Source organism: Oncorhynchus mykiss, chromosome 13, assembly GCF_057628025.1.
Source record: "Oncorhynchus mykiss isolate SJ-2025 chromosome 13, ASM5762802v1, whole genome shotgun sequence".
NCBI lineage: Eukaryota > Metazoa > Chordata > Actinopteri > Salmoniformes > Salmonidae > Oncorhynchus > Oncorhynchus mykiss.
Window position 1 is genome coordinate 69,002,156 of NC_143034.1, and position 131,715 is coordinate 69,133,870.

The 131,715-nt window shown below is 45.0% G+C and overlaps 2 protein-coding genes across 5 annotated transcripts; one reads left to right on the forward strand and one right to left on the reverse strand.

The window, feature by feature from the left end:
* Positions 1-21,585: 21,585 nt before the first annotated feature.
* LOC110514624 (ubiquitin carboxyl-terminal hydrolase 22-like) lies at positions 21,586-95,827 on the forward strand. 2 transcript variants are annotated; one of them, XM_036941792.2, is made up of 14 exons: positions 21,586-22,088; positions 23,288-23,320; positions 62,692-62,824; positions 65,860-65,973; positions 69,151-69,252; positions 71,846-72,012; positions 74,560-74,719; positions 75,540-75,645; positions 78,790-78,948; positions 81,327-81,453; positions 82,840-82,931; positions 86,720-86,782; positions 92,136-92,285; positions 93,612-95,827. In XM_036941792.2, exons 1-14 carry the CDS (start codon positions 21,969-21,971, stop codon positions 93,652-93,654), a joined length of 1,569 nt encoding a protein of 522 aa, XP_036797687.2. In that variant the 5' UTR covers positions 21,586-21,968; the 3' UTR covers positions 93,655-95,827. The 2 variants fall into 2 exon arrangements, with proteins under 2 accessions (XP_036797687.2, XP_036797688.2); XM_036941793.2 differs by lacking the exon at positions 23,288-23,320 and having other exon boundaries at positions 21,607-22,088.
* Positions 95,828-99,171: 3,344 nt separating this feature from the next.
* Positions 99,172-120,221, reverse strand: LOC100499615 (somatostatin receptor subtype 2). Of its 3 annotated transcripts, none has more exons than XM_090194301.1 (3): positions 120,108-120,221; positions 104,899-105,670; positions 99,172-103,759 (listed from the first exon to the last, which is right to left on the reverse strand). In XM_090194301.1, exons 2-3 carry the CDS (start codon positions 105,607-105,609, stop codon positions 103,349-103,351), a joined length of 1,122 nt encoding a protein of 373 aa, XP_090050427.1. In that variant the 5' UTR covers positions 105,610-105,670; positions 120,108-120,221; the 3' UTR covers positions 99,172-103,348.
* Between the last annotated feature and the right edge of the window lie 11,494 nt (positions 120,222-131,715).

Consider the following 131,715-nt stretch of genomic DNA (forward strand, 5'->3'; position numbering starts at 1 on the left):
AATGACTCACCTTGCCTAGCTCACTCTTGTGCGTCAGACTGAAACTTGGTGCATTTTGCATGCAGATGGTATAATCCCCTCTGTGTTAGTTTATAGGGGGTGGGGGGTGGAAACACACACACACAGATGTACACATACACACACAGGGCTGTGTTTGGGTCCAGATTGTCTGCATATTCAGTTGGGTGTATGACAGCAGTGCTGGCAGGCACCAGAAATAGAATTCCTATGGGGCCTTCACAACCCCAAACTACATCAGTATCATGTCACAGTGGTCCTTGTAGGGACTTGGACCTAACGGATCCACCATATGGTGACTGAGGTACTACGAGTCCAATAGAATAGTGCAATATATCCACCCAAACATGAGTGGATTATGTGCTGTCAAGGCAGAATTTAAAAGGTGAAGTGATGGTGTGACAGACGGAGTCAGGCGCCATAAGGGCCAGCCATGCCAGATCTCAGTTTTGGACATTGTGCTGAATATATCACTATCTATCCAGAGAAGGCATTGCAGAGGAGGAACATGTCAGATTTGCATTGTTGACTTCATTTCTGGCTCTGACCAGCTATTCCCCCTGGCTGTGACCGTGATGACCCCTCATCCGTTCAGACCAACAATGCTTCTTCCAGTGAAACCATGCGAACTGCTTCAACAACTCCCTGATCCATGATCCCTTCACTCAACTTTCTGAACTATTTTGTTGTTAAATGTGCTGTTGTATACTTCAATGCAGCATTTAAAATACAACTAAACTGAACTTATTGGTTGCTAATATTGCACCGTAATCTGTCAACATTCTTTTTTCTCATTATTTTTTCAAAAAACATCTACAGCCATCTGTGCCATGCGAAGACAACAAGGTGCGTATATATTCATTGCACCACACTATATGGGCACACACTGGTTGAATCAATGTTGTTTCCACGTCATTTCAATATAATTATGATGAACCAACGTTGAATAGACGTTAAATTGACATCTGTGCCCAGTGGGTAACCATGTAGTGGTAAAAAATAGATGATTGCCATTATAGATGATTGCCGTTATAGATGATTGCCGTTATAGATGATTGCCATTATAGCTGATTGCCGTTATAGCTGATTGCCGTTATAGCTGATTGCCGTTATAGCTGATTGCCGTTATAGCTGATTGCCGTTATAGCTGATTGCCGTTCGCAATGAATAAAGTAATGCTACCTATATTTTCTATGCATTTTTTTCACGATAGGTGGGTTAACACTAGCGCAGAATATATCAGTGTGTGTTAACGTTGTGTATGTGTGTTTACCCTCCACCCTTGACTAACCCTCAACTTCACTGTCTTTTGATTCTGTATCAATCCCTCCCATAAGAGAAATGTTCATCAGGTTTCATTTACAAACCCTCATTTCATCGTCATTTATAAAGCCTTCTTTGAATCTGTTTCAATTGTATCATTGTATTTTCTGTCCTAGTATCTTTGACGTGTCATTCAGAGAAAGCCTGTTCTCTGTTAGGATGAGCTTATTTGCTCTGGCATGAGAGGTTGAGCTTATTTGCTCTGGCATGAGAGGTTATGTTCCTGTCTTAATAGAATCAATCTGCATCTCTACGGCGCTACGTTTCAATGTAGCGGCAGGTAGCCTAGTGGTTAAGAGTGTTGGGCCAGTAACCGAAAGGTTGCTGGTTAGAATCTCCAAGCCAACTAGGTGAAAAATCTGTCGATGTGCCCTTGAGCAAGACAATTCATCCTAATTGCTCCTGGAAGTCGCTCTGGATAAGAGCATCTGCTAAATGCCTAATATGTATGTAGCTAACATAGCGAGGCTCATAACGAGCTAACAACCAGAACATTAGTATTGAAGACATTCTTTCCTGCTGTGGATAATGTATTGTTCCACCAGAAGCTGTTTCGTGGAACACCATATAATAGATTCCTCAGCAAAGATGTCACATTTCCTTTTTGCTTCACAGTTTATGAAGTTACAGAATTGTATTCTTAGTGAGTAAATTGAGTTAGTCATGGCTGCCATGTTTTGTAATAATGTGATATTGATACATTAATACACATTTGGCTTATTGGGGTTTTCTACTCTCTGCCTTTGTAAAAACCAGACATTTGCCATATTTAACACCCATCCCATTCGGCACAGACGTCAGTTCAACGTCTAGTTGACCCATTTTTGTCCAGTGGGATGCTTCTGTTTGGTTCAGGACCAAGACAGAGATCAGGCCAGAGGGTGGGGGGGTCCTCTCTCCCCTACCGCCCACCCCCACCTACATGCAGATCCTCCAGGTTCCTTCCCAAAACACCCATTCCCACGCCCTGCATGTGCCTCCACACCCCCAGGCTCTGAGCCTTGTGTCTGGGACTGAACTCCTGAGCTCCCCTCAGACCCCTGGCCCTCCAGACAGCTGCCTGTCTGAATAAGGGAGGATGGAGGACAGGAAAGGAACCGCAGCCAGCTGCTATTTGCTGGGGCTTATGGTCAAGTTGGCCCTGTTCAGAGAAAGGGGTGTCTTGAAGTGTGCCATGCCATAGCCTGGTGGGCTAAAATGTTGGGGGGGAAATGTGTGTCCTCGCAGTGTTTCACATTCAGAAAATACTGATTTCTATAAATGTATAGAGTAGCATAGAAGGTACAAGGAATAGTTTATGTCATCATTCTCTTTGTATAAGATAATTATTTATCTTTATGTAAGCCTGAAGCTGCCCATACTGTGACGAATGGCTTCCATGGTAGTCTGAGTGGACAAAGGGCAGGGTCATGCTAATGGGAGTTTAGCTATAAGGATCGGACCCTTTTTTTCAATTTCACCTAAAATGACATACCCAAATCCAACTGCCTGTAGCTCAGGACCTGAAGCAAGGATATTCATATTCTTGATACCATTTGAAAGGAAAAACTTTGAAATTTGTGAAATTAAAATTTTGTTTTTTTTATTTATTTATTTATTTCACCTTTATTTAACCAGGTAGGCTAGTTGAGAACAAGTTCTCATTTACAACTGCGACCTGGCCAAGATAAAGCATAGCAGTGTGAACAGACAACAACACAGAGTTACACATGGAGTAAACAATAAACAAGTCAATAACACAGTAGAAAGAAAAAAATAGTCTATATACATTGTGTGCAAAAGGCATGAGGAGGTAGGCGGAAAATTACAATTTTGCAGATCACTGGAGTGATAAATGATCAGATGGTCATGTGCAGGTAGAGATACTGGTGTGCAAAAGAGCAGAAAAGTAAATAAATATAAACAGTATGGGGATGAGGTAGGTAAATTGGGTGGGCTATTTACCGATGGACTATGTACAGCTGCAGCGATCGGTTAGATTAATGTAGCACATGTAACACATTAGATCTGGTAAAGATAATACAAAGAAAAAACATGCGCTTTTTTTGTACCATCTTTGAAATGCAAGAGAAAGGCCATAATGTATTAATCCAGCTCAGTCGCAATTTAGATTTTGGCCACTAGATGGCAGCAGTGCATGTGCAAAGTTTTAGACTGATCCAATGTACCATTGCATTTCTTTTAAAAATGTTGTATCAAGACTGTTCAAATTTGCCTAATTGGTTTATTAATAACTTTAAGTTCATAAATGTGCACTCTCCTCAAACAATAGCAATGTTTTCTTTCACTGTAATAGCTACTGTAAATTGGACAGTGCAGTTAGATTAACAATAATTTAAGCTTTCTGCGAATATCAGATATGTCTATGTCCTGAGAAATATTCTTGTTACTTACAACCTCATGCTAATCACATTAGCCTATGTAAGTTGGGATGGAAGAGAGGGAGGAGGGATGAACCTAATGGCTGAGAGAATGGAGGGATGAATCTGATGGCTGAGTGAATGGAGGGATGAACCTGATGGCTGAGAGAATGGAGGGATGAACCTGATGAGTGAGAGAATGGAGAGATGAACCTGATTGTTGAGAGAATTGAGGGATGAACCTGATGAGTGAGAGAATGGAGGAATGAACCTGATGGCTGAGAGAATGGAGGGATGAACCTGATGCCTGAGAGAATGGAGGGATGAATCTGATGCCTGAGAGAATGAAGGGATGAAGGTTGAGAGGAGGGATGAACCTGATGGCTGAGAGAATGGAGGGATGAACCTGATGGCTGAGAGAATGGAGGAATGGAAGAGAGGGAGGAGGGATGTACCTGATGGCTGAGAGAATGGAGGGATGAACCTGATGGCTGAGAGAATGGAGGAATGGAAGAGGGGGAGGAGGGATGTACCTGATGGCTGAGAGAATGGAGGGATGAACCTGATGGCTGAGAGAATGGAGGGATGGAGGATGAGAGGAAGGATGAACCTGATGGCTGAGAGAATGGAGGGATGAACCTGATGAGTGAGAGAATGGAGGGATGAACCTGATTGTTGAGAGAATTGAGGGATGAACCTGATGAGTGAGAGAATGGAGGGATGAACCTGATTGTTGAGAGAATTGAGGGATGAACCTGATGAGTGAGAGAATGGAGGGATGAACCTGATGGCTGAGAGAATGGAGGGATGAACCTGATGCCTGAGAGAATGGAGGGATGAATCTGATGCCTGAGAGAATGGAGGGATGAAGGTTGAGAGGAGGGATGAACCTGATGGCTGAGAGAATGGAGGGATGAACCTGATGGCTGAGAGAATGGAGGAATGGAAGAGAGGGAGGAGGGATGTACCTGATGGCTGAGAGAATGGAGGGATGAACCTGATGGCTGAGAGAATGGAGGGATGGAGGATGAGTGAGAGAATGGAGGGATGAACCTGATTGTTGAGAGAATTGAGGGATGAACCCGATGAGTGAGAGAATGGAGGGATGAACCTGATGGCTGAGAGAATTGAGGGATGAACCTGATGCCTGAGAGAATGGAGGGATGAATCTGATGCTGAGAGAATGGAGGGATGGAGGTTGAGAGGAGGGATGAACCTGATGGCTGAGAGAATAGAGGGATGAACCTGATGGCTGGGAGAATGGAGGGATGAATCTGATGCTGAGAGAATGGAGGGATGGAGGTTGAGAGGAGGGATGAACCTGATGGCTGAGAGAATGGAGGGATGAATCTGATGGCTGGGAGAATGGAGGGATGAATCTGATGCTGAGAGAATGGAGGGATGGAGGTTGAGAGGAGGGATGAACCTGATGGCTGAGAGAATGGAGGGATGGAGGTTGAGAGGAGGGATGAACCTGATGGCTGAGAGAATAGAGGGATGAACCTGATGGCTGGGAGAATGGAGGGATGGACGGTGGTGAGAGTAAAATCCCTTAAACCATTTCTGATTCACACAAAAATATTAAAAACGTCAAATTGTGGCTTAACTTAAGTTGTAATAATATATCAACAGTTACCTGTAAATGACTGCAGTGTTTATGGTTCAGCAATACAAAGGCCTCGCAGCTACCTCAGACTCTGATATCTGTAAACAGAGAAAAACTCAAGCCTCACAGTACTTCAGCTTTCTATCCAAACAGATTCTGCTGAAATCGGTCTGACTCTGACGTCACAATGTGACACACTTCGAAGAATACACCTCTAGTCAGATCGCCCAAGGTTGGAAGCTACCCTACTACTACACTCACGTTAGGAAACAAAGCTGGCCAACACAGCTGGTTAGTAAAGTGGCCTTCTCTATAGGCTGCCTGGCCTGCCTTCTACAGCGGGTCCAGAATGGACAAAATAGATTCACTGTTGATTTCATTTTAAGCAAATGTGTGCTGGACAACACACACCCATGATTATTTTCTCCATTCACAGTCTACCAGCTAGGAAGTTTCTCCAGCAAACTTAATGCACACAGCTGAAGAAGCACACAGCTGTAGAAAAAAGGCTTTCCTTGTAGCTGTGAGTCCATTACTAACAAGCTGTGTTGGCCAGATTCCTTTCCAAACGTGAGTGTTGCAGTAGGGTACTTTCCAGACTTGGCTGGACACTCTGAATTTAGAGGCATATTGTATTGTAGCTGCAGTACTGGGCAGCTTGGGTTTTTCTCTGTTTTCACAGATGTCAGAGCCTGAGGTAGAGGCTATGTAGTTATTGAAAACAATGGTCAAGAGGATAAGTGTGTGCGCGCACATGCCTGCTTATAGAGTGAAGTAAGAGAAAACAAACATACCATCTGTCATAAAGCATGGAATGTGAGATCCAAGTGCTCTTATTTAACAGAAGGAGTCAAAAGTCACGACAAGTCTAAGCTGATTGTTCGTACAGTTGCTTCATCATTTGATATTTGCAAAGTATTAACTACAAATTGGACACTATTTGTCTGTGTCCTAGAAAAACATTGATGTCGATTTAGATTTGTAGTTTTTTTTTTACATGGTATCATTGATGTAATGGTAACAAGGAAATCCAGTCCTGTTGAATTGAACTGCCTGGATCTGTTACAGAGGACTGGAGTTATTTCACCATCAACTTCCTCTGTTGACTGAAAATCTAGTTTTAGTAGAGAAGACAGCTGACAGTCGAAGAGGAAGGAAATATACTTTTTACAAAGAAGAACAACAATCGATTGTTAGAAAGTGCATACTTCTAACCTCATGGTTACAGAACCAAGGTTGCCACATCTGCATTCACTGTATACAAACATCCTACGGCCTAACAGGAGAATATCAGAACAGAACTATGGAGAACCCAGACTCATCCCAGAGGCCACTGACCCAGTGGTTTCCATCTCATGTCACTAAACAACATTCCCAATGGACATCCCCATCACTAGTATTCTGGGAATAGTGATCCATGGGAGGTTTTGGTGACCTTGCTTTCCTCCGCCCCAAGCCAGACCTGGGTTCAAATACTATTTGAAATCATTTCAAATACTTTATCTGGGCTTAATTGAGCTTGTCTGGCACAATGGAACCAATATAATAATCTCAAAACTGCAAACCCCACTCATCTTGCACTCCAGACAGACAAGAGCAAACGCTAAAAGTATTTGAACAATTTCAAATAGTATTTAAACCGAGGTTTGGTTCTTTCCAGTGTCTCTGAGCCCCTCTGCTACACTCCCTAAGTGGGTTGACTCTCTCTGGCTCCCGCCTCCCCGATGACGTACTTGTGCAGCTTGGGCTGACATTTGATGCGTCATCACTGTGGGTCTCATGCTGTTCCCCGGGTAGGACTATATAATTGTCCAGCTATCTGGGTTGGATCTCATTTTAGCACGGTTCATTTAAAGTAAAGGAATCTCACCTTTTCTACACAGGGTGGGTAGGCCTGTGTGATTGAAGCTGATGCTGATTGAAGATCTGAAATCTTTTCCGGCTAAGTAACCTTTCCTATTGGCGAATTTACAAGATACGCACAAGGACTCCCAGCTCTGCTTTGCACAGCCAAAGGGCGACAGCTATTCCCCAACGTCGAGGGTTTTTTCCGCTTTACAAAACCTTGAACAACTTGTACACAGAAATATAAGTCACTATCCTCTGTGAGAAAAAAAGATTTCCCTTGGAATAGAACTTTGATCAAACTAATTTGACAGGGCCCCCACGGGTATTGTCCACTCTCTGAGTGCGTGCACCCTTTAGAAACATCGGTAGACATGGTAAACATTCCTTCTGTCATCCCTCATCGAATCAACAACACAATCTGAGTCACACACGGGCCTTGTGGTTGGTCACCTGACGAAGTCCCTTACGGAGGAAAATGGATTGTTGTTGTTCATGGAGTCTTATCCCCTGTGCAGCCCCCATGTACACATGGCCCTCCTGGAGCAGTCTGTCTGCCCTGCATCCTCACCATCAGTCTGACTCATCTCCTCCTGCCTCCACCCACCGGCCCACAAAATCACAACTAGGCATGGTTATGCACCAAACAGAAGGAAACAGACTGAAACAGGGACTTGTCCAAAAAGAAACACTAATTTTTATTTTAAGCTGCAAAACATTAAAAATATATATATATATATCTGTTGACACCCTGACACAAGCCAGGACAGGTCCATGTGAATGTAATATTTGAGTTGAGCAGGGCTTTGATTGGGTAATCTGCTATATCAGAGGGCACCATTCTAGAGTTGCTGTAATCCACCCTATTATGAAAGGTGTGACTACTACACTATCCAGATGGTACTGTGGCCTCTAAGTTGACTTACTTAGGCCTACTTACCACCCACAAGGTGTTGTGTCACCTAGCATCTGAATCATTGTACTCAGCCTACTAAAATGACAACACACAAGCTGCACATATTTCCTGTGGGTAAAACAATGGATGTCTCTTTGTAAAGGGTGTTAGAATGTCAGGGAAAGATCTCTACAAATAAAATGGATCATTATCATGTTATTACATATAATGAACAACATACGATGGATCAACAAAATATTTTGGGGGTATTTTGTGGCATGAAATGAATGTTTCCTACAAAATAACAAGGCTCCGTAGACCTGGGCTTTAGCTTGGAAAAGTGCCGCTTTGAAGTGTGCCAATCTCCTATCAATCCAGGTACCACCCTGCCTGTGATATAGCTTCAACCTATCAGAGAAACTAGTTAACATATAAAATCAGGGTGACTGCTCAATGCTCTTTGCCTCTTTGCACAAAGCCATGATGGCGCAGACTCGAGACCACAGCAAAGGTTTAAAATTAGTCTGTCTGATTGATCTGCCGCTAGTTCCTGGGTATTTTGTCTATCCCCACCATGGCTATGGCTTTCCAAGGCTATGGTGGTGCCATTCAGTTCTCTCAAGCACTCTCCACTGGAGCTTAACATGATTGACATTGTGAATAGAGTATATACTTGGCATTGCCTGAAATCCCCATTCTATTCCCTCCATTTCCTCTATTTCGTAGAACCACTCTAAGTACACATATAACATCCTGTTATGCACGTGGACTTCCTGCTTCAAGAGCTAACCCCAGGGAAGAGAATAATGTCAATGTTAAAATACAGCAGATTAAATGTGGTTATGAACGGGTTGTACGCTCACTTGAATGATATGCTCAGTGATAGACCTGGCTTCAAAATGTATCTGTGCTTGACTGAGCTTGCCTGGTGTAATGGAACTAATCAGAAGAGTGGCAAAATTGTTAATCTCGTCCATTTTTGGGGCTCCCAAGTGGTGTATTGGTCTAAGGCACTGCATCTCAGTGCTAGAAGCGTCACTACTGACCCTGGTTTGATTCCAGACTGTATCACAACCGGACGTGATTGGGAGTCCCATAGGGTGGCGCACAATTGGCCCAGCATCGTCCGGGTTAGGGTTTGGCCAGGGTAGACCGTCATTGTAAATAAGAATTTGTTCTTAATTGACTTGCCTTGTTAAATAAAGGTTAAATACATGTTTTTTAAATAAAATAAAATCACTCCAGACGGTTTAGGGCAAACACTCAAACAAACACACTGCTCAATGACAATGCTAGACTTTCCAGTCAATCCATTTGTAGATTTGGGGTAGTATTACCAAAGACATAATACCTCAGCCATCTGTATTTTATCATGGGTAAACCTGTTGTTGGTTACAAGCTGCTCTGTGTTGCTATTACTGCATCACTGCTAGTGTTATTGTTGTGAGGATGAGAGGCAGGCTGAGGGAACCAACAATGTTCTAGTCACTGACTGTTCAGATTACTCAATTAGGCCCCAGACGATGGGAGAAAAGGAAGGCTGTTCATAGGATAAGCAGGTTGTTTCTGTGGATGTGCCAAGTGTGCTTGTGTGTGTATGTGTGCGCGTGTATGTGTGTGGCGTGTGAAAATGTTCCAGGACAGATGACAGGTATGTACTAATGGGTTCTCAGGGTTCTGACTGCTCTCTTTCATCTTTATAAACAAACCATACAAACACAGGTCACGAGGATTTGTGATTCCCCCTCCCTCCATGACTGTCTATTCTTCTCACCACCAAGATGAGCCGACAGCTCCTAGGCAACTTTGCAGTACTTGTGCAAAGAGTTTCTAGTATTATTACCTACAGCGAAAATAACTTTAGGACATTGGATTGGCAGTCATTCAACAGAAATTTGACCAGAAATTTGACTTCCCTGAACTGGATGCTTTGTTTGGACTCCCCCATTTAAAAACATTGACACCGGAAAAGAGGGAGGAGAGGTGGGGCTCTAGTCATGCTCAGGCAGCAAGCAAACCATCCACCACTTCTGAGTATATTACTCGCTGAGGTTCAGTCCCTGGACAATAAAGTTGATGAGCTCAGGTCGAGGATCTCCTTTCAAAGATACATAAGGGAGTGTAAATTACTCTGTTTTACGGAATCAGGGCTCTCTCTGGATATATTGTCCAGAGGGGTTCTCCACTCATCACGAGGACAGGACAGGAAAAAAAGAACTTTCTGCAAAAAACAGATGTGGAGGGGTAAGTCTGAGTTGGAAGGATATGCCTGTGGTGGAGGGGTATGTCTGTGGTGGAGGGGTATGCCTGTGGTGGAGGGGTATGTGGTGGAGGGATGTCTGTGGTGGAGGGGTATGTCTGTGGTGGAGGGGTATGTCTGTGGTGGAGGGGTATGTCTGTGGTGGAGGGGTATGCCTGTGGTGGAGGGGTATGTCTGTGGTGGAGGGGTATGCCTGTGGTGGAGGGGTATGTGGTGGAGGGGTATGTCTGTGGTGGAGGGGTATGTCTGTGGTGGAGGGGTATGCCTGTGGTGGAGGGGTATGTGGTGGAGGGATGTCTGTGGTGGAGGGGTATGTCTGTGGTGGAGGGGTATGCCTGTGGTGGAGGGGTATGTGGTGGAGGGATGTCTGTGGTGGAGGGGTATGTCTGTGGTGGAGGGGTATGCCTGTGGTGGAGGGGTATGTGGTGGAGGGATGTCTGTGGTGGAGGGGGATGTCTGTGGTGGAGGGGTATGCCTGTGGTGGAGGGGTATGTGGTGGAGGGATGTCTGTGGTGGAGGGGGATGTCTGTGGTGGAGGGGTATGCCTGTGGTGGAGGGGGATGTCTGCGGTGGAGGGGGATGTCTGCGGTGGAGGGGTATGTCTGCGGTGGAGGGGTATGTCTGTGGTGGAGGGGTATGTCTGTGGTGGAGGGGTATGTCTGTGGTGGAGGGGTATGTCTGTGGTGGAGGGGTATGTCTGTGGTGGAGGGGTATGTCTGTGGTGGAGGGGTATGTGGTGGAGGGATGTCTGTGGTGGAGGGGTATGTCTGTGGTGGAGGGGTATGCCTGTGGTGGAGGGGTATGTGGTGGAGGGATGTCTGTGGTGGAGGGGGATGTCTGTGGTGGAGGGGTATGCCTGTGGTGGAGGGGTATGTGGTGGAGGGATGTCTGTGGTGGAGGGGTATGTCTGTGGTGGAGGGGTATGTCTGTGGTGGAGGGGTATGTCTGAGGTGGAGGGATATGTCTGAGGTGGAGGGATATGTCTGAGGTGGAGGGATATGTCTGAGGTAACTCTAATGAACTTATCCTCTGCAGCAGAGGTAACTCTGGGTCTTAATTTCCTGTGGTGGTCCTCATGAGAGACAGTTTCATCATAGCACTTGATGTTTTTTTTTTGCAACTTCACCTGAAGAAACTTTCAAAGTTCTTGACCTTTTCCGCATTGACTGACCTTCACGTCTTAAAGTAATGATGGACTGTCATTTGCTTATTTGAGATATTCTTGCCTTTTTACCAAATAGGGCTATCTTCTGTATACCACTTCATTTGTTTAACACTTTTTTTGGTTACCACATGATTCCATATGTTATATTATAGTTTTGATGTCTTCACTATTATTCTACAATGAACTGTACATGCCCCCGAACAGATGGTGGTGGAGGTAGGCAACAACAACTCCGCCACGCTGATCCTCAACACGGCGGCCTCAAAAGGTGCATGCTCAGCCCCCTCCTGTACTCCTTGCACACCTGTGACTGTCCTGGTACGGCAACTGCACCACCCACAACCGCAGGACTTTCCAAAAGATAGTGCGGTCAGCATAATGCATCATCAGGGGCACACTGCCTGCCCTGCAGGACATCTACAGCACCCGGTGTCACAGGAAGGACAAGAAGATCATCAGGGATCTCGGCCTGTTCAGCCTGCTACCATCTAGAAGGTGACGACAGTACAGGTGCATCAAAGCTGGGACCAAGAGACTGATAAACAGCTTCCATCTCCAGGCCATCAGACTGTTAAATAGTCATCCTTAGCTGGGCCTCCGCCCAGTACCCCGCCCTGAACATTAGATACTGTCACTAGACGGCTACCACCCTGTACTCTACCATGCACCTTAGAGACTGCTGCCCTGTGTACTAAGTCATTGAACGCTGGTCATTTTAATGTTTACACACCTTTTTATCCACTTTATATGTATATACTGTATTCTAATCATGGTTCATCCTACATAACTACTGCTGGACATACGTTTTCATTTCACATACTGTCTATACACACCATTCACATACTGTCCATACTGTCTATACACACACCATTCACATACTGTCCATACTGTCTATACACACACCATTCACATACTGTCTATACACACCATTCACATACTGTCCATACTGTCTATACACACACCATTCACATACTGTCCATACTGTCTATACACACACCATTCACATACTGTCTATACACACCATTCACATACTGTCTATACACACTATTCACATACTGTCTATACACACCATTCACATACTGTCTATACACACCATTCACATACTGTCTATACCGTCTATACACACCATTCACATACTGTCTATACTGTCTATACACACCATTCACATACTGTCCATACTGTCTACACACACCATTCACATACTGTCTATACCGTCTATACACACCATTCACATACTGTCTATACTGTCTAAACACACTATTCACATACTGTCTAAACACACTATTCACATACTGTCTATACACACCATTCACATACTGTCTACACACACCATTCACATACTGTCCATACTGTCTATACACACACCATTCACATACTGTCCATACTGTCTATACACACCATTCACATACTGTCTATACTGTCTATACACACCATTCACATACTGTCTATACTGTCTATACACACCATCCACATACTGTCTATACTGTCTATACACACCATCCACATACTGTCTATACTGTCTATACACACCATTCACATACTGTCCATACTGTCTATACACACCATCCACATACTGTCTATACTGTCTATACACACCATCCACATACTGTCTATACTGTCTATACACACCATTCACATACTGTCCATACTGTCTATACACACACCATTCACATACTGTCCATACTGTCTATACACACCATTCACATACTGTCTATACTGTCTATACACACCATTCACTTACTGTCTATACTGTCTATACACACCATCCACATACTGTCTATACTGTCTATACACACCATTCACATACTGTCTATACTGTCTATACACACCATCCACATACTGTCTATACTGTCTATACACACCATCCACATACTGTCTATACTGTCTATACACACCATTCACATACTGTCCATACTGTCTATACACACCATCCACATACTGTCTATACTGTCTATACACACCATCCACATACTGTCTATACTGTCTATACACACCATTCACATACTGTCCATACTGTCTATACACACACCATTCACATACTGTCCATACTGTCTATACACACCATTCACATACTGTCTATACTGTCTATACACACCATTCACTTACTGTCTATACTGTCTATACACACCATCCACATACTGTCTATACTGTCTATACACACCATTCACATACTGTCTATACTGTCTATACACACCATCCACATACTGTCCATACTGTCTATACACACACCATTCACATACTGTCTATACACACCATTCACATACTGTCTATACTGTCTAAACACACTATTCACATACTGTCTATACACACTATTCACATACTGTCTATACACACCATTCACATACTGTCTATACACACCATTCACATACTGTCTATACCGTCTATACACACCATTCACATACTGTCTATACCGTCTATACACACCATTCACATACTGTCTATACTGTCTATACACACCATTCACATACTGTCCATACTGTCTATACACACCATTCACATACTGTCCATACTGTCTATACACATCATTCACATACTGTCCATACTGTCTATACACACCATTCACATACTGTCCATACTGTCTATACACACCATTCACATACTGTCCATACTGTCTATACACACCATTCACATACTGTCCATACTGTCTATACACACCATTCACATACTGTCTATACACACCATTCACATACTGTCCATACTGTCTATACACACCATTCACATACTGTCTATACACACCATTCACATACTGTCTATACACACCATTCACATACTGTCTACACACACCATTCACATACTGTCTATACCGTCTATACACACCATTCACATACTGTCTATACACACCATTCACATACTATCAATACTGTCTATACACACCATTCACATACTGTCCATACTGTCTATACACACCATTCACATACTGTCCATACTGTCTATACACACCATTCACATACTTTCCATACTGTCTATACACACCATTCACATACTGTCCATACTGTCTATACACACCATTCACATACTGTCCACACTGTCTATACACACCATTCACATACTGTCCATACTGTCTATACACACCATCCACATACTGTCCATACTGTCTATACACACCATCCACATACTGTCTATACTGTCTATACACACCATTCACATACTGTCCATACTGTCTATACACACCATTCACATACTGTCCATACTGTCTATACACACCATTCACATACTGTCCATACTGTCTATATGTGTATTTCAATTCTGTATTCTCAACATGGCTCATTCTAATATTTCTACTACTGTACATTGCATTTTAGTTACACTGTTTATACACACTGTATATTTATTTAAATACTGGGTTATTGATATATCTCACTCTAATGTATTTACTGCTGTACATATCATTGTGGGTATATCTTGTGTAAATTCAACGGGTGTATACGTATAGATTGCATTTGGATTACTGTTACAGTGCTATTTGTTAATTGGATAGGTTCTGAAATGTCCTGATTTATTGTTGTTTTTATATATTCATATTTGTGTACTAGTTTGACATTTAACTACATTGTTAGAAGCTAGCAATAAAAGCATTTCGCTGCACATACTATAACATCTGCACAAGCTATAACGGTGCACGTGACCAATCAACATTGATTTGTTTGGTTTTGACCAATGCTGCTCAGCTGAATCTTACTCACTACAGATATTAGTCCCCGTACACACTCAGGTTGAACAACTGATGTACAACTCATCTGACACAATGGTTGTGATACAACTGATATTGTTGAGATAGGATAGCTTGTCTGCACTAAGATGTTTACACAACCATTGTGAAGTCTCTCTACAAGGCTTGTGTTGTACATCAGTTGTGGATCCTGAGTGTGTGTAGGACCTATAGACAGAAAAACTCCAACTTACTCCTACTCACAAAACGGAGGAAAGCTCAAATTTACTCCTACTCACAAAACTGAGGAAAGCTCCAATTTAAGGAAAGTTGAATCTTACTCAGTACAGATAGGAAAGTTGAATCTTACTCAGTACAGATAGGAAAGTTGAATCTTACTCACTACAGATAGGAAAGTTGAATCTTACTCACTACAGATAGGAAAGCTAGCCTGAGTGCCCATCTGTTTGTGCCAACATGCCAAGTCGTTTTCCTTCATCATGCCAAACAATGACTGCATTGGAGTTGGCAAGAGCACAAACAGATCTGGCACCAGGCTACAGAAAAGCTTGAGCTAAATTGGTCTCACTAAACAGAGGAAAGTCTACACTGTTCCCCCACAGCATCACATCAAAAGCAAACAGATGACAATCAGAGAACAGCACAGAGTGAGCTCAGATGGACCCACAGAGAGAGGGAGAGAGAGAGGGAGAGAGAGGCAATTAAGATGTTTAATAACAACATATTCCGTTATAGAAGACAGAACATCCAGATCTCATGATGACGAAGGAAAAGACTCAGCTCATTACATTATCACATTTTGCAAACCTTGTACAAACCTATACATGGTGCATTCACTCTCTCCTGTCTTCATTCAATGTGATGGAACGATCACGTTGGATAGAACCACCCAGGAAGCAAATGTTAGACAACTTATACACTCAGTCTGAGCTGTATTATTTGTGAATGATAATGAATGACGAAGCAAAGCAGGAATCATTTTGTATTGTATTTAACTAGGCAAGTCAGTTAAGAACAAATTCTTATTTACAATAACGGCCTACCCCTAACCCAAACCCAAACGACACTGGACCAATTGTGCGCTCTGGTCTAAAGTAGTGCACTGTATAGGGAACAGGGCCCCATAGGGCTCTGGTCTAAAGTAGTGCACTGTATAGGGAACAGGGCCCCATAGGGCTCTGGTCTAAAGTAGTGCACTGTATAGGGATTAGGGTGCCATTTAGGAAATGTTTGGGCATGCGTATATCCAACATATTATAGAGTGACATCAAGATAAGACAGAAATAGACATAAAGCATTTCAACTTGTAGTTGAATTATACAGAACAAAGACATTCAGAAGAATTTATTGTAAAAGTTTATCTTAGACTTAGGACTTTGTCCAGAGATTGTGGCCACTCTGAGGTTTACCTATTTAACTAATGTATAAAGTCATTCATTCAGATCATTTAAGTCTGGATTGACATTTACAATTAACGTTTGACTTGAACAGTTGTATCGCTGTTTTACACAACATCTCTGGTTTGTTTGTCAATGACTAAAGTGAAAAAAGTGAGGATAAACAGGAAGAGGGGAAGACGTGAGTGGTGACGGGCGGCAGGTAGCCTAGTGGTTAAGTGTTGGACCAGCAACCTAAAAGTTGAGGATAAACAGGAAGAGGGGAAGACGTGAGTGGTGACGGGCGGCAGGTAGCCTAGTGGTTAAGTGTTGGACCAGCAACCTAAAAGTTGAGGATAAACAGGAAGAGGGGAAGACGTGAGTGGTGACGGGCGGCAGGTAGCCTAGTGGTTAAGTGTTGGACCAGCAACCTAAAAGTTGAGGATAAACAGGAAGAGGGGAAGACGTGAGTGGTGACGGGCGGCAGGTAGCCTAGTGGTTAAGTGTTGGACCAGCAACCTAAAAGTTGCTGGTTTGAGTCCCCGAGCCGACTAGGTGAAACATCTGTTGATGTGCCCTTGAGCAAGGCACTTAACCCTAATTGCTTCTGTAAGTAGCTCTGGATAAGAGCATCTGCTAAACGATGTAAAAAACTAGACAAATGTGTGTTGATGTACAGTAAGTCTTTAGTAGGTGGATTTAATCCATGCCTGGTATACAGGGCATCTGTATATTGACCTCTGTATACAGGGCATCTGTATATTGACCTCTGTATACAGGGCAGAGGGAATCTGGAACAGATCTTTGTGTTAACTACTGCAGTAACACTAAAACGTTTCCTGTATCATTATGTAATACTGCTAATGGAAATACAGCCACTCAATGGCAGAACAAAACCCTACTGCTGGCCTAGTTAATTAGTATACACCATAGACATGCCTAGTGGAGCAGCTGATGTAAACCACTTAATCCAACCGATTCATCAGAAATAAGAGGAGATTAATTAGGGGGAAAGGGCAGGTGTGTAAAGAGAGAAAAATGTTTACTCCATAGCGGCTGCTTTCTTTTGACAACTGCAATTCAACCAAACTTGGATCAGGTAATCATTCACCAACACAAAGCTATCTCTGACATTAAGTAGCAATATAAACAAAGCCATTTCAGATATCATGTCTTTAAATTGCTTGATTAAAAACATTCAGTAGGACTAATTTACTAAGTAAAGCGTTGTTTTCCGTCCGTTATTATTAAAGCCCTGTCCACAGTGGCCATCTTTAAGAACGGTAGCCATTGAAGCGTAATCAGAAACTAAAAGTTCTGGACAAGGGTCTATTAACTGTAACCTAATGACTTACTGAAAGGCGTTTTCACAGATCGGAAGTAGTATCCACAGTTCAGCAATCTTACTGTATGCTGTTGTGCAGCAACTCACTGCCTTCCTGAAGACAAACAATGTATACGAAATGCTTCAGTCTGGTTTTAGACTCCATCATAGCACTGAGACTGCACTTGTGAAGATGGTAAATGACCCTTTCATGGCGTCAGACTGAGGCTCTGCATCTGTCCTCATGCTCCTAGACCTTAGTGCTGCTTTTGATACCATCGATCACCACATTCTTTTGGAGAGATTGGAAACTCAAATTGGTCTACATGGACAAGTTCTGGCCTGGTTTAGATCTTATCTGTCGGAAAGATATCAGTTTGTCTCTGTGAATGATTTCTCCTCTGACAAATCAACAGTAAATTTCGGTCTTCCTTAAGGTTACATTTTAGGACCACTATTGTTCTCACTATATATTTTACCTCTTGGGGATGTCATTAGAAAACATAATGTTAACTTTCACTGCTATGTGGATGCCACACAGCTGTGCATTTCAATGAAACATGGTGAAGCTCCAAAATTGCCCTCCCTAGAAGCCTGTGTTTCAGACATAAGGAAGTGGATGGCTGCAAACTTTCTACTTTTAAACTCGGACAAAACAGAGATGCTTGTTCTAGGTCCTAAGAAATAAAGAGATCTTCTGTTGAATCTGACAATTAATCTTGATGGTTGTACAGTCGTCTCAAATAAAACTGTGAAGGACGTCGGCGTTACTCTGGACCCTGATCTCTCTTTTGACGAACATATCAAGACTATTTCAAAGACAGCTTTTTTTCCATCTATGTAACATTGCAAAAATCAGAAACTTTTTGTCCAAAAATGATGCAGAAAAATGTATCCATGCTTTGTTACTTCAAGGTTAGACTATTGCAATGCTCTACTTTCCAGCTACCCGGATAAAGCACTAAATAAACTTCAGTTAGTGCTAAATACGGCTGCTAGAATCTTGACTAGAACCCAAAAATTGTATCATATTACTCCAGTGCTAGCCTCCCTACACTGGCTTCCTATCAAAGCAAGGGCTGATTTCAAGGTTTTACTGCTAATCTACAAAGCATTACATGGGCTTGCTCCTACCTATCTTTCCGTTTTGGTCCTGCCGTACATACCTACACGTACGCTACGGTCACAAGACGCAGGCCTCCACTTGAGTGGGTTGATTCGCTGACGTGGTCTTCCTGCCTGGGTTGGCGCCCCCCCTTGGGTTGTGCTGCGACGGAGATCTTTGTGGGCTTTACTCGGCCTTGTCTCAGGATGGTAAGTTGGTGGTTGAAGTGGTGTGGGGACTGTGCTTTGGAAAAGTGGGTCGGGTTATATCCTGCCTGTTTGGTCCTGTCCAGGGGTGTCATCGGATGGGGCCACAGTGTCTCCTGACTCCTCCTGTCTCAGCCTCCAGTTTTTATGCTGCAGTAGTTTATGTGTCTGGGGGTTAGGGTCAGTCTGTTATATCTGGAGTATTTATCTTGTCTTATCCAGTGTCCTGTGTGAATTTAAGTATGCTCTCTCTTTCTTTCTTTCTCTCTCTCGGAGGACCTGATCCCTAGGACCATGCCTCAGGACTACCTGGCATGATGACTCCTTGCTGTCCCCTGTCCACCTGGCAGTGCAGCTGCTCCTGTTTCAACTGTTCTGCCTGCGGCTATGGAACCCTGACCTGTTCACCGGACGTGCTATCTGGCCCAGACCTGCTGTTTTCAACTCTCTAGAGACAGCAGGAGCGGTAGAGATACTCTCAAGGATTGACTATGAAAAGCCAACTTACATTTACTCCTGAGGTGCTGGCTTGTTGCACCCTCGACAACTACTGTGATTATTATTATTTGACCATGGTGGTCATTTATGAACATTTGAACATCTTGGCCATGTTCTGTTATAATCTCCACCCGGCACAGCCAGAAGAGGACTGGCCACCCCTCATAGCCTGGTTCCTCTCTAGGTTTCTTCCTAGGTTTTTGCCTTTCTAGGCAGTTTTTCCTAGCCACCGTGCTTCTACACCTGCATTGCTTGCTGTTTGGGGTTTTAGGCTGGGTTTCTGTACAGCACTTTGATATATCAGCTGATGTAAGAAGGGCTATATAAATACATTTGATTTGACCACATTGCTCAAACAAACCTAGTGGACAGATTTCTTCATCCATGGCCTTCATTGTAAAGCAATGCCTCACTCTTGTGGCATATGAGCACAAATGCACCATCACGATGAACCCAAAGCCTTTGCAGTCAAGTCTGTTATATTATCTCACTGTTTAGACAAGTAAATAAGGTAGATGTTTATGGTTACAATTTTGTTTATTTATTTATTTTACTCCCTTTTCTCCCCAATTTTGTGATATCCAATTGGTAGTTACATTCTTGTCTCATCGCTGTAACTCCCGTGCGGACTCGGGAGAAGCGAAGGTCGAGAGCCATGCGTCCTCCGAAACACGATCCCCCGGCTTCATAGCTCCTGGCTCGATGCCCACTCTAGCCCATATATATAAAACATAGGATTATTACATATTTGACTGCACTGGGCATATTTCAGCAAATTGTTGGAAAATATGACAGCTCTTTTTTTCTGTCTCAGTAAATTTCTAAAATTAGGTAATGTAAATGAATATGTGAACTATAATAGCCTACAATAAGTTGTAAAATATTAATGAGAATTGATCATCAATCGTTATTTAGCCTGTAAATAATTTTTATTCCCCCAAAAGAGTTTAGACATCCCTCTATTAAAGAAGGCCAATATTCAGATTGAAGAACCACTTGGGTGTTTCCAATACGTGGATCATAGCACGTACAACGGGTTTTCGTTCGAACACCAGTGTGAACAACTTGCCTTCCTCAACCGTCTTCAACAAGTGACCCTCTGCTTTGCAACACACGTGACCGCCGTCCCATGACAATGTTCCAAGGGGTTGAGCCATCCTGAATGCACCTCTTTGATGGCTCCATCCGCGACCTTACCACGTAACTTTGGAGTGAGTTTAAACTACGTTCTTATTAACGCTTGTTACTCTTAGGTGTACTACTTTTCATGGTTTCATTAAATAATGTTGGTGTTTTGAATTGTTGTATTTTAACAGTGTCCTTTAGTGTTTCAGCAAATTCTATTTCTTTAATTTTCATTGAATGAGGGGAGGGCATCGCACTGCGACAGCACAGGCAGACAGGTGAGGGCGGTACTTCGTGCTGTCAATTAAATGACAACTCTGACACAACCAGAAAGTGACATAGATGTCAATGTGCAATATAATTTTTAACCAGTAGATGTCAGCATTTTATAGATAATGCAGTAAGTGGTAGCCTCTGTTCACAGATTCTGAAATAGATTTGCACACAAAATAATCCAACTGGTGCAGAATATGTGCATTATTGTCTGGCCATGTGATTCAGTACATAATAAAAATGAATTGATATTATCAATTTTCATCGTATGAGGGCCTCTAACTAGTACAGAGGCAGGCGGGAGAACGCTGTAGTCCAGTTGAAAGGGCAGTACTTGGTATTGTCAATTAAGTAAAACTATTTTTTATTTTTTTTTTACAATTTGACAAAACCAGTAAGCGACCCTTTTTGATTTAATCTCAGCCTATTGGTTATTTTAGACCAGTGAGTCCGCCTACTTTATGAAAGGACATATTTTTTCACCAATCAGAATCCTATCCTTACTGCAAAGGGGCGTGACTTTAACGGGAAACAACGCACCAGCGCACTCTTCAGCCAACATGAAGTCACCTCTCTCTGTATCCGCTAATCATGTTTCGCTTTGGGCGGGCTCGACGCGCAACATACCATTAGAAAAACACATCCTGAGTGGAAGTGTTTGACATGAGGATAAAGGCAACTGTCAGTCTGAGACGTCAATAGATTCACGAAGACGGATAACTGTACAAAAATGTCAACAAAGGACGTATTTGTCAGATGCCGAATCTGATTTTGGGTATTGTCGCGGCTGTCCATTTCCAAACGGAAACCACAGCTAGCTTCTGTACTGGACAGCAAGCACCCGCTAGCTAGTTAGCTTATTCTCGATTCCAGGACACGTCTCTTCATTGAAAATACAAAACTGAATGTTGTTTCAGTCATGAGTCCAGCCGGGTGCTCACATGTGAACGCTTATAAGGTGGACAATTGGAGGCAAAACCTACGAGTCATATATCAATGCTTTGTTTGGAGCGGGAGTGCTGAAGCCAGGAGACGAAAGGTAAAACAGGAATGCCATTGAGAAACTGAAGCACAAACGGCATATAACTACGCACAGACAGAAGGGCTAACGTTATGCATAAACGCCCCACACAGTTTCAAGCACACACATGTACACCCACGTAACGTTACACTGTTTGAGTGTGGTGGTTTAATGCAGACACATTGCGCCAGCTAACACACCACAGCTCGTTCGTTGTGACTGGAAACGCAGGTAGCATAAAGTTACCCCATCATCATGCTACCTGGGAATATTCAAGGCGCATCAATCTCATAGAGACTACATTGCATCAATCAGTCATTAGATCATGTCTAGCTGGATAATTGACACAGCAGAACTAACGTTATCCTACAATAGCTAGCTAACACCAGTCTAGACTTGATCATCACTGCCAGTTAAATTAGCTTGATACGGTGTGCTACTGCAGGGAAATAAACGCCAACAATGAATGATAACGCGAGAAACTCACTCTCCTCCTGAGCAAAACGAATCGTGTTTAGATAACTAGTATATAGCTAGCGTAGGTTGTGCGCTAGTTGACATCTAGCCTGGTGTTGCTGGTTGGTTAGCTAACGTTACCAAGAATCTAGCTCATCAGCAAATACAATTTTATTGGAGGGTATCAACTGAGCTTTTACTGTAGCTTGCTATTGAATCCCTTTCTTAAAATGATGCAATATATTTGCATGCCAACGTGACTGTCCTTACGTTACATAATTTATTTATGTGAATGTGGTTGGCTGTTTTGACCAGATCCACCTATTGTCACTAGCAACACCACAGTTGTGCATTGTTCAGTGAAGCATGCTCCCTCCCACTCCTCATTCAGGCCAGCAAAGCGCAAGCCCCGCACACTGAACCATTTCGTTCGACCATCTGCTCTCACCCCCCCCTCCCAAATTACTTGCCGTATAACTTATAAATTAGGTTCTTGGCATTTCAATTCAGTCAGTGTCTCAAAATATCCCGACCCTATAGGTTACTGATAGCAATGATCCCCCCCCCCCCACCATTTTAACAAATATTAGTCTAGCTAGCCTAAATTGTCAACCTTTTGTTTTTGCTTTTCGGTCCTGTTTGTTGTTAGTGTCCTGTACTGAATGAATGGTTTGATTGCTTTTGACTACAACCTGTGTGTTTGTTTTCCACTGGCAGTCACAACACACATTACATGTTTTATTTCGTTGTTGTTGAACTAGGTGCTTCAGAATGATGTGAGATGGACAGCATTGGTGAGTCGACAAACTTCTCCTTCCTCCTTGCACTAACATTAGTAGAGTAGGTACTGTAAACCAAATGCTGGCTTGCTTTCTCCCCTTTTTACTTTCTCACACACGTCCTTCATACTCGTGCTATAGCCATTCATTACCCAGGACTGAGTTAGGGAAACCCTGCTGCAGATGGATAGCAGTGGAGGCTGGTGGGAAGAGCTATAGGATGGGCTCATTGTCATGGCTGGAATGGTACCAAACACATGGTAACATGTTTGACTCCGTTCAATTGATTCCATTCCAGCAAACACAATGAGCCCGTCCTCCTAAAGCTCCCCCACCAGCCTCCTCTGACCGAAATGCTATCATCTATCTGGATGGTTGATAGCCTAGCGCATTGTCCTGCAACAATTGATGTGTTTCTAACTGCTAAAGCTTTAGCTCAACTACTATATTTGATGAGACACGATGAGTACTGTACGATGACAGACACAGGTCTGTCTCTAGAACAAACAGCTGTCGCCAGAGGGTCGATGACCCTTTGTTTGTACAGCGCTACAGCAGTTCACTAGAACTTGATGGTTGTTAACACACTCCGTTCAGGCTCTCCCTCCCTCTCCCTCTTCCGTCCAGGCTCTCCCTCCCTTCCCTCTTCCGTCCAGGCTCTCCCTCCCTTCTCTCTTCCGTCCAGGCTCTCCCTCCCCTCCCTCTTCCGTCCAGGCTCTCTCTCCCCTCCCTCTTCCGTCCAGGCTCTCCCTCCCCTCCCTCTTCCGTCCAGGCTCTCCCTCCCCTCCCTCTTCCGTCCAGGCTCTCTCTCCCCTCCCTCTTCCGTCCAGGCTCCCTCCCTCGTCCAGGCTCTCTCTCTCTCTCTCTCTCTCTCCCCCCCTCTCTCTCTTGTCCAGGCTCTCCCTCCCTCCCTCCCTCCCTCCCTCCCTCCCTCCCTCCCTCCCTCCCTCCCTCCCTCCCTCCCTCCCTCCCTCCCTCCAGGCTCTCCCTCCCTCCCTCCAGGCTCTCCCTCCCTCTCTCCCTCCAGGCTCTCCCTCCCTCTCTCCCTCCAGGCTCTCCCTCCCTCTCTTGTCCATGCTCTCCCTCCCTCCCCTCCTGTATAGTAGTACATCATCATGATTAACTTTTCTTTTTGCCCCTCAGTCTCAGAGCCCTCTCTTTTCAAATTAATTAACCGAGCGCATCCTCTGAAGCCTCACTGTGTGCACACTGCTCACAGCTACGATCGACACTCCCAGAGGTAACCACCAGTAACCACAACTCTGCAGCTAGCTCCCTAAAGCCCCAGGAGGAGCATGTTGAAATGGGATTGCTGCGCCTGGGCCGGCTGGGTGTTTAGGGCCCCACTTGGTCCCAGATGCAGCATATTTTAATCTCTGTGTGTGTTCCAACCCCAAGAGCTCTGCTAAGTCAAAGCTCTCTCTATTCAAGGCAGGTAATCAGCATCATTAGATGTTTGAATGGAGACTATGGACGTTTAGCTTATTTCTTTACCAGGGTCCTGTTCACTAGGGCACACCAAAGCAAAATGTTTTGTAACGGGAAATGAAAAAAAGCTTTTCTTATTGGACAAGTTCTGATAGTACTTCGTTTCACTCCGTTTTGTGCCTATTGAACACCACAGGAGGTTGGTGGCACCTTCATTGGGGAGGACAGGCTCATTGTAATGACTGGAGCAGAATAGGTGGAATGGTATCTAATACTTCAAACCGTTTTTGATGTGTTTGATGCCATTCCATTGGCTCCGTTCCAGCCATTATTATGAGCTGTCCTCCACTCAACCCTGATAGGTAGTTGTGGACTTTTTTATGTTGTCTCGATGTCCTTATTATTGAGCCCCAGTGAGGGTCTGCTGGCTTCTCTGTGGGTATGAAAGAGGCTATTAGCTTTTGGCACTCACTCCCAGTCGCTACTGAGTTTGCCCAGAGCATCAATCAGGTCAACTCAGTTATTGTGTTTTTGTGTGCAGACAGTTACAGGAATTCACGTTCATTATCGGAATGAAGTCGCCTTTCTCCGCAGTCTTGGGTTCAAATACGATTTGAAATCTTTCAAATACTTTGAGCGTTTGCGCTAGCCTGCCTAGAGTGCCAAATAGACTGGGTTTAACTTGTTGGGACAATTCTATTGGTACGTTAAGCCAGGCAAGCTCAATGAAGCAGAGATAGAAATCATTTCAAAAGACTATCAAATAGTATTTGAACCCAGGTTTGTGGAGTACACTGTTCCCCATTTGTCAGCACTGCTTTGCCCCAACCAAACACTAGTGACTGTTTCTGTTGTTTCATCATCATGATTCGTGGAACTATGTAGCCGCCTGTTGTGCAAACAGGACAAAGCAACAAAGGTAGGCAAATGTGTCGGTGACCTGAGGGTGTAAAGGTCCCTCAGCTGCAGAGCTGGAACCTGAATGTGGGCGCTGGGTTTAAGGTCAAATCCACCACCTTTTTTACTCTTACCTCTGTCTGTAAAGGCTGAATATCTTCAAGGCAAAGTTATATTTAATGAAGTCATTCACAGGAACTTCCTTTTACCATATGGCTCGGCATACGTCATATTTTCCAGCTTTTTCGGCCTGGATAGTTGCCCAGTTATGTTCTTTCTTCTTTGTACTTTGTTGTGGATCCCTCAAGTCTCTCTCTCACTCGTAGCCCAGCCCCAATCTCTTTGGTCTGCATCCAGGTCTGTCAGCAGCAATGTTGCCTCCAGTATACAGGGAGGATATTTCCTGACCAGGTTGTAGGACAAAGAGACCACTATAACTTCCCTCATACTGTGGGTCTTTAATGTGTAGGTAACATGCCACTCAGTCTAATGAGTAATAGGGTGGCTGATATAACAGTGAGAAGGTCACTGACATTGTGTCCCTGGTCTTGGTATTGTGAATAGATACCTCCTGCCTTGAAACTCACATCAGCAGATGAGAAATCACACAATTGTAAACCATCTCAGTACCTACACAAACATCCATTGCTCTCCGTCTATCTGTGTAGAAGTTGAAGATGCAGTAGGCTACACTACAGTATGTCAGGAGACGACCCTGCTCCACTGTGTGGATCCAGCTGCCGTAACGTTATGAGGCTGTTCATTCCTAGAACATTTCATCAATGTTTTACACTAATGGTTTTACCAGTAATGTGGTTATCGGCAGATGGTTTGTCCTGTCACTCACTGTCCAGGCAGTCAGTCGGTGCCCTCAGCCTCTCTGCTCTGTTCACCCAGCTTCTAACAGCCTGCTGAGCACGACACCCCCTGAGGCGACAGCCTGAGGGCTGGTGGATTCTAAGCCATCTTCACTGCACACAGTCATGGGCATATGAATTGTGTAGCCTATTTCTGCCGTTTTGCTGCCCCCGTAGGAACCGTGAAGCGTAGGCTACTTCCCTTGAAAAAAAGCTGTGCAGTGAACATTATTTTTCTAGCCTGAGATATTAGCCGGGCTGGCTGACATCACGAAAATGATGCACGCGCATCGATGGGTCTGAAGGCCGTGTGACGTTACGATTCTGAACGGTCACATGGCAACGATGACAAGAAGCTGCAATGTGGGGATTCATCGGTGACTCGTTTTCTCTTGTTCTTGTTACCATGTCTTGTTTTGACTGTCACGTCTATGCTAATATGGCAAAATTTGCTAGCTAGCTAACAACAATTGTGCCACAATGTATTTATGTTTTCGATAAACATTGAAGACTAAATATAGTTTACACGTTGTCAACAATCTATGCCAAAGCATGTGTTCTAGTGGCCATCATCAGGGTTGGTCCCGGTCGCTCCCTGGATGGAAGTGGTGTTGGAGGGCCAGTAGGAGGCATGCTTTCCCCTGGTCTAACAATAAAATGTATATTCCGATGCCCCAGGGTAGTGATTGGGGACATTGCCCTGTGTAGGTCTGTCGGATGGGACATTAAACGGGTGTCCTGACTCTGTGGTCACTAAAGATCCCATGGCACTTATTGTAAGAGTAGTGGTGTCAACCCCCGTGTCCTGGCTAAATTCACAATCTGGCCTTCATACCATCATGTCCACCTAATCATCCCCAGATTCCAATTGGCTCATTCACCCCTAACCCCTCCCCTGTAACTATTCCCCAGGTCATTGCTGTAAATGAGAACGTGTTCTCAGTGAATTTACCTGGTAAAATAACGGGGGGAAAAAACAAGAGTTATTCAGATAGCGGTATATTATATAGTGCCAATGTGTGTTATCTGATCAACCCGCCATAGCTTACAGCTATAGTTCTACAATCTCTACTGTCCACACTCCACCATGACAAACGATAGCCCTAACAACAGGTGAAGGCTACTACTTATCTCCCCTATCTGTCTCGTGCAGCAGTTGTAGCTCGGGGGTTTGTGTCTGTCTGGGATTAGGACTGGGACAAGCCTTTTTTTTTCCTGTTAAACAGCTGTCTAACACCTGTTTCAAGGTACATCTGGCTTGCCTGCTGAGCCCGACTGGCTGCTTAACACACACACACACACACACAGGCTGGGATTACTGATGCAGAATGACTGGGAGATGGATGGAGGCAGTGAAGGCAGGAGAAACGATTATCTCCAGCTGCTCAGGTTAGGCTTGGGAAGTACACCGGGGTATTTTGGGCGGCAGGGTAGCCTAGCGGTTAGAGGCAGGGTAGCCTAGCGGTTAGAGGCAGGGTAGCCTAGCGGTTAGAGGCAGGGTAGCCTAGCGGTTAGAGGCAGGGTAGCCTAGCGGTTAGAGGCAGGGTAGCCTAGCGGTTAGAGGCAGGGTAGCCTAGCGGTTAGAGGCAGGGTAGCCTAGCGGTTAGAGGCAGGGTAGCCTAGAGGTTAGCGCGTTGGACAAGTAACAGGAAAGGTGGCTAGATCGAATCCCCGAGCTGACAAGGTAAAAATCTGTTCTGCCCCTGAAGCCACTTTTCCTAGGCCGTCATTGAAAATAAGAATTTGTTCTTAACTGACTTGGCTAGTTAAAGGTTAAATAAATAAATAAAATATTCGGAAATAGCTCAGGATGCTTTTTCACTACTGTCAATATTGTTAACTATTTCATTTGAAGTTTATTTATTACATTTGAATATTTAATACTTTTTTAAGAATCTATGTTTCTGCAGTCAATTCGTTAGGAGATAAAGATGGCCTTCTTCATTTTACCGGTCACATTATTTTTCATTATGAAGTTTGTGTGTCTGTCTGTTTTGTGTCAATGTTAGCATAGGCAGGTGAAAGGAGAACCATCACTGAGGAAAGGAATCCGCTGTCTCTACCTCTGCACCAGAACCTTGTTTTCCTCCTTATGGTTGGCCTCGACCGTGTTGACGCTAACACATAGTGGCCGTGTTTGCTGCTTGCAGAGATGCTTAGCAGCACCGGGACATTGGGGGACGTTGTCATTCAGAGCAGGAAAGGGAACATATGTGCGCTCTTGAGTGATAGTGGCTTTGTATTCACTTGGTCTCTGTCTCTCTCGTCTGTCTGTGTCTGTCTGTCTCTCTGTGTCTCTGTCTCTTTCTGTCTCTCTTTCTCTGTCTGTCCCTCTGTCTGTCTCTTTCTCTGTGAGATCGGTCATCCTCAAGCTACCGCCAGCTAAAATCAATTCCCCCTCAATACATGACTGAATCTTTCACATAACCTCTGTCACCTGCCCTGCATACAGGCTCAACAGCTATGTCCCAAATGGCACCCTATGCCCTATGTTGTGCACTGTTTTTCCAGGGATAATATGGCACTGGTTAAACATTAACACACTATGTAGTGTATATGGTGAAGGAAACACCACCAGTATAGGCTATAGTTAGATTTGTATGAATGGTGTCGTAAAAATAAAATCACCTCTTTTCAGGTGAATGTAAAACTTTTTAAATGAATAGATTTGGTGGACAGTTTAATTATTTTGACCCCCACAGTTCATTGGAAGTGGAAGTGTAAACTGTATAAAGCTGTACAAGTATCTTGGTGGCATAGAGAAAATGTTGCTGTTGTAAAGCAACTTTTCTGCAATTGTACACACTTTACCCTTGAGCTTAGAGAAAATGTCCTGCAGTTCTATGCATGTTGCCATGGCTATTGTTGCTCTGCTCAAACATTATAACAAAATTAATGGGCATCTGCCCTCGATTCTCCCTGACTTTCTAGCTTTTATTTGATTGTTTGTTCTCAAATATGGTGTTAAAAGAAATATGTATATGCTGAACAAAAATATAAACGTAACATGTAAAGTGTTGGACCCATGTTTCATGAGCTAAAATAAAAGATCCCAGAAATGTTTCATACAGTGGTTGCTCAACTAAAAGTTTGGAGGTAATGCTGCGGGACTTTGAGGTAATTTGTGGTTTAGTACGGTACCCTGCGTCACTGCTCCAGACCTGCGCAAGAGGGAGTTAGAGCACTGATTATGCTTACTGGAAAATACTCTTTCAAAATTAATGGAAGAGGCAATGGTATTTTTATTTTCTCTGTTTGGGTATTGGTTAGACTACAATTAGGCTGTGTTAATGTTAGAATTATTTTGTTCTTAATGCAGTACTGTAGCCTACTCCCGACCAGTCACGTTGTACAGCGCCAATATGGGCTATTAGCAGGACAATAGATACTTTGTGCAAGGCAGTTGATCAGCATTAAAAACTTTGTGGATGCGGCTTCCCGAGTGGCACAGCGGTCTAAGACACTGCATCACTATGCAAACTGCATTGCTACAGATGCTGGTTCAATACCCATGCCGGCCGTGACTGGGAGACCCATGAGGCGACAGTGGGCTTTTGGTTTCTCTCCCCCTAAAAACATAAATAAATAATTATATATAACAAACTGGCTTTATTTATTTATTAGTAAGAATGTCTCACCCCGTGTTCAAGAATAGCCTACCCGTGTGTGGTCAACTATTTCAGCACCGTTTCGCATTGCTCTGAGACAAGCATGGGGACTGGTCTGGATAAATCAATGAGATTTTTTATATTCACTGGGTATTGGTTAGACTACAATTGGGGTGTGGAAATGTTATGCTCTTAGTACTGTAGCCTACTCCTGACCGTCAGGTTGTACAGTGTCATATTTTCCTAACGGAAACCCTGAGTTTTTTTTGGGAATAGAAACACCATAATATTAATCAAATTAATTCTGCAAAATGTATTTTAAATCAATCTTGTGTAAGAACATATACTATGTTCTTACATAAGGTTTTAAATTCTCTAGTACAGCCAATATTGAAGACTATCAAATGCTTCTCAAAAATGCCCTCTGGTGGTCAAACTAGCACTAATTAACATTAATGGCAAGAATGGCTGACAATTATATAACGTGCCATAGAAAATCTGCGGCAGCACACAAGGGTGTGTGCAGTATGATGCAACTTTTACAGGAAGAACCACTGTACACACACACACACTGTTTATTTCTCTCAAACTTGGTGTACAAATTTGTTTACAACCCTGTTAGTGAGTATTTCTCCTTTGCCAAGATACTCCATCCACCTGACAGGTGTGGCATATCAAGAAGCTGATTAACTTCTTATGGCTGCAATCCCTTAACGGGAGCGATATGTCAACAGCCAGTCAAAGTGTAGGGTGCCATTTTCAAAACATCAAATCTAAATTAACATTCCTCAAACATACATGAATCTCATACCATTGTAAAGCTATTCTTGTTGTTAACCTCACCCGTGTCCGATTTCAAATATGCTTTACAGCAAAAGCACCAAACGATTGTTAGGTCACCACATATAGCCACAGAAACACAGCCATTTCCCCCCCCAGCCAAAGAGAGGAGTTTCAATAAGCTGAAATAGAGATAAAATTAATCACTAACCTTTGATGATCTTCATCAGATGACACTAATAGGACTTCATGTTACACAAAACATGTATGTTTTGTTTGATAAGGTTCATATAAAATATGAGTTTACATTGGTGCGTTACATTCACTAGTTCCAAAAACATCCAGTGATTTTGCATAGCCACATCATTCAACAGAAATACTCATCATAAATGTAGTTATACAAGTTATACACATAGATATACCCCTCCTTAATGCAACCGCTGTGTCTGATTTAAAAAAAACTTTACGGAATAAGCCAGCCATGCAAGAATCAGAAACATTTGTCACAATAGCCGCCATATTGACGTCAACATAAACAAGAAATTACATGATAAATATTCCCTTTGATGATCTACATCAGAAAGCACTCCAGGAATCCCAGGTCCACAATACATGTTTGTTTTGTTCGAAAATGTCTTATTTATGTCCAAATACCTTATTTTGTTAGTGTGTTTGACATACATATCCAAACGCTCATTCTGGTCAGTGTTACATCGGACAAAAACTTCAAAAAGTTATATACAGGTCGAATAAACATTTCAAACTATGTACAGAATCAATCATTAGGATGTTTTTAACATATACCTTCAATAAAGTTCCAACCGGACTATTCCTTCTTGTCTTCATGAGCCATGGAACGCAAGTGACTACCATGAGGAATAAGCATGATCAGAAAATGGCTGACTGCCAGACACCTGACTGATTCTGCGATCATTCACTCCCAAAACACCATAGAAGTCTCATAATTTCTATTGATGGTTGACATCTAGTGGAACCCCTAGGCAGTGCAACATCATTCATATCTCAAGTGGATTTCATTGGGGACTCTGGTGAATACATACAAAGCTCAGATTTCTCTTGCCATATGCTTGCCATATGAGTTCTGTTATACTCACAGACATCATTCAAACAGTTTTAGAAACTTTAGAGTGTTTTCTATCCAATACCAATAATAATATACATATATTAGCAACTGAGACTGAGGAGTAGGCCGTTTACTTTGGGCAACTTATTCATCCAAGCTTCTCAATACTGCCACCCAGCCATAAGAAGTTAAACAGCATGATCATTACACAGGTGCTGGGGGCAATAAAAGGCCACTCTAAAATGTGCAGTTTTGTCACGCCACAAATGTCTCAAGTTATGAGGTAGTGTGTAATTGTCATGCTGACTGCAGCAATGTCCACCAGAGCTGTTGCCAGAGAATTTAATGTTCATTTCTCTACCATAAGCAGCATCCAATGTTTTCGAGAATTTCGCAGTACGTCCAACCAGCCTCACAACCGCAGACCACGTGTAACCACACTAGCCCAGGACCTCCACATCTGGCTTTTTCATCTGTGGGATCATCTGAGACCAGCCACCCGGACATCTGATGAAACTGTTTGCACAACAGAATAATTCTGCCCAAACTGTCAGAAACCATCACAGTGAAGCTCATCTGTGTGCTCCTCGTCCTCACCAGGGTCTTGACCTGACAGCAGTTCGGTGTCGTAACCGACTTTAGTGGGCAAATGTTCACCTTCGATGGCCACTGGGGAAGTGTGCACTTCATGAATGAATCCTGGTTTCAACTGTACCAGGCAAATGGTGTCGTGTTGGCGAGCTGTTGGCTGATGCCAACGTTGTGACCAGAGTGCCCCATGGTGGTGGTGGGGTTATGGTATGGGAAGGCATAAGCACTGGACAACAAACACAATTTAATTTTATCAATGGCAATTTGAATTCACAGAGATACCGTGACGAGATTCTGAGGCCCCTTGTCCTGCCATTCATCTGCCGCCATCACCTCATGTTTCAGCATGATAATGCACAGCCCCATGTTGCAAGGATCTGTACAGAATTCCTGGAAGCAGAAAATGTCCCAGATCTTCCATGGCCTTCATACTCACCAGACATGTCACCGATTGAGAATGTTTGAGATGCTCTGGATCAAAAGGTACGACGGCGTGTTCCAGTTCCCGCCAATATCCAGCAACTTGGCACACCTATCAAAGAGGAGTGGGACAACATTCCACAGGTCACCCTTCATGAGGCAAATGGTGGTCACACCAGATACTGACATGTTTTCTGATCCATGCCCTTACCTTTTTTTGAAGGTATGTGACCAACTGATGCATATCTGCATTCCCAGTTATGTGAAACCCATAGATTAGTGCTTAATTCTTTTATTTCAATTGAGATTTCCTTATGAACTGAAACTCAGTAAAATCTTTGGAAATTGTTGCACTTACAGTGTAGTTCATTTTTTTTGTTGTTGCATGCTCTACCTGTTTTTTTCCCCATTCCCCAAATTACCACTATACAGATAAAAAACCCTGTAATTATCTCCATATTAAAGGAATAGTTCGAGATTTTGGCAATGAAGCCATTTATCTGTTTCCCCAGAGGCGGATGAACAGGAACGGCTATGGATACTGTGATCACTAGTGTCCTCTTAGTAAACAGACACTGTACCACTGTTCCCAGTCTGTTAGATCCCAGTGTCATCATATGGAGCCTTAGAAATAATCAGGCACACTATATGGCTCGTGGACAGAACATTTTAAAGCCAGTTAACTTCTTGCGGATCAGTGGGACGCTAGCATCCCATTTCGACAACTTCCGGTGAAATTGCAGAGCGCCAAATTCAAATTAATTCATTATTAATTTGCCCTCGCCTGCCATTTCAGTTCTGTTATATTCACAGACATTAATTTAACAGTTTTAGAAACTTTAGAGTGCTTTCTATCCAAATCTACTAATAATATGCATATCCTAGCTTCTGGGCCTGAGTAGCAGGCAGTTTACTTTGGGCACGCTTTTCATCTGGACGTCAAAATACCGCCCTCTATCCCAAAGAAGTTAAGCTCTGCATAAAATACTGGCCATTAGGGGAAGAAGAGCGGGAATTAACAAAAAGACGGAGCACTTCCGTCCTTGGTTTTGATAATGAGAGCTAAATGACAAGGGCCTAGCGGTTAGAGCACTGGACCAGTAACCGAAAGGTTGCTGGTTCGAATACCCGACCCAACAAGGTGAAACAGATTTGCACTTGAGCAAGGCACTTAACCCTAATTTACTCCAGGGGTTTTGACCTACTATGGCCTACACTGTAAAATAACACTTCACTGTACCTATCCGGTGTATGTGACGATATATATATATATTTTTTATAATTCTACCTGGTCGATCTCCTCTGTTTCTATCCATTCTTTCTCTGATTCTTCTGTGTCCTCTCTCGCACTCTTCTCTCTTTAGGCCTATTTCTCTCTCTACATCCCCATCTCTCTCTTGCTTATCCCCATTTCTCTCGCCCCGTCCCCATCTCTCCCATCTCTCCCATCTCTCTCGCCCCGTCCCCATCTCTCCCATCTCTCCCATCTCTCTCGCCCCGTCCCCATCTCTCCCATCTCTCTCGCCCCGTCCCCATCTCTCCCATCTCTCCCATCTCTCCCATCTCTCTCTCCCATCTCTCCCATCTCTCCCATCTCTCCCATCTCTCTCGCCCCGTCCCCATCTCTCCCATCTCTCCCATCTCTCCCATCTCTCTCGCCCCGTCCCCATCTCTCCCATCTCTCCCATCTCTCTCGCCCCGTCCCCATCTCTCCCATCTCTCCCATCTCTCTCGCCCCGTCCCCATCTCTCTCGCCCCGTCCCCATCTCTTTCGCCCCGTCCCCATCTCTCTCGCCCCGTCCCCATCTCTCTCGCCCCGTCCCCATCTCTCTCGCCCGTCCCATCTCTCTCGCCCCGTCCCCATCTCTCTCATCTCTCTCATCTCTCCCATCTCTCCCATCTCTCTCGCCCCGTCCCCATCTCTCTCATCTCTCTCGCCCCGTCCCCATCTCTCTCGCCCCGTCCCCATCTCTCTCGCCCCGTCCCCATCTCTCTCGCCCCGTCCCCATCTCTCTCGCCCGTCCCCATCTCTCTCGCCCGTCCCCATCTCTCTCGCCCCGTCCCCATCTCTCTCGCCCCGTCCCCATCTCTCTCGCCCCGTCCCCATCTCTCTCGCCCCGTCCCCATCTCTCTCGCCCGTCCCCATCTCTCTCGCCCCGTCCCCATCTCTCTCGCCCCGTCCCATCTCTCTCGCCCCGTCCCATCTCTCTCGCCCCGTCCCATCTCTCTCGCCCCGTCCCCATCTCTCTCGCCCCGTCCCATCTCTCTCGCCCCGTCCCCATCTCTCTCGCCCCGTCCCCATCTCTCTCGCCCCGTCCCCATCTCTCTCGCCCCGTCCCCATCTCTCTCGCCCCGTCCCCATCTCTCTCGCCCCGTCCCCATCTCTCCCATCTCTCCCCGTCCCCATCTCTCTCTCCCCGTCCCCATCTCTCCCCGTCCCCATCTCTCTCTCCCCGTCCCCATCTCTCTCGCCCCGTCCCCATCTCTCCCATCTCTCCCCGTCCCCATCTCTCTCGCCCCGTCCCCATCTCTCTCGCCCCGTCCCCATCTCTCCCATCTCTCTCGCCCCGTCCCCATCTCTCCCATCTCTCCCCGTCCCCATCTCTCTCTCCCCGTCCCCATCTCTCTCTCCCCGTCCCCATCTCTCTCGCCCCGTCCCCATCTCTCTCGCCCCGTCCCCATCTCTCTCGCCCCGTCCCCATCTCTCTCGCCCCGTCCCCATCTCTCTCGCCCCGTCCCCATCTCTCTCGCCCCGTCCCCATCTCTCCCATCTCTCCCCGTCCCCATCTCTCCCATCTCTCCCCGTCCCCATCTCTCCCATCTCTCCCCGTCCCCATCTCTCCCATCTCTCCCCGTCCCCATCTCTCCCATCTCTCCCCGTCCCCATCTCTCTCTCCCCGTCCCCATCTCTCTCTCCCCGTCCCCATCTCTCTCTCCCCGTCCCCATCTCTCTCTCCCCGTCCCCATCTCTCTCTCCCCGTCCCCATCTCTCTCGCCCCGTCCCCATCTCTCTCGCCCCGTCCCCATCTCTCTCGCCCCGTCCCCATCTCTCTCGCCCCGTCCCCATCTCTCTCGCCCCGTCCCCATCTCTCTCGCCCCGTCCCCATCTCTCTCGCCCCGTCCCATCTCTCTCGCCCCGTCCCATCTCTCTCGCCCCGTCCCATCTCTCTCGCCCCGTCCCCATCTCTCTCGCCCCGTCCCATCTCTCTCGCCCCGTCCCCATCTCTCTCGCCCCGTCCCCATCTCTCTCGCCCCGTCCCCATCTCTCTCGCCCCGTCCCCATCTCTCTCGCCCCGTCCCCATCTCTCCCATCTCTCCCCGTCCCCATCTCTCTCTCCCCGTCCCCATCTCTCCCCGTCCCCATCTCTCTCTCCCCGTCCCCATCTCTCTCGCCCCGTCCCCATCTCTCCCATCTCTCCCCGTCCCCATCTCTCTCGCCCCGTCCCCATCTCTCTCGCCCCGTCCCCATCTCTCCCATCTCTCTCGCCCCGTCCCCATCTCTCCCATCTCTCCCCGTCCCCATCTCTCTCTCCCCGTCCCCATCTCTCTCTCCCCGTCCCCATCTCTCTCTCCCCGTCCCCATCTCTCTCGCCCCGTCCCCATCTCTCTCGCCCCGTCCCCATCTCTCTCGCCCCGTCCCCATCTCTCTCGCCCCGTCCCCATCTCTCTCGCCCCGTCCCCATCTCTCTCGCCCCGTCCCCATCTCTCTCGCCCCGTCCCCATCTCTCTCGCCCCGTCCCCATCTCTCCCATCTCTCCCCGTCCCCATCTCTCCCATCTCTCCCCGTCCCCATCTCTCCCATCTCTCCCCGTCCCCATCTCTCTCGCCCCGTCCCCATCTCTCCCATCTCTCCCCGTCCCCATCTCTCTCTCCCCGTCCCCATCTCTCTCTCCCCGTCCCCATCTCTCTCTCCCCGTCCCCATCTCTCTCTCCCCGTCCCCATCTCTCTCTCCCCGTCCCCATCTCTCTCGCCCCGTCCCCATCTCTCTCGCCCCGTCCCCATCTCTCTCGCCCCGTCCCCATCTCTCTCGCCCCGTCCCCATCTCTCTCGCCCCGTCCCCATCTCTCTCGCCCCGTCCCCATCTCTCTCGCCCCGTCCCCATCTCTCTCGCCCGTCCCCATCTCTCTCGCCCGTCCCCATCTCTCTCTCCCCGTCCCCATCTCTCTCTCCCCGTCCCCATCTCTCTCTCCCCGTCCCCATCTCTCTCTCCCCGTCCCCATCTCTCTCTCCCCGTCCCCATCTCTCTCGCCCCGTCCCCATCTCTCTCGCCCCGTCCCCATCTCTCTCGCCCCGTCCCCATCTCTCTCTCGCCCCGTCCCCATCTCTCTCGCCCCGTCCCCATCTCTCTCGCCCCGTCCCCATCTCTCTCGCCCCGTCCCCATCTCTCTCGCCCCGTCCCCATCTCTCTCGCCCCGTCCCCATCTCTCTCGCCCCGTCCCCATCTCTCGCCCCGTCCCCATCTCTCTCGCCCCGTCCCCATCTCTCTCGCCCCGTCCCCATCTCTCCCATCTCTCCCATCTCTCCTTTCTTTCTTTAGCCGGGGCGTTTGATTGGCAATTCTGTCAGTTAGTGGCCCGGTTTGGATTGGCCCATGCCATGGTGCCTTCTGGCAGAATTATACTGTGGTTGGATGGCTTTGTACCGTACTAACCCTACTGTATTTCCTTGTATTACTAAATTGTTAAAAGCTCTTCCACTTTTAGTTGGCTAAAGAAGGAACTAGGTGCTGTCCAGTTTTTCTAGTTTCTTCTGTCTTCTGTAGTTCCTTACTCTTTCTGTTCACTCTTTGGGACTGTGTTTTTGGTTTTTAGTGTGTATACGCATCTGTGTGCCACAGTGTGTGTCTACGTGCATGTTTGTTTGCGTATATATGCCACAGCCCAAAGTGTGTGTTTTGCGTGTGTGCATCAGACTGTTAAGTAATGTTTTCTCTCTTAATTAATTGAAGGTTGTTTTCCAGAAGATTGCTGCATCTAACTGCATCAATCTGGAAGTAATTCTACCACTTAAATAGTTACTGGTAAAGTAAATGAAGAGAGTGAAGGAGGAAAACTGTCAACTAGCATATTGTGGAAGCCTGCCCCTGCTTTCAAAGGTTGGCTGTCTGGCTCTTTGCTGTTCCTCACCCACCTATGGATGGATTTATAATTGATAGTTTATGAATGGCTAATGAAGGTCAGGAGGAGGCTGAGGTGGGACTGAATATTCATGAAGGTCGTGGATAGGGCTGGCACGATACTTAGGTGCTGATGCTATATGTATTGCGATTCTCACAATTGTCACGATTCTATATTTATTGATTTGATGTTCCGAACATATTGCTCACTATGTCTGCTGCAGAGAGATGAGGCATGAGAAAATGAGTTCTGATCAGTCAGGGAAATAATAGCTCTGAAAACATGTTGGTTTACCATTTAAAAAGAAGATGGAGAACAAGCTATAGGATGAAATACAGTGCAGTTTTGGCGCCAGTCTAGCGCTAGCTAACGCTACCAAGCAATTCATTTTTTTAACCTCTGGTACAAGTGGGAAGCTAGCGTCCCACCTTGACAACAGCCAGTGAAATTGCAGGGCGCCAAATTCAAAACAACAGAAATCCCATAATTAAAATTCCTCAAACATACAAGTATTATCCACCATTTTAAAGAAACTTCTTGTAAATCCAACCACAGTGTCCGATTTCACGTTACTGCGAAAGCACACCATGCGATTATGTTAAGTCAGCACCTCGTCACAGAAAACCATACAGCCATTTTTCCAGCCAAAGAGAGGAGTCACAAAACGCAGAAATAGAGAGAAAATTAATCACTAACCTTTGAATATGTGCCATCATCAGATGGCACTCATAGGACTTCATGTTACACAATACATATATGTTTTGTTCGATAAAGTTCATATTTATATCCAAAAATCTCAGTTTACATTGGTGCGTTATGTTCAGAAATGCATTGTCTCAAACAAACATCCGGTGAAAGTGCAGAGAGCCACATCAAATTACAGAAATAGTCATCACAAACATTGATAAACGATACAAGTGTTAAACAAACGAATAAAGAAACTTCTCCTTAATGCAACCGCTGTGTCAGATTTCAAAAAGGCTTTACGGAGAAAGCACACTTTGCGATTGTTAGGTCTGCACCTAGCCACAGAAACTCATACAGCCATTTTCCAGCCAAGGAGAGTGTCACAAAAGTTAGAAATATAATTAAAATTAATCACTTACATTTGATGATCTTCATCTGGTGGCACTCCCAAGTCTCCATGTTAGACAATAAATGTTAATTTTGTTCGATAATGTCCCTCTTTATGACCAAATACCTCCTTTTTGTTCACGCGTTTTGTTCAGTAATCCGAATGCTTAAGGCGCGTGCACTAAGTCCAAACAAAAAGTTTTTAAAAAGTACAATAAAAGTTAGTAGAAACATGCCAAACAAAGTTTAAAATCAATCCTCTGGTTGTTTTTGTCATAAATAATCAATATTTAAACCGGACAAAAGCTTCGTCAATAGGAAAGGAGAAACAAAGGCGCGTTCCCGATCAGGCGCATGGCTGATGAATGGAAATTTCCACTGGCCACTGATTGAAAGTGCTGTATCTCCCTCCATTTTTCAGAGTAAAAGCCTGAAACAATGCCTAAAGACTGGCCACATGTAGAGGAAGCCACAGAGCTCGTGAACTGGGTCCTAAGTATTTGTATGATGAATAGGCTTTCAATGGAAAAACAGCCTTTCAAAGTAATAGTACTTCCTGGTTGGATTTTCCTCGGGTTTTCGCCTGCCATATCAGTTCTGTTATACTCACATACATTATTTTAACAGTTTTGGAAACTTTAGAGTGTTTTCTATCCAAATCTACCCAAATCTATTATATGCACATCCCATCTTCTGGGCCTGAGTAGCAGGCAGTTTAATTTTGGCAGTTTAATTTTGGCACGCTTTTCATCCAAAATTCCGAATGTTGCCCCCTACCCTAGTGAAGTTAAAGTACATATCAATACTTCGTCAAAGTATCTGTATGATATTGTCTAAAATACATATCACAATAGTATCTTTATTGATTTGTGTTATTTCCCCATCATTGGTCATGATTATTTATGTTCCCATGTATCTTGATCTAAATAGAGTGTGAAAACAAGGCCCATTTCAATGATATTTATCGGGGGGTCATGTTCATTGGACACCAAACGGAAGAAAACCGACAAGGCGGGACTACCTGGACGAGACCAATAAGAAATGCATATTTTTGTTTCCTTTTGCAAAATGTTATTGAATGTTTTACGTTGTGTGCCGTAATGATCATGGCCCTGTTACAACGATTTAGCTATCAGCAGATAGGCCAGATACGCCTAGAAACAGTGCAACACTGAAACATTTCCACTTTAGGGAATCTTCCTGAAATGTTAACCCACAGCCAATAACCTGAGATGAGTGGAAATGACAGACGGCATAATGAAAGACAAGAAAGGGGGCATAATGACAGTGTTTCAGTCTCTGCAGCTTTCAAGAAGTCAGTGGTTCCTTTGATTTTAGGAGAAAGGGTTGCGACGACGAGCGAAAGGCAGCAGAGCCCGACTAACTGTTTTTGATTGAATAAATCCTTTTGCATGATCAGAGGAACAGTTTCCCCCCTCACCCACCCCATACTTGTCTTGCTCTTTGATGAAAAATAAAGTAAGAGAGGGAGAGAGAGAGAAAGAAGTTGTGGCCTGTGGAGAACAGGATGAAGGACTGAGTGAATGTATTTCTGTCAAGATGACACATTAATTTCCTCTCGTATCCCATACTTTCTTCTCTTATTTGTTCCCTCTCTTCCACTCAGATCCCTCCGTCTATGATGGGTCCCCACCACATCTCATTCACTCTTCTTCCACACCACCCCGCCCAAACGGAGTCCAGGCAGATTATCTGTGTGGGTTGTTGTGAACTGACAGGCTTAGTTTCTGGCTGCTACCCAAGCCTTCCCTCCCTCTCTCCCCCCTCACACCATACCTCCCAGACCCAGCCACCCTCCCCTCCTAGGCAAAGAGCTGTCTGATGGGGCATAGCTTTCTGTCAGCATGTCTGCGGCTGGCTGGCTGGCTGGCTAAGGCCATCCATCTTCACACAGATCAAGATCCCCTCCCACAGGCCCCTCTAACCATCCTCACCCAGCCTGTCTTCCAGGCTCGTCTTTAGCCTGTTCTAGATATGTACTGTCCTGTAGCCTGACATTCTGCTGCTTCTAGCTGTATCGTGCTGTCCTGTCAGATTTGTGTGCAGGACTACACCTTGCTCTGTAAATGTACTCTGTGTGAGTGTGCGTTTCTCTATCGCCTCTGGGCTGGTGTATCACCTCAGTGCTTTACAGGCGAGGGCATCACTGGTCAAGTGGATAAGACACTGCACACACACACTAGACCCAGCCAGCACCTGGTTGTAACCCAAAATGCCAGTCTCCTGTCCCGTGAACCTTGTCCGTGCATCTTTCAAGTGGTACCAGGCTCCCTTTTGTTGATGCTCTAATGAAGCTACGTTTAAACTGTCCAATTAAACAGACTAGTTCCCATCCCTTCCCTCTCACTTCGTCTGTGTCTGTCTGACTTGGAGTAGTGTGTGTCGAGGCATCCGTCTTTGCTTCTCTGTCTGGCCCATGTTCTCTCTTCTCTCTCTCTTGCTCTCTCTGCTGACCAGAGGCAGAGTCTTGAATCTGCCCACCATATCACAAAGCATCCTGGGATATTACCCAGCCAATCAGCTGGCTCTGAGCCAGCCAGTGCCTCCATCTGGCTAATGACCTGTCAATCACTGGGCGGGGACAGGCCCAAAACTCTCCCATCCATCACTTTTACTGTGGACACTTACTCCCCATTGTTCCATCACACGACACGCAGGCAGGCAACCTTTAAGTTCCTGGATTCATGAACTTTATTGCTTTAAAAGCAATTTGGTGTCCTCATATGTCACTCCTCTGATCTACTGAGCTACGGATGGTGGATTATTTTACATGTCCTCAGAGACCTCATCTGGGCTTTAGGCCTTCTGATTGGTGCCTTGGGGATTCTACCGAGAAGGTTGTGTTCTCTGATTGGCTTGGTGGTTCTAATCCGAGGGACCACTCTCACACTCTGCTGGGCATCTGTTGGCTCAGAGGCATGACAGATGACCATGCAGTCCTTCCTTTGTTCGTCTAGGCAGGGCCATTCACCATCTGTAGTACACACACGCACACACAGGATTAATGTGCCCTCTGTGTTAGCTGGTAAAGAGTCGGGAATAGGCAGGGGAAAGCCCATCAAAGCAGACCAGAGCCCAAACCTACATTTATCCTGTGTGTGTGTGAGAGAGGAGAAAAACCCTCCAGTGCTCTGTGTACACGCCGAGAGAAACACGGCTGCACTAATAACAACCATCAACCATGACTAGAGACCGAGAGAGGCTAGATAGTGCAGGGGCAGTAGTAGACAGACAGTATGTATAGGTGTGTGTATTATGGAGAGGCTAGATAGTGCAGGGGCAGTAGTAGACAGACAGTATGTATAGGTGTGTGTATTATGGAGAGGCTAGATAGTGCAGGGGCAGTAGTACACAGACAGTATGTATAGGTGTGTGTATTATGGAGAGGCTAGATAGTGCAGGGGCAGTAGTAGACAGACAGTATGTATAGGTGTGTGTATTATGGAGAGGCTAGATAGTGCAGGGGCAGTAGTAGACAGACAGTATGTATAGGTGTGTGTATTATGGAGAGGCTAGATAGTGCAGGGGCAGTAGTAGACAGACAGTATGTATAGGTGTGTGTATTATGGAGAGGCTAGTTAGCTAGACCATGATAGACCTGTCTGGGTAATGATCATGATGGTGTTGGCTGCCTCTCGGAGGCTTTGCCCTCTGATCTATGATCTGGGCTCTACACCACTGATCTGGTTCATAGAGAGCACAACATGATGTCTATCCTCCACAGCTCTCTAAGGCAGAGTTACACCAGTGTGTGAAGCATGGCAACAAAACATAAAGAACGAAGGACAGTAGTGGGTAGTGTCTCTAGCAACCAAACGATGAGAGAGTATACATTTGATTATACCGGTAAATGTGTGCTATCATATTGTTTTATTTGGCAACTGTGGTAAATGTGCTATCATATTGTTTTCTTTGGCAACTGGTATATGTGTGCTATCATATTGTTTTCTTTGGCAACTGGTATATGTGTGCTATCATATTGTTTTCTTTGGCAACTGGTATATGTGTGCTATCATATTGTTTTCTTTGGCAACTGGTATATGTGTGCTATCATATTGTTTTCTTTGGCAACTGTGGTATAAGCAGGATAACGGCCTCCGTTCTGTACATTACCTTGGAAAAAAATGTACTCTGCAAAGGTACTTTGCTCCGCATGGCTGCCCTGCGTCGTCCCTTATTTTCAAGGTAATGTACAGAATGTCAGTGTTTATCCCTTACCTAACTCTTTTTTTTATATATAAACAATCTACACAAAATCCTCTGTCAAAGTGGAAATGTATTTTTGTTTTTAATTTTAAGAATCATACAAATTAAACCAATAAAATGTAGTGGCATCAGTATTCAGCTCCCTGAGTCCATACATGTTAGATTCAACTTTAGTGTTTAGCTTTAAACCCCTGGGTTGTGCAATATTTGACTTATTTTCATAATATGTTAGGGATCAAGATGTTAGGGATCACGGCAATGTTCAAGTCTTGCTATAGTATTTCAAGCAGATTGAAGTCAACTGTAAATTGGCCACTCCGGAACATTCACTGTCTTCTTGGTAATCAACTCCAGTGTATATGTGACCTTGTGTTTTAGGTTATTGCCCTGCTGAAAGGTGAATTCCTCTACCAGTGTCTGGTGTAAAGCAGACTGAGGCAGGTTTCCCTCTAGGATTTTGCTTGTGTTTATCCCTATCCCATTTCTTTTTATCCTGAAAAACGTCCCAGTATTTGTCGATGTCAAGCATACCTACAGTTGAAGTTGGAAGTTTACCTATACCTTAGCCAACTACATTTAAACTCAGTTTTTCACAATTCCTGACATTTAATCCTGGTAAAAATTCCCTGTTTTAGGTCAGTTAGGATCGCCACTTTATTTTAAGAATGTGAAATGTCAGAATAAAAGTAGAGAAATATTTATTGCAGCTTTTATTTCTTTCATCACATTCCAGTGGGTCAGAAGTTTACATTCACTAAAATAGTATTTGTTGGCATTGCCTTTAAATTGTTTAACTTGGGTCAAACGTTTCAGGTAGCCTTCCACAAGCTTCCCACAATAAGTTGGGTGAATTTTGGCCCATTCCTCCTGACAGCTGATGTAACTCAGTCAGGTTTGTAGGTCTCCTTGCTCGCACACACTTTTTCAGTTCTGCCCACACATTTTCTATGGAATTGATGGCCACTCCAATACCTTGACTTTGTTGTCCTTAACCTGTTGCGACGAGCAATCCCATATCCGGGAGCGTAATTATAGCCTCAAGCTCATTACCATAATGACTAACTATTCATGAAAATCGCAAATGAAATTAAAAAAATATATTGGCTCACAAGCTTAGCCTTTTGTTAACAACACTGTCATCTCAGATTTTCAACCATAGCTACACAAGCATTTGTGTAAGAGTATTGATAGCTAGCATAGCATTAAGCCTAGCATTCAGCAGGCAACATTTTCACAAAAATAAGAAAAGCATTCAAATAAAATTATTTACCTTTGAAGAACTTCGGATGTTTTCAATGATGAGACTCTCAGTTAGATAGCAATGTTCAGTTTTTCCTGAAAGATTTTTTGTGCAGGAGAAATCGGTCCGTTTGGGGCGTCACGTTTGGCTACCAAAAAAAAACCGAAAATTCAGTTATCCAAACGCCAAACTTTTTTCAAAATGAACTCCATAATATCGACTGAAACATGGCAAACGTTGTTTAGAACCAATCCTCAAGGTGTTTTTCACACATCTCTCTTCAATGATGCACACTTCCAGGAACGATACTTCGCTGTCTGTATCGCATGGGGTTTTTCCAAAAAGATTACTTGTGTTCATCACGTTTGGCTAAGAAAAACCCCCGAAAATTCAGTCATTACAACGCAAACTTTTTTCCAAATTAACTCCAAAATATCGACAGAAACATGGCAAACGTTGTTTAGAATCAATCCTCAAGGTGTTTTTCACATATCTATTCGATGATAAATCACTCGTGGCAGTTTTGTTTCTCTGTTCAAAATGGAAAAATGCACGCACCTGGAGATTACGCAATAGTTTCGACGGAGGACACCGAGCGGACACCTGGTAAATGTAGTCTCTTATGGTCAATTTTCCAATGATATGCCTACAAATACGTCACAATGCTGCAAACACCTTGGGGAAACGACAGAAAGTGTAGGCTCATTCCTTGCACATTCACAGCCATATAAGGAGACATTGGAACACAGCGCATTCGAAATCTGGCTCACTTCCTGTATGAAATTTCATCTTGGTTTCGCCTGTAGCATTAGTTCTGTGGCACTCACAGACAATATCTTTGCAGTTTTGGAAACGTCAGAGTGTTTTCTTTCCAAAGCTGTCAATTATATGCATAGTCGAGCATATTTTCGTGACAAAATATCTTGTTTAAAACGGGAACGTTTTTCATCCAAAAATGAAATACTGCCCCCAGAGGTTCAAGAGGTTAAGCCATTTTGCCACAACTTTGGAAGTATGCTTGGGGTCATTGTCCATTTGGAAGACCCATTTGCGACCAAGCTTTAACTTCCTGACTGATGTCTTGAGATGTTGCGTCAATATATCCACATAATTTTCCTTCCTCATGAAGCCATCTATTTTGAGAAGTGCACCAGTCCCTCCTGCAGCAAAGCACCCCCACAACATGATGCTGCCACCCCCGTGCCTCACGGTTGGGATGGTGTTCTTAGGCTTGCAAGCCTCCCCCTTTTTCCTCCAAACATAACAATGGTCATTATGGCCAAAACGTTCTATTTTTGTTTCATAGACCAGAAGACATTTTTCCAAAAAGTACAATCTTTGTCCCCATGTGCAGTTGCAAACCATATTTTGGCTTTTTTATGGCGGTTTTGGAGCAGTGGCTTCTTCCTTGCTGAGCGGCCTTTCAGGTTATGTCGATATAGGACTCGTTTTACTGTGGATATAGATACTTTTCCACCTGTTTCCTCCAGCATCTTCACAAAGTCCTTTGCCTTTGTTCTGGGATTGATTTACACTTTTCGCACCAGTACGTTCATCTCTAGGAGAACGAACGCGTCTCCTTCCTGAGCGGTATGACGGCTGCGTGGTCCCATGGTGTTTATACTTGCGTACTATTGTTTGTACAGATGAACGTGGTAACTTCAGGTGTTTGGAAATTGCTCCCAAGGATGAACCAGACTTGTGGAGGTCTACAAATGTTTTTTCTGATGTCTCTCTTTTGATTTTCCCATGATGTCAAGCAAAGAGGCACTGAGTTTGAAGGTAGTCCTTGAAATACATCCACAGGTACACCTCCAATTGACTCAAATTATGTCAATTATCCTATCAGAAGCTTCTAAAGCCATGACATCATTTTCTGGAGTTTTCCAAGCTGTTGAAAGGCACAGTCAACTTAGTGCATGTACACTTCTGACTCACTGGAATTGTGATTAAGTGATTTAATCTGTCTGTAAACAATTGTTGGAAAAATGACTTATGTCATGCACAAAGTAGATGTCCTAACCGACTTGCCAAAACTATAGTTTCTTAACAAGAAATTTGTGGAGTGTTTGAAAAAACGAGTTTTAAATGACTCAAACTTAAGTGTATGTAAAACCTGACTTAAACTGTATACCACGATGCAGCCACCCCCATGCTTGACAATAAGGAGGCAGATCGTCTCCTCAGTGATGTGTTGGCTTTGCATTTAGCCCAAAAATTATATTCATTTGCCATGTTTTTTGCAGTATTGCATACAGTATGCATGTTTTGTTATTATTTAGTACATTTGTGTTCTTTTCACGGTCATTTAGGTCATTATTGTGTTGTTGATCCATCTTCAGTTTTCTCCCATCACAGCCATTGAACGCTGTTTTAAAATCCCCAATGGCTTCACTTATTTTTATTTTACCAAGTCAGTTAAGAACAACAGATTTTCACCTTGTCAGCTCGGGGATTTGATCTTGCAACCTTCCGGTTACTAGTCCAACGCTCTAACCGCTAGGCTACTTGCCGCCCTAATGGTAACATCCCTGAGCGGTTTCATTCCTGTCCTGCAGCTCAGTTCAGAAGGACAAGTGTATCTTTGAGATGTCTGGGTGTTTTAATACATAATGTAGGGCATCATTCTTAACTAGACCAGGGATGGGACCCTTGTGTAGGAACTCAGTCAAGACCTCCACTTACTGTTCAGAGTTAGAATAGAATCACACACAAGGTGACCTTTCTGAATGTGGTTGTGCATCACTTTTCCTCTTGCTAAGTCGGTCACTGTCAGCTATGTTTTTCACACTTTGACATGAGAGTATTGTGTGTGTTGTTGACAAAACATGACAAATCTATTTTAGTCCCACTTTGTAACACAATACAATGTGAAGAAATACAAGGGGTCTGAATACTGAATATACACCCTTCATCACACACACACATGTACACACATGCATACACACATCACGTCTGAACAGCAGCATAACATCACCAAACACCATTTGATCATGGTAGCATCAAAGCAGCTTGTCTCCATGCTCAGCTCAGCTCTGTGATGCTGCTGCTGCTAAGAGAGAACACGCTGCATCGCGTGGGTACTTGCACCATTCTGTTTCATGTCTCTCCTGCTTCCACAGGGTGAGGTTGGCTGGAAGGTGTGTCTACATGGGGCCTGTTAAAGGTGTGTGGCAGGTTCAGACAGCAGAGGAACTGGACGGTAGTAGGTGTGTAGTACAGTGTAATGGTAGAGATGGTTAGTCTATGCCACACGTCTTCGGCGATGCTTCTCTGTCTCGTGCTGCTCAGTGAGCCTGGGGCCGACAGGCTAGGCGTTAGTCAGTCAAGGGGAAAGTAGAGCGAGGGAGGGGAGACGTCACCTGACACAGCCCTGGCTTGAACCCTCAGGGGGTCAGTCAGAACAGCACTGAAGCATCAGCATCCACCCCCTCTTCCTCCTCAACCTCACCACTATTAAATATAGAAACCGAGAGGAGAGGACAAGAGAGTAAATGTCTGTAAGGCTGTGCGTGTCAGGGAGTCTATTTATGATGGTGTGTGTGTACGTGCACGCCCGTGTGTGTGTGTCCATCTCCGGCAGAGCGGCTTATTGCATGTGAAACAGTGTGTGGTGAGTCACTGCTCTCATGGTCTGCTTCTACCCCCCTGTTCACTAGCTGTGGGCCCTGCTGCTCTCCCACAGTCTCTCCCCTTGCCCCGCCTGTCTCCCCTTGCCCCGCCTGTCTCTCTCACCCTTGCCCCGCCTGTCTCTCTCACCCTTGCCCCGCCTGTCTCCCTCACCCTTGCCCCGCCTGTCTCCCCTTGCCCCGCCTGTCTCCCCTTGCCCCGCCTGTCTCCCCTTGCCCCGCCTATCTCTCTCACCCTTGCCCCGCCTATCTCTCTCACCCTTGCCCCGCCTATCTCTCTCACCCTTGCCCCGCCTATCTCTCTCACCCTTGCCCCGCCTGTCTCTCTCACCCTTGCCCCGCCTGTCTCTCTCACCCTTGCCCCGCCTATCTCTCTCACCCTTGCCCCGCCTATCTCTCTCACCCTTGCTCCGCCTGTCTCTCTCACCCTTGCCCCGCCTGTCTCTCTCACCCTTGCCCCGCCTATCTCTCTCACCCTTGCCCCGCCTGTCTGTCTCACCATTGCCCCGCCTGTCTCTCTCACCCTTGCCCCGCCTGTCTCTCTCACCCTTGCCCCGCCTGTCTCTCTCACCCTTGCCCCGCCTGTCTCTCTCACCCTTGCCCCGCCTGTCTCTCTCACCCTTGCCCCGCCTGTCTCTCTCACCCTTGCCCCGCCTGTCTCTCTCACCCTTGCCCCGCCTGTCTCTCTCACCCTTGCCCCGCCTGTCTCTCTCACCCTTGCCCCGCCTGTCTCCCCCAACAAACAGTCTCTCTTCCTTTGCCTCGCCTCTCTCCCCCTGCCCCGCCTGTCTCCCCCTCTCCCAACAGTCTCTCTTCCTTTGCCCCGCCTGTCTCCCCCTCTCCCAACAGTCTCTCTTCCTTTGCCTCGCCTCTCTCCCCCTGCCCCGCCTGTCTCCCCCTCTCCCAACAGTCTCTTCCTTTGCCCCGCCTGTCTCCCCTGCCTCGCCTGTCTCCCCCTCTCCCAACAGTCTCTCTTCCTTTGCCCCGCCTGTCTCCCCCTCTCCCAACAGTCTCTCTTCCTTTGCCCCGCCTGTCTCCCCCTCTCCCAACAGTCTCTCTTCCTTTGCCCCGCCTGTCTCCCCCTGCCCGCCTGTCTCCCCCTGCCCCGCCTGTCTCCCCCCGCCTCGCCTGTCTCCCCCACTCCCAACAGTTTCTCTTCCTTTGCCGATCTAATAGGACATTAAAAGCCTCAGGAAGTTGAAGGGAGGGTTACTGCTGACACTGAGGAATAGTACAGGGTCTGGCTGGCAGGCTTCATGGGAACGAGTGTGTGTGTGTGTGTGTGTGTGGGGGGGGGGGGGGGGGTAGGAATGGATTTTTACCCAGGGAAAAGGGCCTTAGGGTTGGGGTGCAGGGGGGTGCGGTTGCAACGTTGAGTGGTAGCTGTTTTGACTGGAGCTCTGGTGCAATGCAGAAAGTTAGGAGGGGTGCTGGAAGGCATCAACAGCAGCATCTCTTTTGAAGAGCTGAGGGGAGGGTCTGGAGCAGAGAGCTAATGATAATGAGGTGTAGGAGGGACTGTCTTTAGAGCACTAGCCTGCCTTGTCTGTCTAATTATGATCACAATCACACTTCCTGCATCCTTCCTCTCTCTCTTTCTCCTCTCTTTTTCTCTCATCTTTCTGCTTCTTTCTCGCTCTCTCGTTCATATAAGCCTACATCGAACGTCTGCCTTTCAGCCTCATTCTACTCTCCATCTCTTGCTCTGAACCCTGTTCCTGGAGAGTTACAGTCCAGTAGGTTTTAACTCCAACCCTGTTCCTGGAGAGTTACAGTCCAGTAGGTTTTAACTCCAACCCTGTTCCTGGAGAGTTACAGTCCAGTAGGTTTTAACTCCAACCCTGTTCCTGGAGAGTTACAGTCCAGTAGGTTTTAACATCCGAATCCAACATGGCGTCGTGTTGGATTCATTGTCCTGTCGTGTGAAAAAATATTTTCCTAAACCTCAACTTCTAAATACTCTCCTGCATCCCGCCTCACCCAATGTGATGTGGATCTGCTTTTTTCTAAAGTATTTCTATTTACTTCGGATCTGGAATCCCTCAACTGAAGCTAGCCAGCTAACTACCTACCAGCTATCAGTCAGCAAATCATTGCTAGCGGTCATCAGCTAACCTTTAGCTTGGAAATCTCTCGCCAGTTCGAACAACGTGATTCAAACCAGAGCATAACGGACCTATTTCTAAATCTAAATGCATGCTATTCAACCGATCACTGTCCGCACCTGCTCGCCCGTCCAGCATCACTACTCTGGACGGCTCTGACTTAGAATACGTGGACAACTACAAATAGCTGGGTTAGACTGTAAACTCTCCTTCCAGACTCACATTAAGCATCTCCAATCCAAAATTAAATCTAGAATCGGCTTCCTATATCGCACAAAGCATCTTTCACTCATGCTGCCAAACATACCCTCGTAAAACTGACCATCCTGCCGATCCTCGACTTCGGCGATGTCATCTTTAAAATAGCATCCAACACTCTACTCAATAAACTGGATGCAGTCTATCACTGCCATCTGTTTTGTCACCAAAGCCCCATACACTACCCACCATTGCGACCTGTACGCTCTCGTTGGTTGGCCCTCGCTTCATACTCGTCGCCAAACCCACTGGCTTCAGGTTATCTACAAGTCTCTGCTAGGTAAAGCCCCGCCTTATCTCAGCTCACTGGTCACCATAGCAGCACCCACTCTTAGCATGCACTCCAGCAGGTATATCTCACCCCCAAAGCCAATTCCTCCTTTGGCCGTCTTTCCTTCCAGTTCTCTGCTGCCAATGACTGCAACGAACTGCAAAATCTCTGAAGCTGGAGACTCACATCTCCCTCACTAGCTTTAAGCACCAGCTGTCAGAGCAGCTCACAGATCACTGCACCTGTACATAGCCCATCTGTAAACAGCCCATCTATCTACCTTCCTCATCCCCATACTGTATTTATTTATTTATCTTGCTCCTTTTGCACCCCAGTATCTCTACTTGCACATTCATCTTCTGCACATCTACCATTCCAGTGTTTAATTGCTATATTGTAATTACTTCGCCACCATGGCCTATTTATTGCCTTAACTTACCTCATTTGCACTCACTGTATATAGACTTTTTGTTTTGTTTATTCCATGTGTAACTCTGTGTTGTTGTATGTGTCAAATTGCTATGCTTTATCGTGGCCAGGTCGCAGTTGTAAATGAGAACTTGTTCTCAACTAGCCTACCTGGTTAAATAAAGGTGTTCTCAACTAGCCTACCTAGTTAAATAAAGGTGTTCTCAACTAGCCTACCTGGTTAAATAAAGGTGTTCTCAACTGGCCTACCTGGTTAAATAAAGGTGTTCTCAACTAGCCTGGTTAAATAAAGGTGAAATAAAAGTACTTTAAAAAAACTCCAACCCTGTTCCTGGAGAGTTACAGTCCAGTAGGTTTTAACTCCAACCCTGTTCCTGTAGAGTTACAGTCCAGTAGGTTTTCACTGAAATTCTAATCTAGCACACCTGATTCAAATAATTAGCTGGTTGATAAACTGAATCAAGTTGGATGTATAACCTACAGGGTGGTAGCTCTCCAGGAACAAGGTTGGAGTTAACCTACAGGAGGATAGCTCTCCAGGAACATGGTTGGAGTTGACCTACAGGAGGATAGGTCTCCAGGAACATGGTTGGCGTTAACCTACAGGAGGATAGCTCTCCAGGAACATGGTTGGAGTTGACCTACAGGAGGATAGGTCTCCAGGAACATGGTTGGCGTTAACCTACAGGAGGATAGCTCTCCAGGAACATGGTTGGAGTTGACCTACAGGAGGATAGCTCTCCAGGAACATGGTTGGAGTTGACCTACAGGAGGATAGCTCTCCAGGAACATGGTTGGAGTTGACCTACAGGAGGATAGCTCTCCAGGAACATGGTTGGAGTTAACCTACAGGGTGGTAGCTCTCCAGATACAGGGTTGGCATTAACCTACAGGAGGATAGCTCTCCAGGAACATGGTTGGAGTTAACCTACAGGAGGATAGCTCTCCAGATACAGTGTTGGCGTTAACCTACAGGAGGATAGGTCTCCAGATACAGGGTTGGCATTAACCTACAGGAGGATAGCTCTCCAGGAACATGGTTGGAGTTAACCTACAGGAGGATAGCTCTCCAGGAACATGGTTGGAGTTGACCTACAGGAGGATAGCTCTCCAGGAACATGGTTGGAGTTAACCTACAGGGTGGTAGCTCTCCAGATACAGGGTTGGCATTAACCTACAGGAGGATAGCTCTCCAGGAACATGGTTGGAGTTAACCTACAGGAGGATAGCTCTCCAGATACAGGGTTGGCGTTAACCTACAGGAGGATAGGTCTCCAGATACAGGGTTGGCATTAACCTACAGGAGGATAGCTCTCCAGGAACATGGTTGGAGTTAACCTACAGGAGGATAGCTCTCCAGGAACATGGTTGGAGTTGACCTACAGGAGGATAGGTCTCCAGGAACATGGTTGGAGTTAAAACCTACAGGAGGATAGCTCTCCAGATACAGGGTTGGCATTAACCTACAGGAGGATAGCTCTCCAGGAACATGGTTGGCGTTAACCTACAGGAGGATAGCTCTCCGGGAACAGGGTTGGCGTTAACCTACAGGAGGGTAGCTCTCCAGGAACAAGGTTGGAGGGCCCTGACTAGCCTGTCTGTGTTATCAGGCTCCAGTCTGAATGTGATTCTCCTTCGCCTGTCACTAAGAGACCCCGCCCCCCTCCAATTGATCCCATTATCCCAGTGTGATAAGCCCCGCCCACTCCAGACTGAATGAAAACAGAGCTTAGTGTATGTGGCCCTGAATGTCCAGTTTACTGCACCATCATCAATCCTCCCCGGGCTCCTAAGGCCGTGCAACAACATAGATGTGTGTGTGTCCTATTTCAGTGATATGATGATATAACTGCAATCTTATATCACCACTGTGGCAGTCATAACTGTGTAGGTGGACAATAGCCTCGTCTTCTCTCACAGTGTATCTGGTCCTTCTATGATGAATGTTTAGTGGCTGCAGCCTGCCGGCAGCATTACTCTGGGCTCTGTGGAGATGACATGGTAGGAAAATCAGACATTTCCCTGACACTCCCCCTGCTGGCCAGAACTGCACGCTGCAGCTCTTTCACCATGGTTAGGAGAGGGAACACAAGGAATCAGTCACTGTGAGAAACAGACTCATGACTCAGAGACAGGCCACAGTGTAATGTCAATGCATTTACTGCCTTTCTATCTGTCTGCCAATGTGGCATTGAGGAGGCAGCTTGTTTCCCCTGCTAGAACGTAGTCATTTAGCGGTCTAGCTATGGCTCCCCACCTCACACAAATTGGAGCCGTTGTTGGTTTTGCTTGAATGTTGTTTGCATCACTGGATGTTGCTTCACAATGCTTTGCTCCCTCACAAGTAAGAACATATATCTTTGGGAAACACTGACTCCAGTGACAGGCAGATCACTGGGTGCCAGGACTGGAGTTAAAACCTACTGGACTGTAACTCTCCAGGAACAGGGCTGGAGTTAAAACCTACTGGACTGTAACTCTCCAGGAACAGGGCTGGAGTTAAAACCTACTGGACTGTAACTCTCCAGGAACAGGGCTGGAGTTAAAACCTACTGGACTGTAACTCTCCAGGAACAGGGCTGGAGTTAAAACCTACTGGACTGTAACTCTCCAGGAACAGGGCTGGAGTTAAAACCTACTGGACTGTAACTCTCCAGGAACAGGATTGGAGTTAAAACCTACTGGACTGTAACTCTCCAGGAACAGGGTTGGAGTTAAAACCTACTGGACTGTAACTCTCCAGGAACAGGATTGGAGTTAAAACCTACTGGACTGTAACTCTCCAGGAACAGGGCTGGAGTTAAAACCTACTGGACTGTAACTCTCCAGGAACAGGGCTGGAGTTAAAACCTACAGGACTGTAACTCTCCAGGAACAGGGTTGGAGTTAAAACCTACTGGACTGTAACTCTCCAGGAACAGGGTTGGAGTCTGTGTTTCATAGTGATATAATGTGGAGGAAGTGAAACTGAGAACGACTGGATCTTTTATGACCCCTTAACAATGGTTCTCCATGCTGTCGTAATGGTGTCGGGTTGTTTTATTGTGTTGCTGTTCGTCAGGTGACTGTAGCCTACCTTTTGTGTGGTGTTCTTTGCTCTTGGCCTAATACCTTGGTGTGTGTGTGTGTGTGTGTGTGTGTCAGTGAGCGTCATGTCAGTGGTTACTGTGTTCTTACTATCTCTTACTCACATTTCTAGAAACATGGTTGAAATGGACACTAAACTGCAGATTTTAGTCTTTAATGTTTCTCCTGCTCTATTCCACCTTTCTTTCCTCCCCCTCTCCCTCCCTCTGCCCAGCAGGTGACGTAGTGACGCCTGTTTCCTGATGGCTTTTATTAGAGCTCTTTTTCTCACCTCTCCTTTCTGTCGCTCTGTCTTTGACTCTCTCCTCTCTCCCCCTCATCTCGCCTCTGTCCATCTTTCCTCTCTCTCCCACTCTCTCTGCTGTCTCTCTCATTTCTCCATCCCTCTCTCCATCTCTCCCACTCTCTCTGCTGTCTCTCTCTCATTTCTCCATCCCTCCTTTCTCTCCATCCCTCCTTTCTCTCCATCCCTCATTTCTCTCCATCTCTCCTTTCTCTCCATCTCTCCTTTCTCTCCATCCCTCCTTTCTCTCCATCCCTCCTTTCTCTCCATCCCTTCTTTCTCTCCATCTCTCCTTTCTCTCCATCTCTCCTTTCTCTCCATCTCTCCTTTCTCTCCATCCCTCTCCTGTATTCATCACTACAACACAGTACAGAGCTCCTCCATATGGTTGTTTTGTCAGTCCCATCAGCTTCAAGCAGGGCTATAGGACTGTCTTCAGTCAGAGCAGCAGCAGGGCTATAGGACTGTCTTCAGTCAGAGCAGCATCAGGGCTATAGGACTGTCTTCAGTCAGAGCAGCATCAGGGCTATAGGACTGTCTTCAGTCAGAGCAGCATCAGGGCTATAGGACTGTCTTCATTCAGAGCAGCATCAGGGCTATGGGACTGTCTTTGGTCATCAGGGCAATGGGACTGTCTTCAGTCAGAGCAGCATCAGGGCTATGGGACTGTCTTTGGTCATCAGTGCAGCATCAGGGCTATGGGACTGTCTTCAGTCAGAGCAGCATCAGGGCTATAGGACTGTCTTCAGTCAGAGCAGCATCAGGGCTATGGGACTGTCTTTGGTCATCAGGGCAATGGGACTGTCTTCAGTCAGAGCAGCATCAGGGCTATGGGACTGTCTTTGGTCATCAGTGCAGCATCAGGGCTATGGGACTGTCTTCGGTCATCAGAGCAGCATCAGGGCTATGGGACTGTCTTCGGTCATCAGAGGAGCATCAGGGCTATGGGACTGTCTTCGGTCATCAGAGCAGCATCAGGGCTATGGGACTGTCTTCGGTCATCAGAGCAGCATCAGGGCTATGGGACTGTCTTCGGTCATCAGAGCAGCATCAGGGCTATGGGACTGTCTTCGGTCATCAGAGCAGCATCAGGGCTATGGGACTGTCTTCGGTCATCAGAGCAGAATCAGGGCTATGGGACTGTCTTCGGTCATCAGAGCAGAATCAGGGCTATGGGACTGTCTTCGGTCATCAGAGCAGAATCAGGGCTATGGGACTGTCTTCGGTCATCAGAGCAGAATCAGGGCTATGGGACTGTCTTCGGTCATCAGAGCAGAATCAGGGCTATGGGACTGTCTTCGGTCATCAGAGCAGAATCAGGGCTATGGGACTGTCTTCGGTCATCAGAGCAGAATCAGGGCTATGGGACTGTCTTCGGTCATCAGAGCAGAATCAGGGCTATGGGACTGTATTCAGTCAGAGCAGCATCAGGGCTATGGGACTGTCTTCAGTCATCAGGGCAGAATCAGGGCTATGGGACTGTCTTCGGTCATCAGAGCAGCATCAGGGATGTGTCTCGTATGTCTGGCTCCTCTCTCTGTCCTTCCTCAGTTGATGCCTTTCTCTCCCCTTTTCTCTTTCCCTCCCATGTTTTCTCTCTCTGCTGCCAGAGAAAACTCTAGAATATTTATTCGTACATCTCTACTCTAACACGTCTCCGTCTCTCTCTCCGTCTCCGTCGGTCTCTCTCTCCTCTCTCTCTCCTTTCTCCCTCTCTCTCTCTCCCTGTCTCTCTCTCTCTCTCTCTCTCTCTCTCTCTCTCTCTCTCTCTCCCTGTCTCTCTCTCCGTCTCTCTCTCCGTCTCCGTCGGTCTCTCTCTCCTCTCTCTCTCCTTTCTCCCTGTCTCTCTCTCCCTGTCTCTCTCTCCCTGTCTCTCTCTCTCTCTCTCTCTCCCTGTCTCTCTCTCCGTCTCCCTCTCCGTCGGTCTCTCTCTCCTCTCTCTCTCCGTCTCTCTCTCCCTGTCTCTCTCTCTCCGCCTCTCTCTCCTCTCTCTCCTTTCTCCTTTCTCTCTCTCTCTCTCTCTCTCTCTCTCTCTCTCTCTCTCTCCACCTCTCTCTTTGTCTCTGTCTGTGTCGCTCGCTAGCTCTCACTCACTCACTCATTCACTCACACACTCACTCACACACACACAACGCCCCCTCACTTCACCACGTCCCCCTCCTCTCCCTGTGTCCTCAGGCCCTGCAGAGCTCAGTGTGGCAGGTCCACTAAAGACCAGGCATTCTAATGGTTCTATAAATCCCTCTCTCTGAGGCACTGCGTCACACTCACACACTCCAGCTGCTGTCAGTGTGTCAAAGATGCTTTCTCTCACCATGCATGAATCCAATCAGGAGCATGGAGCATGGTGTGCTGTGTGGACAAGCAGAATGTCTGCTGTTATATATTGGACCACATGGGGTTTCTCAAAAGGCCCAACCATCACTACTCTGTCTGCCTTCATCTTAGGGCTGTTACGGTGACTGTATTACCGTCATGACCACATGAACGTTTAGTTATGGTAACTAGGCTTTTCCAAAGCTTCTCTCTGATGAGTAGTAGCCTACCAAACTTGCTATCTGCCAGTCGCTAGTGGCCTGGTACCTAGCGTTCTGTTGTCCCTCTAATCACTCTGACATAAATGTAATCCAGAATCAAATCAAACACATCATGAGAACCCATGAGCTCATGTTGCACAACGTTTCTATAGGCTGTTCAAATGACGTGAGAACAGAGTTTTGATGGCCTGTTAAAAAGAGGATCCATTCAGCTTTCTATAGGCTGTTCAAATGACGTGAGAACAGAGTTTTGATGGCCTGTTAAAAAGAGGATCCATTCAGCTTTCTATAGGCTGTTCAAATGACGTGAGAACAGAGTTTTGATGGCCTGTTAAAAAGAGGATCCATTCAGCTTTCTATAGGCTGTTCAAATGACGTGAGAACAGAGTTTTGATGGCCTGTTAAAAAGAGGATCCATTCAGCTTTCTATAGGCCTACTGTTATTTATTCATCAACTGTCCTAATATTAAGCACAGCGTTTTACTACAGGAGTCACCTACCTGGCTGGCACAAAAACAACCGCTATTTAAGAGCGTACAGTGACATAAAAATGCACCCTTATAATAAAGCATTCCATGAATCATCACATGTGCAAATGTATGTACGATAATCTACTATTTGTAATGTGATGAGTAGATTGGATAGTAATTTAAGCTAATAAAATAGGTAAACTAGTGTATGGATAAAGAGTGTTCAGTGCATGACTGAGTCCGTACAGGGTAGAGTAGACCTAGTGTATGGATAAAGAGTGTTCAGTGCATGACTGAGCCTGTACAGGGTAGAGTAGACCTAGTGTATGGATAAAGAGTGTTCAGTGCATGACTGAGTCCGTACAGGGTAGAGTAGAACTAGTGTATGGATAAAGAGTGTTCAGTGCATGACTGAGCCCGTACAGGGTAGAGTAGTCCTAGTGTATGGATAAAGAGTGTTCAGTGCATGACTGAGCCCGTACAGGGTAGAGTAGACCTAGTGTATGGATAAAGAGTGTTCAGTGCATGACTGAGCCCGTACAGGGTAGAGTAGACCTAGTGTATGGATAAAGAGTGTTCAGTGCATGACTGAGCCCGTACAGGGTAGAGTAGACCTAGTGTATGGATAAAGAGTGTTCAGTGCATGACTGAGCCCGTACAGGGTAGAGTAGAACTAGTGTATGGATAAAGAGTGTTCAGTGCATGACTGAGCCCGTACAGGGTAGAGTAGACCTAGTGTATGGATAAAGAGTGTTCAGTGCATGACTGAGCCCGTACAGGGTAGAGTAGAACTAGTGTATGGATAAAGAGTGTTCAGTGCATGACTGAGCCGGTACAGGGTAGAGTAGAACTAGTGTATGGATAAAGAGTGTTCAGTGCATGACTGAGCCCGTACAGGGTAGAGTAGACCTAGTGTATGCATAGAGTGTTCAGTGCATGACTGAGCCCGTACAGGGTAGAGTAGAACTAGTGTATGGATAAAGAGTGTTCAGTGCATGACTGAGCCCGTACAGGGTAGAGTAGAACTAGTGTATGGATAAAGAGTGTTCAGTGCATGACTGAGCCCGTACAGGGTAGAGTAGAACTAGTGTATGGATAAAGAGTGTTCAGTGCATGACTGAGTCCGTACAGGGTAGAGTAGACCTAGTGTATGGATAAAGAGTGTTCAGTGCATGACTGAGTCCGTACAGGGTAGAGTAGACCTAGTGTATGGATAAAGAGTGTTCAGTGCATGACTGAGCCAGTACAGGGTAGAGTAGACCTAGTGTATGGATAAAGAGTGTTCAGTGCATGACTGAGCCCGTACAGGGTAGAGTAGACCTAGTGTATGGATAAAGAGTGTTCAGTGCATGACTGAGCCCGTACAGGGTAGAGTAGAACTAGTGTATGCATAAGGAGTGTTCAGTGCATGACTGAGCCCGTACAGGGTAGAGTAGAACTAGTGTATGCATAAGGAGTGTTCAGTGCATGACTGAGCCCGTATAGGGTAGAGTAGTCCTAGTGTATGCATAAGGAGTGTTCAGTGCATGACTGAGCCCGTATAGGGTAGAGTAGTCCTAGTGTATGCATAAAGAGTGTTCAGTGCATGACTGAGCCCGTATAGGGTAGAGTAGAACTAGTGTATGGATAAAGAGTGTTCAGTGCATGACTGAGCCCGTACAGGGTAGAGTAGAACTAGTGTATGGATAAAGAGTGTTCAGTGCATGACTGAGCCCGTATAGGGTAGAGTAGTCCTAGTGTATGCATAAAGAGTGTTCAGTGCATGACTGAGCCCGTACAGGGTAGAGTAGACCTAGTGTATAGATAAAGAGTGTTCAGTGCATGACTGAGCCCGTATAGGGTAGAGTAGAACTAGTGTATGGATAAAGAGTGTTCAGTGCATGACTGAGCCCGTACAGGGTAGAGTAGAACTAGTGTATGGATAAAGAGTGTTCAGTGCATGACTGAGCCCGTACAGGGTAGAGTAGAACTAGTGTATGGATAAAGAGTGTTCAGTGCATGACTGAGCCCGTACAGGGTAGAGTAGACCTAGTGTATGGATAAAGAGTGTTCAGTGCATGACTGAGCCCGTACAGGGTAGAGTAGAACTAGTGTATGGATAAAGAGTGTTCAGTGCATGACTGAGCCCGTACAGGGTAGAGTAGACCTAGTGTATGGATAAAGAGTGTTCAGTGCATGACTGAGCCCGTACAGGGTAGAGTAGACCTAGTGTATGGATAAAGAGTGTTCAGTGCATGACTGAGCCGGTACAGGGTAGAGTAGAACTAGTGTATGGATAAAGAGTGTTCAGTGCATGACTGAGCCCGTACAGGGTAGAGTAGACCTAGTGTATGGATAAAGAGTGTTCAGTGCATGACTGAGCCCGTACAGGGTAGAGTAGAACTAGTGTATGCATAAAGAGTGTTCAGTGCATGACTGAGCCCGTACAGGGTAGAGTAGACCTAGTGTATGGATAAAGAGTGTTCAGTGCATGACTGAGCCCGTACAGGGTAGAGTAGACCTAGTGTATGGATAAAGAGTGTTCAGTGCATGACTGAGCCCGTACAGGGTAGAGTAGACCTAGTGTATGGATAAAGAGTGTTCAGTGCATGACTGAGCCCGTACAGGGTAGAGTAGACCTAGTGTATGCATAAAGAGTGTTCAGTGCATGACTGAGCCCGTACAGGGTAGAGTAGACCTAGTGTATGCATAAAGAGTGTTCAGTGCATGACTGAGCCCGTACAGGGTAGAGTAGTCCTAGTGTATGCATAAAGAGTGTTCAGTGCATGACTGAGCCCGTACAGGGTAGAGTAGAACTAGTGTATGGATAAAGAGTGTTCAGTGCATGACTGAGCCCGTACAGGGTAGAGTAGAACTAGTGTATGGATAAAGAGTGTTCAGTGCATGACTGAGCCCGTACAGGGTAGAGTAGACCTAGTGTATGGATAAAGAGTGTTCAGTGCATGACTGAGCCAGTACAGGGTAGAGTAGACCTAGTGTATGGATAAAGAGTGTTCAGTGCATGACTGAGCCAGTACAGGGTAGAGTAGAACTAGTGTATGGATAAAGAGTGTTCAGTGCATGACTGAGCCAGTACAGGGTAGAGTAGAACTAGTGTATGGATAAAGAGTGTTCAGTGCATGACTGAGCCGGTACAGGGTAGAGTAGTCCTAGTGTATGGATAAAGAGTGTTCAGTGCATGACTGAGCCGGTACAGGGTAGAGTAGACCTAGTGTATGGATAAAGAGTGTTCAGTGCATGACTGAGCCCGTACAGGGTAGAGTAGACCTAGTGTATGGATAAAGAGTGTTCAGTGCATGACTGAGCCCGTATAGGGTAGAGTAGAACTAGTGTATGGATAAAGAGTGTTCAGTGCATGACTGAGCCCGTACAGGGTAGAGTAGAACTAGTGAATGGATAGAGTGTTCAGTGCATAACTGAGCCCGTACAGGGTAGAGTAGACCTAGTGTATGGATAAAGAGTGTTCAGTGCATGACTGAGCCCGTATAGGGTAGAGTAGAACTAGTGTATGGATAGAGTGTTCAGTGCATGACTGAGCCCGTACAGGGTAGAGTAGAACTAGTGTATGGATAAAGAGTGTTCAGTGCATGACTGAGCCCGTACAGGGTAGAGTAGAACTAGTGTATGGATAAAGAGTGTTCAGTGCATGACTGAGCCCGTATAGGGTAGAGTAGAACTAGTGTATGGATAAAGAGTGTTCAGTGCATGACTGAGCCCGTACAGGGTAGAGTAGACCTAGTGTATGGATAAAGAGTGTTCAGTGCATGGCTGAGCCGGTACAGGGTAGAGTAGAACTAGTGTATGGATAAAGAGTGTTCAGTGCATGACTGAGCCCGTACAGGGTAGAGTAGAACTAGTGTATGGATAAAGAGTGTTCAGTGCATGACTGAGCCCGTACAGGGTAGAGTAGAACTAGTGTATGGATAAAGAGTGTTCAGTGCATGACTGAGCCCGTACAGGGTAGAGTAGAACTAGTGTATGGATAAAGAGTGTTCAGTGCATGACTGAGCCCGTATAGGGTAGAGTAGACCTAGTGTATGGATGAAGAGTGTTCAGTGCATGACTGAGCCGGTACAGGGTAGAGTAGACCTAGACTATCAGATACACTTCTTCATTCTTAACATGAGATAAATGTGGCCTTTTCATAAACACATTCATTTCTACTACACTTTATATGACTGGAGACGCTAGCAGAATCTTTTTTAATATGTTGAATTCCAAGGTAGCCCACTCTGCTGACAGACACAGATCAATAAAACCAACGTTGTTCATATAATAGGTTACCAGAAGGGGAGACCAAGTACAATATGACGTCCATCTAAACTGGAGGAGGACATTATTGTCCAAAAACAAACTTTTTAAGTTACACTGAACCCCCCCCCCCCTAATGAAAATGAAAATACATTTGTATTTTAATTGTCTTCTCTCTACAGCAATAACCATTTGCTTTCTGAACAATGTTTTCCTGTGATTGTATTTTGAAATATTACAATATGCCTGGCTTGGCCTCTACTTTTCACAGACAGTCACAACCAAACATTAAACTGCCCAAATTGCACGTGCTGCCTTTCCTTCCGACTGACTGTAGGCAATATATTTTAAATGTTTTTTTTTTAAATAAGCTAATGATCCTCTGACGCCAAATCATGCTATAGTTGCTAATTTTGAAGTATGACATGTATTTCTGTATAGAAAGTATTAGGCTCAATGGGCTATATAATATTGGCAATTCAATTGACTTTAAGGAAAGCTTCCCCCAAGCCTTATGGACACGCCACCTATGTTTGAATATGAAAAACCTAACCACACGTAACATCCATTTTCTATTTGAGTGCAGGCTACGATGACATCTTTTTTCAATGCTCAGATGTCAATGTATATTCCTTTTTAATTCTGACTCTCTCTCTCCATCCCCTCCCTTTCTTCCCCCCTCTCTTGTCACCTTCCCTTCCATCCTTCTATCGCCCCTCTTTGTCTCTCTCGCTCCCTGCAGGCCAAATCATGTATCTGTCACATGTGCGGCGCCCACCTGAACCGGCTCCACTCCTGTCTCTCCTGCGTCTTCTTCGGCTGCTTCACCAAGAAACACATCCACGAGCACGCCAAAAACAAACGACACAATCTAGGTAAAATGTGCACGTGCTAGCTTATGTCCATTATCTCTCTCCCCCCCCCCCCCCCCCCCCCCCCCCCACACACACACACACACACACAAAGACACAGGCAGATCCAGGCCTCTCTCTGCCTGAGAGAACTGTCCTCTTCAGAGGCATTGAGCAGAACCCGTCCTTCTCCGTAGCATTAACGTTCTACTGGGAGCCAGTACTTAGTCTCAGGCAGACAAATGTCATTCTCTAAGCCTGTCTGTTCCCCTGTCAGCTCTGTGGGAGGGCTAGACATGTTTAATCCTCAACCACATAGAGTATGAATGACCCTGTGATTCTTACATGGTAATTATCCAAGTCTAAGTCTCCTATTTAGTGCACTACATTTGACCGGGGTCCACAGGGCTCTGGTAAGAAGTAGTGCACTGTGAAGGAAACGGGGTGCCGTTTGGGACGCTGGCGTAGAAATATCACAGATCCATTGGAATTTCCATTTGATTATATTTCTATGTAATTATGGGTCTATATACAGTACAGATAAGTAAAAGGATGTAATTGCCGGGCTGTGATATTGTCTGAGGAGAATGGTGACAGATGAATGAGAGGGTGGTAATGCTAAGGTAATCTGTTAGGGTGTGATAGAGGTTAACGGTTCTTCTGGGGGGGGTCACAGTAAGGTTTTGATCTATACACACACACACACACACACACACACACACACACTGAGTCGTGTGTCGGTCGTTCAGTGGGGTGTCACAGTAAGGTTTTGATCTATACACACACACACACACTGAGCCTTGTCAGTCGTTCAGTGGGGTGTTACAGTAAGGTTTTGATCTATACACACACACTGACACCCACCCACACACACACACACACACACAAATACACTGAGCCGTGTCGGTCGCTCCTGTCATCACGCCCTACCCCAGCCCCCCAGACTCCCACCACAGTGTTAATTAGGTCAGGGCTTTCCACAGTAGCACACTCTCACTCACTGTGCATTGTACCATTAATCAAATGAACCCCTGACTCCCAGCTGTTCCTCTGGATTCCTTCACTTCCTTCATCCTCCTCCTCCTCTGTGTGTCTGCCAGATTTATTTTTAACTTCCTCTGTGGTGTTGTACACAGAACTCTCTCTCCTTTTCTCTGGTTCCATGGTTACCACATCAGTCAAGGCCTTTCTCAGTGCATGCCTGTTGCCATTGGACACAGAGATGATGAGCTTCTTCTAGCTCGCTCCTCTCTCCTCTTATGGACACACACACACACACACAACGCCCCATTTACATTTTCTGTATAATTGTTTAGGTCTATCCATCAATTGTCCCTTTTCACTCTCCTGGATCCTCCTAGTTCCGAGACAAACCTATTAGTATCCAAAATGTGCAGGGGTTCTATTTGGCTGTCCATGAGTTGCATGTTTCCTCACAATATTGTTTTGAACGTTTGTTTTGGACTGATGCCCGGCTGAGCATTCTTCTCAACGCGCCGACGAAGTGCATTACAGTGGCTTGGAAATACTATGACATTTAATAGGAGGCAAATAATCAGTAAAATAACCTTTTCGTCATCATTTAGATGTTGCCAGAATGAATTTAGACGCAGTATAACGTTAGCTAGCTAAGATTGAGGGGAGGCCAACGGATTTTAGCTGGCTAATGTTTTTATTGCTAGTTATTTTTTACACGCTTTTCTAGCTAATTTATTTTTATTCAACCTTTATTTAACTTGGCAAGTCAGTTAAGAATATATTCTTATTTAAATGACGGCCTACCGGCGAACAGTGGGTTAACTGTCTTGTTCAGGGGCAGAACGACAGATGTTTACCTTGTCAGCTCGGGGATTCGATCCAGCAATCCAGTTACTGGCCCAACGCTCTAACCACTAGGCTACCTGCTGGTTACTGGGTCAACGCTCTAACCACTAGACTACCTGCTGGTTACTGGCCCAACGCTCTAACCACTAGGCTACCTGCTGGTTACTGGCCCAACTCTCTAACCACTAGGCTACCTGCTGGTTACTGGCCCAACTCTCTAACCACTAGGCTACCTGCTGGTTACTGGCCTAACGCTCTAACCACTAGGCTACCTGCTGGTTACTGGCCCAACGCTCTAACCACTAGGCTACCTGCTGGTTACTGGCCCAACGCTCTAACCACTAGGCTACCTGCTGGTTACTGGCCCAACGCTCTAACCACTAGGCTACCTGCTGGTTACTGGCCCAACGCTCTAACCACTAGGCTACCTGCTGGTTACTGGCCCAACGCTCTAACCACTAGGCTACCTGCTGGTTACTGGCCCAACGCTCTAACCACTAGGCTACCTGCTGGTTACTGGCCCAACGCTCTAACCACTAGGCTACCTGCCACCACTAGGCTACCTGCCGCCCCTAATGACAACGTTGCCATCTGGTTAAAGTAATTTTGACGACATGATAATGCTGGCAAAGTAGTTTCCTACTAAATATTTGACTACTTTAGCAATGTCATCGTATTTCCAGGCACTATAGTGTAATTTAGATGGAATAGTAGTTAACCCCAGTCTTTCTGAGCGGACGCTATCACGACTTTATGGCACCACTATGGCACCACTTTATGGCACCACTATGGCGCCCGCCAGCAGAGGGCTTGAGAACGTTCATAACAGTGGCATGATGCTTAGTGACAGAGGTGCAACCTAGGAATAAATAGGTTGTCACGGCAACAGAAGAACCCAGGTATTGTTACCATGGTGTTGGAGAACATAGGCTAGTGGAAAGAGCAGGGGAGGTAGATGTGATGGACATGCACACACACACAGTCCCACAAAAAAAAACATACTCTGTGACACACACACACCTTCCCTACGTGATAGTTCTCTAATTCTCCAATGCAAGCAGCAATGACATGGCACGACACAAGGCTCAAGTCAATAGAGGAGTGGAACACACAGAAAGTGCTTGTCGTCACGCTGGCCACATCAATGATGAGGTTAGACGTGCAACAAGCTGTTGTTCTGTAGGAAATATCTAGTTCTAATGGTTTTGTATTCCTTCTTTCTCTCTCCCTTCCAGCAATAGACTTATTATATGGTGGAATATATTGTTTTGTGTGCCAAGACTACATATACGACAAAGAGATGGAACAGATTGCCAAAGAAGAACAGAGGAAAGCCTGGAAATTGCAAGGTACAGTGTTGCTGGTCTCCAGCAGCTCAGACAACACTACTTTTCTGTGTCTGTTTTATCTCCCTCCCCCAGTCAATAATTGATTTATTCCTTCATGTATTTTAACCTTTATTTATTTATTTATTTAACCACTTTCTGATACAGATCACAATGTGTGGAGCTATGATAAACTGCATCCAGTGATTTTAAAGTAGTGGCAGCTGCATTCACACACACTATATATACAATACAAAAGTATCTGGACACCCCTTCAAAATTAGTGCATTCGGCTATTTCAGCCACAACCGTTGCTGACAGGTGTTTAAAATCGAGCACACAGCCATGCAATATCAATAGACAAACATTGGCAGTAGAATGGCCTTTCTTAAGAGCTCAGTGACATTCACCATAATAGGATGCCACCTTTCCAATAATTAGTTTGTCACATTTCTGCCCTGCTAGAGTTGCCCTGGTCAACTGTAAGTGCTGTTATTGTGAAGTGGAAACGTCTAGGAGCAACAACGGCTCAGCCGCGAAGTGGTAGGCCACACAAGCTCACAGAACGGGACCGCTGAGTGCAAAAGTGTGTAGTGCGTAAAAATCGTCTGGTTGCAACACTCACTACCGAGTTCCAAACTGCCTCTGGAAGCAACGTCAGGACAACTGTTCGTCGGGAGTTTCATGAAATGGGTTTCCATGGCTGAGCAGCCTCACACAAGCCTAAGATCACCATACGCAATGCCAAGCATTGGCTTCACCATCTGGAAGTCTGACGGACGAATCTAGGTTTGGTGGATGCAAGGAGAATGCTACCTACCCAAATGCGTAGTGCCAACTATAACGTTTGGTGGAGGAGGAATGATGGTCTGGGGCTGTTTTTCATGGTTCGGGCTAGGCCCCTTAGTTCCAGTGAAGGGAAATCTTAATGCTACCGTATACAATTACATTCTTGACGATTCTGTGCTTCCAACTTTGTGTCAAGAGTTTGGGGAAGGCCTTTTCCTGATTCAGCATGACAATGCCCCCGTGCACAAAGCGAGGTCCATACAGAAATAGTTTGTTGAGATCAGTGTGGAAGAACTTGACTGGCCTGCACAGAGCCCTGACCTCAAGGCCATCGAACACCTTTGGGATAAATTGAAACGGCGACTGCGAGCCAAGCCTTAATCGCCCAACATCAGTGCGTGACCTCACTAATGCTCTTGTGGCTGAATGGAAGCAAGTCCCAGCAGAAAGCCTTCCCAGAAGAGTGGAGGCTGTTATAGCAGCAAAGGGGTGACCAACTCCATAGTAATGCCCATGATTTTGGAATGAGATGTTCAACGAGCAGGTGTCCGTATACTTTTGGTCATGTATTGGTACAATTATTTGTTTAAATGATTTTAACAAATTGGACCATGGCAGGCATATAGCCTTTACATGGTACATATTAACAGGAATGCTATTAGCGATCAGCATTATCACCTGTAGCCCAACTGATGCAGCGTAGTGACTATAAATACATAGGCTGAAGCATGGGGTTGGCGATCTGCGTTTTCCCTATTGGGCTAATCGTTAGCTAGATCCCAAATGTAATCTTTTATCTAGTTAGGATCCTATTGGTGAATGAAACAAAGTGAATATAATGTAGCCTACCTGTTAGGGTAACGTGGGGTAAACCGCCATCTTGTGTGACACTGCCTGTACCTCTCACAGAAACCACTTCATGTCACCATGAAACTGTCATTACATTTGAAGAAATGATTGTGAGGTAGGGTGGTGTTTTACCCCAAGTTAGATGATCCGTGTTACATTTAACCCCACTCTCCTCTATGCACTCGCAGCAAATTGAGGAGCGCTAACATTCTTAATCATAGTATTGCTAAAAACTCTGGGTTTAAAAAGATCCATTTCACACATATTTAAGAGTTGCGAAATAAATAAAGTTAGGAATGGAAAGCTGGGATCCTCTGGGGCGGCAGGTAGTGGTTAGGCCGTTGGACTAGTAACCGAAAAGTTGCTGGATCAAATCCCCGAGCTGACAATGTAAAAGTCTGTCGTTCTGCCCCTGAACAGGCAGTTAACCCACTGTTCCTAGGCCGTCATTGTAAATAAGAATTTGTTCTTAACTGACTTGCCTAGTTAAATAAATAAAATAAACAAAGCCATCAACTGCTGTTTTCCCTGCGATTTCAAGACTTGGTCATTGACTGCTTGTCACACTACATGTTTCCCTCTCAATGTCACTCAACTTGAATGTGCCTCGAGAGTAATATTTCTCTGGCATAGAGCATGCAACAACAAGCCGACTAGGTAACTAGATAAATCTGACTATCCCAGAGTAGAATATGTTTTCTATTCATTACTAGTTTTGTTTGCAGAGGAAAAGTAAATGTGGGCTGTTTTAGCATCATCAAAGTCGCCCTTAGCAGAAATATTGTTTTTTCATGATCCATATTTTTGGGTCGTGGCATCAATGATTTTGTCGTGGCACAGCAACCACCTATAAATGACTGCAGTGGAAATACTGGCACAGTGTCATCAGCATAAAAGTGTAGCTTCCAGTTGTTCACTCAGGAAGCAGTATGGTTAATATACAATGTGAGTAGTACTTCTGGACCTGGAATGAAGCCCTGAGGTATACCTGAGGCCACTGGACTTCGGTTCAGGTTGGAAAATAACTCTTCATGCTCCACAGATTTAATTGATCTTTGTACCAATGTTTTGGTCTCAATAGACCATTGTTTCCCCACTGGTGGCCCTTGGGTAGTAAAAACAATTACTGTGAAAACACCAGCAAATCAGCTCCAACTGATTTTAATTTTTCAAAATCTGTTTCCAAAATATTCCAACTCATAATAGACACATGATCGTATACAAATGTTCAAGGTTTGAAATTATTGTTTTAGTCAAATATTCTATCTGTTTGGGGGGGGTCAGTCTGCAGTCTCCATTATTTTTGTCATTATGTTCTGGCCCCAACCATTCGCTCAAGAAAAAATTGTCCCACGGGCCAAATCTAGTTAATAATCCCTGCAATAGATCTCCATCATAGCCTGGTCCCAGATCTATTTGCCAACTCTTATGGTCACCGGTGTGACAATTACCATAGGAGTTGGCAGGACAGCACAAACAGATCTGAGACCAGGCTACCTTTATCAAGGATCAGGATGAAGATATGGATGGTTTCGTCAACGATGTCTCTGTCTTTGTGACCAGGTGTAGGGGAGAAATACTCGACGTGGGAGCCTACGAAGCGAGAGCTGGAGTTATTACGACACAATCCAAAGCGAAGGAAAATCACTACAAACTGCACCATTGGTGAGATATAGGCTGGTCCGCTCTCCGCACAACCTTATGAAGTGCTAGTAGCAGCATCGATTTCATCACCCAGGCGTGTGTGTGTCTGTGGTGGTGTCTGTGTAGTCCAGGTGTCTGTGGTGGTGTCTGTGTAGTCCAGGTGTCTGTGGTGGTGTCTGTGTAGTCCAGGTGTCTGTGGTGGTGTCTGTGTAGTCCAGGTGTCGGTGGTGGTGTCTGTATAGTCCAGGCGTCTGTGGTGGTGTCTGTGTAGTCCAGGTGTCTGTGGTGGTGTCTGTGTAGTCCAGGTGTCTGTGGTGGTGTCTGTGTAGTCCAGGTGTCTGTGGTGGTGTCTGTGTAGTCCAGTTGTCTGTGGTGGTGTCTGTGTAGTCCAGGTGTCTGTGGTGGTGTCTGTGTAGTCCAGGTGTCTGTGGTGGTGTCTGTGTAGTCCAGGTGTCTGTGGTGGTGTCTGTGTAGTCCAGGTGTCTGTGGTGGTGTCTGTGTAGTCCAGGTGTCTGTGGTGGTGTCTGTGTAGTCCAGGTGTCTGTGGTGGTGTCTGTGTAGTCCAGGTGTCTGTGGTGGTGTCTGTGTAGTCCAGGTGTCTGTGGTGGTGTCTGTGTAGTCCAGTTGTCTGTGGTGGTGTCTGTGTAGTCCAGGTGTCTGTGGTGGTGTCTGTGTAGTCCAGGTGTCTGTGTAGTCCAGGTGTCTGTGTAGTCCAGGTGTCTGTGTAGTCCAGGTGTCTGTGGTGGTGTCTGTGTAGTCCAGGTGTCTGTGGTGGTGTCTGTGTAGTCCAGGTGTCTGTGGTGGTGTCTGTGTAGTCCAGGTGTCTGTGGTGGTGTCTGTATAGTCCAGGTGTCGGTGGTGGTGTCTGTATAGTCCAGGTGTCTGTGGTGTTGTCTGTATAGTCCAGGTGTCTCTGGTGTTGTCTGTATAGTCCAGGTGTCTCTGGTGTTGTCTGTATAGTCCAGGGTTACTTATGTGTTTATGTTGGGCTAGAGAGGAGTAATGAACACCACAGGGCAGCAGGCAGAAGCCCAGAGAGAGAGGGAGAGAGAGAATGCACTGTTCCTTCTTCAATGACAAGTTCACACAACAAGGATGGTCTCTTCTCTCTTTCTCTGACGCTCTCTGTTTCTCAAACTAGATTCAAACTTACTTACGCCTCTGTTTGATTCTTCCTCTTCTCTCTCAATCCCTTTTCCTCTCTGCAGTTATCTCGCTTGATTTTGTAGAGTTCATTCAGTCTTCCTACTTTGTTCTCTTCCTCCCTCTCACTGTAATGAAACACTCGTAGAGAGGCCAGCCCAGCTGTCTCGGGGTGTGTGGAGTGGGTCGAGTCTGGAGAGTTTAACCCCCAGCCGAGAGCTCTATTCCTGGGCCAAACAGGCTGGACCAGTCCCAGGCTCCACACTGGGCCTCACCTGATCTGTTCACACAGGCCTTTGTGGTGGACCACAGCTTTTATCTGCACTAGCCCAAACCATGGCTGGATTACGCTAGCCCAAACCATGGCTGTATTACGCTAGCCCAAACCATGGCTGTATTACGCTAGCCCAAACCATGGCTGTATTACGCTAGCCCAAACCATGGCTGGATTACGCTAGCCCAAACCATGGCTGGATTACGCTAGCCCAAACCATGGCTGGATTACGCTAGCCCAAACCATGGCTGGATTACGCTAGCCCAAACCATGGCTGGATTACGCTAGCCCAAACCATGGCTGGATTACGCTAGCCCAAACCATGGCTGGATTACGCTAGCCCAAACCATGGCTGGATTACGCTAGCCCAAACCATGGCTGGATTACGCTAGCCCAAACCATGGCTGGATTACGCTAGCCCAAACCATGGCTGGATTACGCCAGCCCAAACCATGGCTGGATTACGCTAGCCCAAACCATGGCTGGAATACGCTAGCCCAAACCATGGCTGATTACGCCAGCCCAAACCATGGCTGGAATACGCTAGCCCAAACCATGGCTGGATTACGCTAGCCCAAACCATGGCTGATTACGCTAGCCCAAACCATGGCTGGATTACGCTAGCCCAAACCATGGCTGATTACGCTAGCCCAAACCATGGCTGATTACGCTAGCCCAAACCATGGCGAAATTTAGCACATTTACAAAACTGTTTATTACTTGTCTTTGTCCCTGTCAAATAAAGTAAATTAATGTCAGAGCGTAATGTCCTCCTCTCTGTTACAGGAGATGTGAATGTTAGAGCGCAATGTCCTCTCTGTTACAGGAGATGTGAATGTTAGAGCGTAATGTCCTCTCTGTTACAGGATATGTGAATGTTAGAGCGTAATGTCCTCTCTGTTACAGGAGATGTGAATGTTAGAGCGTAATGTCCTCCTCTCTGTTACAGGAGATGTGAATGTTAGAGCGTAATGTCCTCTCTGTTACAGGATATGTGAATGTCAGAGCGTAATGTCCTCCTCTCTGTTACAGGAGATGTGAATGTCCTCCTCTCTGTTACAGGAGATGTGAATGTCCTCCTCTCTGTTACAGGAGATGTGAATGTTAGAGCTGTGCTTTTCTTGATTGTTTGTCCTGAAGATGGGCCTACTTTTTCACTTCCCCCCTCTCTCTCTAAACCCCCCCGTCTCCCGTCAGGTTTACGAGGGTTGATCAACCTGGGCAACACGTGCTTCATGAACTGCATCGTCCAGGCCCTCACCCACACCCCCCTGCTGCGCGACTTCTTCCTGTCCGACAGGCACAAGTGTGAGATGCAGTCCAACTCCTGTCTGGTGTGTGAGATGTCACAGCTCTTTCAGGAGGTAAGGCCGGAGCTGGGGGGATAGGGTGGCAATCTGCTCAATTCCTTAAAAAAATTCCCAAATTCCCAGGTTTTTCAGAAATGTTTGTTGTTGGAGAATCCCAGTTCCCGGAATCAGGAGGGAATAATCAGGGAGGGAGTCCTCCAACAGGAATTTCTGGGAAAGACTGGAATGTTGCAACCCTAGGGCGGTCAAATGCAGTCTTCTAGGGGTTTGGGAGGCCAAAGGAAAACATATGAGACAGAATTACAACCAGTCAGACATAGAAATGGAATGACTAACCACATCAAAACAGAATGTTCTCCCAGACTAACAGACTGACTGCAAAGGGAGTCACTGACTGGATCACTGCGTTGTGGAGCTGGAGGGAAACCACTATGTCTGAGAGAAATGAACAGAGTTCAACCAGAATGCCCTGTCGTATTATACAGCTACAGTATTTGGCATTTTGTTTAAACTCAACTCACCAGTCTGTGTGAGGGTGGGGGGATGGTCTGTCTCCATACTTATCTCTAAATGCTAGGCTCCTTACCAATCGTTCACAGTTCTGAATGTGTTTAGTACAGTCAGTTGGTTAGATTACATCTACTAAACTCAATGCTCCCTGATCATTATAGAACTGGTGCTCAGGTGTCTCCTCACACCCCCCCACTCTCTGGTGTGTGTATACACTGAGTGTACAGAATGTTAGACCTGCTCTTTCCATGACATAGTCAAGGTTTAAACATCCTTCTTTACACTGTCTCCTCCCCTTCAGCTACACTGATTGAAGTGGATTTAACAAGTGACATCAGTAAGGGCTCATAGACCGACCAAGTGAATCCAGGGGAAAGCTATGTCAGTGGTTCCCAACTCCACTCCTCCACCACCCCAACAGTACACACTTCTGGTGTAGCCCCAGATAAACAAACACCTGGTTCAACTCCTTGAGGGCCTGATGATGAGTTGACAAGTTGAATCAGGTGTTCAGATGTGACCGTGAATGGTGAATGAACTGGTGTCTAGAGTAGACCAAGGAGAAAAGTGAAAAGCATACCCTTGGAGAATATTTGTCATGTTGCAATGGGAACTAGAATAAAAGTTTCAGAACAAACTTTGTGCTTGCTGAGAACTATTCAGCTAGAGAGCATATCTCTGTTCTTGTCCCTAAGAGCCAGACGCTCACACACACTTCTCTTCCCTCTCTCCCAATCACATTGTTCATTCCTGCTCCACGCGTTCCTCTTTCCCTTTGAACCTGGAGCATGCAGCACCATTATCAGTACCAGGAAAGAGGGGCTGTTCCTCTGACTTTGTACCCACACATAGCTCCTCTCAGCCAGGGAGGAGTTGGTCTTTGATCAGCTCCTCCCTGTCTTCCTTTTTATAGACTCTTTGGTTTGTCAGACTGCTTCAAGCTGCAGCGGAGGACCAAAGAGCCTGTAAGATACAAGATATAAGCTTGTTAGTGCGTGCGTGATTTCCTCAAATCTCAATCAGGCCTCAGAAGGAGAGTCAGGAGATTAAAGGTGTGTGTGTGTGCCATAATAGGCAGGGCTTGGTTGTGCATTCAAGCAGAGCACTCCTTTCATTATGGTGTTCTCTACATCTCACACCCTGACCTAGACTGTCAGTCATCCAATCCCCATAGCAACCTGGAGATTCAGCAGTCTGGTTTGACCCACCCTCTCTGGAAGCTCAGTAACTAGCATTCACTAACAAATAATAGCATTTGATGTTCTTTTCTACATAGAAGATCAAGCAAAGTGATTGCCTGAGCATCTTCTGAACTTCCCAATACCTTTCTGATGCATTTCAGTCACTTCATACCATACTTCCTTCAGTTAGAAATACATTCAGAGTACTGTAAACGGATTTGTAATAGACCGTCATAGTACTGTAAACGGATTTGTAATAGACCGTCATAGTACTGTAAATGGATTTGTAATAGACCGTCATAGTACTGTAAATTGATCTGTAATAGACTGTCATAGTACTGTAAACTGATTTGTAATAGACTGTCATAGTACTGTAAACTGATTTGTAATAGACTGTCATAGTACTGTAAACGGATTTGTAATAGACCGTCATAGTACTGTAAACGGATTTGTAATAGACTGTCATAGTACTGTAAACGGATTTGTAATAGACCGTCATAGTACTGTAAACTGATTTGTAATAGACTGTCATAGTACTGTAAACGGATTTGTAATAGACCGTCATAGTACTGTAAACTGATTTGTAATAGACTGTCATAGTACTGTAAACTGATTTGTAATAGACTGTCATAGTACTGTAAACTGATTTGTAATAGACCGTCATAGTACTGTAAACGGATTTGTAATAGACTGTCAAAGCTCCGAATAAAAAAGTAAACATTGTCCATTGACTACAACACATGAAATGTTTTAAATATCAAAATGGGGTCACGGGCCCAGAAAGGTTTGAAACCCTGTGCTAAGGTCTCAGCTGTACAAAGAAGATACAAGTTGAGTCTAGGTACATTTAACAACATGGCTGCCAGATATTAAATCCCTGTTCTCCCCATTTCCTACTTTCTCTCCACAGTTCTACTCGGGCCACCGTTGGCCCCACATTCCCTTCCGGCTGCTGCACCTGGTGTGGACTCACGCACGTCACTTAGCGGGCTACGAGCAACAGGATGCCCACGAGTTCCTCATCGCAGCGCTGGACGTGCTGCACCGCCACTGTAAAGGAGACACCGCCCGTAAGTATTGCTGTCCTGACTTATTACTTAAATACTGTGGGAAAGTTTCACTTAACTTACTGATAAATACACAATAGTACTGTGTTATTGTTAAAGAGAAGTGACACTGAGGTTGAGCTATATTGTATCTCTTCAGTGTAACTGAACAGAGATGTTCTGATTCTTCTAGCGGAATAGAGACCAAAATGGGTTTCATCAAGACAAAATGGATGATAAATGTATGAGATCTACACTGTAATCGTCTGGTTAAAAAGGGAATAATCTGTTCCCCTACAGTTCAAATAGGTTATAAGAGAGAACCGATTTGTCACGTCTGTCTGCCTGCATAAATTCTGCATGCTCTGAATCATCAGTCGTGTCAATTGAAACTCCACTTTAGCCGAGGAGACACGTCTGTGTCAAATCTACCCATAATGCAGTGTGTTGTCCGCACTCAGCACCAGTGGAAATGTACTGAAGGGGAAGATTGAAGGGAAGTGACAATGCCACGCACCGAAGGGACCGAGAGGATTGTGGGGTGGAATGATAATGTGCCCCACTGCACCGCCATGACACAGAGGGAGGGACCTGGCAGTAAGGAGGCCTCTGATTCGCCAGAATTGTAGAGGGAGTTTAGAGGTGCTAGACAGGCTTCACTGCAGTGGGGAGAGAGCGAGGGGTGGGGGGTGTGACAGAGAGTGGGGGGACAGAGGGGGAGGGGGTGACAGACAGTGAGAAGGGGGGGGAGGCGAGAGAGTGAAAGAGTCCTTTAAAAGTGCAAAGGTGTCCACTGTGTTGATGTGTACTCGCTCTCCATCTGTCTCTGTGTTCTGTTACCTAGGAGACGACAACGGGAAGAAGGCCAACAATCCAAACCACTGTAGCTGCATCATTGACCAAATTTTCACTGGCGGACTCCAATCAGACGTCACCTGTCAAGTCTGCCAGTAAGTGTGTGCCTCATTCCGTGTTCCTTCCACTAGCCAACATCCCCCATGTTTAAAATCTGGGTGTGGGGGGGGGGGGGTGTGAGAGAGTGTGGAAGAAAGTGAAGGTTGTATGTGTCAAGACTGGTAAAATACTCACGTTTGACATTTTGACATCCTCTCAAAGGACTTCCTACATTGCCAAGAGGCAAGAACTCCCTTCCTCTGCTTTCACCTCCCATCCTCCTTCTCCCTCTTCTCCTCTGCATCCTCCTCCATCTTACCCCCTCCTCCCTCACCCTTCTCCCTCTGATCTCAGCTACCTCCCTCCATCCCAACACTACCCTGATTTATCAGTCTGGAGTGACCCTTTTCTAACCTGCTCTCATCTTTACCAGTCTCCCAACACTGCCCCTTCACTGCACTCCTCTCATATTTAAGTCATGTCCTCCCCTCCTGGTGAAGCTGCTGTTGAGAGGAGGTTCTCTAGATGCTGGGCTGTCCTGTTACACAGAGCTCACTGTACTCTAGGGCACTCAACTGCACTCTACACAGTGCAACACAGCTATCCGGGCTCAGCCACACCTGGCCACACACAACACAGAAGCTAGTTCCAGAATAGCTGGCCGTAGGGCTAGCTCCAGAATACCTGTCCGTAGGGCTAGCTCCAGAATACCTGGCCGTAGGGATAGCTCCAGAATACCTGGCTGTAGGGCTAGCTCCAGAATACCTGTCCGTAGGGCTAGCTCCAGAATACCTGGTCGTAGGGATTGCTCCAGAATACCTGGCCGTAGGGATAGCTCCAGAATACCTGGCCGTAGGGCTAGCTCCAGAATACCTGGCTGTAGGGCTAGCTCCAGAATACCTGCCCATAGGGCTAGCTCCAGAATACCTGGTCGTAGGGATTGCTCCAGAATACCTGGCCGTAGGGATAGCTCCAGAATACCTGGCCGTAGGGCTAGCTCCAGAATACCTGGCCGTAGGGCTAGCTCCAGAATACCTGGCTAGGGCTAGCTCCAGAATACCTGGCCGTAGGGACAGCTCCAGAATACCTGGCTGTAGGGCTAGCTCCAGAATACCTGTCCGTAGGGCTAGCTCCAGAATACCTGGGTGTAGGGATAGCTCCAGAATACCTGGCTGTAAGGCTAGCTCCAGAATACCTGTCTGTAAGGCTAGCTCCAGAATACCTGTCTGTAAGGCTAGCTCCAGAATACCTGTCCGTAGGGCTAGCTCCAGAATACCTGGCTGTAGGGCTAGCTCCAGAATACCTGGTCGTAGGGATAGCTCCAGAATACCTGGCTGTAGGGATAGCTCCAGAATACCTGGCTGTAGGGATAGCTCCAGAATACCTGTCCGTAGGGCTAGCTCCAGAATACCTGGCTGTAGGGCTAGCTCCAGAATACCTGGCCGTAGGGATAGCTCCAGAATACCTGTCCGTAGGGCTAGCTCCAGAATGTTTTTGTTTTTATTTTACCTTTATTTAACGAGGCAAGTCAGTTAAGAACAAATTCTTATTTACAATGACGGCCTAGGAACAGTGGGTTTAACTGCCTTGTTCAGGGTCAGAATGACAGATTCGATCTTGCAACCTTTCTGTTTCTAGCCCAACACCCTAACCACTAGGCTACCTGTCGTATACCAGGAGACTGTAAGGTTAGCTCTTTAGCTACAGTACTTCTTCACTATGTCTTGTAGCTTGTGCTCAAGGCTTGGCTCCATTATACTTAGAATAATCTCTGTTTTACCTCACTCACTCCAGAACTACATGATTAGATATACCTATAAAAAGGCTAACTTCACAAACCACAATCAGACCCTCCGATGGTGGTAATAGCCCCCTACTGGACAGAGACGGTGGTAATATCCCCCTACTGGACGGAGACGGTGGTAATAGCCCCCTACTGGACGGAGACGGTGGTAATAGCCCCCTACTGGACGGAGACGGTGGTAATAGCCCCCTACTGGACGGAGACGGTGGTAATAACCCCCTACTGGACGGAGACGGTGGTAATAGCCCCCTACTGGACGGAGACAGTGGTAATAACCCCCTACTGGACGGAGACAGTGGTAATAACCCCCTACTGGACGGAGACGGTGGTAATATCCCCCTACTGGACGGAGACGGTGGTAATAGCCCCCTACTGGACGGAGACGGTGGTAATAGCCCCCTACTGGACGGAGACGGTGGTAATAGCCCCCTACTGGACGGAGACGGTGGTAATAACCCCCCACTGGACGGAGACGGTGGTAATAGCCCCCTACTGGACGGAGACGGTGGTAATATCCCCCTACTGGACGGAGACGGTGGTAATAGCCCCCTACTGGACGGAGACGGTGGTAATAGCCCCCTACTGGACGGAGACGGTGGTAATATCCCCCTACTGGACGGAGACGGTGGTAATAGCCCCCTACTGGACGGAGACGGTGATAATAGCCCCCTACTGGACGGAGAAGGTGGTAATAGCCCCCTACTGGACGGAGACGGTGGTAATATCCCCCTACTGGACGGAGACGGTGGTAATAGCCCCCTACTGGACGGAGACGGTGGTAATATCCCCCTACTGGACGGAGATGGTGGTAATATCCCCCTACTGGACGGAGATGGTGGTAATAGCCCCCTAACTGGACGGAGACGGTGATAATAGCCCCCTACTGGACGGAGACGGTGGTAATAGCCCCCTACTGGACGGAGACGGTGGTAATAGCCCCCTACTGGACAAAGACGGTGGTAATAGCCCCACAATAACTAATCAACACTGGTACTTTGTGAGCCCTACATTTTTTTTCCCCTTTCTCTCTCTGTGTGTGTGTGTGTGTGCCACCTATATATTCTCTGCTCCTCAGCTAAAACTACATTCATTCTCAAAGCATAGCGTTACAAATACCTAACATGTAAAACCACCTATCTTTGTATCACTCGATTGAATTGCAAACTGGTGAGCTTGGCTGAACCGAATGTATGCACACACACACACACACACACACACACACACACACACACACACACACACACACACACACACAGTGTGGATAAAAGCTTATGCACCATGACCATTTATCACCCTTTCCCCATGACTACTAACAACACACACCAGTCTTTATTACCTCCATAACTCACCCATACACACATGATGTATCTCATTGGCTGTCTCCCCTCCCCTCTAGCGGTGTGTCCACCACGATAGACCCATTCTGGGACATCAGTCTGGACCTGCCGGGCTCGTCCACTCCCTTCTGGCCCCTTAGCCCCGGGGGAGACGGCTCAACGGTCAAAGGAGAGAGCCATCTTTCAGGGGCCACCACGCTCACAGACTGTCTACGCAGGTAGAGCACACGAAACGACTGTCCGTCCCCAGGTCTTTCACCATGTCTGTCCCTCTCTCCTCTTCATATGGGCCACCATCTCTCACAATGTCACTTTAAGGGGCTTTATTGGCTTGGGAAACGCATGTTTACATTGCCAAGGAAAGTGAAATGGATTATAAACAATAAAGCATTTACTGTAAACATTACACTTACAAAAGTTTCAAAAGAATTAAGACATTTCAAATTATATCTCTGTATACAATGGTGTTTGTTCTTCACTGGTTGCCCTTCTCTTGTGGCAACAGGTCACACATCTTGCTGCTGTGATGGCACATTGTGGTATTTCACCCAGTAGATATGAGAGTTTATTAAAATTGGATTTGTTTTTTAAATTGTCTGTCTGTAATTGAATGAATGTCAATTTGCTCTTTATCTTCCATCTCCTCTGTTACCTGTCCTCACTTCCTCTCTCTTCCTCTTCCTCTTGTACTTCATCACCAGTCACAGCCTGGTTGCTGCAGCATGACTCTTAAAGGCACAGACAGGGCTGATTCTGAGGGGTGAACACATTGTTACAGTATACACACTTGGGGTCTGTTCCAATAGCCACACTTAGCATAGCACTGGGAATCAAGCAATGTGTTGGGCACGCATTCTTAGTGGAATGCTAGTGTGGAGGTTGGATTGTTTTTGTTTATTCAGGTCCCCGTTTAGCGTTTGCAAAGTAGCAGCTCTTCTTCCTGGGGTCCTTGTCTTGGGAACATGTGCTGCAGTGTGTGAAGTCTTTCTCTCTGGCTGATGGCCAGTATCAGTCCTCAGTCACATCGTTGACCATCAGTGTTGGCCTCCCCCCTACAGAAAACGGTTGGCTTCACTGTTCCATCCACAGGCGTGGTCTGGTCACTGCTAAGCATTATAGTGCAGCCTCTGGCAGTGTAACCATGGAAACTGACCTGTTGTGTATCACTACAAACACATTCTGTTGTCTTTTTATACACTGAGTGGACAAAACATTAGGAACACCTGCTCTCTCCATGACTTAGACTGACCGGGTGAATCCGGGGTAGTAGGAGGTAGGTGCCAGGCGTACCGGTTTGTGTCAAGAACTGCAACGCTGCTGGGTTTTTCACTTTCAACAGTTTCCTGTGTGGATGAAGAATGGTCCTCCACCCAAAGGACATCTAGCCAACTTGAGACAACAATGGGAAGCATTGGAGTCAACATGGGCCAGCATCCCTTTTGACACCTTGTAGTCCATGCCCTGCGGAATTGAGGCTGTTCTCAGGGGGTGCAGCTTAATATTAGGAAGGTGTTCCTAATGTTATGTACACTCAGTGTGTTTCTACTTTATCTGTCTCTGTACCCTCTGTATGTATTATCTTCCCTCTTTCTCTCTTCCTCCACCCCTTTCTCACCCTTCCTTCTCTCTCTCCTCATATTCTCTCGCTCTCCTCATATTCTCTCGCTCTCTTCATGCTCTCTCCTCATGCTCTCTCTCTCTCCTCATGCTCTCTCTCTCTCCTCATGTTCTCTCTCTCTCCTCATGCTCTCTCTCTCTCCTCATGCTCTCTCTCTCTCCTCATGCTCTCTCTCTCCTCATGCTCTCTCTCTCTCCTCATATTCTCTCGCTCTCCTCATATTCTCTCGCTCTCTTCATGCTCTCTCTCCTCATGCTCTCTCTCTCTCCTCATGCTCTCTCTCTCTCTCCTCATGCTCTCTCTCTCTCTCCTCATGCTCTCTCTCTCTCCTCATGCTCTCTCTCGTGCTCCTCATACTCTCTCTTGCTCTCTCCTCGTGCTCTCTCGCTCTCTCTCCTCGTGCTCTCTCTCCTCGTGCTCTCTCCTCGTGCTCTCTCTCCTCGTGCTCTCTCTCCTCGTGCTCTCTCTCCTCGTGCTCTCTCTCCTCGTGCTCTCTCTCCTCCTGCTCTCCTCCTGCTCTCCTCCTGCTCTCTCCTGCTCTCTCCTCCTGCTCTCTCCTCGTGCTCTCTCTCCTCGTGCTCTCTCTCCTCGTGCTCTCTCCTCGTGCTCTCTCCTCGTGCTCTCTCCTCGTGCTCTCTCTCTCCTCGTACTCCCCGCGCTCTCTCGCTCTCTTCTCATGCTCTCTCCCCATGCTCTGTCACTCTCATGCTTTCTCTCCCCATGCTCTCCTCATGCTCTCTCGCGCTCATGCTCTCTTGCGCTCATGCTCTCTCGCGCTCATGCTCTCTCGCTCTCCTCATGCTCTCCCGCTCTCTCTCCTCATACTCTCGCGCTCGCTCTCCTCATGCTCTCTCGTTCTCTCTCTCTCCTCAAGCTCTCTCGTTCTCTCTCTCTCCTCAAGATCTCTCGTTCTCTCTCCCCCTCTCTCCCCCTCTCTCTCCTGTCTTTCTCTTAATATTCCACTCCCTCTTTCTGCAGGTTCACTCGGCCTGAGCATCTAGGAAGCAGTGCCAAAATCAAATGTGGCGGTTGCCATAGTTACCAGGAGTCCACCAAACAGCTGACGATGAAGAAGCTCCCCATCGTGGCGTGTTTCCATCTCAAAGTGAGTCTCTCTCTGCTCCTCTCTGCTCCCAGCCAATCACAAGAGGACCACTAAGGACAATCTATTGAAATACAATATAAGAACTTATCATATAATAATGAAGTATAATAATATATAATAAATATATTGAAATATATGAATATAAGAAAATATCATTTTACATTTTGCATTCTCACTGTATACTTATAGATCCCTTTTATAACTACTGGTAGAAGGCTTTGTGTGTGGAAAGATTTGCCTTCCATTACTGTCACTACACACACACACAGAGAGTCACACATACAGACAGCCTTCTACACGTTTTATTTATGGAGTATGGGGGAGCCATACATAAGCTTTTTGAAATATTCCTAGGACTATGCTGAACGTGGGAATCTCTCTTCTCTTCAGACTGATCCATCTATTACCATCAGGGCTCTAGTCTGACAGCTCTCTACTTCTCACACGTAATCCCTCCCTTCAGAATGACAAGAAGATCAGGGAGGAGTCTAAATAATGTATCTCTCTCATCCCTCCCCCTCTGCTCTCCTTCTTCCCCTCTCCCTCTTCCCCCTCTTCTCTCTTTTCCCCCTTCTCTCTCTTTTCCCCCTTTGCTCTCTTTTCCCCCCATTCGCTCTCTTTTCCCCCCATTCGCTCTCTTTTCCCCCCTTCGCTCTCTTTTCCCCCCTTCGCTCTCTTTTCCCCCCTTCGCGCTCTCTTCCCCCCATTCGCTCTCTTTTCCCCCCATTCGCTCTCTTTTCCCCCTTTGCTCTCTTTTCCCCCCATTCGCTCTCTTTTCCCCCCATTCGCTCTCTTTTCCCCCCATTCGCTCTCTTTTCCCCATTCGCTCTCTTTTCCCCCTTCGCTCTCTTTTCCCCCCATTCGCTCTCTTTTCCCCCTTCTCTCTCTTTTCCCCCATTCGCTCTCTTTTCACCCTTCGCTCTCTTTTCCCCCCTTCGCTCTCTTTTCCCCCTTCTCTCTCTTTTCCCCCTTCTCTCTCTTTTCCCCCTCTTTTCCCCCTTCTCTCTATTTTCCCCCTCTCTCCTTTCTGCCCCTCTTCTCTCTCTTTTCCCCCCTTCGCTCTCTTTTCCCCCTTCTCTCTCTTTTCCCTCTTCTTTCTCTTTTCCCCCTCTCTTCCCCCTTCTCTCTCTTCCCCATCTCTCCTTTCTGCCCCCTCTTCTCTCTCTTTTCCCCCTCTTTTCCCCCTTCTCTCTCTTTTCCCCCTTCTCTCTCTTTTCCCCTTCTCTCTTTCCCTCCTCCCCTCTCCCCCTCTCTTTCCTCTTTTTCCTCTCTTTTCTCTTTCCTCTCTTCACTCTTTCCCCTCTTCTCTTCCTTCTCTCCCTCTTCCCCTATCTTCTTTCTCTCCCCCTCTCTTCTCTCCTCTCCCTCCTACCTCCTGGGCTGTAGCGGTTTGAACACTCTGCCAAACTGAGGAGGAAGATCACCACCTACGTCTCCTTCCCTCTAGAGCTGGACATGACACCTTTCATAGCTTCCAGGTGAGGTCTCACACACACACACACACACACACTGCAGATCTAAGCTCTGGTTTGGAAATAGAAAACCCTCACTCCTCGTGCTCCCGCACTATAAAATAATGATGAGTGTATGAACGCTGTGTGTTCTCCATCCTCCACCTTCCTACTGCCTGTCGTATACCCTGCCATCCTACTGTCTATCGTATACCCTGCCTTCCTACTGTCTGTCGTATACTCTACCTTCATACTGTCTATCATATACCCTGCCATCCTACTGTCTATCGTATACCCTGCCTTCCTACTGTCTGTCGTATACTCTACCTTCATACTGTCTATCATATACCCTGCCATCCTACTGTCTATCATATACCCTGCCTTCCTACTGTCTGTCGTATACCCTGCCTTCCTACTGCCTGTCGTATACCCCGCCTTCCTACTGCCTGTCGTATACCCTGCCTTCCTACTGTCTATCATATACCCTACCTTCCTACTGTCTGTCGTATACCCTGCCTTCCTACTGTCTATCGTATACCCCGCCTTCCTACTGTCTATCGTATACCCTGCCGTCCTACTGTCTATCGTATACCCCGCCTTCCTACTGCCTGTCGTATACCCTGCCTTCCTACTGTCTGTCGTATACCCTGCCTTCCTACTGCCTGTCGTATACCCCGCCTTCCTACTGCCTGTCGTATACCCTGCCTTCCTACTGCCTGTCGTATACCCTACCTTCCTACTGCCTGTCGTATACCCTACCTTCCTACTGTCTGTCGTATACCCTGCCTTCCTACTGCCTGTCGTATACCCTGCTTTCCTACTGTCTATCGTATACCCCACCTTCCTACTGTCTATCGTATACCCCGCCTTCCTACTGTCTATCGTATACCCCGCCGTTCCTACTGTCTATCGTATACCCCGCCTTCCTACTGCCTGTCGTATACCCCGCCTTCCTACTGCCTGTCGTATACCCCGCCTTCCTACTGCCTGTCGTATACCCTGCCTTCCTACTGCCTGTCGTATACCCTGCCTTCCTACTGCCTGTCGTATACCCTGCCTTCCTACTGCCTGTCGTATACCCCGCCTTCCTACTGCCTGTCGTATACCCCGCCTTCCTACTGCCTGTCGTATACCCCGCCTTCCTACTGTCTATCATATACCCTACCTTTCTACTGTCTATCATATACCCTACCTTCCTACTGTCTGTCGTATACCCTGCCTTCCTACTGCCTGTCGTAATCCCTGCTTTCCTACTGCCTGTCATATACCCTACCTTCCTACTGTCTATCGTATACCCCGCCTTCCTACTGTCTATCGTATACCCCGCCTTCCTACTGTCTGTCGTATACCCCGCCTTCCTACTGCCTGTCGTATACCCCGCCTTCCTACTGCCTGTCGTATACCCTGCCTTCCTACTGCCTGTCGTATACCCTGCCTTCCTACTGTCTATCATATACCCTACCTTCCTACTGCCTGTCGTATACCCTGCCTTCCTACTGTCTGTTGTATACCCTGCCTTCCTACTGTCTGTCGTATACCCTGCCTTCCTACTGTCTATCATATAGCCTGCCTTCCTACTGTCTATCGTATACCCCGCCTTCCTACTGCCTGTCGTATACCCCGCCTTCCTACTGTCTGTCGTATACCCCGCCTTCCTACTGCCTGTCGTATACCCCGCCTTCCTACTGCCTGTCGTATACCCCGCCTTCCTACTGTCTATCATATAGCCTGCCTTCCTACTGTCTATCGTATACCCCGCCTTCCTACTGCCTGTCGTATACCCCGCCTTCCTACTGTCTATCGTATACCCTGCCGTCCTACTGTCTATCGTATACCCTGCCTTCCTACTGTCTATCATATAGCCTGCCTTCCTACTGTCTATCGTATACCCCGCCTTCCTACTGCCTGTCGTATACCCCGCCTTCCTACTGTCTATCGTATACCCCGCCTTCCTACTGCCTGTCGTATACCCCGCCTTCCTACTGCCTATCGTATACCCCGCCTTCCTACTGCCTGTCGTATACCCCGCCTTCCTACTGCCTGTCGTATACCCTGCCTGTCGTATACCCTGCCTTCCTACTGCCTGTCGTATACCCCGCCTTCCTACTGTCTATCATATACCCCGCCTTCCTACTGCCTGTCGTATACCCCGCCTTCCTACTGTCTATCATATACCCCGCCTTCCTACTGCCTGTCGTATACCCCGCCTTCCTACTGCCTGTCGTATACCCTGCCTGTCGTATACCCTGCCTTCCTACTGCCTGTCGTATACCCCGCCTTCCTACTGTCTATCATATACCCCGCCTTCCTACTGCCTGTCGTATACCCCGCCTTCCTACTGCCTGTCGTATACCCCGCCTTCCTACTGTCTATCATATACCCCGCCTTCCTACTGCCTGTCGTATACCCCGCCTTCCTACTGTCTGTCGTATACCCCGCCTTCCTACTGCCTGTCGTATACCCTGCCTGTCGTATACCCTGCCTTCCTACTGCCTGTCGTATACCCCGCCTTCCTACTGTCTGTCGTATACCCTGCCTTCCTACTGCCTGTCGTATACCCCGCCTTCCTACTGTCTGTCGTATACCCTGCCTTCCTACTGCCTGTCGTATACCCTGCCTTCCTACTGTCTGTCGTATACCCTGCCTTCCTACTGTCTGTCGTATACCCTGCCTTCCTACTGTCTGTCGTATACCCCGCCTTCCTACTGTCTGTCGTATACCCCGCCTTCCTACTGCCTGTCGTATACCCTACCTTCCTACTGTCTGTCGTATACCCTGCCTTCCTACTGCCTATCATATACCCTGCCTTCCTACTGTCTGTCGTATACCCTGCCTTCCTACTGCCTATCATATACCCTGCCTTCCTACTGTCTGTCGTATACCCTGCCTTCCTACTGTCTGTCGTATACCCTGCCTTCCTACTGTCTGTCGTATACCCCGCCTTCCTACTGTCTGTCGTATACCCCGCCTTCCTACTGCCTGTCGTATACCCTGCCTGTCGTATACCCTGCCTTCCTACTGCCTGTCGTATACCCCGCCTTCCTACTGTCTGTCGTATACCCCGCCTTCCTACTGCCTGTCGTATACCCTGCCTGTCGTATACCCTGCCTTCCTACTGCCTGTCGTATACCCCGCCTTCCTACTGCCTGTCGTATACCCCGCCTTCCTACTGCCTGCCTGTTCGGCATTGAACCATGCTTTGATCATGCGGCTCTGGCTGTAGTGAGCGGCATAGAAATAGGAGAGTGTAGGAGGCTCTCCTGTCTGTCTGCTTATTATGCAGGACACCCCTGCCACCTAGTGGATGTGTGGGACACATGTCATCCTCTGGGGTTCTTTGTACTTTAAATAGTTTATAACTGGAGAAATGTCTTGACCCCAAAATCAATTGATCAATCAATCCAAGACACAGTATTATGTCTGAATACTCATGACAGAATTCTAGTATGTGGTAACACTTTCCTTCATAACACTGTCAAACGTGACATAACAGATTGTAGTAACAGTCACTCTTGAACTAACACTCCTACTACCACTGACTATGTTGAGGAAACAGGAGCTCACTATGACTGACTGATATGTGTGTTTCTCACCCAGCTACCTTAAGGTGAAAAGACTTTACGTCACAGGGGATAAGAGCATCAGCTTAATGACTACTATACAAATGTAACCTTCACTGTGACACTGTCATTTGAATGACTGTTATGTAACCTGGATGTTTCAAGTCAACTGTAACCATGTATGTTGGATGATGTTCTTCTCACTGTCCCGTGTCATTTGATATGAGCATGTGACAGTGTCTCTGTCCTCTACAGTAAGGAGAGCAGGATGAATGGCCAGTATCAACAGACAGTAGAAGTATTAAACAACGACAATAAGTAAGTATATCGGGGTTTATTCTGTTATGGTAAACAACGTATCACCAGTAAACAGCACCAGATCTGGCTTCAAGTAAGGTTGAAATGTTGTTTAAACATTTGATCTGTCTGGGCTTGATTGAGCTTGCCTTGCACAATGGAACCAAGAAAATAGTTGAAAAAGTGCAAACATGGCCCACCTAGCACTCCAGACGAGCTAAAAGAAACGCTGAAAGGATTTCACATTTCCACTAGTATTTGAAGCCTGGTCTGAATAACACCTTATTCTAATGTTGATGGGTTTCCATGTATGCAGTTTGTAATTTATTTGAGAACGGAAGCACAGAGAAAAAGCTAGATTCATCTCATAATTGATTCCATTCTAGCGCAACAGCGAATGCTAACGGCGTGGAGCTTCCTAGTCCGACTCCCAAATGAAATCAATGTAAACACTATTAAATGTAGCTCCATTGTTCTCCTCCATGGAGGTTACACTGGCATGCGTTATCCCAGACATTTACCAGGGTTAAATGACTCCATGTTATACACTACCATGTCTAGTTGGTACTTTGACTGGGGTACTAAGGACAAGAGTGTTCATCACCATGGTCCCTGTGACTGTTTTGATGGATTGGATGAAGGCCATTGACTGTCCCTCTGACTCGTTGTCATGGTCAGAGAAATGGATGTGTAAACTAAGAGGAATAGGTGGAGCCAGAATAATCAGGTGAAGTCAATATATACCACCAGCTGTGTTATAAAGTACTTTAAGTCAACCTCGCTTCCTTCTCCACTGTCTCTGTGTGTGTGTGTGTGTTGTGGTGCACCAGGTAGTCTCTGTTTAACTGTCCACTGTCTCTGTGTGTGTGTGTGTGTGTGTTGTGGTGCACCAGATAGTGTCTGTTTAACTGTCCACTGTCTCTGTGTGTGTTGTGGTGGACCAGGTAGTCTCTGTTTAACTGTCCACTGTCTCTGTGTGTGTTGTGTTGGACCAGGTAGTCTCTGTTTAACTGTCCACTGTCTCTGTGTGTGTGTGTTGTGTTGGACCAGGTAGTCTCTGTTTAACTGTCCACTGTCTCTGTGTGTGTTGTGGTGGACCAGGTAGTCTCTGTTTAACTGTCCACTGTCTCTGTGTGTGTTGTGGTGGACCAGGTAGTCTCTGTTTAACTGTCCACTGTCTCTGTGTGTGTTGTGGTGGACCAGGTATTCTCTGTTTAACTGTCCACTGTCTCTGTGTGTGTTGTGGTGGACCAGGTATTCTCTGTTTAACTGTCCACTGTCTGTGTGTGTGTTGTGGTGGACCAGGTAGTCTCTGTTTAAATGTCCACTGTGTCAGTGTGTGTGTTGTGGTGGACCAGGTAGTCTCTGTTTAACTGTCCACTGTCTCTGTGTGTGTTGTGGTGGACCAGGTAGTCTCTGTTTAACTGTCCACTGTCTCTGTGTGTGTTGTGGTGGACCAGGTAGTCTCTGTTTAACTGTCCACTGTCTCTGTGTGTGTTGTGGTGGACCAGGTATTCTCTGTTTAACTGTCCACTGTCTCTGTGTGTGTTGTGGTGGACCAGGTAGTCTCTGTTTAACTGTCCACTGTCTCTGTGTGTTGTGGTGGACCAGGTAGTCTCTGTTTAACTGTCCACTGTCTGTGTGTGTTGTGGTGGACCAGGTAGTCTCTGTTTAACTGTCCACTGTCTCAGTGTGTGTGTTGTGGTGGACCAGGTAGTCTCTGTTTAACTGTCCACTGTCTGTGTGTGTTGTGGTGGACCAGGTAGTCTCTGTTTAACTGTCCACTGTCTCTGTGTGTGTTGTGGTGGACCAGGTAGTGCCTGTTTAACTGTCCACTGTCTCTGTGTGTGTGTTGTGGTGGACCAGGTAGTCTCTGTTTAACTGTCCACTGTCTCTGTGTGTGTTGTGGTGGACCAGGTAGTCTCTGTTTAACTGTCCACTGTCTGTGTGTGTGTTGTGGTGGACCAGGTAGTGCCTGTTTAACTGTCCACTGTCTCTGTGTGTTGTGGTGGACCAGGTAGTCTCTGTTTAACTGTCCACTGTCTCTGTGTGTGTTGTGGTGGACCAGGTAGTCTCTGTTTAACTGTCCACTGTCTGTGTGTGTGTGCTGTGGTGGACCAGGTAGTGCCTGTTTAACTGTCCACTGTCTCTGTGTGTTGTGGTGGACCAGGTAGTCTCTGTTTAACTGTCCACTGTCTCTGTGTGTTGTGGTGGACCAGGTAGTCTCTGTTTAACTGTCCACTGTCTGTGTGTGTGTTGTGGTGGACCAGGTAGTCTCTGTTTAACTGTCCACTGTCTCTGTGTGTGTTGTGGTGGACCAGGTAGTCTCTGTTTAACTGTCCACTGTCTGTGTGTGTGTTGTGGTGGACCAGGTAGTGCCTGTTTAACTGTCCACTGTCTCTGTGTGTGTTGTGGTGGACCAGGTAGTCTCTGTTTAACTGTCCACTGTCTCTGTGTGTGTTGTGGTGGACCAGGTAGTCTCTGTTTAACTGTCCACTGTCTCTGTGTGTGTGTTGTGGTGGACCAGGTAGTCTCTGTTTAACTGTCCACTGTCTCTCTGTGTGTGTTGTGGTGGACCAGGTAGTCTCTGTTTAACTGTCCACTGTCTCTCTGTGTGTGTTGTGGTGGACCAGGTAGTGCCTGTTTAACTGTCCACTGTCTCTGTGTGTTGTGGTGGACCAGGTATTCTCTGTTTAACTGTCCACTGTCTGTGTGTGTGTTGTGGTGGACCAGGTAGTCTCTGTTTAACTGTCCACTGTCTGTGTGTGTGTTGTGGTGGACCAGGTAGTGCCTGTTTAACTGTCCACTGTCTCTGTGTGTGTGTGTGTGTTGTGGTGGATCAGGTAGTCTCTGTTTAACTGTCCACTGTCTCTGTGTGTGTTGTGGTGGACCAGGTAGTCTCTGTTTAACTGTCCACTGTCCACTGTCTGTGTGTTGTGGTGGACCAGGTAGTCTCTGTTTAACTGTCCACTGTCTCTGTGTGTGTTGTGGTGGACCAGGTAGTCTCTGTTTAAATGTCCACTGTGTCAGTGTGTGTGTTGTGGTGGACCAAGTAGTGCCTGTTTAACTGTCCACTGTCTCTGTGTGTGTTGTGGTGGACCAGGTAGTCTCTGTTTAAATGTCCACTGTGTCAGTGTGTGTGTTGTGGTGGACCAGGTAGTGCCTGTTTAACTGTCCACTGTCTCTGTGTGTTGTGGTGGACCAGGTAGTCTCTGTTTAACTGTCCACTGTCTCTGTGTGTGTTGTGGTGGACCAGGTAGTCTCTGTTTAACTGTCCACTGTCTCTGTGTGTGTTGTGGTGGACCAGGTAGTCTCTGTTTAACTGTCCACTGTCTCTGTGTGTGTTGTGGTGGACCAGGTAGTCTCTGTTTAACTGTCCACTCTCTCTGTGTGTGTTGTGGTGGACCAGGTAGTGCCTGTTTAACTGTCCACTGTCTCTGTGTGTGTTGTGGTGGACCAGGTAGTCTCTGTTTAACTGTCCACTGTCTCTCTGTGTGTGTTGTGGTGGACCAGGTAGTCTCTGTTTAACTGTCCACTGTCTCTGTGTGTTGTGGTGGACCAGGTATTCTCTGTTTAACTGTCCACTGTCTCTGTGTGTTGTGGTGGACCAGGTAGTGCCTGTTTAACTGTCCACTGTCTCTGTGTGTTGTGGTGGACCAGGTAGTCTCTGTTTAACTGTCCACTGTCTGTGTGTGTGTTGTGGTGGACCAGGTAGTCTCTGTTTAACTGTCCACTGTCTCTGTGTGTTGTGGTGGACCAGGTAGTCTCTGTTTAACTGTCCACTGTCTTTGTGTGTGTTGTGGTGGACCAGGTAGTCTCTGTTTAACTGTCCACTGTCTCTGTGTGTTGTGGTGGACCAGGTAGTCTCTGTTTAACTGTCCACTTTCTCTGTGTGTGTTGTGGTGGACCAGGTAGTCTCTGTTTAACTGTCCACTGTCTCTGTGTGTGTTGTGGTGGACCAGGTAGTCTCTGTTTAACTGTCCACTGTCTGTGTGTGTGTTGTGGTGGACCAGGTAGTCTCTGTTTAACTGTCCACTGTCTCTGTGTGTGTTGTGGTGGACCAGGTAGTCTCTGTTTAACTGTCCACTGTCTCTGTGTGTGTTGTGGTGGACCAGGTATTCTCTGTTTAACTGTCCACTGTCTCAGTGTGTGTGTTGTGGTGGACCAGGTAGTCTCTGTTTAACTGTCCACTGTCGCTGTGTGTGTGTGTGTGTTGTGGTGGACCAGGTATTCTCTGTTTAACTGTCCACTGTCTCTGTGTGTGTTGTGGTGGACCAGGTAGTCTCTTTTTAAATGTCCACTGTCTCAGTGTGTGTGTTGTGGTAGACCAGGTAGTCTCTGTTTAACTGTCCACTGTCTCTGTGTGTGTGTGTGTGTTGTGGTGGACCAGGTAGTCTCTGTTTAACTCTCCACTGTCCCTGTGTGTGTGTGTTGTGTTGTGGTGGACCAGGTATTCTCTGTTTTAATTCTCAACTGTCTCTGTGTGTGTGTTGTGGTGGACCAGGTATTCTCTGTTTTAATTCTCCACTGTCCCTGTGTGTGTGTTGTGGTGGACCAGGTATTCTCTGTTTAACTGTGTGTTGTGATGGAGCAAGTATTCTCTGTTTAACTGTCTGTGTGTTGTGGTGGAGCAGGTATTCTCTGTTTAACTGTCTGTGTGTTGTGATGGAGCAGGTATTCTCTGTTTAACTGTCTGTGTGTTGTGATGGAGCAAGTATTCTCTGTTTAACTGTCTGTGTGTTGTGATGGAGCAGGTATTCTCTGTTTAACTGTCTGTGTGTTGTGGTGGAGCAGGTATTCTCTGTTTAACTGTGTGTTGTGGTGGAGCAGGTATTCTCTGTTTAACTGTCTGTGTGTTGTGGTGGAACAGGTATTCTCTGTTTAACTGTCTGTGTGTTGTGGTGGAGCAGGTATTCTCTGTTTAACTGTGTGTTGTGGTGGAGCAGGTATTCTCAGTTTAACTGTGTGTTGTGGTGGAGCAGGTATTCTCTGTTTAACTGTCTGTGTGTTGTGGTGGAGCAGGTATTCTCTGTTTAACTGTGTGTTGTGGTGGAGCAGGTATTCTCTGTTTAACTGTGTGTTGTGGTGGAGCAGGTATTCTCTGTTTAACTGTCTGTGTGTTGTGGTGGAGCAGGTATTCTCTGTTTAACTGTCTGTGTGTTGTGGTGGAGCAGGTATTCTCTGTTTAACTGTCTGTGTGTTGTGGTGGAGCAGGTATTCTCTGTTTAACTGTCTGTGTGTTGTGGTGGAGCAGGTATTCTCTGTTTAACTGTCTGTGTGTTGTGGTGGAGCAGGTATTCTCTGTTTAACTGTCTGTGTGTTGTGGTGGAGCAGGTATTCTCTGTTTAACTGTCTGTGTGTTGTGGTGGAGCAGGTATTCTCTGTTTGCGGTGGTGAACCACCAGGGCACCCTGGAGAGTGGTCACTACACCAGCTTCATCCGCCAACACAAGGACCAGTGGTTCAAGTGTGACGACGCCATCATCACGAAGGCCAGCATCAAGGACGTGTTGGACAGTGAAGGGTGGGTCATCAGACACCAGAGTCCACGGTCATTTTCTTTAGAAAACAGACTGAAAGGAGCAGGGAGGGACTACCAATAGAAAAACACTACTAAAATATTTTGACAGTGTTCAGTTGGGTACACTGTAGCAAAACGTTTTTTCAGAGGAAAACACAAGGTTGTGTTATTGAACAAGTTCAGGTAGTACCTCCAGGTTTCAATCCATTTCCAAATGTTTTCTCCCCACTGAACATAACCCTGAGGATCCATTGCAGTCAAGTTACTCTCAGTTGATTTGGATGTGGAATTTCTGTGTGGTTGCAGTTCAATACCCGCATCATGTTCAGAACTACCTGTACAACTACTGCTACTACCTGAATGTGTCCAATATGAACACAGATGTCCATTTGTTGTTGCAAAATGTTTTGTGTGCCCGACTGAACACAATGTTAGATTGCCTTCAATTTAGATTTAATTGACCCCAACTCTAGAGGTCGATTCCATCCATACACATTCTTAGTGTTAACAACCCTGAACAACCCCACACAAACTAACCACATTTAAGTTAACTCTTTTCCTGTACCATTACTACTAATCATATTTAAGTCAAATAGTGCTTTCCCTCTTCTGCTACTAATACTGCTACTAATACTGCTGCCAATACTGCTACTAATACTGCCAATGCTACTACTGCTAATGCTACTAATACTATTACTAATACTACTGCTACTAATACTGATACTACTGCTTCTAATACTGCTGCTGCTGCTATTGCTACTACTACTGCTGCTACTTCTATTACTGCTTCTGTTGCTACTACTAACTAATACTGCTATTAATACCTCTACTAATACTACTGCTACTATTACTAAAACTGCTGCTGCTAGTACTACTTACTACTACTACAGCTGCTACTACTACTACTACTAATCACATTTAATCAAACTATTTCCCTTTACTACTAATACTATTACTACTACTGCTGCTGCTAGTACTACTTACTACTACTGCTACTACTAATCACATTTAAGTCTAATAGCACTTTCCCTGTACTACTACTGCTAATAATCACGTTTAATCTAACTATTTCCCTTTACTACTGCTACTACTAATACTACTAGTACTGCTAATCACATGCTAATACTACTCCTGCTACTAATACTACTACTACTACTACTACTGCTGCTACTACTAATCACATTTAAGTCTAATAGCTATTTCCCTCTACTACTAATAATAATAATCACATTTAATCTAACTATTTCCCTTTACTACTGCTGCTACTACTACTACTATGTCTACTACTAATCACATGTAAGTCTAATAGCTCTTTTCCTTTCCCCTCAGGTATCTGCTGTTCTATCACAAGCAGTTCCTGGAGTATGAGTAGCCTTACCTTGTAGACCGCTGGCTCTGCGGAGAACCAACCAATGACTGTGGAACAGAGGACGATAAAACACGAACACACAAACCTACCTGAAACTCTGACTATACCAGTTACTACTACCCCCCCTGACAGGGGTGACAGTCTAACATAAACAATGACTAATAGTGAAAAATCATGCAAAACTTGTTCAAAAACAGCACTGAGCTCCCGGCATCTACTTGACACAACTGAATGGAGAAAGAGAATGAGGAAAAGTGGAGTGGTGTGGGTGGGAAGGAGCCCTCCCTCTCTCTCCCTCACTCCGCCCCTTTTCTGACGTTGGGGCGGAGCCTTGTCGAGAGTGATTGACAGTTCTGTGGAGAGGAAGTAGGAGGGAAGAGGGCACAGTGGGACTCAAACCCCCAAAACTACAGTATTGAATTGTGAATTATTGTTTCATGGTGCTCTCGTTTCCACTGAAAAGCATTTACCATACAGTCACGATGGGAGGAGACTGTCCAACGTCTTCATATGCATACACAACCGAATGCAAAAAATATATATACTTCAACAGCAAAACAAAGTATGGTATTATTTAAAATAAAATAGCAAACAAGATCTAGTTATGATTCTTATCATTTGAATTTAGTTCTGGAATATGCTGTATGATCCTCGAGTACATCTATTTTTTTAAAGAGGAAAAGTGAGAGAACTGAGAGCACGAGACGCCATCCTTGCTAGTTTCCTGGTAAACAGCCAAACATGAAAAATGGACTTGGATCAAACTGAACGTACCCATGTTCAAACTATTTTTTTGTTGATTATTTTCTTGTTTCATTTTGGTTGAGGGCAAGGGAATATCTATTTTTTTATTTAGCGACTCGTTCATTGAAATTCTTTGTGTACCATTTCTTTCCAGTGTCCACGTTAATCTCATCGTTCTGTTTTGTTGCGGTGCAGTAATGTCCCTTCCTTGCTGTCATGGAACCTTCAGAAGACGTTATTTCGATGTAGTATTCTTTATCGTGGAAAGTGTTGTTGGCTATATAATGATGGTGGTGATTTAAATTGGCTCACTTTTGGCTGTTGACATTTTTGAGCTATAGGTTTCTATAGGTTTCTTGTGGCATTATGAAGTAGAGGCAATTCTCTGTAGCTTGGTCCCAGATCTGTTTGTGCTGTCTTGCTAAAACTCTTATAGTAGCTGGCAAGCCATCACAAACAGATCTGGGACCAGGCCATGGCTATCAGACTGCTGTGGGTCTTTTTAGAAGACCTCTGCAACACAGTAGGGTGGATACCTGGGGCAAATCGCTTGCTATTCCCCATATACTGCAGAGACAAATGTAGTTCTCTAGGGAATAGTGGGCCATTTCAAACACATCCCTCTAGAGTCTAAACTTAAGCGATGTGCTAACGTAAGCCTACTGCAACACAGCTGTGCAGGTCTAGGGCAAAACTGAAATGGCTCACTATTCCCTATATAGTGCACTACTTTTTAATTATGTCCAATAGTTATGCACTACATAGGGAATAGTGTGCCATTTTGGACACATGTCCGTCTCTGTCTTAATGACGCCTTGGGCAATAATACCTCGACGCCTACACCTCTTCTGTTACAAGACTCCGTTGACTGATTTGTGTACTGTTGTTTGGGGGGGGTAAATGGCGATGATGAAGGATTGCACGTACACGGTGGCGCTGTCTGTTTGCTGCACACTCTCCAGCTTTTGAATCCATCAGTGTTCTCTTAATATCCACAACAACAACCACATGTGGCTTGTTTAGACCAAGGTTGTGTTCATTAGGCACCAAATAGAGAACTCACAAACGGGGAGGGACTGCTTGGGCTTGTCCAATGAGAAACGCTAATTTAAATGTTCCGTGGCAAAACGTTTTAAAACGTTATCCATTGCGTGCCCTGATGTGCACGACCCAATGTGTCTTGTGGTAGGTTGCCTCTGCAGTGCAGTAACACAGTGCTCTATCCTATCAGTATGCTGTCTGAATTCTGAGTCTAAAAAGAAAGAACGCAAATGTGTTGTTGGGTATTTTATGTTTGAATATCACTGTGTATGTAAAGTTTTAAAAAAGAAATGTGGGAAAATGTATACCACATTGATACCGCAACACTTTGGGTCTGGTCCAGCTGCTCGGGAAACAAACAAACAATACAAATAAATCAAACATATCTATCCTCTGGTCTGGTACAGATAGTCCATTACTGAACCCTGAGCCAGAACAGAGAAATCACACGTTTAAATGGTCGCACCACCAAGGCTTCCGATGAGAAGAGCGCCACCCAGAGGTCATTCAGGAACGCAGCCCTAACGTGTAAGAAGGTGAGAGGAGAGACATTGTCCGTTTCAGTGATTTTAAACTCAACAAAACTCATGCGGTCCTTTTTTTCTCTTTAATTAGAACATACTCTGTCTCCATTGCCTGATTTCTTCCGTTTCAAATCTATTCCATCTTTTCTCTAGAGTAGTGTGCAGTTTCGTGGTGTTGAATGACAACATTTGGATAGAAATGCATTTAGTAGAAATGAATGTCCGATAGAATGAATAGCTGACATCATTTCCTATTCTATCTTTAAAGCTCAGTGTTTCCCGTCACTGAATACATCCCTGTAGGTAAACCACCAACACAGAGACAGAAGATGGAGAACTGCCTGCCACAGATGTGGATACTAGTTTCCCTGAAGCCCTCTATAGTGTAGTTTGGGGCAGCAGGGAGCCTTGTGGTTAGAGATCCTCCGTGAGCACAGCTGTGTCTGTCATCCATTTCGTATGTTACGTTACGAATGTGTTTGTGCTTAAGATCCCGTTCAAGCTCTTTTAATGCATGATGCTTACTAACTTGTTTCTCTTGCTGTGTCATTCTGTTTCCCTGAAGCCCTCCTTAGTAGTTAGACTCGTTCCAATAGATCCTAGTGGAGTCCATAACCTCATGGTGGTTTTAGGAAATGTCAGTTTAGATGGCATATTATGCCTTACCTCATTCTCAGGTCCTGCAGCCTAATAATTGACCACGCCCACTGTTTGGGTCTACAGTCGTAGCCCAAGGTTTTGAGAATAACACAAATATTAATTTTCACAAAGTCTGCTGCCTCAGTGTCTTTTGTTTGTCTGATGTTACATTTCATAAGTGCCAAAGGCATTTATTGACAATTACATGAAGTTGTAATTATTTTTCAAGACCTCTGCAATCCTTCCTGGCATGCTGTCAATTAACTTCTGGGCCACATCCTGACTGATGGCAGCCCATTCTTGCATAATCAATGCTTGGAGTTTGTCAGAATGTGTGGGTTTTTGTTTGTCCACCCGCCTCTTGAGGATTGACCACAAGTTCTCAATGGGATTAAGTTCTGGGGAGTTTTGTGGCCATGCACCCAAAATATCGATGTTTTGTTCCCCGAGCCACTTAGTTATCACTTTTGCCTTATGGCAAGGTGCTCCATCATGCTGGAAAAGGTATTGTTCGTCACCAAACTGTTCCTGGATGGTTGGGAGAAGTTGCTCTCGGAGGATGTGTTGGTACCATTCTTTATTCATGGCTGTGTTCTTAGGCAAAATTGTGAGTGAGCCCACTCCCTTGGCTGAGAAGCAACCCCACACATGAATGGTCTCAGCATGCTTTACTGTTGGCATGACACAGGACTGATGGTAGCGCTCACCTTGTCTTCTCCGGACAAGCTTTTTTCCAGATGCCCCAAACAATCGTGAAGGGGATTCATCAGAGAAAATGACTTTAGCCCAGTCCTCAGCAGTCCAATCCCTGTACCTTTTGCAGAATATCAGTCTGTCCCTGATGTTTTTCCTGGAGAGAAGTGGCTTCTTTGCTGCCCTTCTTGACACCAGGCCATCCTCCAAAAGTCTTCTCCTCACTGTGCATGCAGATGCACTCACACCTGCCTGCTGCCACTCCTGAGCAAGCTCTGTACTGGTGGTGCCCCTATCCCACAGCTGAATCAACTTTAGGAGATGGTCCTGACATTTGCTGGACTTCCTTGGGCGCCCTGAAGCCGCCTTCACAACAATTAAATCGCTCTCCTTGAAGTTCTTGATGATCCGATAAATGGTTGATTTAGGTGCAATCTTACTGGCAGCAATATCGGCAATATCGCCTGTGAATTCCTTTTTGTGCAAAGAAATGACGACGGCACGTGTTTCCTTGCAGGAAACCATGGTTGACAGGAAGAACAATGATTCCAAGCACCACCCTCCTTTTGAAGCTTCCATTCTGTTATTCGAACTCAATCAGCAGAGTGATCTCCAGCCTTGTCCTCGTCAATTCTCACACCTGTGTTAATGAGAGAATCACTGACATGATGTCAGCTGGTCCTTTTGTGGCAGGACTGAAATGCATTGGAAATGTTTTTTGGGGATTCAGTTAATTTGCATGGCAAAGAGGGACTTTGCAATTCATCTGATCACTCTTCATAACATTCTGCAGGATATGCAAAATTGCCATCATACAAGCTGAGGCAGCAGACTTTGTGAAAATTAATATTTGTGTCATTCTCAAACTTTTGGCCACGACTGTATTTAGGTGAGGTTTTCACTGTTTGGGTGGTGATTGGCTGAAGCTGCTCTATGTGGTCTCACAGGTATAGTACAACATGACTACAATAGTTCTATAGTAATAAATGGGACACCATTCACCTTGCCCGGGAATCCTTTTAATGTATGTCTATAGACTGCATATTGCAAGAGTAGAGATTTGACTGCACTTCTACTGCTGTAGCTAGCTATACTGTCAGTGCTACTGGGGCAATTCTAGTTTGGAGGAAGGCTGTTGCTAACCTACAATCTTTGGTTCAGGACTTCAGGATGCCATGTGGGGATGAGAGAGATGGTTGCTTGCTGTGCTCCAGCATGGATACTGGATGGACTGGTGTGGAACTAAAGTCACTTGATGGATTACTTTTGTGTACATTGTCCATTGAGTTGTTTTTTTAGTCCAAGACAAGTGTGTGAAGGAAACCGCCCCTAGACTTTCCAGTAGTTACTGTTTCCCTATCATTATTAGATTATGGAAGACAGGAGTACAGGCCTTGGTAAGGTATGGAATTATCTGGTTATGTCTGCTGGGGGGAGGACCGGCTCGTGGTAATGACTGGGGCAGAATCAGTGGAATGGTGTCACATCAAACACATGGTTTCAATGTGTATGATGCCATTCCATTTGCTCCGTTCCGGCCATTTATTATGAGCCGTCCTCACCTCAGCAGCCTCCACTGTCGATTCAGAAATCACAGGCTTGAGTAGGAAAAGACACCATGGAGAATCTAGTCACTGTTTCATGTAGTAGTGTATTTTCACCACAGAGGGGGAGTGTTTCACTGAATGCTCCTGGGCCCTGATAGGGACGTGACGTAACTAAATGTATTCTGTTATTGTATTTTGGGATTATTAATCAATTCTCGAATCTCTTACATTTATTAAAGTCAGGATTTAGGTTTACTGTGTACATCATTGTGATGGACAATGTGGTAAGGAGATAAACTCTCGAGCTTTTCATGAAGAAGCACACGCACACATGCAACTGCAATACTTTTATGAGCAAACAAAGGAACAATATTTCTAAGCAACAGCAATAATATTAACAATGCTAAATATTTTGTACAAAAACATTACATAATGGCAGAATGGACTCGGAGAGAGAGAATGCCCCTGAGCAATACTAATTCCTTGTACAGAGGCAAACAAATTAAACCATTCAACAACAGACTCTAGTTGAGAAGAGTGGAGTGGATAGGAGCATGTCCTAGTGTGGACAGGGGCATGTCCTAGTGTGGACAGGGGCATGTCCTAGTGTGGACAGGGGCATGTCCTAGTGTGGACAGGGGCATGTCCTAGTGTGGACAGGGGCATGTCCTAGTGTGGACAGGGGCATGTCCTAGTGTGGACAGGGTCATGTCCTAGTGTGGACAGGAGCATGTCCTAGTGTGGACAGGGGCATGTCCTAGTGTGGACAGGGGCATGTCCTAGTGTGGACAGGAGCATGTCCTAGTGTGGACAGGGGCATGTCCTAGTGTGGACAGGGTCATGTCCTAGTGTGGACAGGAGCATGTCCTAGTGTGGACAGGGGCATGTCCTAGTGTGGACAGGGGCATGTCCTAGTGTGGACAGGGGCATGTCCTAGTGTGGACAGGGGCATGTCCTAGTGTGGTCACCGTAAGATAATCAACCATCATCATCCATAGCAGCCAGCAACTTCTATCTACTGAGAATAATAGGAGTAATGGACACATGGTGAATGGAGGCTATAGAGTTGCCCTTTTATATCACAATAACCATGTTGGCTAGCTATTTGCGACGGTTCTACAACAGCCTGAAACTTTGTATAGCTAATAACATATCAATTTACATCACTTATAGGATGTGTAGTCGTGGTCCCCATTCTGTAAGGTCTACAGACAATGTAGCCAAGCCAGGGTGCCATGGTTGGATGAAAATGTGCTGCTATCCTAACATATTACCCACTGCAGGTTGTAAACGAACAACAGCATGTAATATTATAATCTCAAATGAAGTCTAATAAGCATGAGAAATGTAAAAGAAAAAAAAAAGGCCATGGTCAGATGTTTTATTAGTCAAAAAAGCTCTGAAAAGGTTTTTCACGAAGCAAAGATACAGCCGGCCACTCATAATGGAGGTTGAAGCCAGATTATGGAGCCTGAGCTCTCCTTCACACGTAACAGTATTGGGAACCACTGCTCTGTCAATTGCAAATCAAATGTGATGGTATTCAAAATGTAAAGACACATCCAATATAAACTATTGTATCATAGGAGGCTGCTGAGAGGAGAACGGCTCATAATCATGGTTGGAACGGAACAAACGGAATGGCGTCAATGGCACCTGGAGACAATGGCACTTTGGGTCAGGTTAACCTTTATGTAAGAGGAGAAGGCTTTGTACTGACTGTTCTAGCTAGATCTACAGTATAGTACACACTACCATATAGGCATAGATCCATCCACAGGTTATACCTGTGAGATTTAGGGAGTGATGATGATGGGGAGTATAATGAACACTGTTGCAACCCCGTAGGGGTACAATGTTTTCTAGCCCTTCTCAAATTCACATCGCTCAGACTGGAGGCCTCAGCGTGACCTCTGACCTCCCAAAGCGAGGGCACACTGGGAACGGAGGTCAATTCAACGTCTATTCCACGTTGAAATGACATGGAAACAATGTTGATTGAACTAGTGTGTGCCCAGTGGTAATGCTCCATATGCCAGTGTGCCAGAGCTGACCTGTCAGGCAGTGTGGGATAGGTTGGTGATTGTCCTGCCCTGGGCCTGCATGGGTGGCCTGGGATGAGTAGACTTGACCTCTCAGAAATAGTAGGGGTATGTGGGTGATTGTCCTGCCCTAGGCCTGGGTAGCCTGTGATGAGCTCAGCATCTCAAACACAACATGACTTGGCAAGCCTGAAGACCAGCTATAAAATGTGGGTCAGATGCAGGTCAAACAGCTGCCAAACTAAAGGTAACTATTTCAAATAATGAATCCACGATGCGGTAGAGATTTATCGGTGTTTGTAGATCGGTGACCTGCAGTGTTTCTGACGACTGCCATTTTGAATTGTAACTGATCAGACTGGATTTGTTCTTTGGGCTTTGAAGAAATGATGCTTGATGGAGAAACAGATTAGCGCTGCTTAATTTACAGCAAAGAAGACCACTACAGTATTCAATACCTGCTGAAGCAAAGACTGGTCTTTCCTGGACATTATTCTGTAACTGCAACATAACAGCAATAGCAACAATTTATGAATGAGGTGAAACGTGACGAGGGATGGTTTCAAATAGGACTGGACAATAGGATTGAAAAATGCATTGTCTTCGCTATCTAAACTATCAAACAGTTCTATTCAGCTTGGACGAAAAATGAATTATATTATTCTCAACCACGACATGACAATGTTGACTTGACAATTACAGCACACATTGGAGTCTATACAGTCTAGCAGCAGTTTGGTTAGTGATTAGCCTTGGTCGATGCCATGCTAATACCGTCAACATAACAAAATGTCAGCATTCATCTCTGTAGTAGGACTCTGCACCCTTACTGGTCATGTGATCTGACCAAGAAACACTGGGCTAGAATTATAATTTGGGCCCTGAGTTTTTCCTGGTGAGGTCACCTGGTACCCATATTGGGTACAATATCTACTCATTCTACACTTCTACTAATCATGGCCTTGGACTAAATGCTGTATCAAATAAAACACTGTGTACAGTACACACACACACACACACACACGTGTACACTCACTCTCTCACACACACAGAGAGAGAGAAACTGTTCAATTACATAGTAAGGGTGCATTCATAGTTATCAGGGCACTTCATACAGTCATCATTAGGTCATGTGATTCCAACTCTGTAACTCTGTTCAGCTGTGCGCTGTAGGTCCATGACTCACTGATGAATATTTGTCCACAGCAAATATGTCTTTCTGAGGTTAAAAAAACCCACTAAGGTCAACCATAATGTTAAACCGACTTTACGGAGTCCATATTTGGACAGTATAAGTCTCAGCAGTACTTGTGCCAGCAAATTAACCATGAGGGATATCATGTGTTTTTATGTCATTTCAAAGTAGTCCCAGTATCTCTACTGTTCCTCCTCTCTCTGTAGTAAGTCATTAGATAAGTCATTAGTGATCCAGAGGTGATGTGGTCTGCTGCTCACTGTTGTGTTAAGTAATACAGTATCTAAGAATAGAGGCATGTTACTAATTCCACATTCTGCCCACCATTTTGGACACAATCTTTGTAAACAGACAATATGCACACAGTGAGTCTGCTATAGTCCTAGTCTCACTTTGGCATACTTCCTACGTCCTAGTCTGCTATTTATCTTGGCTACAGGACAATGTGACAAAGACCGATTGAGGTGGTGGTTCACCCTGCTAGTGTAAACGTCTGTGCAGGGAATCCTTGTTCTCCATGGTTAAGTCTCGTCTGCTGTCAATCAGTAACCGTAGGTAACAGTCTGGGACATGTCAAAGTGCTCTGCAGTGGAAAACGCATCTTTCTTATTAGACCATTTCAGGTAGCACTTCCCGGTTTCAGTCCCTTTTCTTCCGTTTGGGGCCTAATGAACACAACCCTGTTCTGGTCCTCACATGATCCTGTCACTGTCCACCAGCGTCAATACACTCAGTACACATCTTCAGCTTTCCACCCAAACACCGGAGAGCAGTCACAACTACAGTTTGTATTCTCTCCTTTATGAAGATATCACAATGTATGGGTTTTTACGACCAGGAAAACCCAATGTCATGTCATTGTATGTCTTTTGAGAAAGTAAAGAGAGAGTTGGTAAACAGAGATATGAGACATAAAGAACATGATAACAGCCGTTGAGGAGCAGACACCATGAGGGCTTAGTTCCTTTGGCATTTTTTTCATCTCGTCCACAGGGAGAAGAAAATGCTTACAAAATATCACACCATGAGATCAACTACAATCACTCTCCCTATGTGAGCTGTTCATAGGGCATGATAACAGGTCAGGATGACCGATTCCACCTGCAGAAACACCTGTGTGTTTGTTTCTCTCTCTGTGTGTGTGTGTGTGTGCGCGTTTTGTTAGTTTATTTGTTTGTGTGTGATGAGCTTGTGAGGTTGAGGGAGAGTTGATGTGAAATCAAAGATGTCTGTATAGATCACACATAAGGGATGCATTAGAATTAACAAGCATCAAATGCTGGTCTGCAGGTCTCCATTGAGCAGCGTGCTTTGAGTCTCCGTGGGGTCATTCATCATGCGCGACTTGTCCTGCTTGCTGTCGCTGCGCTCAATCACATCCAGCCCGCCCACCTTCTTCCGACACAGAACGTTCTGGAAGCTCTTCTTGAAGTTCTCCGACAGGAACGCGTAAAGGATGGGGTTGGCACACGAGTTAGCGTAACCCAGGACCACCACGAAGGCAAAGGTGCTTCTCAGGAAGGGCGTGGTGGAGATGGTTCCTGTCACCGACGTCACATTGAAGACATAGAAGGGCAGCCAGCAGAAGACGAACACGGCAACCACGATGGACACCATACGGGTCACCTTCCTCTCCGAGCGCTTCCTCTTAGTGGACCCGACACGGATCCCTGACGACTTCACCTAAAAAATGATAGATTTGATTTGTATAGCCATCTTTAAAAAAAAAACATTAATATTAGAAGACCTGACACAGATCCCTGAGGACTTCACTTTAATAGTAGTAATAATTATAGATTTTATCTGTATAGCCCACTTTAAAATCTAGGTAAATATGGCTACATTTCAAGGCACTTCACCACACAGGCAAAAACAAAAGAAGAAGAAGATAGATTAAAGTAGACATACTGCGCTACCATTACAACATACGATAGGTCACAACAATTTAGTCAGGATGAAATGAAAATAGAAGTAGAGAAAGACGGCAGTAGTCATGGCAGTAGTCAGTCTCATCTATGTAGGTCCGCCTTGGTCTCAGGAGGTGACACTGATTATGTCCTAATATGGACACCGTAGTGGTGGCAGAACGATGTAAAACAAGTACGACCTTAATGATGATGGTGAGGTAACACAGGCAGGTGACCATGAGACTGACCTTGATGATGATGATGAAGGTAACACAGGCAGGTGACCATGAGACTGACCTTGATGATGATGAGAAGGTAACACAGGCAGATGACCATGAGACTGACCTTGATGATGATGAGAAGGTAACACAGGCAGGTGACCATGAGACTGACCTTGATGATGATGATAAGGTAACACAGGCAGATGACCATGAGACTGACCTTGATGATGATGAGAAGGTAACACAGGCAGATGACCATGAGACTGACCTTGATGATGATGAGAAGGTAACACAGGCAGGTGACCATGAGACTGACCTTGATGATGATGATGAAGGTAACAGGCAGATGACCATGAGACTGACCTTGATGATGATGAGAAAGTAACACAGGCAGATGACCATGAGACTGACCTTGATGATGATGAGAAGGTAACACAGGCAGATGACCATGAGACTGACCTTGATGATGATGAGAAGGTAACACAGGCAGGTGACCATGAGACTGACCTTGATGATGATGGTAACACAGGCAGATGACCATGAGACTGACCTTGATGATGATGAGAAGGTAACACAGGCAGATGACCATGAGACTGACCTTGATGATGATGAGAAGGTAACACAGGCAGATGACCATGAGACTGACCTTGATGATGATGAGAAGGTAACACAGGCAGATGACCATGAGACTGACCTTGATGATGATGAGAAGGTAACACAGGCAGATGACCATGAGCGGGAGGAAGAAACCCAGGACGAAGGTGTAGAACATGAAGGCGGTGTAGTAGGCCTCCTCAGGCTCCGGCCACACGATGGTACAGAAGCAACTGTTGTGCTTGGTGATTAAACCGCTGTAGATTATGATAGGCAGGTTGACCAGGAGTGACACCCCCCACACCGCCAGGTTGATGGTCTTGGCCATACGTGGCTTGCGCCACTTGGTGGACCGGATGGGGTGCACAACGGCCAGGTAGCGGTCGATGCTCATGACCATAAGGCAGAAGATGGAGGTGAACTGGTTGAGTGAGTCCACGGTCATGACCACGCGACACAGCACCGCACCGAACGGCCAGTGGACCAGCGCCAGCTGAATGGCGATGAACGGTAACCCCAACATGAACAGAACATCTGCGACTGCCAAATTCATGATGTAAATATTAGTGACCGTCTTCATCTTGGCGTAGCGCAGGATGACGTAGATCACAAGGGCGTTGCCACAGAGACCGATACCACACACCAGGAAGTAGAGGAAGGTGATGACCATGGTGCTGGTCTGGTTGAACGTGTTGTCGCCCGTATAGGTACCATTGGGTTCCGTTGACTCGTTGCCCAGAATAAAGCTGTCGTACATCAGGGGTTCTTCGGTTAGGTTGGGGAGCGAGGAGGGGAACACCCAGGAGTCCATGGTGGCACTGGTTCCTCAATGTCTCTCAGATATCCAAGGAACTCGGACTATGACATCCCACCTGCATGGATGGAAGAAAATAACAGAATCAATGTGGTGCCTCTCAGAATCAATGTGGCCTCTCGCTCTCTCTGTCTCTGTCTCAGTCTCTTTCTCTAGGGAACAAACATTTTTGAAAGGCCTCACAAAATATAACAGCACACAGTTACGAAATATAAATGTACATTTACTCTCTGTTCCCCTCCCCCCTCAGATTTTCATTGTTTCTAATCTTACTTTCTTTTGTCCCTAATGAACCTCAAAGAACATTGCAGTTCTTGTTTTTCTAAGTTGAGGTTACTTGGGGTAAATTGTTTTGGATTTCCAAGTCCCTCTGTTTAGCACCCTTTTTGTCCAAGCTCAGCTTTAACACGTTTGATAATATTAGCTTATTATATTAGCAATGACTAGAGGTGGGAAAAGTATCCAATAGTCATACTTGAGTAAAAGTAAAGATTCTTTAATAGAAAATGACTCAAGTGAAAGTCACCCAATGAAATATTACTTGAGTTAAAGTCTAAAAGTATTTGGTTATAAATATACTTGCGTAGGAAGAGTAAATGTAATTGCTCAAATATACTTAACTTATACTTTTATTTCAAATTCCTTATATTATTAAACAGGCATCATTTTTTTTTTCTTCTGGATAACCAGGGTCACACTCCAAGACAGACATCATTTACAAACAAAGCATGTGTGTTTAGTGAGTCTGCCAGATCAGGGGCAGTAGGGATGACCAGGGATGTTCTCTGTTTAGTGAGTCTGCCAGATCAGGGGCAGTAGGGATGACCAGGGATGTTCTTTTGATGAGTGTGGGAATTGTTCTGTCCTGCTAAGCATTCAAAATGCAATGAGTACTTTTGGGTTTCATGGAGTAAAAAGTACATTATTTTCTTTAGGAATGTAGTTAAGTAAAAGTAGTCAAAAATATAAATAGTCAAGTACAGATACCTTAAAGAACTACTTAAGTAGTACTTTAAAGTAGTTTTACTTGAGTACTTTACACTACTGAGTATAACAATATGAAGACTATTATGACTGTCTACAAATGCTTAAGTGTAGACTGTAGCATAACTAAAAGTGATTGTCTTTCCAGACAATGCAGGTAATTCTGCCCCCCTCAGCTCCGAGGACGGCACATGCTGTTGACTTAATTGATTATGATGTTAATGAGTGTGCCACGCTTGTGCTGTTGCAATAAAACTATGCTCATCACAGACTACTGTAATAATAACCTGTCTCAAACCAGGAAGAGATGAGATGGCTTTTGAAACCACACAGGCAGGCTGACCTGGTTTAAATACTATTTGAAATTATTTAAAATACTTTACCTGGGCTTGATTGAGCTTGCCTGGCGTAATGGAACCAATGAAATAGTCCCAGAACTGTGAACCCCACACCTCTGGCACTCCAGACAGACTCAATCAAACACTCAAAGAACACATACTATTTGAACCCAGGTCTGGCACACAGGGCAGCTTGCTCTCCCCTACCTCCAATGCATTGGGTATGTATTTACTAATGTCCTTATGTAACTTGGTAACCACTGCGTAACCTGTGTTACAATCACACTTCAGACCATTGGTTCCTGGGGCCTCATTTGTAAGCCCTGCATACATAAATAATCGTTGACAGTATGGGCAGGCTACAGTATTGACGTGCAATAGGAGCGCGACATCATTACCTATTTAATCTCAGAGCCTATACCAAGGCTGGACATACAGTATAAACCCAATAATCTGTTGATAAACTAAATATTGAACAACAATTTGTCATTTGCATGCAGTGGCCAAATGGCAATAGTTCCACATTATACAGGAAATACGGGACGTTATTGTCACTATAAAAGGTGAATGGAGGCGTCTTCCAGGCAGAGTTTTAATGCTCGTTCAGGCGCACACAGTTTTATGACAGGCCTGATATATAACGGGAAACATGCAATGTATGGCTTGTGCCACGTTTATACATCTCAATATTATTGTAAGTGCACAGACTTTTCAGAAATGGCATATGCAGAAATTGAGTGTGAAATTTACATAACATTATAAATGAGGACCCTGGCCCTGGAGGTGTCTGTTGAGAGAGAGACTCTTGGTTGGCTGGTTCAGCTGCAGCCTCTGTCTACAGTCAGCCTGTGGTAATCAGTAAGCCCCATGATCTGGGGCGGCAGGGTAGCCTAGTGTTTAGAGCGTTGGGCTAGTAACCGGAAGGCTGCAAGTTCAAATCCCCGAGCTGACAAGGTACAAATCTGTCGTTCTGCCCCTGACCAGGCAGTCTGGCAAACTGACTGTTCCTAGGCCGTCATTGAAAATAAGAATTTGTTCTTAACTGACTTGCCGAGTTAAATAAAAATAAATAAAAAATAAAATAAAAAACTCTTTGAAAATTGATCTATATCCTGTCCACGAATGCATAGGCATCATGCTCCATTAAAGCCCATTAACCGAGGGCACATGTCCCCTGATTTGGATCCCATTTGGGATAAAATATACAGGGCCTTCAGAAAGTATTCAAACCCTTTGACTTTTTCCACATTTTGTTATGTTACAGCCTGAATATAAAATGGATTAAATGTAGGTTTCTTTTTACAAATGAAAGCTCAAATGTCTTGAGTCAATAAGTATTCAACCCGTTTGTTATGGCAAAAAAGCAAGCATTGAATATCCCTTTGAGCATGGTGACGTCATGAATTACACTTTGGAGGGTGCATCTATACACCCAGTCACTACAAAGATACAGGCGTCCATCCTAACTCTGTTGCCAGAGAGGAAGAAACCGCTCAGGGATTTCACCATGAGGCCAATCGTGACTTTAAAACAGTTACAGAGTTTAATGGCTGTGATAGGAGAAAACTGAGGATGGATCAACAACATTGTAGTTACCAACATAACACATCACTGAGTATCACTTCATATTTTCAAGCATGGTGGTGGCTGCATCATGTAATGGGTATGCTTGTCATCGGCAAGGACTAGGGAGTTTTTTTAGGATAAAAATAAACAGAATAGAGCTAAGCACAGGCAAAATTCTAGTGGAAAACCTACAGGCCAAATATACACTGCCGTTGCCTATCAAAATGACATTGAATGTTCCTGAGTGGTCTAGTTACAGTTTAGACTTGAATTGGCTTGAAAATCTATGGCATTACTTGGAAATGGCTGTCTAGCAAGGATCAACTACCAACTTCACAGAACTTGAAGAATTTAAAAAAGAATAATGTGCAAATGTTGAACAATCCAGGTGTGGAAAGCTCTTAGAGACTCACCCAGAAACACTCACAGCTGTAATTACTCTTAGAGACTTACCCAGAAACACTCACAGCTGTAATTACTCTTAGAGACTTACCCAGAAAGACTCACAGCTGTAATTACTCTTAGAGACTTACCCAGAAAGACTCACAGCTGTAATTACTCTTAGAGACTTATCCAGAAAGACTCACAGCTGTAATTACTCTTAGAGACTTACCCAGAAAGACTCACAGCTGTAATTACACTTAGAGACTTACCCAGAAAGACTCACAGCTGTAATTACTCTTAGAGACTTACCCAGAAACACTCACAGCTGTAATTACTCTTAGAGACTTACCCAGAAAGACTCACAGCTGTAATTACTCTTAGAGACTTACCCAGAAAGACTCACAGCTGTAATTACTCTTAGAGACTTACCCAGAAAGACACACAGCTGTAATTACTCTTAGAGACTTACCCAGAAAGACTCACAGCTGTAATTACTCTTAGAGACTTACCCAGAAACACTCACAGCTGTAATTACTCTTAGAGACTTACCCAGAAAGACTCACAGCTGTAATTACTCTTAGAGACTTACCCAGAAAGACTCACAGCTGTAATTACTCTTAGAGACTTACCCAGAAAGACTCACAGCTGTAATTACTCTTAGAGACTTACCCAGAAAGACTCACAGCTGTAATTACTCTTAGAGACTTACCCAGAAAGACTCACAGCTGTAATTACTCTTAGAGACTTACCCAGAAAGACTCACAGCTGTAATTACTCTTAGAGACTTACCCAGAAACACTCACAGCTGTAATTACTCTTAGAGACTTACCCAGAAAGACTCACAGCTGTAATTACTCTTAGAGACTTACCCAGAAAGACTCACAGCTGTAATTACTCTTAGAGACTTACCCAGAAAGACTCACAGCTGTAATTACTCTTAGAGACTTATCCAGAAAGACTCACAGCTGTAATTACTCTTAGAGACTTACCCAGAAAGACTCACAGCTGTAATTACTCTTAGAGACTTACCCAGAAAGACTCACAGCTGTAATTACTCTTAGAGACTTACCCAGAAAGACTCACAGCTGTAATTACTCTTAGAGACTTACCCAGAAAGACTCACAGCTGTAATTACTCTTAGAGACTTACCCAGAAAGACTCACAGCTGTAATTACTCTTAGAGACTTACCCAGAAAGACTCACAGCTGTAATTACTCTTAGAGACTTACCCAGAAAGACTCACAGCTGTAATTACTCTTAGAGACTTACCCAGAAACACTCACAGCTGTAATTACTCTTAGAGACTTACCCAGAAAGACTCACAGCTGTAATTACTCTTAGAGACTTACCCAGAAAGACTCACAGCTGTAATTACTCTTAGAGACTTACCCAGAAAGACTCACAGCTGTAATTACTCTTAGAGACTTACCCAGAAACACTCACAGCTGTAATTGCTCTTAGAGACTTACCCAGAAACACTCACAGCTGTAATTACACTTAGAGACTTACCCAGAAAGACTCACAGCTGTAATTACTCTTAGAGACTTACCCAGAAACACTCACAGCTGTAATTACTCTTAGAGACTTACCCAGAAACACTCACAGCTGTAATTACACTTAGAGACTTACCCAGAAAGACTCACAGCTGTAATTACTCTTAGAGACTTACCCAGAAACACTCACAGCTGTAATTACTCTTAGAGACTTACCCAGAAAGACTCACAGCTGTAATTACTCTTAGAGACTTACCCAGAAAGACTCACAGCTGTAATTACTCTTAGAGACTTACCCAGAAAGACTCACAGCTGTAATTACTCTTAGAGACTTACCCAGAAAGACACACAGCTGTAATTACTCTTAGAGACTTACCCAGAAACACTCACAGCTGTAATTACACTTAGAGACTTACCCAGAAAGACTCACAGCTGTAATTACTCTTAGAGACTTACCCAGAAACACTCACAGCTGTAATTACTCTTAGAGACTTACCCAGAAAGACTCACAGCTGTAATTACTCTTAGAGACTTACCCAGAAAGACTCACAGCTGTAATTACTCTTAGAGACTTACCCAGAAAGACTCACAGCTGTAATTACTCTTAGAGACTTACCCAGAAAGACTCACAGCTGTAATTACTCTTAGAGACTTACCCAGAAAGACTCACAGCTGTAATTACTCTTAGAGACTTACCCAGAAAGACTCACAGCTGTAATTACTCTTAGAGACTTACCCAGAAAGACTCACAGCTGTAATTACTCTTAGAGACTTACCCAGAAACACTCACAGCTGTAATTACTCTTAGAGACTTACCCAGAAAGACTCACAGCTGTAATTACTCTTAGAGACTTACCCAGAAAGACTCACAGCTGTAATTACTCTTAGAGACTTACCCAGAAAGACTCACAGCTGTAATTACTCTTAGAGACTTACCCAGAAAGACTCACAGCTGTAATTACTCTTAGAGACTTACCCAGAAACACTCACAGCTGTAATTACTCTTAGAGACTTACCCAGAAAGACTCACAGCTGTAATTACTCTTAGAGACTTACCCAGAAAGACTCACAGCTGTAATTACTCTTAGAGACTTACCCAGAAAGACTCACAGCTGTAATTACTCTTAGAGACTTACCCAGAAAGACACACAGCTGTAATTACTCTTAGAGACTTACCCAGAAAGACTCACAGCTGTAATTACTCTTAGAGACTTACCCAGAAAGACTCACAGCTGTAATTACTCTTAGAGACTTACCCAGAAAGACTCACAGCTGTAATTACTCTTAGAGACTTACCCAGAAAGACTCACAGCTGTAATTACTCTTAGAGACTTACCCAGAAAGACTCACAGCTGTAATTACTCTTAGAGACTTACCCAGAAAGACTCACAGCTGTAATTACTCTTAGAGACTTACCCAGAAAGACTCACAGCTGTAATTACTCTTAGAGACTTACCCAGAAAGACTCACAGCTGTAATTACTCTTAGAGACTTACCCAGAAAGACTCACAGCTGTAATTACTCTTAGAGACTTACCCAGAAAGACTCACAGCTGTAATTACTCTTAGAGACTTACCCAGAAACACTCACAGCTGTAATTACTCTTAGAGACTTACCCAGAAACACTCACAGCTGTAATTACTCTTAGAGACTTACCCAGAAAGACACACAGCTGTAATTACTCTTAGAGACTTACCCAGAAAGACTCACAGCTGTAATTACTCTTAGAGACTTACCCAGAAAGACTCACAGCTGTAATTACTCTTAGAGACTTACCCAGAAACACTCACAGCTGTAATTACTCTTAGAGACTTACCCAGAAACACTCACAGCTGTAATTACTCTTAGAGACTTACCCAGAAAGACACACAGCTGTAATTACTCTTAGAGACTTACCCAGAAAGACTCACAGCTGTAATTACTCTTAGAGACTTACCCAGAAAGACTCACAGCTGTAATTACTCTTAGAGACTTACCCAGAAACACTCACAGCTGTAATTACTCTTAGAGACTTACCCAGAAAGACTCACAGCTGTAATTACTCTTAGAGACTTACCCAGAAAGACTCACAGCTGTAATTACTCTTAGAGACTTACCCAGAAAGACACACAGCTGTAATTACTCTTAGAGACTTACCCAGAAAGACTCACAGCTGTAATTACTCTTAGAGACTTACCCAGAAAGACACACAGCTGTAATTACTCTTAGAGACTTACCCAGAAAGACTCACAGCTGTAATTACTCTTAGAGACTTACCCAGAAAGACTCACAGCTGTAATTACTCTTAGAGACTTACCCAGAAAGACTCACAGCTGTAATTACTCTTAGAGACTTACCCAGAAAGACTCACAGCTGTAATTACTCTTAGAGACTTACCCAGAAAGACTCACAGCTGTAATTACTCTTAGAGACTTACCCAGAAACACTCACAGCTGTAATTACTCTTAGAGACTTACCCAGAAACACTCACAGCTGTAATTACTCTTAGAGACTTACCCAGAAACACTCACAGCTGTAATTACTCTTAGAGACTTACCCAGAAAGACTCACAGCTGTAATTACTCTTAGAGACTTACCCAGAAAGACTCACAGCTGTAATTACTCTTAGAGACTTACCCAGAAACACTCACAGCTGTAATTACTCTTAGAGACTTACCCAGAAAGACTCACAGCTGTAATTACTCTTAGAGACTTACCCAGAAAGACTCACAGCTGTAATTACTCTTAGAGACTTACCCAGAAACACTCACAGCTGTAATTACTCTTAGAGACTTACCCAGAAAGACTCACAGCTGTAATTACTCTTAGAGACTTACCCAGAAAGACTCACAGCTGTAATTACTCTTAGAGACTTACCCAGAAACACTCACAGCTGTAATTACTCTTAGAGACTTACCCAGAAACACTCACAGCTGCAATTACTCTTAGAGACTTACCCAGAAAGACACACAGCTGTAATTACTCTTAGAGACTTACCCAGAAACACTCACAGCTGTAATTACTCTTAGAGACTTACCCAGAAAGACACACAGCTGTAATTACTCTTAGAGACTTACCCAGAAAGACTCACAGCTGTAATTACTCTTAGAGACTTACCCAGAAACACTCACAGCTGTAATTACTCTTAGAGACTTACCCAGAAAGACACACAGCTGTAATTACTCTTAGAGACTTACCCAGAAAGACTCACAGCTGTAATTACTCTTAGAGACTTACCCAGAAACACTCACAGCTGTAATTACTCTTAGAGACTTACCCAGAAAGACTCACAGCTGTAATTACTCTTAGAGACTTACCCAGAAAGACTCACAGCTGTAATTACTCTTAGAGACTTACCCAGAAAGACACACAGCTGTAATTACTCTTAGAGACTTACCCAGAAAGACTCACAGCTGTAATTACTCTTAGAGACTTACCCAGAAAGACTCACAGCTGTAATTACTCTTAGAGACTTACCCAGAAAGACTCACAGCTGTAATTACTCTTAGAGACTTACCCAGAAAGACTCACAGCTGTAATTACTCTTAGAGACTTACCCAGAAAGACTCACAGCTGTAATTACTCTTAGAGACTTACCCAGAAAGACTCACAGCTGTAATTACTCTTAGAGACTTACCCAGAAAGACTCACAGCTGTAATTACTCTTAGAGACTTACCCAGAAACACTCACAGCTGTAATTACTCTTAGAGACTTACCCAGAAAGACTCACAGCTGTAATTGCTTCCAGAGGTAATTCTAACATGTATTGACTCAGGTGGTTTAATACTTATCTAATCAAGATATATATTACTGTATTATTTTATATATATATATATATATATATATATATATATAGATATATTTTACAAATGTTGGAATTGTTCTTCGACTTTGACATTACAGAGTATCTTTTGTAGATCATTGACAATAAATGACAATTTAATCCATTTGAATCCCACTTTGTAACAATAAAAGTCAAGGGGTTTGAATACTTTCCCGAAGGCACTGTACAATTCATTGTTTCACAGAGAATACGTTGAAATATATTGAATTGGGCCATCACTGCCCACACAAAAGCATTAGTGAGGGACTTGAGTCATGACATCTCTGTAGGAGGGCCCAGCTGTTTATGCACTCAGTCATTGGTTTCACAGCATGTTGGGTACTTCTTTTACCATTCAGCCTTAAAGGCCCTTATCAAGTGTAATCACACAGCAGATTAAAAGTTGCAACAGTAGGGCCCTGGTGTGTATGGAGAGCTTCCCTTGGAATTCTCTCTCCTTTTAAATACAAAATGGAACAGCTTCAGTTCTGCCTTTTATCACAAGTCTGAGTACAGGTTTACAGCTCATTTATGTTGTCATGTCTGCTAGTCTAGCACACTGCAACACACACACACACACATACACACACACACATTTTTATATATGTTTTTTATTTCACATTTATTTAACCAGGTAGGCCAGTTGAGAACAAGTTCTCATTTACAACTGCGACCTGGCCAAGATTAAAGCAAAGCAGTTCGACACATACAACAACACAGAGTTACACATGGAACAAACAAACATACAGTCAATAATAGAAAAATCTATATACAGCATGTGTAAATTAGGTAGGTGAAGAGAGATAAGGCAATAAATAGGCCATGGTGGCGAAGTAATTACAATATAGCAAATAAACACTGGAATGGTAGATGTGCAGAAGATGAATGTGCAAGCAGTGATACTGGGGAGCAAAGGAGCAAGATAAATAAACAAATACAGTATGGGGAGGAAGTAGATTGGATGGCCTATTTACAGATGAGCTATATGCAGTGATCTGTGAGCTGCTCTGACAGCTGGTGCTTAAAGCTAGTGAGGGAGATATGAGTCTCCAGCTTCAGAGATTTTTGCAGTTCGTTCCAGTCATTTGCACACACACACATATGCATGGACACAGACACACATACACGTACGTATACACACACACACACACACACACACACACACACACACACACACACACACATAGCATAGGGAAGTCATACAGTCAACTCTCCAGTCACAGCCCCCTTCCTGAGAACTGCTTGTCCTTCACTTGATACTAGACTATAGTCTTCCCTCAGTAAATAACAACCCAAAGGTTACTCCTCTACACTGTTATAGAAAACGTGTATTTTTTAGGGGGTGGGAATGAATGCAAATTAGTATGTAAATGATTCCCGCCTATGTAATTGAAAGAAAGGAAGGACTGCGGCACCAAAATCAGTGAGCCGTGACAGAGTCAAATTAGAGTGCAGTTCGGTGTCAGCACGTAGTGGGAAGGATGCCCCCTGCCAACCTGAGATAATATCAACATCATAACATGTTTCATTATGCCAATTTGTAATTGCACCTCCTGCACAGTGAAAGCTGCCTCGGAGGCGTCTGAGATATGGGTATTGTTGTGTTAAATAAGCAACACCAGATACGAGGGAGGGGTATTTGGGATGTTGAAAACAAAACAGTAAAACAGATGATGACATTGCCTGGGCCACGTGTCCATGTGTTCGTCCCAAATAGAACCCTATTCCCTCCCTTTGTGCTGCACTACTTTGACCAGGGCCCATAGTGTCCACTGCCCATAGGGTGTCCACTGCCCATAGGGTGTCCACTGCCCATAGGGTGTCCACTGCCCATAGGGTGTCCACTGCCCATAGGGTGTCCACTGCCCATAGAGTGGCATTTGGGGCGCAGCCCGTGGGCTCCATTCTATCAGGTCCACGCTAGCTGACACCCACATAGCAGTTGTTTGGCAGTGTCAGAGGTGGAATTGCATTAGAGCTGTCAAATCCACAAGTGGCTCCTGGCATTATACGTAAAGCATTATACCTAAAGCATTATCCCTAAAGCATTATCCCTAAAGCATTATACATAAAGCATTATACATACAGCATTATACCTAAAGCATTATACCTAAAGCATTATCCCTAAAGCATTATACAAAAAGCAGTATACCTAAAACATTATCCCTAAAGCATTATCCCTACAGCATTATACATACAGCATTATACATAAAGCATTATCCCTAAAGCATTATACCTAAAGCATTATACCCAAAGCATTATCCCTAAAGCATTATATCAAAAGCATTATCTCCAAAGCATTATCCCTAAAGCATTATCCTTAAAGCGTTATACCTATAGCGTTATCCCTAAAGCATTATACCTGAAGCATTATCCCTAACGCATTATCCCTAAAGCATTATCCCTAAAGAATTATCCCTGAAGCATTATACGTAAAGCGACAGTCGCATTAGAAGAAATCCAGCCTTGTAAGAAAACCTCGATTAGGCTGATAGAAATCCTCATTATTTTGTTTATTGAAAAGCTAGCTCGTCACTTACTGTGCCAGAGACAAAGAGAGTAGCCCAACAACTGAAACGGTTGCTATCAATGCATTAAATTCACAACACTACACTTGCAATAACATCTGCTAGATATGTGTATGTGACAAATAAACATTTTATTTGATTTGTACAAAACATTAGGAACAGCTGCTCTTTCCATGACATAGACTGACCAGGTGAATCCAGGTAAAAGCTATGATCCCTTATTGATGTCACTTGTTAAATCCACTTCAATCAGTGTAGATGAAGGGGAGGGGACAGGTTAAAGAAGGATTTTTAAGCCTGTGTCAAGAACTGCAATACTGCTCGTTTTTTCACACTCAACTGACACAACTGTGGGAAGCATTGGAGTCAGCATGGGCCAGCATCCGGGTGGAATGCTTTCAACACCTCAAAGAGTGCCCCACCAAATTGAGGCTGTTCTGAGGGCAAAGGGGGGTGCAACTCAATATTAGCACGGTGTTCCTAATGTTTTGTACACTCAGTGTAATTCCCTGTTATATCCTGCATCCCGAATGGGACCCTATTACCTACGTAGTGCACCACTTTTGACCAGGACCCATAGGAAATAGGGTGCCATTTCAGATGCATGATGCAACATGTTTGCTCCATGTTTAGATGTACATTTTGGACTTGTTGAAATGAAGTTGGTGGGTTGACGTTGGCTCCTGAACTATGAATAGATGCACTGTACAGTATGTATTGCATGCAACATTGAGCAATTCGTCAACAAGTGGTTCAGTCTCAGTAGTCTGGATCTAAGCCTAGTGGTAGAATTGAAATATATAATGAAATAGAATAAAATGAAATAGAATAGAATATAGAGAAGAATAGACTAGAAGAGCTCCTGTGGGTTGTTTAGAAACCTGGTTCATTGTTCTGCCAGATTACTTCCCTCTGTCTTCTCAGGCACTGCCTCAATAGAATAGACAGCATGTGGGCTGATTGGCACCTGATAGAAAAAGAGGCTGAAATACGGGATGCAAATGAAGCTGTCTGTCGGTCCCGAGCTCATTGGTGTGGAAAACTGATGGGCCCAATCGAAACAATGTTGATAGTTCGCTAGTGGACTGGACCCATAAATTAGAGTCGTCCCCCCCAAAGTTGGACCCTTGTTGCATTCAGGGGAGCTCATGTCTCATTCAGGGGGCAGAGCCCCCCCCCCCCCCCCCCCCCCGTAATTCACACACTGCCAAGGACTGTAAAACTGTGACCTGATACGTCTCTGCTTGGCACTCAGCATTAAGGAGATAAGGAGGTATGAGATTTCGGGTAAGGCCCAGCCATAGACTGGCGTCCTGTCCATGAGGTTACTCAAGCTGCCTCATGCTACAGAAGCAGGAGATAGGCTCTTGCTCCAAGGCGTTCTGGGTCAGCTCGCATAAACCAAGGCTGTCTTAATGCTTTACAGTGTATTGATTTAGAATATAATAAAATAGAATGTGTGGGCTGAACCTGCACCTGATAGATTGAAATCTTGTTCCGAAACATTACTCCTGTATCTCTTCAGGCTCAATGCTTTATATTGCTTTGGTTTAGAATATAATATAATAGATCTCTGTTCAGGCACCTGATAGATTGTCTGCCAGTTTACACCACTTTCTCACTTTCTCACTGGCTGGGTCAACGCTTTACATTGCTTTGGTTTAGAATGGACCACGAGTGCTGTTCAGGCACTACCTGACAGATTTCTACCTTGTTCTGACAGTTTACTCTGCTCTGTCTTTTGAAGCACTGGATCCTTACATGTTATTCTTATTATTATTTTTTTAAATGTAATTTTACCTTTATTTAACTTGGCAAATCCGTTGAGAACAAATTCTTATTTACAATGACGGCCTAGGAACAGTGGGTAAACTGCCTTGTTTATGGGCAGAATGACAGATCTTTACCTTGTCAGCTCAGGGGATTTGATCTAGCAACCTTTCAGTTACTGGCCCAAACCTCTAACCACTAGGCTACCTGCCGCCCCTTATGTCGTATTCTAACTCAACGCACTGTAGAGCACTGGCACGATGCACCTGATAGCTTGCCATCTTGTTCTGCCAGCTTACTCCGCTCTGTCTTTTCAGGCACACAGTGACTCTGTCACCAACGTTTAGCGCAGTGATTTAAAGGGCTGTGTGGGAAATCTGGAGTAGACGATAAGGAGCTACTCATCTGTATGTTCTTGCAGCAACAGACCCTGTTGAGCCGATGATCAGAACATTCAAATCCACGTTTCCGATGTGATCACAGAGAGTGGTCAGGGATTGGAACCATCAAAATTGAAATACGCGCAGCATGAAAGAGTTAATCCAATGACAGTTATCTGATAAAATAGTGTCATAAATCATACAGTCTATGAATGTGACAATACATTTGAAAAACTAAGTAGAGTAAAGCGATAGTAGGATTTGAAGCTTAAATATTTAATCAACATTTCAATAACATCAACACACATGATTTCCCTTGTGTTTCTTTACCATGATGACTGAATAAGAATTATAGACTAGATCATTTTTTCATACACCTAAATTGACAGAAAATGTCAGTTGGAAAATTGTAAGACCCGATATAACATTGCTTTTAGATAATGACACATTTCTATATTTTCCTTACCTTTAAAATCGATTAAATATAATCCAACGTAAAACTTTATTCCGTTTATCTGAGTTCAATGGGTCTTCATTTCCCACCATGAAACATTCTCAAACACCTCTCCAATACGTTCAGCCGAAACGAGGTTTGTCAGCTCTGCCATTTGAATTCACCTTTCAAAATAAACAACCTTTGATAATTTGCCATCATGCTGAAATAAGTTATAAAAAAAGATCGAGATCATTGAAAATTTGTCTACGCAAGAAAATGAATAAATGTATGTGTCACGACTCTGTGCGTCTGGCTACATGGTAAGGTGCGCACAGAGAATGCCTTGAGTGAAAAGGGCCGGATAGAGTGGAGATGCGGAGCGCGCGCAGCTTGTATTAGCTACTCACAGCTTGTAATGAGACACCGGGTAGACACCTCGTACAGGGCTGTTGCTGCTGCTTGCTACTGTTCTCCAGCCCGAAACACAGATGGAGTTACTGGTCCATTATTTCCCCGTTCCTTCTCCGTTTCCTCCCATTTAATAAAATAAAAGCATGCTGTAACCTCGTTGTCACCAGGCTATTACGTTAGGACTGAGCCAGCACACTACGAAAAGATGAAGGTGGTTAGTGAGCTGAAGCCTTGTTTACCTCCGGTCTTCATTTGAGTTGTGAGATTAAACATAATTATTGGAAATGTCATGATTTATTGATTATAGGCGTATATATCATCAAGTAAATCTATTGACCAAATGTATTGAAAATGATAGTCGTTATGTTAGCATAATTATTAGAGCTAAATTATGCCAGATACCTCTTGTATTTTTGCTGTGCAGCCTATGACAAACATACTGTTCATTCGAACTGGATTGTGAAAGTAGCCAACCAGTAGCCAACCAGTGGGGTAGAGCAGGGGACATTAGACACCACACCAGCGTCACACATAGTTTTGAGTGGACGAGAACCAAGTTATTCACACAGTTGCGTTTACCCTTCGGTTCATCGACAGCTTCCAATCGCAAAGAAAGACAAAACAACATGCAGCTGACAGACAACCGTCATCTTTGGCATAAAAAGATCGGCAAACACTGTTCTGCCTGCCGTCATGCTGACCTGTTGCACTCCCATGAGCATAGATTGTTATGCAGACCTGGGTTCAAATACTATTCGAAATCATTTAAAATACTCTAGGGCTTGATTCAGCTTGCCTGACACAATGGAACCAATAGAAAGTCCCCCAAAATTCAGAACTCTTGGAAGGCAGAAAAAAAGCAAAAAAAAAAGGTAAGTGTTGAAAATATTTGTAATAGTATTTGAACCCTGGTATGAAACTGTGTGGAACAAGAATTATTGTGTAACAGATTAAAGTACCATGTCCTTTCCTCTAATGTTTGTGACCAGGGGGAAGAGTCAAAGTGGGTCCCAAATAGCACCCTATTCACATAGCCGCGGGAAGTAGGGTTGCTGCGGGTGCTGCGGGACCCCTGAAAAATCGTATATATATATATATATTATGATAATTTTTTCCTCTCACAAAAGGCCTTTACTAGTCCTGTATTATAGGATCGATATAGCTGTCTGTAGCGTTCTTACTTGCTGTAGCGTTCTGACTTACGTCATTCGTGCTGCTGGCACTCTTTGGACATGATCCTTGCCATCCTACAGAGTGTAAGCCAGTCAGCGGACATTCCCGGGGGGTTGTATCTGTGACACTGCAGATAAAAGCCATGGCTGTGTGTGTCAAACCGAATCCTGCCTCTTCTCCCCTCACCATTCACATTAGATAACCACAGACTTCTAAATTGCTGTTTTCCTTGGAATCCCCACCATACTTTCTTCCATTTAATTGACACACATTGGTTGAATCCATGTTGTTTTCACATAATTTAAATGAAGTTACAGTGGCAAGAAAAAGTATGTGAACCCTTTGGAATTACCTGGATTTCTGCATACATTGGTCATGCAATTTGATCTGATCGTCATCTTAGTCACAACAACAGACAAACACAGTCTGCTTAAACTAATAACACACAAACAATTATACGTTTTTATGTCTTTAGTGAACACACCATGTACACATTCACAGTGTAGGGTGGAAAAAGTATGTGAGCCCTTGCATTTACCCTCCTTTGGCAGCAATACACTCAAACAAATGTTTTCTGTAGTTGCGGATTAGACCTGAAAAACAGTCAGGAGGAATTTTGGACCATTCATCTTTACAAAACTGTTTCAGTTCAACAATATTCTTAACATGTCTGGTGAAAACCGCTCTCGAGGTCATGCCACAGCATCTGAAATCGGGTTGAGGTCAGGACTCTGACTGGGCCACTAGAAGATGTATTTTCTTCTGTTGAAGCCATTCTGTTGTTGATTTACTTCTGTGTTTTGGGTTGTTTTCCTGTTGCATCACCCAACTTCTGTTGAGCTTCAATTGGCAGACAGATAGCCTTAAATTCTCCTGTAAAATGTCTTGATAAACTTGGGAATTAATTTTTCCATCGATGATAGAAGCTGTCCAGGCCCTGAGGCAGCAAAGCAGCCCCGAACCATGATGCTCCCTCCACCATACTTTAAATCAAATCTAATTTTCGTACATCAGCTGATATCTCTAAGTGCTGTACAGAAACCCAGCCTAAAACCCCAAACAGCAAGCAATGCAGGTGTAGAAGCACGGTGGCTAGGGAAAACTCCCTAGAAAGGCCAAAACCTAGGAAGAAACCTAGACAGGAACCAGGCTATGAGGGGTGGCCAGTCCTCTTCTGGCTGTGCCGGGTGGAGATTATAACAGAACATGGCCAAGATGTTCAAATGTTCATAAATGACCAGCATGGTCAAATAATAATAATCACAGTAGTTGTCGAGGGTGCAGCAAGTCAGCACCTCAGGAGTAAATGTCAGTTGGCTTTTCATAGCTGATCAGTATCTCTACCGCTCCTGCTGTCTCTAAAGAGTTGAACAGGTATTCCATAGCCGCAGGCAGAACAGTTGAAACTGGAGCAGCAGCACGGCCAGGTGGACTGGGGACATCAAGGAGCCATCATGCCAGGTAGTCCTGAGGCATGGTCCTAGGGCTCAGGTCCTCCGAGAGAAAGAAAGAAAGAAAGAGAGAGAGCATACTTAAACTTTACAGTTGGGATGAGGTTTTGATGTTGGTGTGCTGTGCCTTTTTTCCCTCCACACATAGAGTCGCGAGTTCCTTCCAAACAACTCAATTTAGTTTAATCTGTCCACAGAATATTTTGCCAGAAGTGCTGTGGAACATCCAGGTGCTCTTTTGCGAACTTCAGATGTGCAACAATGTTTTTATTGGACAGCAGTGTTTAGTGTTTAACGTATCGTAGACTTGTCAACAGAGACGTTAGCATGTTCCAGAGATTTCTTTCTAGTCTTTAGCTGACACTCAAGGATTCTTCTTAACCTCATTGAGCATTCTGCGCTGTACTCTTGCAGTCATCTTGCAGGATGGCCACTCCTAGGGAGAGTGGCAACAGTGCTGAACTTTTTCCATTTATAGACAATTTGTCTTACCGTGGACTAATGCACTTCAAGGCTTTTAGAGATACCTTTGCAACCCTTTCCAGCTTATTGCAAGTCAACCATTCTTAATCTTAGGTCTTCTGAGATCTCTTTTGTTCGAGGCATGGTTCACATCAGGCAAGGCTTCTTGTGAATAGCAAACTCACATTTTGTTACTGTTTTTTTATAGGGCAGGGCAGCTCTAACCAACATCTCCAATCTCGTCTCATTGATTGGACTCCAGGTTAGCTGACTCCTGACTCCAATTAGCTTTTGGAAAAGTCATTAGCCTAGGGGTTCACATACTTTTTCCAACCTACACTGTGAATGTTTAAACGATGTATTCAATACAGACAAGAAAAATACAATATTTTTTTTGTTATTAGTTTAAGCAGACTGTGTTCGTCTATTGTTGTGACTAAGATGAAGATCAGTTCCCATTTTCTGACTAATATATGCAGAAATCCAGGTAATTCCAAAGGGTTCACATACTTTTTCTTGCCACTTATTGAACCAACGTGGTTTTGAAATGTGAAAATTGACGTCTGTGCCCAGAATCACTTGAATCACTTGGAGAATTGTCTTATTGCCTTTTAAAATAAATAGCTTATAGCTGAAATTAAATCCAATTGTCTGTCTGTTTCACATTTGGAGATAGTGTTTCCTGTTGTGATTGATATTCAGTGGGGTTGTAGGTCAGCCAGGACAAGGGCATCATCTGCTGAATGACTTGGCAACAAGCTGACTCTCTTTGCATCCCAAATGGCACTTTATTCCCTATTTAGTGCACTCCTTTTGACCAGGGCCTACAGGGAATAGGGTGCCTCTGTCTCTCTCTGACCATGTTGATCTGATTGATTTCACTTTTGCCATCTGGCCCTACAGCAGAGCTCTTTGTATTCACTGGATCACAAGATGAGGAGTGTCTGAGTGGGAATATGTCGTTTTTCTGCTGTTCCCTTCCTTCTTACAAAAGACGGGGATAAGATGGACGAGAGTATGAGTGATAATGGTTCCTCTGTGTGTGTGTGTGTGTGTGTGTGTGTGTGTGTGTGTGTGTGTGTGTGTGTGTAATAGTGAATATGATGTTATTCTGCTGTTCTTTCCCTTCTTTCTCATAAACAAGGGGGATGAGAGAGACATGAGTCGGGGTAGTAATAACGCTTCCTCAGGGCTTCAATAAAAGGCTCTGTGGGTGAGGAGGAAGTGGAACTAATCTCAGTGTCTAAAAAGTTTATCTTCCACTGTTGCTTGTAGCCATAGAGTATCCACTTAACAGGGTGGTTTCTGGGAGCCCTGTTGAACCAAAAATGAGAAGAAAGTGCTTGCATATACAGAAATATACAAACTGCTCTAAAGAAGGGGAGAGTGGAAAAGAGGTGAGAGGAGTGTGCTGGTTTGTCGCGAGCATTGTGTTCAGTATGAAGTAGTGCTGTTCTAAATAGAATATATGGAAAAACCCCTAACACACACACACTAATACACACAGACACACTGGTCAGCATTGTCTCATCTCCCATGGAGCTGCTTAATAAATGCGGTATGGTTTGATGTTCCTAATGACACACTCCACTCAGCATATGAAAGGTTGAGGTCCACGCCCAGTGTGGTATTGAACTATTTTAGTCTCTTCCAGGTATTGTATAACACACCCTACACTCACACTAAGGGCCTTCCAGTACTGGGTCATGTTCATTATGCACCAAACGGAAGAAAATGGACTGAAACAGGGAGGGGACGACCTGGACTCGTCCAATAAAAATAAAAAAAATCATTTTGTTGTGTCCTATCTATCCAGGCACAGATTCTGTCTCACAGTTACACACTGACTGACTGCATCTCTGTAGGAACAGTGGCTCTCTCACAGGTACACACTGACTGACTGCATCTCTGTAGGAACAGTGGCTCTCTCACAGGTACACACTGACTGACTGCATCTCTGTAGGAACAGTGGCTCTCTCACTGGTACACACTGACTGACTGCATCTCAGTAGTCTAAAATGTCTTCCTCTGCTCATCTCTTCTCCCTTTTTGTACTGTGACTTGAAGGAAAAGGGGGTAAATCCCCTGTCAGCCCTGATATTGTCTTCCTCAGGCACAGAGAGAGTTCTACGGGTGCCCAGCACCTGCCCTTCCGCCCTCCTATGAGAAAAGTGCCCTTTCAGATTGGTGGTGTTTTTTTAATATTACATTTGTATTTCCCTTTAAGTCTATTCTCTCTCTCTCTTCTTACTGAAATGAGTCTGCCATCAAACTAGCTCAATTCTAATTAGTCTAACTTGGAAAATTCCCACTCCCCTCTTCTCCGCCACCACACGAGAGCATGCGAGGCACTCCGCCTGCAGGCAGAAGCTACCGACATAGAACGGAATTGTAGAAGTGGCTCCCTTTTGAGTTACATGTGTCATCTCACTGTCAGGGACAGGGAAGGCTTCAATTCTACTGTTTGTTAGGAGGCATAAGAGAAGATGTCAACAGTGGAATAAACTCCAATCACAGTTAAAGACTAGTTATATTTTTGAACAGCAGAGATAGCTAACTATCTGATTTCCATCCTTTAGATTCACTATGATCAGCCGATAGCCTACCTCTCTTTGAGCCGTTGGCTATGAGCTCACTTACAGTGGGATGAGTGTGATTTTGCAGAAAATAAAGGCCTGTGTTTAAAAACAATACATGTTGATATTTGGCTACAGGAGCATCAGATAATTAGCTATGAATGTAAGACATTTAAGTCAACTTCTTTTTTTGACATGCCCTGCCCCCATTATTTCAGATCAGTACAGATGAATGAGAGGAGACAAGTAGAGGTAGCTATTCTAGAATATTAAGATGCACCTAGGTTCTTCTAGATGATGTTTGAAAGAAATAGGGCTATATTCATTAGCCAAAGTGTTTTAAAGAAAATGAGAGTTGCAGATTTGGACATTTAGAAGCAACTGATGTGGTATGCTAAATAGTGTTTACTGAACCAAATGTTAATATATGTGCCTCATGTGCATTGCTTTGAAGAAGTCTCTGTGGTACTAGAGTGCTGTAGTCTGTACAGTTCTGCTTTCATGCAGCATTCACAGCTGCAGCCCAATGGGGACCATAGAGACGATACTAAACTCTGAGCCTGACCTAGTGTATCAGAGTAAAGTGCTATGGAGATGAGAGGAACGGAGATATGGGGGAAAGGAATGAAGAGACAGGGAGATGGGGAAGAGAAAGAGGGGAGAGGTAGGTAAGAGTGAGAGAACATACTATTTTCCGTCCAGCTGCATTCTATAAACAACATGTGATATATGTGATATCTTTTGCGATGTCTTTTGCACCAGGCTGTGTGAAGCTAGCATCCAAGCCCAGTGTTAGTGCCCTAGCGGTAGCACATAAACAACATACAGTACATTTACATGATACTGTATCTTTAGCATCCAAGCCTAGTGTTAGTGCCCTAGCGGTATCGCATAAACAACATACAGTACATTTACATGATACTGTACCTTTAGCATCCAAGCCTAGTGTTAGTGCCCTAGCGGTAGCGCATAAACAACATACAGTACATTTACATGATACTGTACCTTTAGCATCCAAGCCTGGTGTTAGTGCCCTAGCGGGAGCACATAAACAACATACAGTACATTTACATGATACTGTACCTTTAGCATCCAAGCCTAGTGTTAGTGCCCTAGCGGTAGCGCTTAAACAACATACAGTACATTTACATGATACTGTACCTTTAGCATCCAAGCCTGGTGTTAGTGCCCTAGCGGTAGCACATAAACAACATACAGTACATTTACATGATACTGTACCTTTAGCATCCAAGCCTGGTGTTAGTGCCCTAGCGGTAGCACATAAACAACATACAGTACATTTACATGATACTGTACCTTTAGCATCCAAGCCTAGTGTTAGTGCCCTAGCGGTAGCGCATAAACAACATACAGTACATTTACATGATACTCTACCTTTAGCATCCAAGCCTAGTGTTAGTGCCCTAGCGGTAGCACATAAACAACATACAGTACATTTACATGATACTGTATCTTTAGCATCCAAGCCTAGTGTTAGTGCCCTAGCGGTAGCGCATAAACAACATACAGTACATTTACATGATACTGTACCTTTAGCATCCAAGCCTAGTGTTAGTGCCCTAGCGGTAGCGCATAAACAACATACAGTACATTTACATGATACTGTACCTTTAGCATCCAAGCCTGGTGTTAGTGCCCTAGCGGGAGCACATAAACAACATACAGTACATTTACATGATACTGTACCTTTAGCATCCAAGCCTAGTGTTAGTGCCCTAGCGGTAGCGCTTAAACAACATACAGTACATTTACATGATACTGTACCTTTAGCATCCAAGCCTGGTGTTAGTGCCCTAGCGGTAGCACATAAACAACATACAGTACATTTACATGATACTGTACCTTTAGCATCCAAGCCTGGTGTTAGTGCCCTAGCGGTAGCACATAAACAACATACAGTACATTTACATGATACTGTATCTTTAGCACCAGTCTCTAACCTATTGACTGCTGAACAATTAATGAAATGACCCCTGGACTAATTACATTGACCCCCCCCTCCATTTGGTTTGTACACTGCTGCTACTCGCTGTTTATTATCTATGCATAGTCACTTCACCCCCACCTACATACACAAATTACCTCTAACCTGTACCCCCGCACACTGACTCGGTACCGGTACCCACTGTATATATCCTCGTTATTGTTATGTTATTGTGCTACGTTTTCTTCTTTTTTACATTAGTTTATTTGGTAAATGTTTTCTTAACTCTTCTTAAACTGCACTGTTGATTAAGGGCTTGTAAGCAAGCACGGTAAGGTCTACACTTGTTTTGGTATTTGATGAATGTGACAAATATATTTTATTGATTGGATTTTTATATTTAATTGTATTATTCCCCCTTCTGTTAGCATCCTAGCATTAGTATCCTAGCGTTAGCATCCTAGCGTTAGTATCCTAGCGTTAGCATCCTAGCGTTAGTATCCTAGCATTAGTATCCTAGCGTTAGCATCCTAGCATTAGTATCCTAGCGTTAGCATCCTAGCGTTAGTATCCTAGCATTAGTATCCTAGCGTTAGTATCCTAGCATTAGTATCCTAGCATTAGTATCCTAGCGTTAGCATCCTAGCGTTAGTATCCTAGCATTAGTATCCTAGCGTTAGTATCCTAGCATTAGCATCCTAGCATTAGTATCCTAGCGTTAGTATCCTAGCGTTAGCTCGACTAGGATTTGATGGCCACCCCAAGCCATTATAATAGATGGTGTCTAGGTGGCACACTGCCACAAGTCTGCCCTTTGTTATGTCTTATTAGTGTACGGCCAATTAGACAATCTGCTGGCAGGGAGGGGGGGTATAGGCCTTTGCAGTGAGTGTAGACCACCCAGTGTTAGGCACGCAACAGACTACAGTAAATGGTATTGAGTGGAGGAATTCGCTTCTGAAAAGCTAACCCTGTTTACCTGGCATGGTGAGAGAGAGAGATATTGAGTGGAAGATGTTGGGTATCGTGGTGAACGGATCAGTTTCAATGGATTCTTTTATAATTTATTTTTATTTTTTACAAGATTTCCCAAATGATTGGCGTTCTACACTGTATGAGTAATTTTTGCCCCGGTGTAGCTCCTCTGTCTCTTTGGACAGATCAGTCTCATCAGTACATCATTGTAAATAAGAGTTTGTTCTTAACTGACTTGCCTAGTTAAATAAACGTTAACATTTCTCCCTCAGGAGCAAATGGGATGGCATCAAATGCATGGAAAACATGTGTTTGATGTATTTGATACCATTCCACCCATTCCACTCCATCCATCACTATGAGCCTGTCCTCCCCAATTAAGGTGCCACCAACCTCCTGTGGTCTCAATGGAACTTTATTTCTCACGTATGTCAATCTTCCTCAGAATATCCCAAATAAATTGGCTGAATTGAAAAGGAAACATCTGCGCTAAACATTTGTGCTGATAGTTTTTAGAACACCAACAACCACATCTGAAACCAATCAATACAGGGAGGGGGTTGTTGATCAGCCAATCAGCAAACAGGCTGGGTTTAGAGCCCAAATGGGGGTGTTTTCAGAAAAGAGGCGCTGGCTATGAAGTGTTAGGCGATGGCTTTGATTTAATTACAAGGCTCATATATCACAGAGCCTCAAACCTCTCCCCATTATGCCATCTCCTCTCACTTTCTCCCTAGCCCAGCAGATTCAAAGAGCTTCAAAACCAAGCATACTCAGCATGCGAAAATACTGAAAATCTGCAAAAATCATGTATGAATACTGTATCAACATTCATGTCAAAGTGAGACACGATAGTACATTCTTAGAAAAAAGTGCTATCTAGAACCTAAAATAGTTATTCCGCTGTCCCCATAGGAGAACCCTTTGAAGAACCGTTTTGGATTCCAAGTAGAATCCTTTTGGTTCCAGGTAGAAAGAAACCTTTTGGGTTCCATGTAGAACCCACGGAGAGTTACTTTTTTCTAAGACTGTACAACCATTAAATAGTCCTTTCAAAACCCTTCAGCCTGCTACTACCATGGCAACTAGTGACAATGTTTTGATAATCTCAGGTGGCGTGAGATGGGCGAGAGATGAGGGAACAGGGCTGATTTTCTCAGGCAGTGTGAGATGTGAGAGATGAGGGAACAGGGTTGATATCCTCAGGTGGCATGAGATGTGAGAGACGAGGCAACGGGGTTTATATTCTCAGGTGGCATGAGATGTGAGAGACGAGGCAACAGGGTTTATATTCTCAGGTGGCATGAGATGTGAGAGACGAGGCAACGGGGTTTATATTCTCAGTCAGTGTGAGAAGTGAGAGACAAGGGAACAGGGAAATAGCACTCGGGAATATGAGGTTGTTGTTGAGTGATCTTGTAATCGGATTGTACTGTGTAGGCACAGTACATAGGCAGGATAGTTGAGAACAAGTTCTCATTTGCAACTGCGACCTGGCCAAGATAAAGCATAGCAATTCAACACATACAACAACACAGAGTTACACATGGAATAAACAAAACATAGTCAATAATACAGTAGAACAAAAGAAAACAAAGTCTATATACAGTGAGTGCAAATGAGGTAAGATAAGGGAGTTAAGGCAATAAATGGGCCATGGTGGCGAAGTAATTACAATATAGCAATTAAACACAGGTGCAGTGATCTGTGAGCTGCTCTGACAGCTGGTGCTTAAAGCTAGTGAGGCAGATATGAGTCTCTGGCATCAGAGATTTTTGCAGTTCGTTCCAGTCATAGGCAGCAGAGAACTGGAAGGAAAGTCAACCAAAGGAGGAATTGGCTTTGGGGGTGACCAATGAGATATACCTGCTGGAGCACGTGCTACGAGTGGGTGCTGCTATGGTGACCAGTGAGCTGAGATAAGGCGGGGCTTTACCCAGCAGAGACTTGTAGATAACCTGTAGCCAGTGGGTTTGGCGACGAGTATGAAGCGAGGGCCAACCAACGAGAGCGTACAGGTCGCAACGGTGGGTAGTGTATGGGGCTTTGGTGACAAAACGGATGACACTGTGATAGACTGCATCCAGTTTGTTGAGTAGAGTGTAGAGGCAAAAACAGACTTACACCCATCGCGACGTCCCCCAAAGGCTAACTTGCACGGGAGCCCTGTCCGGGCTAGCTTCAGGCTAATTGGTGCTTGCTCCGGGATGGAAACGCTAAACAGGAGTGCTCACCCGGGATTGCGGTTAGCAAATGTTCAGCGTTTGCGGTAGGAATCTGGGGATATGGAGAGAAATAGGTCCGTTATGCTCTGGTTTGAGTCACGTTGTTCGAACTGGCGAGAGATTTCCAAGCTAAAGGTTAGCTGATGACCGCTAGCAATGATTTTCTGACTGATAGCTGGTAGGTAGTTAGCTGGCTAGCTTCAGTTGAGGGATTCCAGATCCGAAGTAAATAGAAAGACTTTAGAAAAAAGCAGATCCACATCACATTGGGTGAGGCGGGTTGCAGGACAGTTTTTAGAAGTTGAGGTTTAGGAAAATATTTTTAAAAGATATGCGAAGAAAAAGATGTAAAAAGATATATACAAAGGGACACAACAGGACAAAGATAAAGATGTCTGACTGCTACGCCACCCTGGAAGAACTATTTCCACAGTATTAAAAAGAAAATGTATGTCAGCTATAGGTCTTTTCTTTTTACAGTATTAAGGGGAAAGTGTTTGCCAGTTATGAGCTATTAGTCCTTTCCTTTCCACAGTCTTATGAAGAAGATGTATGTCAGATAAAGGCTTTAGGCCTACTCCAAATCAGCTAATCCAAAGATTATCTTCACTGTTTCATTTCTGTTATCTGCTTTTGTATCTATTGCATTAACCTGGGGGAGAAATATCTTACACACTCTCATAGAAAGAGTCACAAAGTGAGTGTTTAAACTTCAGCCCTCATTCCAGCCATCACTCAAACTGTATAAACGTCCATTTCATGCCTGGCTATCCATGCCTGGTTGATAGGAGGGCTGCTCTGACTCCATCCAAATTTCAACACCCTTTGAACTCCTAACAGAGAAACTCATAAATGGGATAAGAGAATACAATTGGTTCAATTGATGTTAGAGCCTGATTGAGCACTTTGATGCAATGTCATGTGTCAGGCACTTTATAACTCAAATGCCACTATGATCACAGTGTAATAGCTGGTCTTTACAGGCCCACACCATGATAGGACTTAAAGGTCAGTCCCTGATAGTCTGTCACTACGAGTCAACAAATAGCCTTCTTCAGGCAAGCCATCGTGGAACCACAATTGTGTACTGTAAGTTGGGGTGAAACTTACGATCTGAAAACCTGTTGCTTTATACACCTTTAAAAATACAATTATTACAATTCAATTGAAATTACAAAAGTCAAAGACATTGACTTTTACAGT

Coding starts and splice junctions, on each gene's coding strand:
- LOC110514624 (XM_036941792.2), top strand. CDS start 21,969: ATGAGTCCAGCCGGGTGCTCACATGTGAACGCTTATAAGGTGGACAAT. Junction 69,253..71,845: donor CACTACAAACTGCACCATTG/GTGAGATATAGG, acceptor GTCTCCCGTCAG/GTTTACGAGGGTTGATCAAC. Junction 81,454..82,839: donor TGGCGTGTTTCCATCTCAAA/GTGAGTCTCTCT, acceptor CCTGGGCTGTAG/CGGTTTGAACACTCTGCCAA.
- LOC100499615 (XM_090194301.1), bottom strand. CDS start 105,609: ATGGACTCCTGGGTGTTCCCCTCCTCGCTCCCCAACCTAACCGAAGAA. Junction 103,760..104,898: donor ACCTTCTCATCATCATCAAG/GTCAGTCTCATG, acceptor ATCATTTTTTAG/GTGAAGTCGTCAGGGATCCG.